The sequence below is a fragment of the Halichoerus grypus genome, chromosome 14 (assembly GCF_964656455.1).
Source record: "Halichoerus grypus chromosome 14, mHalGry1.hap1.1, whole genome shotgun sequence".
Classification (NCBI taxonomy): Eukaryota; Metazoa; Chordata; class Mammalia; order Carnivora; family Phocidae; genus Halichoerus; species Halichoerus grypus.
Genome location: NC_135725.1, coordinates 14,259,496 through 14,369,704, shown reverse-complemented (window position 1 = coordinate 14,369,704; position 110,209 = coordinate 14,259,496). Strand labels below are relative to the sequence as shown.

General features: G+C 41.7%; 1 protein-coding gene across 2 annotated transcripts; it reads right to left on the bottom strand.

Annotated features, from left to right (window-relative positions):
- Positions 1–28,445: 28,445 nt before the first annotated feature.
- On the bottom strand, positions 28,446–99,559 carry GDA (guanine deaminase). 2 transcript variants are annotated; one of them, XM_036113455.2, is made up of 14 exons: positions 99,276–99,558; positions 67,216–67,304; positions 59,343–59,514; positions 54,669–54,756; positions 52,860–52,965; positions 51,449–51,476; positions 50,162–50,269; positions 47,380–47,487; positions 44,304–44,401; positions 41,913–41,980; positions 37,115–37,261; positions 33,869–33,999; positions 33,465–33,492; positions 28,446–32,375 (listed from the first exon to the last, which is right to left on the bottom strand). In XM_036113455.2, the coding sequence occupies exons 1-14, from the start codon at positions 99,396–99,398 to the stop codon at positions 32,305–32,307; spliced, it is 1,365 nt and encodes a 454-aa protein (XP_035969348.1). In that variant the 5' UTR covers positions 99,399–99,558; the 3' UTR covers positions 28,446–32,304. The 2 variants fall into 2 exon arrangements, with proteins under 2 accessions (XP_035969348.1, XP_077917804.1); XM_078061678.1 differs by lacking the exon at positions 47,380–47,487 and having other exon boundaries at positions 99,276–99,559.
- Positions 99,560–110,209: the final 10,650 nt, after the last annotated feature.

The window sequence follows — 110,209 nt, the reverse complement described above, 5'->3', positions numbered from 1 at the left end:
CATGTCATGATCTCAGGGTCCTGGGATGGAGCCCCGTGTCGGACTCCCTGCTCAATGGGGAGCCTGCTTCTCCCTCTGCCCCTCCCCCCCACTTGTGCCCACCCTCTCTCTCAAATAAGTGAATAAAACCTTTAAAAAAAAAAGAAATCAAATTTCACTTTGTCAGCACGTATTTCTGGATTTGATGTTACCTCACAGTCAATTGTACTCAATTCATAAATGAAGAACCATCTTTCTTGGATCATCAGGGCAGTAGGAGATGTGCCGGTCCTGTTAATTACTGAGTGATTAGTACCGGGGTAAATTACGTCACTGGTGATGGTGTGGGAGAAGGTGGGCGGTGTCACATGGAGCATGAACTGGGGAGTCACAAAGACCTGCATTTGAATCCTCCATTATTTAGTTGCTGTGTGATCTTGGGCAAGCTATTTACCTTCCCTGACCTTGGTTTCCTATTCTGTAAAATGAATGATACTCCCGGCTTTAAACACAGAGAGCAAGAGTTAAATGTGAGTTGCCCCCAAGTTGCCCCAGGCCTCACCAGCCTAGAGGCAGGACATGGATCTTCTTTAGGAATAGTATACTAGTTTGCTCGGGCTGCCATAAAAAATACCACAGATGAGGTGGCTTAAACAGCAACAATTTATTTTCTTACAGTTAAGGGGGCTGGAAGTTCAAGATCAAGGTGCTGGCAGAGGCCTCTGGCCTTGCCTTGCAGATGGCTGTCTTCTTGCCTCTGTATGTACTGCCCGGTCCCCTGTGCGCCTGGCATCTCTTCCTCTCCTAGTAAGGCCACCAGTCTTGTTGGATTGGCACCCACCCTAACAGCCTCACTTTCACTTAGTCACCTCTTTAAAGGCTTCATCTCCGAATTCTGTCATACTGGGAGTCGGACCTCAACATATGAACTTGGAGGGATACAAGTCGGTCCGTAAGAAGTAAGCACCTGTCTTTCACTGTCTTGCGCTCATTTGCATAATGCACAACCACAGCTCAGTATGAATCCCACAAGGCGTCTTACAGTTGCTCGGGGGTTTCAAGGGCTTCTACTCTTGCTCTGCCCAGGAAGCCACTTTGGGGTCCCCCTGCACCACTGCTCCTGCCGGAGCCCTCGGTGAGAGCACAAACGTCTGCACCCAGGGCGCCCTGCCTACCGCGGAGGGTGCCCAGGCCCTGCGGCACAGCCAGGCCCGCGCAGTGGGGAGAACGCCGCTCGCCCCGCTCCATGTCACAGCCCCGTCGCTGGGCCTCCAGCCAGGCTGCTTATCCCTCTGCGTCTCAGCATCCCTCATGAAAACAGCTGCTTCATCATCTGTCCGCCGCCTCTTGCCCTAGAGGGCTCCGAGAGTACAGAACCAAATGCCATGTTCCGTTCCCTACCCTCTTTCTCCACATCTGGCACTGGGCATGCCCACCCCCCTCCAGGTTCATTGACTTCCGGCGACCTTGCTCCTAGGTCGTGCACATGCTCGGACAAATCGGAACCCCCCTTCCAGTTTAGAGCAGGACTTCTTTACATAGAAACCCTTGCACTTTCCCCGCATGTTTCTTTAACAGGGGCGTGGACGGGCACAGTGCCAGTAGATTCTGATACAGCTCACTTTGCCACTTGGCATCTTGTAGTGGTTAAAAAGGGGGGGGCTCTGCGGGGCACCTGGGTGGCTCGGTTAAGCAACTGCCCTCGGCTCGGGTCATGATTCTGGAGTCCCAGGATCGAGTCCCGCGTCAGGCTCCCTGCTTGGCGGGGAGTCGGCTTTTCCCTCTGACCCTGTTCTCTCTCATGCTTGCTCTCTCTCTCTCTCTCATTCTGTCTCTCTCAAATAAATAAATAAAATCTTTTAAAAAGGGTGGGGGGACTGCAGCTGGCTTGCCCTGGCTCCAATCCTGTTCTGTGACCTTGGGCCAAATCCTTCCCTTCCTTAAGCTTCAGTTTATAAGCTATAAAATATATAAAATAAGTCTAAGGAAAGTTCCTACTTTGTAGAATTATAGTAAGAGTTAATGGTAATACACAGAAAGAATGCATCCCCCTGCCTGGGAACATCATGATTATTATCATTCCCATCTAACACTCTCTGAATGGTAACTCTTCCAAGTAGTTCTTTCAGCAATTAGCTCATTGAATTCTCGAAGAATCCCAGGAGGGAGGTGCCATCCTGATCTCGATTTTATAGATGAGGGAATGGTGAAGTCAGTTACCCAGATGGCAGGTTAACAAGCCACACTATCAGGATTCAGTCCAGTTCGGTGTGACTCTGGACAGACTGTGCTCTAAGCACTGTACTCAGTAAATGGTATTTATTATGACTATAGTCATAATCAATCAGTCAACAGGTTTTATATAGATGTTAAGTGCACTTCAGTAGGTGGAGTGAGAAACACAAGGCTTTATAAGAAGCAGTGTTTTCTTTCAAGGATTTATAACCTCATTGGGATCTATAATCTCATTGACCTATGTATGTGAAACCAGAACTAAAATAACAAGGTGCTGTGTGCAGACAAAACGGAATGAAAGGGGCGCCTAGGTGGCTCAGTCGGTTACTCAATCAGCACTTGATTTTGGCTCATGTTGTGATCTCAGGTGAGATCTAGCCCTATGTCATGCTCCACGCTGAATGCGGAGTCTGCTTGAGATTCTCTCTCTCCGTCTCTGCCCCCCGCCCCGCATACACGCTCTCTAAAATAAATAAATAAATCTTTAATAAAATTAAATAAATCAATCAATCTTTAAAAAAAATTGTGGGAATGAAATACACTATGAGCCCATGGCCAACCACCATCGTCAAGGGAGGCTTCATGGAGAAGGTGGGCAGGATGCCTAGAACAAAGGAGCTTTGTACCTGTTTGATGGTTGAATAAATTAGGTAAGCATTGAAGGATTAAGTAGAACCTGGAGAAATTAGGACGAGGAAGGAAAGGCAAATAAACTGCCAAATTGGAGGAAATACCAATATTGTTTAGATTCATAACTTAGAGTGACCCGAAATGCATGATCCCCAGGTACATTCGAAGCGAGACTACTTCTGCCAGGCTCCCTAACCTCTTTAGCTTCAGGGCACATTGGGGTAAAGGAATGAAGCTTCTAGAAAATAGCAGCCAGTAGCCACAGAGCTGAGCCAACCCAGGCCTCACCAGCTGCCCGAGGACTGAAAGAAATAAGTATCTTGGTTCCAAGCGCTGTTCTAAAGAGCTTTAAAAAATACTTGGGGAGAATAGAAATGTACCGAGGCTTCTCAGTGTGTCTTTATGTAATTATAACCCGAAAAGTGTGTAAAAGCGATGAGCTACATGTTACCAAAGCAAACAGAGAAATTGTGCAATTAATTTGACATAAACCCAGTGATGAAGCCAGTCTAAGGGTTTAAAGATGAGACAGAAGAAAGCCGGCCACGATGAATGAAAACAAATGAAGATATCGTGGTGCTTGAGTTTCAACATTTGACCAGCAAAAGTCAAACAGTAATAATGACAATAAAAAGCGGTTTCATTCAGTGATGTCTAGCCACACAGAATGCTGGGAACTGGGTTTTATGTATGAAATGCTTTATTAGCACAGTCCACCTAAGACAGCAGGGTAACGCATGCATGGGCGGCAGCACATCAGCTCGTGCCTCCAAGGCTGTTTGAAAGAGGACATTCCATGCATTGTGCATGATTAGAAAATTGTAGCGGACATCAGGACACAGTGGTCTTACTTTTAGATCCAGGCAGAAGAGGTCCCGTCCAGGGACACATGGTTTTGAGGGTTCTGCTCTGGCCTTCCACAAACAACATCCCTCCTTATGGGTCAAGGAATTCATGGGGCCAAAGGGATGTGGAATCCAGCAGTCCCTTCTCCCACCTTGACCAAATGTCTTCCTTTTTGAGGGCTTCTGCAGACCTTGTCCACAAGGTCAAGGACAGCAGACTCCACCAATGGGGTGATAACCTCCAGCCATAAAGTGACCAAGGATCTGCTGCTCAAAGGGGCAGTCTGGGGTGTCCGTACCCCTTGCATGAAAGCCCCTCATGATTAAGGACAGAGCTAGGATAGGAGGGGTGACCAAGAGTCAGGGCCCAGGTCTCCCTATCCACCATGTTCCAACATGGTACTTTGGACAGTCTGACAATTCTAAATTCAAACCTGGCCCTCTTGGTCATTATAATGGTACATATGTCAAGATGTACCACTTCTCAGATTGTCCATTTGGTTTATAACTTTAAAATATTTAAATATAAGGTATGTGGATCCCCTTGGTAGTCTTGCCCTGGGCCCCACAAATGTTGGTGGAGGGCCCAGGACATACAAAAGAGTCTGATAGAAAGCAAAAAAGGACAAGGACATGGAAATTCTGAGTCCTTGAATCTTGGGCTAGGAAGTCCGTGGCATAAATACGTGTCTGTGAGAGCTGGGTCTATCACCAACCCCATTCTCTTTCTCTTTCTTCTATCTGTTCTGAATAAATAATATTGACAATGGACAAAACCGAATTCTTCATGAAACGTCCCTTGAGAGTGAGATGGAATTTAAAAAGTCAATATTTTTATTTAAGTTCCTGGAGATTTGCTCATCATTTTTCAGTAAATATGTCAGCATAGAAAAGGCACACTTGCCAGCAGTATTTCTTTATCTTATTAAATGAACAAACAAAAAACCCTAGTAATTATTGCCGCACACAAAAATGGAAGGTCCAACAGGACAGAGATTTTTGTGTATTTTGTTCACTGAAATATCCCCTGTGTATAAACCCAGGGCCTGGTGCAGAGCAAATGTTCAACATCTATTTGTTGAACAAAATGAATTAATATGTGTATCTAGATTACTGCTGTAATTTGGGGGCCCATTTTCCACAGATAACTTACATTTAGGAGAGTCGCAAACGAGGCTCAGGCTTTCTATTCCAAGGAAAAGTCTTCTGTTAGTATAAGATTCTGTGCCCAAATGACAAAGGTTTCTTACATTTAAGGTTTGAGCAAATCTGGCTTCCCTCCAAGGAAGGTAAGGCTCTGCAATTCACAAAAGACTTTGCGCTTTGAGTATATGGTCTCCCACCAGCGGGAGAAGAGCTGCAGGACCACCTGTCTCCCATTTTAAAAATAACTTATGTGTCTGCAGCTTAATTATTTTAAAAGACTCTTTTATATGTGATATTTCCCTTGATTAGCTCAACAACACAGGGAGATAGGCCAGTGATACTCTCTCCATTTTGTCAGAAGTTGGGTCCTTGAATCCTGGTCTACTGACCTACTCATCACCCCATGATGTATGCATGTAGTCAAAATTTTTTTTTTTTTAAAGATTTTATTTATTTATTTGACAGAGTGAGAGATAGCGAGAGCAGGAACACAAGCAGGGGGAGTGGGAGAGGGAGAAGCAGGCTTCCTGCAGAGCAGGGAGCCCGATGTGGGACTCGATCCCAGGACCCTGGGATCATGACCTGAGCCGAAGGCAGATGCTTAACGACTGAGCCACCCAGGCGCCCGCATGTAGTCAAAATTAATAGATTGCTCATTTATTGTTTATCAATGGAAAGATGTGTAAATGCAAAAAAAAAAAAAAAAAGCCAAGTTAAACAATTGTTTGTACTAAGTCAAATCACTTTCAATTAAACATAAATATCCCAAAAATGTTTTCTAAATGTGTTACTTTTGTCTCGGCTTTGTGGGTGGTTCCTCATCTTCACTTTATCTTGCAAGCTTGAACAGAGGCTTTGTTGCTCTCCCTTAAAGCAAAGCGCTCACTACCACTATTTTCCTTGTGTTGAGAAAAATATTTTTTGACTTCTTGTTGTTTGCCATCTGAAATGAACCTCGTTTTAAGTATTTCCTATTTCCTGCACCCTAAGCAAATTACAGAAGAGACAAATTCACAAAAATGAAAGTCCACGAGCCAAAAATAAAAAGGATGTAGAATTATGGGAGGGAACATAATTTAAAAAGCATGCCCCCTGCTGGAGGCACGGTGACATGACATCTGGAAAGGAATAAAATTAGAACCAAAGAACCGTGCAGTCATATTGAAGGTCCAATCTGACACCCATAGGGCTCCATTATCATTTAAGGACCCCTAAAATTATAGGTCTTGCTGCCTGTTCAGATTAGTCCAGAAAATTCAGTTCAAGAGTAAGATAACTCACTATTGAGTCCTCTGTAGATAGAAAAGTCCATCTTAGACCAAGGGATTTTCTTTCACATATTATTTATGAGAACACTTTAGAAGCAAATAAAAAACTTACCTCTTGAAAATTTTTAAATAAACATTAGAAACAGAAAGCATACTAGTTGAAATATTGAAAAATATCAACTTCCCACTCTGCCTTCTGTAGCTGGCAAACTCCTATGCGTCTCTCAAGGCCCAGCTCACATGTCATCTTCTTTGAAAGCTTAATCGTACCCCCTTAAAGAGGATTAGCCATTTTCTTTTCTGTGCTCCTATAAATAAATTTTGCGTTTATCATACTTCAGTGAAACCGTTTATGTATCTTGCTCCCCAAAGCAACTCCAGAGACATTAAAAAAGAACTACAAAAATATATAAAGTGTTCTCCTTACAACTGAATTTCACACAGTATTTTAGAAAATTATGGATTATTAGAACGAGAAAGTATCTGAGAGTTTATTAATTCAAATATACACCTTCTCCAAGCTTTCCCTCCCACCTTCATTATATAGATGGAGAAACAGAGTCAATCAAAATAAGATAGCTACACGTGTTCTCTCACCCAGGAATTAGCAAAGTAAGGCTATTATCCCTGTCTTTTGATTCCAATCAGTGTTCTTTCTGCTTCAACATAACCACCTCCTCTCTACATGATACCGCAATCATACATCCTGCCAAACTCTTCAGGGGTACTTAATTTCATGTCCTTGAATTTCCTAGAATTATATGCAGAATCTGTATGCATGTATATTAAGGTCTGCCTGTAAAAGAGAGGCCTTCCCTCTGTAAAGATTTATGCATGCATAATTCATGCATTCATTCAACAAATATTTGCCCAAAACACTATGTGCAATCCTCAACAAAATACAAGCAAACTGAAACCAGCAACATGTAAAAAGGATTATATATCATGACTAAGTGTGATTTTTTTTTCCTAGGAATGCAAGATTGATGTAACATCTGAAAATCGGTCTTGTAATATACCATATTGCTATAATGAAAGTCAGAAAATTACATGATCCTCTTTTTGTAGACATTGACAAACTGATCCCAAAATTCATATGGACATTCAAGGGACCCACAATAGTCAAAACAATCCTGCAATAGAAGGACAAAGTTGGAGAACTCAGACTTTGTCGTTTCAAAACCTAATACAAAACTACAATATGGACCTAGCATAAGGGTTGACAAAAGGATCGATGGAATAGGATTGAAAATCCAGAAATAAACCATCACACTTATGGTCAATTGATTTTTGACCAGGGTGCCAAGACCATTCACTGGAGAAAGGATAATCTCTTCAACAAATGGTACTGGAACAGTGGGATAACTGCACACAAAATAATGAATTTGGAGCCTCTACTTTACACCATATAAGAAAATTAACTCAAAATGGATCCAGGACTGAAATGAAAATGCTAAAACTATAAAACTTTAGGAAGAAAATACAGAAGTAAGTCTTTGTGACCTTGGATTAGGCAATGGCTTCTTAGGTACAACACCTAAATCACAAGTAATAAAAGGAAAATAAACAAATCGGACTTTGTATAAATTAAAATTTCTTGTGTTTCAAAGGACACCATCAAAAAAGTGAAGAGACAATCCATAGAATGGGAGAAAATATTTGCGAGCCATAAGGGGCTTATATCTAGAATATATCATAAAGGATTTGTATTTAGAATATATAAATACTTACAATTAAACAATAAGAACATAAATAACCAGTTTTAAAATGGACAAGGGATTTGAATAGGAATTTCTCCAAAAAAGGTATGCAACTGGCCAATAAGAACATAAAACAGTACTCAACATCATTCGTTATTAAGGAAATACATATCAAAACGACAATGAGGGGTACCTGGATGACTCAGTCTGACAAGCATGTGACTCTTGATCTCGGGGTTTTGAGTTTGAGCCCCACATTGGGTGTAGAGATTACTTAAAAAATAAAAAAAAAAGACACAGAGTGAGATACCACCTCACACCTGTATGGTGGGAAGAAGAAAGAGGAGGAGGAGGAGGGGAAGGGGAAGAAGAAGAAGAAGGAGGAGGAGAAGGAGAAGAAGAAGAAGAAGAAAGAAGAAGAAGAAGAAGAAGAAGAAGAAGAAGAAGAAGAAGAAGAAGAAGAAGAAGGAAAGAAGAGAATAGCAAGCATTGGTGAGGATATGGAGAAATAGAGACTCTTGTACATTGCTGGTGGGAATGTAAAATGGTGCAGCTACTTTGAAAAATAATCTGGAGGTCAGGCATAGTTGAAAGAATTTTGTTCATGGCTCCTCCAGTAAGTAGTTTAAACTCACAGCTGGCTGCACTAATAGATTGTGAGCTCTTTGAAGTGGGGTCTATGCTTTGGTAGCCCCCAGTGTCAGACACGGTGCCTGGCACTTAGTGAGTACTCGTTCAGTATTTGGGGGGTTGAATGCTGAGACACACATTAGAATGTGACTTGGCTAGAGCAAAGCTGAGTCTCAGAAAGGGCAGCACTACCCCATTCCCCCATCCCCCCATCCCCAGCTCTCCCAAGATGTTACGTGTACCGTGGATTGATCAAACTTCTTTAACTCTGAGGAAGTTTGGGGGCACTCCTCAAAATACAGTCCTAGTTCAAGTAAGACCTTTCCTGTTCATTACTCTTCTACTTCTCCTTGCCCTCCCCTCCAACCCTCAAGGAGGCTACTTAAATACCCCTATTTGGCTGAGGTCCAACAGTCCCATGGGAAGAACGTGAACTTTCCCACAACTGAAGTTCATGCACGCCTGTGTAACAGGAGGTTAAAATTCAAATTGCAATAGACATCAAGGTATAATAGCTGTGAATGTCCAATGTGAGGCACCAAATCACCATGCACAGAATTTTAAAGGCAATGAATGAGAACGTGCTACATGATCATCACAATCTCATGCCACTTTAAGACTACAAAGGGTATATAAAAGGCTCCAGGGTAGTGGGAAGTGATTAAATGAAGAGGCTCTCTTTGGAGAAAGCTGGACTAGGAGCCCCATCTCCTTACGAATCTAGAGTGGGAATGGATTCTTCAGTGGAAAATCTCAGGTCTGAGATGCTTCTCTGGGGAGATGAGGGTCTGACTCTTGCCTGGGTCATTCAGTGGGTGAACTGCTTTGATGGCCATGCTGGGAGAAGTCTGAAGCACTGGTTGGGAATGGCAAACATTTTCAGTTTCTTGGGCCAGTGGATAAATGAGTGCCTCCTGCGGGCCAAATGTGGGCCACACAGCACTCGGAGCTGGAAAAAGGTCATCTTTGGCCTCTCTGATTGGACTGCCAGGAGAGGGAGAGGGTCTGCAGCATCAGGAAGCTGGGGTAAATGCTGGGGGCTGAAGAAGTCACAAGTCATATACAGAAGAAAGCTGTATCTGCTCAGGCTCAGGGAACTCGGGAGGGGGGCCAGCAGAGACCTGCAAAAAGCCTACAAACCACCCCACAAAGAACAAGTCATCTGCAGCATTGTCAGGTCTAGACAGCAGCGAACCAGGGTCTATGGTCCTAGTTCAAGTAAGACCTTTCCTTTTCCTTTCCTTTTTCAATCTTTTCTTCCACCCAACCCACCCAACTGAAACTGGCTAACAAGTTGGTATGGCGGATCAGGGGAAAGGGAGAGAAAATTATTCTGCCACTGACTCTCCGTATCACTTCTGCCCTTTTTCCACACTAAGATCCACAGATCCCATTGCTAGGAGGCCCTGAGTTGTATGTGGGGGACTGGAAGGAAGAAAGGATCCATTTTTCTGCTCTGGCGGCACCTTCTGGGCAGTGGGTAACTGCAGGCTCCAGCATTCACTGTGAACTCCAGCATGGCGGTGGTGGCTTCAGCAATTCCCAGGAGCACAGTGGCCTGCATTTCCGCCTAGTGGATCCAGTGAAGTGCCAACAGAAGCAGCACTCACACACCTCTAGTGGCTGAGCTGTGTGTTTGGCTCTGGGCTCCAGCTCCCTCACCACTTTCTCTCTTGCACTCCTTGAGATCTTCCCCTTTGGGAACCAATTAAATCCCTCTCTGCATGACCTGTCTAGAGTAGTGTCTATTTTTTCTGACCAGACACTGACTGATACACTCTCTTTTCTAAGTTTTGGCTTAAAGCAGGTCCAGACCACATGTGGGGAGGAGACTCAAAGTTAAATCAAGTTCAGTGCTTGAATTTATACTTTGGATATTCCAATTTCTGAATCAAGAATAGGTTTGACTTCTAAAGTAACAGTAGGTCTTAGTGTTGCTTAAGAGTAAGCTGTGAAGTCATGGCCTGCCAGGGGTTGGGTAAGATCTCCCCCATGGAATAATTTTATAGGGATGGAGGAGACTAAAATAAAGTCGTGTTCTGATTGTGTCATGAGCCAGGCTTGTTGGGCATGTATGTATATGTAGCCACATATTGAAGAAGTCTGTCTTAATGACCAAAGTGAAACAGCAAAGTCTAAGGGTATATGCCTACCAACCCCCAAGATGGCCCCCAACAGTCCCCCCTGCTTTGTATTCATGCCCTTGTGTAGTCCCCTCCCACATCAAATAGGGCTGACTTGTGTAACTGCTAAGATATTGTAGAAATGACAGAATATGATTTCTGAAACTAGGTCATAAAAAATATTGTGGCTTTTGCCTTGCTCCCTCTTCGCTCCCTGGCTCTGAGGAAAACCAGCTGCCTTACCACGAAGATACTCAAGCAGCCTTATGGAGATGTCTGTGTGCTGAGGAACTCAAGTCTCCTGCCAACAGCCATGAGGGTGAGTATCTTGAAAGCAGATCCTCCAGCCCCGGTCAAGACAATGACAGCCCTGGCAGACATCCTGAAGCTACCCCGAACTAAAATCACTCAGCTAAGCTGCTCTTGGATTCCTGATCCACAGAAAGTATATGAGATAACAAATGTTTATTATTGTTTTAGGCCACTAAATTTTGAGCTAATTTGTCATGCAGTAGTAGCTAGCAAATACAGGGTCAAAAAAAGGGCAGTAGCTCTGGGTACAGGAAAGATACCAGCCAGCAGAGAGAGCATGTTCTCTCCCTGCCACATGGTGGCTATTGACCCAGTCCACAGCCAGACAAACTGATGAAGTACCCTTGCCTGGGGCGGCCTCTGGGACAGCCAGCCGTAAGTGGTAATGTTGAGTGGAGACCCTGATGAGCTCAAGACAAAATAGAGAAGTAGATCAAGCTTTTTCCCAAAACTATCTTTAGAATCTTCCTCCTGCTTTATAATTCCTCCAGGACCCCCATCCTTACATCTCCCCACAGCACTGCTCCCACCCCTCTTTCTTTATCTCGTTTTATAAACCACCTTAAATCAGCACGTACTGAGAGTCGGCTCTGCGCAAAGCCCTCAGAAATAAATAAACCACTATCCCTCTCCTTATGGTGACTTCTCTGTATAGACTACTTGGTGTTAGAAACATGTTTTTATTTTTATTTTTTTATTTTTTTGCCTCTAATGTCAACAGTGGATGATAAATTGCAGAGTCTGATGTAGCAGGTCTGAGATGGGGCCCAAGATTCTGCATTTCCAGGAAGCTCCCAGGTAAGGTCACTGCTGCTGGTCCTGGGACCATGCTCCAAGCACAAGGCTCTAAAACACTGCATGCCTAGAGATGGAAGATAGCATGATGCATGATGCATCATGATGCATGAACTCTCAGGGAAGCCCTCCCTCACTGCCTGCAAATCAAACCACATGTACAACTCTCTTTCCTTATGAAACGTGCAGGTTGGTCTGGTCTTATGTGTTTCTTGTGTAGGAGGTCTTCACTAAAAAATAAGCAGGGCACTTCAAGAACAAAAGCATTCTATTTGTTCCATTCATAAGTCAAGACTTCTGGGTTGGAAAGGACTTCCAAAGTCCTCTCCAATCACCCAACCTGTGGCTGAACCCGCTCCATGTCATTCCTACCAAATTATTGTCTGAGCTATGTTTGGATACTTCCAATGATAGCAAGCTCACCACTCCCAAATCTTCACCTCTGGGCAGTCTACTTCAGTCTACTTCACCTCTGGGCAGCTCTAATTTTAGAAGATTCTGCAGAATGAACCAAAATATTTTGTCTCCAAGTTTCCAAACAGGGTCTGAATTTTATTTAAAGTCATTTAAAACAAGTCTTTATACATGTAGAGACAGCTTCCTGATCTGTGTCAAATTTCCCCTTCTCTGCATTAAAACATTTTCAGTTTTATCAAGTGGTGCTTTTGGGCCATGCTGCTTGGTTTTAGTTGATTCTTGGATGATTCCACTGAACGTTCTCCAGCATGTTTCCATTTGGAAACAATGACAGAGTCCAGGTAAAATAACAAAAGAAGAGATTCTGGAAGAGGGATGAAAAGCAAGAGTTGAAGGCAGGTTTTTTTTAAAGATTTTATTTATTCATTTGAGAGAGAGAGCACAAGCAGGGGGAGAGGCAGAGAGAGAAGCAGATTCCCCATGAGCTGGGAGCCCGATGTGGGGCTCAATCCCAGGACCTGGAGATCATGACCTGGGCCGAAGACAGCCGCTTAACCAACTGAGCCACCCAGATGCCCCCTTGAAGGCAATTTTCTAGCCATGATGACTGATATGCTGTTGAATGCAGAGGGCTATGGTGACATTGAGGGAGAGCCGTTAGCAGAAGCACGACCATAGCACAAAATAAAGCAAGCCCAGCCGTCAGCTGGGGTCTGCACCCTAAACTCTCATGAAGGAGGTTTAGCCTGAGATCTTTTTGCCTGGAATACGCAGGCCCAGATTGCTTCTTCTCCCAGGTCACTGTTTCTCAAAGCAATGTCCTCCGAACACCTGGCTTAGAATGACCTCAGGTGCCTGTTTCAATATGCTGATTCATGAGCCTCATCTGCATCCTCTGAAATCAACGTTTTGGGGGTAGGGACCCTGGAAGCTGCATTTTAAACCAATTTGTCCAGGTGATTCTGATGAACATGAAGTTTGAGAACCATTGTTCCAGGCCCTGTCCTGATGGTTCTTTGCTGCACCAACTGACTGAAAGTAACAAAGGGCAGGTCTCCAAAGAAAAATGTCAAACACTGCAAGCCATCTAAGAGAGAGAGAGAGATTGGGAGAGACTGTGACAGAAGTCAAAACTTGAACTCCTTTTCTTCTTATAGCCCAAGATTTCCCTGCCCTAATCTTACTGCTTAAACTTGACCCAGTGTCAGCACACCTGTCTGGGTTGGCGTCAAGGGCCATGGGCTCCCTCTAGAGGCCAACTGGAATAAGGGCAGGGAGAACAGAGAGGTAATTGAAAGGAAGGACGGGAACAGAGGACCAAATGCTGGAGAGCTTCATAACTAACCATAACTAACTATCCAGCACTCACATACTCTAGCCTTCTAGCACGGCCGTTCTCAAAGTGTGGTCCAGAGACCCCGAGGAGGTCTATGAAGTCAAAACTATTTTCATAATAATACAAAAAAAATTTGCCTTTTTTACTCTCATTCTTGCATGGCTGTGAAGAGATTTTCAGAGGCCACCGGACATGCTGGAATCACAAATGATTGCCTGTAGATGCAGTTTTAAGAATCTAACTGGCTTTCATTAAGTAAGGCATTAAAGAGATTGGCAAATGCATGTAAAACAATGCTACCTTTTTACATTTTTTATTTGGAAAATATAGCTGTTTTTCATAAAATTATTTATATTAATATACAATGAGTTTATTACCACTATTTTTAAGTGAGTTAATAAATATTTTTTTCTGTTTTGATAGCTCATATACTAAATATCTATAGAGATAATCCACATACACAGAAACTCTTCAAGGTCCTCAATAATTTTGAAGAATGATAAGGTTCTAAGGTTAAAACACTTGAGAATCACTGCTCTCAACCTTTGCTGTACACTGGAATCAGCCTAGGAAGCTTGAAACAAATATTGATGCCTGGGTTCTATGCGCAGAGATCCTTATGCAATTAGTCTGGTGTGTGGCCAAGGTATTGGGAATTTTAAAAGCTCTCAGGCAATTCTAATGAACAGCCAAGGTTGAGAACCGCTGTTCTAGGCTTCAGGCTTTTATTGGCTGTCAAAACAAGCTCGGCCATGGCCAAGTAACAGAAAAGCAAATACAATCCGCAAAGGCAATTTGAGGGAGAAAAGCAGGAAACAGTAGAGCTATCGGGTTTTTCCCCCAAAAGTACAATAGGAAAAGGGAGGTATTGTGTGCTTCTACCAATCAGAGTTTTTCTCTGGCCAAAGATGGTGGGTTTATTCATAGATCACTGTGTCACTGGATGGGACAAAGGAGAATACATTAAAATGAGACCCAGGTGAGGATTAGAGCAGCTTTTGGGGGCATAAGGTAATAAAAGCTATCCACAGAGCTGTCCCCAAAGAATAGGAATCAAGCCAAATCAAAACAAAACACACCGAATCATCAGGATGCTATTCTGATTGCAAAAAAGCCAGGTAGCAGCTGGGGGCTGTGGGGAGGGAGATTTAGTTCCCATAAGGAAATACATTTCCCCAGCATGATGGACACAGGTGAGTTTTCACAAGCTCCAGCAGCTTTCAGGTGATCACTACTTAGCATGACCAGGTCAAGAGAGGAGGAAGGGTAGCTAAGTCCTCCGGGGCAGGGGTGGTGTGAACTGGATGGTGGGCTATGAATACAGTGATAATCATACTTTATGGCTCTCAAGCTGGGAGGACTCTCAAGGTCTCAGGTAACCTGCTACTCTTACTTACCTTTTGCATTGGGTTATTCAATTCAGGTAGAGAGCAGTCTCAAGCTCTTTCGGTAATATGGCCAGTAATAATTATAAATTATAATTATAAGTATACAGCTGCTATGGGGGGGGGCGCCTGGGTGGCTCAGTGGATTAAGCATCTGCCTTCGGCTCAGGTCATGATCCCAGGGTCCTGGGATCGAGCCCCGCATCAGGCTCCTCTGCTCAGCAGGAAGCCTGCTTCTCCCTCTTCCACTCCCCCTACTTGTGTTCCTCTCTCGCTGTGTCTCTGTCAAATAAATAAAATCTTAAAAAATAAAAAAAAATATTAAGAAAAGAGTTTAAATTTAAAGAACAAGTTCATGCCACCCCCAAAATGTTGTTTGTTTGTTTTTCTGGTTACTAAGAAAACAGATTCAGGAATTCCTGAAAGTAGGGAGATTCACCCAAATTTATGTGCAGGACTCAAAGGGCTTTGAGTTTGGTTTCATTAGTGTCCATAATTTTCAACCATGAGCTTTACCCACCTGCAGAGCTGACCTTGAAATTTTGTTGGTGACAACATTTCCCATGAGATTTCAAGGCCAGCTACCCTGTCAACCGGGCTCCTGGTCAGCATGGTCTCGCCGACCTGCTTGGAGTGAATTTTGATCAGGAACCAGAAATTATCAAATGTTTAATGAAAAATCTCTAAAGAGACTTTAGCCATGTCTTGGCTCTTTTCTTGGCCAAGAAAGATTATTCCTTTGACTCGGCCAAGACACAAATATTCTCTTAAGATCTTTGGTATCCTAGGTTTAGTCTATATAAAATATTCCTGAACATTAAGACTTTCGGTGGAAGCTGTCAGAAAATCATATTAACATCCCTATGTCTGCCGACTTACAAGCCGGATCACATTGAATAGGTGAGTCAAATACTTTCCAACAGGTTCACCCCAAAGATTGTATTCACTAAGTTAACTTGAAATCAGTTGTTTGGAGTGAAGAATGTATTTTCCCATAAAGCCAGTTATTCCTAAGGTAATCAACTCACTGTGGTTACTGAGGACTTTTCTAGTTTTAGCTCTGATGGTTCAACATCCCAGAAACGCCCTGTCTGGAAAACCAACAGTCCTGGCAAACCAAGACAGCAGGTCACCCTATTTTTTTTGGATGGTTATGTTTCAGGTTCGTTCACAGAAGCCTGTTTAACCCTTGGTCTGGCTGAAATTTAGTCCTGATGGTGAATAAGTTCTGAATAATAGACAAGATGAGACAAGGTGCTGTGGTGTGTCGGAGACATTTCAGGGCTGAATAGGAAAAGACAGGACCAGGATTTTGCAGTACGGGACAGCAGCCTGCTTCTCGGGGTGGTGCTAGGACAGGGCTGCTTGATAAAGGACGTCTGTCTCCACAGGAGATCTTCCAGATACAGTGCGGAGGGGCCGCCGCCCACAAGGGGACGAGGGCCAGGGAACTCTCAGGGGAGAGGGGAATTGGAGAGGGGGCTGTGTGTCTAGGCAATGTCACTCAGCAGCGAGGTGGGGAGGCTCGGATTCAGAGCCCTGAAAGGCAGCAGCAGTTTGGGGTCTTGTATAACCATGGGGTTTATCTTATGCATGGCTAGCTGTTGCTGGGTGCAGTTCATGAGGAATGAAGAGCTGGCAGGCTCTAGATCCTAAAACTATGCTTATTGGGGCTATATTTAAAGCAGTTAGATGTGTAAGAATTTGAGGTTGTTGTCAGCAGGCTTTGGGCTAACAGCCCAATATACCGAGCTCATCTTTGCATCCAAACTTCTAACCGTGGGTATCGGAACACATATCACTCCTGCTGCAGCCTTGATAGTGAGAACAAAAAGTCTCCTCTGCAGATGGCCTTCTGCCTCCCCCCTCCTCCCATCCTTGTGCTTCCTTCTTCAAATGCCGGTGCGTGGCTCTCAGGACCTGGAGAGAAAGATCCAACAGGAAAGGGATGGCAGAGATGGGGAACCGGCAGGAGAGTTACTGGTGGATCAGGAGCGCTGAGACGAAATAATGGGACAGGTGTGTACAGGATGTAAGGAACATAAGTGTTGATCTAGGGCGTGAGAGGAACTGTCATGGGACCTGCAAGTCCGAATCTGCCTGCACCCTAGGGATGAACATTGTAAACAGCTGTTATCTTTATCCAGACTGTCCCCTGCTCTACCACTTTTTTAATTTGCAGGAATACCCCACTCTATGAGGTGTCCGTGGCACGTGGTACCCCCTCCCTCACTGAGGAACGTCGGGGTGGGGTCTTCCTGTCTCATGGCCCTTACAAATCCAGGGGCATAGGATGCCCCCTGGCCCGTCAGATGGCCAGGAACCCAAGAGGTGCAGTTAGACTCCTTCCCCGTGGCGGTGTCCTCCCATGTGCTATTGTTCGCTCCGGCGGTGTCCCCTGAGAGGTGTCAGCAGAGCCCTGAGCACACTGTTCCTGGAGCCTGATCGTCACTGTGGCTCCGGCCAGTCAGCCTCACACTGGACATGCCTGATTTCTAAGGCTGATCCTCCAGCCTCCGTGGTGAGTTTGTCAACAGCTATCCTTAAATTAGTTGGGGTCATTTCTGTTGTTTACAGTCAAGAAACCTGATCAATACCAAAGCCATGGCCTCATTTCCATCCAGAAGTTGTAGATTTCTATGTCTCCAGGCTAGTCCAGATCTGTCCTTAAAGTCTTAAAACATAGATCAAGTACATTTTTCCCCCCTAAAAGACAAATTCTTTCCAAGATTATCAGTCCTCAAAAAGTAACGCACAATTTCCATTACAGTAAGCAAATAGGATATGTATCAAGCTTGTCTTCTGATGGATAGGAAAAAGATTGCTAATTAGCAAATGTGAAAACATTTTTATTGACCAGTAATTTGAGAAAAGCAAAATAGTTGACATTGTTTTCAATTATTGTCACAGCAAGATGCCTATAAAATTCATATAACTGGTGGGAGTGACACTGTTAATGACTCTTTGGATATGTACAAATCCAGTCACACACTTCAGAATTTGCAGAGGCAAATCAATTTAATATGCTTTATTCACTTTCTGGGTTGGGCATTGGGTTATATCTCATTTGAATAAAACATCAGATGGGCTCTAATTTGTGTTTTTGCCCACGACATCCTTTCCAATTCTGCCTCCTTCACATCATTATTTAGCATTGTGATTGTGTCAGTCATTTCTTAGACAGGACATTAATCACATTCATTATCAGCTGAATGATTTGATTCAAAGCGCAATAATAAATCACTCTCAACCTAGACAATTGAATATCAGACTCTTTTAACTGTGGTCTGCCTAGGTTGGCTAAAAGAACGTTAGTCCCAGCTACCCTAACTGCTCCTCCTGTCCAGGGGACAGCATCTCCGAAGCACTGTAAAAAGGGGCTCTACACTCTCTCTACCGTTGGACTAGAATCTATGGAGGATTATGCATGTATCTCATTCGGTGAGAGGATGTGGGTGATTTGTTCTCCTGGTGAACAGCTTATATATGATCTTTGAAACAAAAATCTACAGAAATGTGTGTCAGGGTCAAAGGCAAAGAGAGGCCTTGAAACTGTGGGTCAGTTTGAAGCCCAAATCATAGGGAATTCACTGTTGAACCAGGAGTTCAAACAATAGAGAAGTACAATTCAGTGACCAACCTGTCTTCCCTCCAATCCTCCTTCCTTGAAGTAAGAGAGTGTTAAATATATATTTATTTAATTTATATATATTTAATATATATTTTATAATTTCTATTTGTGTATTTAATATATATGGTGCCCAAATGTGAAGAAAGCTGTGTCCCACAGGCCTCTAGCAATCATCCAAGCACTGGAAAGGAGTTGCTCTCCCCAACCTAGTGCAGAGCCCCCTGGAACCCTTCCTCTTGGACTGTCTTTCCAGCGCCCTCTACCTCTACTGATGAAGCTTAACATTGTGCCCGAAGAAGGAAGAACAATTAAAGGGAACTGGTCACTTTTTCATAGATAAGGCAACAAAGTGCGAATTTGAAGTTAAGAGGCAATAAATTGATAACTGTTGGGGCGCCTGGGTGGCTCAGTTGGTTAAGCATCTGACTCTTGTTTTCAGCTCAGGTCATGATTTCAGGGTCATGGGATTTGGATGGAGCCCCGTGTCAGGCTCTGCATTCAGTATGGAGTCTGCTTGTCCCTCTCCCTCTGCTCCTCCCCTAGTTCATGCTCACTCTCACTCTCTCTCTCTCCAATAAATAAATAAAAATCTTTTTAAAAAATTAATAACTGCCATATCACTGTATATACTGCTCTGACCATTTAAGTCTAACTATTGGATTGGAAAAAAAAAAAAAACCCTAAGGCTTAAAATAACAGCCATATGATTTTCTCTCATGGGTCTATGAGTTAATGGGGCCAGCTGGGCCGTTCTCGTATTCTACATGATGACATCTGGGACTGTGGTCATCTGGAGGCTCAAATGGGCTAGAATAGCCGAGGTAGTTTGCTTATACATCTTACATCATGCAGGGATGACTGGAAGGCTGGGCTCCGTTGAAGTGCTGGAAAAGCTGAGTCTCTGTCTCCATGCAATCTTAGACCTTCTTCATCTCCATGTGCCTTCTCTATGTGGTCACTCCACATGGTCTCTTTAATAGGTCTTCTTAGCAAGACTTCTTAAATTATGGTCTGAGAATGGAAAGAGCTTTGGGACATAGTCTTGAGCTCCCCATCACTCCCAGGGCTTAAAGAAGGTTGAATATTTATTGCTGGAGATATTAAAGAAGAGATTCAAACATCAGCCAGCTGGCCAGACTGAATGACCTTTCAAGTGCCCTTCCAAAGCTGAGATTCAAGATTTCTAAGACTTGACTCCTAACATCCTTCATGGGACTATGACAGCTCCATCTTCCCAATTCCCCTGCTAATGATTTCATTGGACTGTCTAATCCTGGCAGAGGGAATGGTGCCTGCTAATTGGTAATTGGTTTGCCTAAACTAGAATAAGCCATATTTGAATCATGCATGTATCTGCAGAAATTGAAAATAATTGACCAAACCATAAGCGATGTTGTTAAACTTCATATTTAGTGAATATGTAAAACAATTTGCATTGCATTCTCACTTCTTAAGCCACATTTAATATACCCATGGAAATTCATCATTTTGCAGTATTTCCACATGCATGATTCCTTTCCAATGGACACATCTTTGCCTTTAATCTTCTAGGAACTGAGGTGACTGACTTGAGCAAACCATTTGAGAGTTCATAATTTTGTTTTATGTTTATCCTTGTGAAACTGTCTTCACTAAGGACAGTAAGTAAATGACATCTGTTTGCATTGAGAATATAGTTTTCTTTATGTCTGGTCTACTATCGAGTCTGGGTTCAACCTAAGAGATTATTAATTTCTTTGCATAGGAAAAGAATATGTCCAGCTTGCTGCTAGAAAAATACTCTTCCAAATTTTACCGTATTGTTCCAGTCTTTTATGAAAATTGTGCACTTGTGTTCTGCTGGGTGTCAATGTAAAATTAGTTTGGCCTTCTTCTCCCTCTGCAACTTGACCTTTTTGGTGGGAGACCTTGGTTTGTCGCGCAGAGCGGTCTGTTCAAGCTTTGGCCGCTAGGTGGTGCACTCAGTAAACATTATCTCCACCTTCCCGGACTGCTTGCAAGCTCACCTTGTACTCTTGAAATGCCCATTTTATATCTTGTGCCAAAGGGCCAGTTTCGTTCACTATGAATAATTATATTTATCTTACCATTTAAGTCACATCGGACTATATTTTCTTTCATTCTGATATATAATCTTCTAATTCATCCATGTGGTCATAGAATGAAATTGAGCTGCTTAAAATGAGTTCCTTGTCAGTGGAGGTATGCAAGCAAAGGCAGGAGAGGCATTTGGTGAAGACAAGTTGGAAACACGATGACACTTTATCTCTAAGTACTTTTAGATGTATTTTCTGGAAACAAGGGCGTTCTTTTGTCTAACCAGAGTGCAATGACCAATACTGTTGTCTGACCCAGCAGACCATAGCCTGAGGGCCGGATCATTTCCACCATATTGTAGGGCCTGTTGTAGCTACGGATGTTTTTAAATAATTGAGAACTATTTAACAAGTGAAAATTACATGAAATTCAAATTTTAGTGCTACAAAACCGAGTTGAGTAGTTGTGACAGAGACTTCTGAGGGGCTCTCACTGCTGGCCCACAGAGCCCCAGATATCTACTCCCTAGTCCTTCCCAAAGACAGTTAGCAGACCCCTGATCTAATCTGCAAACATTATTCAAATCTTGCCAGTTATCTCACCAGCGTGCTTTACCAGGCCTTGAATCCAACCTTGTTATTTAATTTCTGGAGGCCTCAGTCTCCCTTGTGAAATTAAGATGATGACGGTCCCTTCCCATTAGGTTCTTGTGAAGATTGAGTAGATTTAGTAATGAATCAATTGGAACAATGTTAGGCATAAAATAAGTACCCACTAAGTATTGACTACTCTCATTATATCAATCTTAGTTTGCTTTTCATTTTTTAAAGAAAAGTAAGAGAAGGCATCAGGAAATTCTACCCCTTTTCACAGAATGGGGGGTGCACCTGGTTGGGGTGTCCTCGCTCTGGGGTGTCTGTGCCACCCTACCAAGGACTGCAAAGTCCTGCATAACTCCCACATCCCCTCCTCTTAGAAGCTAAGAGACATTTGGCTCCTGTCTTGTGTCTGGTGTGTAGCTGAGAAGCCCAAAGGAGGTGTCGGCTATTTAAATGCAAAGGATTAATTTCATAGGTTGTAAGTGCAAGCCTAAAGAATTTCATCAGGTAGCCAAACCAACTGATGGTCCAAAGAAGAATTCTAACTCTAACTTGTGTGACTATCAAAATGGCAGAAATTACCTCCACCCCTCCCTCCCCACCTCTGCCTCAAGCAATGGAAGCAGGAGAGTGAGGTTCTTGTCTCAGGGAGTGGGAGAATGAATCTCGTGGACAAAGGAGAGTGAGCAAGGCGATGGAGTTTTATTAAGCAAGGATACAGAGAAAGCTCTCAGGAGTGAGGAGGGGTCCCGACCAGTTGCCAATGAGGGCTTTTCATGGGCGCTCTTTTATTTAGAACTGGCCCAGAAACTTGTGGCCTTACAATTCCCATGACGTTTTTTTGTTGAGTAAGGATTCATGAATTGTTAACTTCTCCTTTGAGGCCTGCTCGTTTTTTATTTTCTGTGGTCACAACGTAATTATTAGGAAAACACTTGAACCCTTGGCCTGCAGTTGGGACAGGGTAGTCTGGTTTTTCTTCCTCATCTTTGTTTTTGTTCTCTCTTAGCGTCTGCATACCTGAAATACCCTCCGATCCTAGTCAGGGGCCTCCTACCTCTCCCTGTCTAGACCTTAAGCCCTTTCCAACTCAAATTCAGCCGCGTTTGCCAGGGCAATAGCTGCCTAAGAAGGGATGACAATGTTCCATTTTAATGGCAGGTAGGTCTTTATGTAAGAGTTGTAGGATTACAAAAAAAAAAAAAAAAAAGGCTATAGAGGATTTAATACAACAAATCCCAAGCAGACCCTGTGCTGAGAGTGCAGAGCCCGAGACGGGGCTTGATCTCAGGACCCTGAGACCATGACCCGAACCGAAATCAAGAATTGGACACCCAACCAACTGAGCCACCCAGGCGTCTCTAAAACCATCTATATTTGGGAAGAACACTGCCTTTGGCAATAAGAACAAATGTAACATTAATTAAATAACAGCAGTTAAACTAAAAAGAGAGGAATCGAAATTATTCCTAAAGAGAGAAATCACAGTCAGGTGATTGTAGATGTTCAGGGTCACCTGTTGCACACCTGATGAAACCCGCAGGTGCCCCAGATCCTGGCCCTCACTGCTTAGCTCTCTCCCTTCCTTGGGGGCCTGATGATCCAGGAGATTCTCTGACACCGGGGCCTCTGCCCTTGGCTGCATGTGGAACAGCAGGGAGCTGGAATCTAAACTCGGCTTCAGCCAGTTTTTGTCTTTTTGAACCATTTTCTTTGCTTAGTTCATTGAGCTTTCTCAGTCGACAGAGCTGTCCTCCAACCAGGAGGCAGGACGTGGTTCTTTCCAATTCCTTCTCCGAGTCTTCTGCCATCTGCCAGTAGGGGGCACACTTCTGATGGCGGTGGCTGATGTTTTCACTCGTGGTGGAAAGTTTCTCCATTCCCAGTGGTTACTCCTTCCCCAATTGGTTTTCTGCCAAGTCACGTTACATTCTTGAGGTAGTTCAAGCAGTATTTCAAGTTTTAGCAGAAGCTCTTGAATCTCACTTCCAAGCTGTGAATGTTTACCCTGTAAACATGCTTGCCCAGACTGCTGGCTTTTTCTTTGATCTCTAGGCTCTTTATTCTGTCGGCTTTCTTCACGTAATTCTTCAGTATGTCCTTGTTTTTCTCTATCAAGCCTTTTAAGTAAACAGCATCAGATGAGTTTCTTCACATTAACTTCTGCTTCATAGACCAGGTGACCTCCATTTCCTGATTTATTCTTTCTGTCTACTGTCAAGTTGCCATCACGTAATGTTTTCTGGAAAGAACAGGCAAACTTACCATCTTTAGTGCAGTTTTGGGTATTTGACATGTGCTCATCATTTACCCCCTTGCTTCCTCCTCAAACATCTGCTTCTGTCCCTTCAGTTCCTGCACTGCCCCTTCTCGGAGCTTCCCTGCTTGGGAAAGCAGTTTCGGGCTTTCCTGAAAATGAGTGTTTTCAGCCAGAGCATCCACAATTTCCCTCAGAAGTTGTTCTGCGTTCTTCTGAGATGCTTGTAAGACCTTGTCAACATCAGTCACTAGGGAGCGGCAGGACTGTGATGCATTTTCAAGTGGTTTTTCTGTCCTTGAAGTCAAGCAGTCAGCACTGCATGCAATGAGAGCTTAGGGGGGTTGCTTTTGTCTTCTATTGAGACAAGGTCTACCCTATCCTCAAGTGAAGATGCTAACCTGCTGGGATATTTACTAACTGCTGCCAAACTCAGTGTGCGTGATTCAGAGGACTGGCCCCCTCCTTGGATGACTCGGGGGCTCCAGCAGCCTCTCGTGGACTTTTCAGTATCCTTCAAACAGAGCAGAGAATCTCTTACTAGCTCTTTTCTCTCCTTAAAGTGGGTTGGTTCTTTTCTGGAACAACAATTAGGGCAGCTTATACCAGAGTCTCCGAGAGAGACCCGAGGACACTTAGACCTGGCCCAAGCATTCCTACACCAGCACAGGGCACTGAGCAGCGCCCCAGGACTGACTGGGAGATGTCACTTGGCCTTTGTCAGGCCCCACATGACTCCAAAGGGGCTGCTGCTCTGTCTCGGGTTGCCAGTATCCTGTGGGCCACGACTGACCCAAATAGGTGCCTGGTAGACAGGAGAGGCCATCAGGGGGCTGGAGGTCAGGTTCTATTAAATGGTGCTCTCTGATTTGGGTCTGCTTCCTGCACAAACAGAAAGTGATATTCTTTGTCCACGGCCATTTGCACACGTGGAAAACACTGATTTCAGCCAGAGGAAACCAGCTGTGAGCTCTGAGCACTCCAGACCTGACCTAACACTGCAGGACGCTGGAGAGGTCAAAGTGGTGCCATGTCATTAACCATTCTTGGCCCACGAGAAGGCCAGGGCATAATAACAGGGCTTGTGGCAGTAGACTCCTGGCACCACACCCCCGGGTGAGGCTTAGTCTCCTGGGTTCAAGTTTCCTTTGGCAGCAGGGACACCTGACCCTGCCTACAAAGCTTCCCACCTGGTTTTTGTTCGGTCAGTCCAGGTGGGTAGGGGCAGAGCCCTGAAAGGCCTCAACAGAGGTGGTAACTAACAGCCCTGGATTTCAGTATCAGAATGGCTGTGCGTCAACAGTGGGTGAATTTTCAGTGGGGCCAGTGTGCCCCTTTCCATCCATGTATTTCTGGATCAGGGAGGTTCTCCTCCACTGGAGACTTGAGCCAGGCTACTTCTATCAAGTGACTGTACCATCTTTAGTTCATGGCTCCCAAGGTTGTCCCCCAGTTTTTCTCCACTCCATGAAGTGCCCCTGGAGAGGGAACAGGTTCTTGTTTTGGTTACACTTGCCGCCATTTACTTCTTTAAGCAGCATCGGACTCTCCTGGTATCCCACCTGGGACTCTGCCATGAGTGACTTGCCCCTAGTACCTTTACTGGAGGGAAGCTAGAGGACCGTGAGTGGACCAGGATCCCACCTGGTCCTTGTCTTCATGAGGATGGACCTATTCACTACACCGGATTCCTGCCCTCACCAAGGTACTTGTTCATAATACAGTTGGGAGGCCCTAGTCCAGACCCACTGATCAGAGTCTCTAGGAAGAAGGGCCTGGAAACCTTCACTTTGAATCAACACCGCTGGTGACTCTTATGGTCAATGGATTAGTCCACCTCAACATTATCATGCTTTTTTTAGAGGTCAAGTTCTTTATGATGACTGTGGTTGCTAATGCTGAATGCTCCTTTTGGAACACCCTTTTGAGAATCTTCACATGGAAAAGAAATTCCTGTTCTTCATAGCTTAGATATTGCTTCCTCTGTGACACCTTCACCACTACACTTTGCCCTCTGTTTTCCCTGCCCACCATATACCCAACACACCCTAGCTTGCCCCCTGAGCACTCCATACATCTGTCATGGCCTTAATATATTGACTTCTCTACATATGTCTCTCACCTACCATCCCAGGTTGAGTTCCTCAAAGAGATGAATGTTGTTTTTAACCCTCAGAACTGGGCCATGCGCCTGGTATCTGCTGTGCCTTTACTAAAATATCACTTGAATGAACATGGTCTAAAATGTAACAACTTCATAATCAGCAAATTAAACATTACTTAATAGGCTGTTATTTATGCTTCCCGCAGATACGGATTTCTACCTTTTTTAAAAGAAGCAATTCATTAATCTTCAGTATTCAATTTTACCAACACATGAACGGCATAAGAGAACAGCTATGTACATTTCAGGGCAATTTGACTGATTAACTGCAATTTCTGTTAGAAGCCATCATGTCATGTGAAATGGTCTACAGTACCACAAACAATCTTTAATGAAGACTTTTTACGCATTTATGTTGACTTCTTTCTCATTTTATCTGGGCAGTAATTTTACAAGGAACATGAGGATTTTGTACAAGTTATACATAATGGGTTTTCTCCCCCTATAGGTGATAATAAAGAACCCACTTGCAAGAGAGGGCACAGCTGTCCTGGACGTCAAAAAAAAAATCTGTCCCTGAGCTGAACACAACAACAAACACAAACACCCAAAACCCCACAGCTTCTCTTTCACACCCATACGCCTGAGTCATCGCCGTGTGGTTTTACTTGGATGCAGACATCCAAGACATGTTCATGATGCTGAAGGGTTGGTGGTACTTACATAAATTAATCCAGAATACGTAATTGGCCAAGCCTGATTCATCTTTCACAGCTCTGCCAGGAGAAAAATGTGCATGAATTTTGAAAGAAGTGTGTGCACTGCTTTTTCTGAGCCTCTGAAATTCTCCTTTGAAATAGCAAAAGTCTCTTATTTCCTTTTTTTTTTTAAGATTTTATTTATTTGAGAGAGAATGAGAGAGAGAGAGAACATGGTGGGGAGGGTCAGAGGAAGAAGCCGACTCCCTGCTGAGCAGGGAGCCTGATGTTGGACTTGATCCTGGGACTCCAGGATCATGACCTGAGCCGAAGGCATTCGCCCAACCAACTGAGCCACCCAGGCGCCCCATCATTTCCTTATCTATCAATTTGGTTTACATGCTTCAGTGTGCTTTCCAAGCACAAAGCCATCCTTGGATTTGTTCTCAAGCTCAGGTGGCAATGGAATAAACTTTTGCAGGAAAAATGAAAAACAAAACCCCCCACCAAAGCTGCTAAAAGTCTCTCAAATGCTCTAGGAAGCAAATTTAGCAATTAAAAAACAAGAGTAAAACTTGTCCTGAGATTATTCACTTATGCGCTGTGGCTTTGTTGGACATAAGTAAAACAAAATCTGATTTGGAGACAGTCCAAGATTAGGACAGAAATTAATTTCACAGTGAAGCTACAAGTTTCAGTTTCAAGCGAATATTTGTCATCAGAATGAATGATAATCTTTCCAGAGACTTTATTTCTAATATGTTGGATTTTTTACTATGACTTTGAGCTCTCTTTCTACAGATGGGGAATGAATGTTTGCTTACTTCCCTGTCAGGGTGGGGAGAGTCCAGGCAATCGAGGGGGGCTCAAGGGGCCTGCAAAACTCCATGTTTACTGTTCATATTTTCTTTATCACTTCTTATGTAGGTAAAAATGGTTTTTTTCCTGAGTTACCATGGAAAGATTTCCCACTAAAGTTTTTCCCATATTTTTTTAGCGACCTCTCTTCCCATCCCGAAATATAGATTCAAACAATATAGAAGCATGGAAAACCCAAGAAGTATGACAAATCTAATGTAATTTTACAACGATGGTGGAGACAGGCTTGATGGTGAAAGGGGATGGTCCAAATTCGTGAAAAAAGTTTAATTACACTCTAAAAGAATGTTCTATCACTTTAAAGAACAGAGAATACTTCCTTTAACCCATTTAATTTTTTTTTCTCTTATCCCATTTTAAAACAGGATTAATAAAAAAATCTGGGGTGCCTGGGTGGCTCAGTCATTAAGCGTCTGCCTTCGGCTCAGGTCCTGAGATCGAGCCCCGTATAGGGCTCCCTGCTCGGCGGGAAGCCCACTTCTCTCTCTCCCACTCCCTCTGCTTGTATTCATGCTCTCGCTGTGTCTCTCTCTGTCAAATAAATAAATAAAATCTTTAAAAAATTAAAAAAAAAAATCCAAACCCAAAACCTGCTCCTATTGGTGACAATACTTATGGGTTCTGTTCCTTTAACTGAGTGGCCTCTGCATGCAGTCCTAAAACAGCCTACTACAGGTCCTATTTTGCTACTAGCACGTATTTTTGTATCTAAACCTTATTTTATTTAAATGACTGATTTAGTACCATGCAATAATTTGGACATGCCTGTTAATTAACTATTACAGAACTCTGTGCCCACAGTTACAAATTAGGCACACATTTTTTCTAGATTACACATCTGAGAATTCTCTTCTGGGTATTTTGACTAAGTTGTTCTTCAGGAGGGAAAAAAGATGCATAGTGGGTTGCTCAGAACACTGAGGGTGAATTTATAGACCAAATCTTCTACTTTTTTTTTTTAAGATTTTATTTATTTGAGAGAGAGCGTGCGCACGCACACTTGAGAAAGAACATGAGCGGGGGAGGGGCAGAGGGAGAAGAAGACTCCCCGCCGAGCAGGGAGCCCAATGCGAGGACTCGATCCCAGGACCCCGAGATCATGACCTGAGCCAAAGGCAGACGCTTAACTGACTGAGCTACGCAGAAGTCCTGTGTGAACTAATTCTTGATGTTAAAGTGCATCTCTTACTCTGGGTTGTGACTTTAGAAAATATGAAATTTATGCTGAAATCAAAAGCAATAACAATCTGATTCTAAAGGGCTGGCATGAGAGCTTAATTTTTTAAAGTTATGTATATTGTCTATCATAAAATGGAAGGTACATGTTGGCCCACGGCTAAATATTCTATTTTTTAAAATTCATGTTAAAAGGAGAAATGCATTGTAAGATTAATCTCCCTTCTGTCAGAATGATAGAACTCACAACAACAAAAAGAATGTAAACACAAAATCTCATTTATTTTTGTCTGAAGCACAAAGGAGCTCACTCAGCACATGAACAGGAAGCAAATCATACAAATATTGAATAAAAATGTCCCCAGGAATACACACATATATAGCCTTAAGAGCAGCAATCAGGAGTTTAACATACAATGTAAGGTGGTTTTTGATACAGAATGCTTTCTGACAGGCTTTTGAACAGGAAATGAACAGGTAAGTCAATGCCCCGTGACATCTGTTCCTCAAGCACCCCCTGGATGCTGAAAGCCATCTTGGAATTTACACTGAGTTCCATCACTGGCCTGTTCAAGTTTTGCATTTCCGTAAATTTGGACCAGATTTACAGACTAACCCCTCAGCTCTCGACCTCTCACCTTCGGGGCTGTGGGCGGGAAAGGGAGGGGCTGGGCGGGAAAACATGCATGGGGTCCAATGTTAGGGCTTTCCAGTAGTGTCTGTTCATCTGTGCACTTCTTTCTACACTTTTCCTTTAGAGACACTGAAAAGGGTCAGGGTCCAAAATCATACCTAAAGGGGCTAGGTAGATCTGAAGTTGCAGCTATCTCTTCTAAGCCTTAAAAAAGAAAGAAAACTTAAAAATTTATAACAATCCACGTAATTTGAAAATTATCTCAAGACATTGCCGTGACACATTTCTTAGTCTACTTTTTAAAACTCAGAATGCTCCTTTTAGACGTGTGAATGTGTCCAGTAGTGGTATCAGCTTTAAAAAATGGACAATGGAAAGATGTCCACTAAGCTACAGAAGCATCCAGTTCTGGATATCTTCCGTGTACGCACAAGGTAGAATGGATACAACGTGCCTTCCAGCTTGCCTTGAAAGCTTTCCATATGTCTAGTTCTGAGGTGGAAAGATTAAAAATAGGAAGAGTCTGGAGGGGAGTGAAGATTCAAAATACGTTGCCTCTGCGACATCTCAGCTGTAGCCGCCAACAGGGATACTCAAGGGCATAGCTCAGAATCAGCTAAGCGTAATGGGAATGTTTCCAACCCCTTTCCTGCCCTTGCCGTGCAGAATTCTCAGGGAAGTGACAAAGAGGTTCAGTGGGGTTCAATGCTCACAATGGTAACTTAGAAAGACCTCCTCCCGGCATGAAGGGAGCTAGGTCCAAGATATTCTCTTGGATTCTGGAACCTTCAACAATGAAATCAGAGAAGGAGCCGATGAAGGGCGCAGAGTCCCAGTCTCAGGTTACAATTACCAGGACAACCTCTCAGGTCCTAATCCCATGTTCCATTCCCTTTTGGATATTAAATTCACTTAAGCCGATTAGCCTGCTTTTGTGTTCTGTTGTAGAAAATATCTTTTAAACAGAGGACTGTCAGCACTATTAACTCAGTTTTTACCTGTTAAAGTGTATTCCATTAAAAAATACCATGAAACCCGAGGCAAACAGTGCAGGGCGAGGTGAGGGGGCTGATAAGAAGCCTTCACTCTTTCTTTCCTGTCAGAGAGCAAAATATTCGAACATAAAGTGACAAATAGGGTTGGCTTGAAACACCTCCTCTCCACAGTTCAGAAAGTCAAGCCACGTTGGGCCAAGCCAACACTTCAAAGTGCAGAGCATCTGACCACACGTCCGGTCAACGCCTGCAACATTGCACAAAGCCTACCAACATTCGGGACCGCTGCACCTGGAGCCACGAAAACACGTAAGTTCTAAGAGACACAGGGAGAGCGAACTACACGTAAACATTTCAACACATTCTGTTTTTACTAGAAAAGATAGTCAGGTCTTAACACACTCCCGGGGCTAAATGTAATGTCTGACAGACTGGTTGTAGACGGCCACTCTTCTAGCTGCTGAGGCCATCCATGCCTGTTTCTACACACTGCGTGTGACTCTTCACCTAAATGAAAACTGATGCTCAACATCAACATGTACATCCTTCAGGAAGGGACAAATGTAGGATCTTGCAAAGGCCAGGAATACAGCTGCTGCCTATGGGAGGATCTCACATCTTATCCAAATTCTTAAGCCCACTCCTGTGGGTTAGACGTCAGGTAACCATGTTCCTTTGGCCCTTGGAAGCTGAATTTACTGAGTTACTTAATATCCCACAACACAAACTGTTTGTGTGTTTTAAATAAGATCAAATTGTGTGTCAACTATATTCAAATAAGAAAAATTCTTTTAAAAAATGGAAATAAGACCAAAATTGTGTTCTGTCCTTAGGTGTTGTGTGCACACAATCAAATCTAAAAGTGTTTCCACCAGGAAAAACAGAAAACAAAATGTGGGCAAATGAGTGCTGATTTAGCATAACTAATTGAGGATAAATTTATAGTACAAGAGGGGGAGTTTTGTTCTTAGTTCTGTAAGTATGGAGTCAGCTATATTATATTACAGAAAGTTCTCTAAGGTAAATTATAAGGAGTCACACTTAAGCCCTAGGTGTGAGTGTTACGATATATTAAGAGAATCTATTCCTTTTCCACGTTGGTTTATAGTATTTGAAATTAAATGAGAAAACTGTAGTATTTAAACAACATTCACATTAATACCTCTTCAGAGTTTATCAAAAAATCAATTTGCTTTTAATTATAGGTTATGGGAAAGCACACTGTACTAGGAAGCATAAAAATATCCTTTGTGTAATGTTCCTAGATGTCTAGTGCAGATTAAGTCCTATTAATATAAACATTAAGTGGGACATGTACATAGTTTTCATTATCCTAAAATTCTAATGTCCTGAAAATTATTAGGAATTAAAAAGACAATAGGATAAACTTGAAAAATGGAGTGCTTTCAGTAAGCAGGGTTTAAAGATTTTTAATAATGTTTTTGTTTTTTGTTTTTGCTGAGTTTGTCTTTCATTTTAAAGTTCTACCAGATTGAGATCTGAGGATGAAATTTTCAGCAACCACAGCATACCTCTTGGGGAGACCACAGCATTGCCGTGAAACCCTTCCTTTTAGTATTGATAGCTCCTGGCTGCCCAACACGTGCCCCAGTTTATGAAGACTCCAGTCTACACAACAGTGGAGTATGGAACTTGTTTCTTTTCTAATAACACTGAAGCAATAATAAATCACACAGTTATACATTAAGGTGATTCTGAAATACACAAAAATACCACGATTTGTGCCATGTAGTTATGTGAATAATATTCCTAAGAGACTTTAAATCTTTAACATTCAACCTCTGTCAAAGGTTGAAGCACTTTGAAGCACAGAACTATATTAAGAAAGCATGTGGCATTCAATTTCTGACATTTCATCCCCAAAGAAAGCAAAGCACAACAATAACACGTCTCTGAAATGCAAATTCCATTAAGTGCAAATTTCCAGAACACAAGGTCAATCTAGAAAGACATTTTGAAATTCAAGAAGTTCTCTTCTGAAATTAATATGCTCAGTACATAATTTTCAAAGATAATCTGAAGTGATTTTCCAGTGTGTGTTCATAGTCCAACTTTTTCTCCCTCATAAAAATATATTCACTGGTTCATCTTCCATTCTCTGATTTTCACATTTATTAGCTCAAAATATCTAGCTGTACAGGAATATCTTTTCTCCCCACATTTCCAAGTATGAAATCGATTTGACTTAAATCTCATAATAAGAACACCACCAGGAATAACATTCCCTTATGTTTGAGCTTAAAGTAAATCCAAACAGCTCAAAAGGGAGAAATTTTGAATCCTCCCAACCAGAGAGTTGGGAATTAGCGTGACTTCCTTCAAACGATTTGTCAAGTGAATACTGTAACTAGACACAGAAAGAGATAGTCATCCCAAGAACAAGATACTATTTTTGGACTTTCTAACTTGGCCTGGGCACAAGGGAGACGCAGAACCACGCAATCCCAGGAGAACTCGTAGAGGCCGAAGGTCTTACACTGAGCTTGAAAAGGGGACCACCTGCTTTCCACCCACATAAACCTCCTCAATATTTCGGTCATCTCCTGAAAGAGAAATGAAGGAATCATTCATAAAGTGTTTTTATGTCAATAGGTATTTTTTTTAAAGATTTATTTATTTCAGAGAGTGAGTGTGAGTGGGGGTTGGGGCAGAGGGGGAAGCAGACGCCCCGCTAAGTGTGGAGCCCGACCCGGGGCTTGATCCCATGACCGACCGGACAGGAGATCATGACCTGAGCTGGAACCAAGAGTCCCACACCCGACTGACTGAGCCACCCAGGCGCCCCTATGTCAGTATTTAGTTTAATTGCCACGAGGAGGGATTTAAAAACAAATACCACTTCTAAGAAGGAAAATACAAGAAGCTGCCTTTTTTTCTCTCAGACTGTTCATAATCTGGACAAGCGGACATGACCAAGAGAAGGTGCTATATCAAATTGGAGGATTAGGGTCTGAATTCTGCACCGAAGGCAGAAATCACGGAAAGTTGAGTTGACTTTCCGTGGGCAGCACTTTCAGCTGGAGAGGTTTGCATTTCCGGCCCCGAGAGTAAAGGAAATACTTATCTTTACACCCCAGAATCATACTCAGCATGGTGAGATGGAGGGCCGGCAGGAAAGGAGCTCTAGAAATGGCACCAGCATCTCTCTCATCTCCAGTTCACCCCGGACTCAGAGCTCCCCGGATCAAGCGGGAGGCAAAGTAGAATCTTCCATACTATTTATCTCTCTCTCTCAGTGGATGGAATTAAATGTGAGTACACGTTAAAAACACACACACACACACACACACACACCAAAGACGGGTGGTGAGACTCCACCACAAACTTATCACAAATGCAATGTGGTAGGGCGGACTGGGGTGGGTGTACAGAGTGAATGGGGGAGGAAGGGACACAGATGGCCTCTTCCCCTGCACCTGCCATTCCTCAGCTTTGGATTTATCTTCCAGAGGAGCCTGGGCATTTCCAATAGTGCCTTTAAATGGGCTTGATGCTGAGGAATGTTAAAATAATACATCAAATGAAATGGTCACGCATGGAGTTTAACCTATGGGGCCACACATACAGGGAGCCGTACCCAAGAAAGAGACAAGGAAATATTTTATTTAGCACAGAGACATATATCCACCTACCTAGGTAGAGGAACTTCTGGATGACAGCCTAAAATGCAAAATAAAGTAATAATAAGAAAAAATATTCTGTGCATTTAGGAGAGTAAATTCACAGCCAGTAGGGGTTGGCAAAGCACAGACATATAAATTTATTTCTCAGAGGCAAAATCTACTTCCATTAATGAAAAAGAAATGGGCTTCCTGTAGTCAAATACATTCAAATATACAAATATATTCAAAATACAAGTTTTTGTCAGTACCATTATTCTTAACATTATGTTGACAAATTATAATAATTTGAAAAGGATCTACTTTCCCTTTTAAGAAAACCCTGTCTTCCCTTAAAATGTTTCCATTTCTATTTTTTTTCCTATGGTGACTACTTCATGAAAAAGATGCCTTTTGATGAAATTTGTTTTACTTACTTCAGACGTATCACCAACCAAATCCCCAGAAAACAAGTCAATGGGAGAGTCAGATGCTTTGGGGTTGATCAGGAGGGCATCGAATTCCTTGCCCACTTCAAAGTTTCCAATCTCTTTATCCAGCCCCAGGGCTACAGGGTGGAATAAATTAGTAAACAGTCAGTACTCGGAGCCATCAGATGGTGAAAATGTCCCCGTTTGCAAGGACAGATTCTGCCAACATATTACTAGAAAAAAAAATGTATCTTAACATGAAGCAGAGAAGCTCTCTCATTCTAAGAGATCCTAAAACACTGACACACAGAAAGCAGAATAAGCACATGGAAAGCAAAATCTGAGAATAAAAACAGGTCCCCTCATCACCACGATCTCTAATTCAGATGGTGTCTATTTCAGCTCTATTTGTGCTCTTCACAGTCCAGCTGGCCTATGATTTCCATTCATCCCTCTAAGAAACATGACAATTGACATAATGTCTTCTTTTTCCCTCCTGTTCTCCCCCAACACTCCAACTCTTTTCATTGCCCTTTTTGTTCTATGAAACAGCTGACAGGATCTGTTTTCATGGCAGTGAAATGAACCTCAAATAAATAAGAAATAAGTATCCTTTTGCATCTGCACCAATGCAGACCTAACCATCCGAAGTTTCTTAGTTTAAATCCTCTGAATGGAGAAAATTCACTTCTGAAAGTAAATAGGTCCTCATAACTCAAGAGTGCCAATGCTTTAGAAAGCAGACCAATTGCTCGGTAACCTCAGAGACTTTCTGGTTGCCAGAGAAGAATGGTTTTCTAAAATGGGCATGGGTCGATACTATCTATTGACTTGATCCATCTCATAGCGAGAACTCATGTTCCATGAATATCGGATGTCAAGAAAGAACATCTGTCATTTTTATGATTTAGTTTTAGAAGATGGCAGTAGTTGGCTTTCCTAGTCAATAAAGGTATTAAATCTAAAGCTCCTTAAAGCCTATAATCTGAGTGCACACTGAGCTACCAAAAGGAAGCATGCATAAAAGGAAGGCCAACTGGAGTGCAGCATTATTTATTTGAATTTTTACACGGGTTGGTTGAATTCTGTCACCATCAAGATATAGTCCGATATGAAAGTACTGGATCAGGTATCTCTGTTAGACGCTATGTGGTATGTTCTATTTCTCTGTATGGACATCCAGCAGCCTTTTGGCAGTTCCCTAAGCACTTTTAAGAACAACAACCGACTTGTTCTTAAAAGATTGTTTAAAGGGAAACTCTTTTATTCTCGGAAAAGAACAAGATTTTTTAGCTAAAGAATTCTTATAGGAAGACAGGGGTGCAAAAGTAATTAGAAAATGTTAGAGGCAGTTAGGTGACTCCTACTAATTGTGTGGGAAGGACTGAATGTAATAGAAAATCACTGGACATTCTCTCCTCCTTTGCCAATTACAATCTTTTTGCCTTTGATAAAGAAGCATAACAAAATATAAGCTTTTAATGACTGTATTCAACATAAAATTGTTGTGTGTTTAATAGGTCAGATAACCAGGTTCATTTGCCAGAGTTTTGATGGTACATATAAACTAACTGAGCTCATTGTTCGAACCCGGAAGGTCAGGCAGGCGCTAACCAAAAAAAGACACAATCGCTTTTACGAATCTGTAAATTGGTCTAAATTCAGATTATTGCAGAAAGGCCCAGTAGAGCTGGTAAGCAATTCAGATGCATTTCAGGAAATGCAGTTTTGCTGCCTTTGGAGCAGATGTCCCTGTGAAGGGGATTTATGCACATCTTGATCTTGAGAGTGAATGGAAAGGCTCTGACAAGCTGGGGAGATGCCACAATTTAAACAGCCATCCATTCATCTCATTTCACTCATAGTCTCACAGAGACGTGAGCTAAGGAGAAGAAATTCCATCACAGTAAGCTCAGTGGCCCAGAAAATAGATTTAAAAGCTACACAGCAAGATAGACATGATTTGGTAAGCACCCCATGCCAGCTTGATCTCATACAGGATCCTGACGAAGCACCTCACAGAGAGCCTGGAATAAAAAAGGCACTTAAGTACAATCCATTTGCACCATGAAAATCAGATGTCGGCCAACAATACAAACAGGGAGGGGTGGCGATGGTGAACTTAAAAACTGGATGATTTAAAACTTGGAACTTTAAAAAATGAAACTATAAGACTTAGGAAAATGCAAAGAGCATGGCCTCTGCTTGTTTTCCTTGAAATGTTCTCTATGGTATTCATCATAGCCCAGAACATTCAAAGAGCCAGAAGGTTTCTCTTCCCAGGATACTCTCAGCTGCTATCGTCCTCCATTTCTAAGACCCCAGGTATCTATCATAAATCTCTCTATATATATCTATACTGTCTCTATTTTGATATTTTTATTTCTCACTAGCTACCTAAGGTTTCATGCTGTGTTTACCATCATCCATCCAGATTACACCAAAATACAGAAGTGACTGAAAGTAAGACAATTACCAATTTCTATTTTTTCCCTAAAACTATGGTTACAGGTGAGAACTGGAAAAAGCTGATGAACAGTATTTATGTATCAACCAACTACACTTTTACATCTTTTTCCTTTTAAAGAGCTTTGGGTAATTAGTATCCTTAAATATAGCAACAAAATGCTATATTTAAACTGGGATTTCCAGAGGAAGATATCACAGTGGAAGGGTAGGGACCTGCACTCTGGCATCAGATTTTCTGGATTCAAATCATGGCACTCTGGAGCTTGACAACTGTGTACGCCTCTCTCAGGTGCCTCGCGGGTAAGGGGGGATTACTAGCGGTGGCTGTGAGGATGAAGTCACGATACAGAAAGCATGACCCATGGTGCCTCTTACCTGTAAGAGTTAAGTCTTGGCTATTATTTTTGCTATTATTATGAATATCATTACTATCATCCCTCAGGCCAATAGAGAACATGTTACTCGACTCAGTGGGGAAAAAAACTGATTATTTTAAGGAACTCATGTACATGTGACCATTGCAAATATCCATCAAAGTGATTAATATAATTGTGTGTTGAACGTGTCCTCTGCCAAAGACAGGGGACTTGCTGAACAAAGGATACCTCCACCACATGTCTGAACATTACCCACTAAATTTGGGGTATGGTATTTGAGATGCAACATTGGGGTGTGAATGTGGGATGCCTGCTGATGCCACTCTCGCGAGCCTTCATACTGCTTCCAAGGACACAGACTGGTGTGGTTGCACACTGTTCAAGAAGGAGATAAAATGGTCATTACCTTGGCTGCCTCCAAGAGTAGCTAGTCTGAAGACCTCTTTGAGGGTGAGGCTTTTCTCATTGATCTTATTAATTAAAAGGATGTTGGAAACCATCACTGCTCTTCTGATTGCATCAAGCATGGAAGCTGAATAACCACCAGCCACATCTGTGGTAGATAAAATAAAGCCACAACAGTAACCTTATTTGATAAATGGAATATTAGGTGTATGCGGTTGGTTTTTGGTTTTTGGTGACCAATAGTCAGTCTGTAATATACTTCCAAGAAAAGATCTTATCTAGACACAGAATAGACAAAGACCAACAGTTGAAAGAATTCAAAACCTGCAATTAGTATCAAATGATTTTCAAATTTATTCATTTCCTAGGGTCGCTGCAACAAATTACTACAAATGTGGTGGCTTAAAATAGTAGAAATCTATTCTTTCACAGTTTTGGAGGGCAGAAGTCTTAAAGTGTTGGCAAGGTCACGATCCCTACAAAGGTTCTCGGGAAGAATCTTGCTGCTTTCAGTTTCTGGAGGCTCCTGTGGTTCCTTGGCTTACCGCAATATAGCTCCAGTATCCGCCCCTGCCTTCAAAGGGCCTTCTCTCTGTCTTTACATGTCGTTCATTTTCTGTCTTGTAAGGACATTCATCATTGGATTTAGGGCCTACCCTAATTCAGAATGACTTCATCTTGAGATCGTTACCTTAATGTAAAGGTAAAGATCTGCAAAGACCTTTATTCCAGATGAGGTCGCACTTACATTGTTCAGTAGACATCTTTGGGGGTGGGGGGTGAGGAGGGATGCACACAATTCAACCCAGTGCAACCAAATGGTTAATAAAGTTAAGAGAAGAAAACTCTTATCTCTGGATAGTCCCTGAACTCTCACAGAAATATGCCTGCATTGTTATGAAGATAATTTAGATAACATGAGATTTAAAACAAGCTCACAGTTCTATGCCCTTAAAAACTCATCCTAGCTCTATTCTAACCCAGATGAGGACTTTGAGAATTAAAAGCTACTTCTTTATGATAATTTTTCAGGGAGAGATTTTAGAATGAACTGTGTTTATATTTTTTGGTGGTGTTGTTATTGACTATTCTTTTGAGAACAGTTTAAGGTTCATAGCCTGATAACTTTTTTAAGGTATTACTTTTAACATTGTGCATATGCTCTCTTAAGATACATTTTTGAGTTTGCTTTCATTTTTTAAACTCTTTTACAACTTTTTAAATCTTTTTTCTATTTTAACTGACTTAGCCTTCCCTGATATGCTGTTGACCCATCCTTCCCGAGGCCTTGGCCCATTGTTTTGTCTCATAACTCATTGAATGCTGTAGATTTTCAAGTAATTTTTTCCAAGTGTTCATGGGGAGAATATTTTCCAAAACTTTGTACATCGGAGAATTTTGTTGCCTTCGCACATGAGGGAGAATCTCGTCCAATATAATATTCTTCAGTAACAACTATTTGGCTCCAAATTCTTTCTTATTCTTGCCATTTTTCATGCCAGCAAAAACACCCTAAACCGAACTGGTTTTTAATTGTTTTACTGATAACTGACTTTTTTCCCAGCCTCAATGTTTTAGGACTTTTTTTTCCTTTTTCTTTGTAATTCCAGTATCTTGCCAATTATAATTTAGCCTAAAACAGGGTAAATTCTTTGAATATGATACACAGTTCTTTCTTAAGCTCAGAAAAGATTTATCCTTCACAACTTGTTTGATTTGTTCTGGATTCTGGTTCAGGAAAACCCCCTGTGTTGGTGTTATTCTTTCTATGCTCCATGTGGATCATTCTCAAACACCCCCTTTGATCTTTGATCAATGTTGTTTTCCACATCACTGATTTAATTTTCTGCAATAATTCTATTTCTCATAGCTTCCTAAAATGGTTTGTTATTTTTAAACTGAAATATAATTAAGATAACATAAAATGCATAGAACTCAGGTGTCTAGTTTGATGAATGCTAATAATTGTACATAGCCATTTAACTACCCTTCAGAAAGACAAGATATTAAACATCTCCTTCGCTCCAGCAAGCTCTCCCTTGGCCCTTTCCAGTCAATTCCCCTCCCTTTCCCCATCCCCAACCCTTGGCAACCACTTTCTGATTTCTATCAATACTGTTAGCTCTACTGGTCCCTAGGTTTCATGCATCTGGAGACATACAGCATGTGCTCTTTTGTGCCTGGCTTTTTTCACTTAACAAAATATTTTTAGATTTACCTTTGTTTTGCATAGATCAGTGGTTCCTACTTTCTTGAATGCTGAGTGGCACTCCACTCTATGAATATGCCACAGTTTGCTTATTCATTCCCCTGTCTGCAGGATTTTGAATTGTTTCCAGTTAGGGGCTATTATAAATACAGCTGGTATAAACATTCGTGTACAATTCTTTCTGCAAACATATGTGCTCATTTCTCTCGGGTAAATAGCCCAAAATGGAATTACTGGGTCATATGTAGATGAATCTTTAACTTTATAAGAAATATCCAAGGAGTTTTCCAAAGTGGTTATAAAATTTACCCTCCATCCAGTCATGTAGGATTGTCTACATGCTTCTCACTCTTTTTTTCCCCCCAGTTTTCTTCTTTCATTTAAAAAATTTCTTTTTCCATCACAACTTGTGGTCTTTTCATAGTACCATGTCTTCTTGTACTCCGAGGATGATGGCAATTTTCTAAGATTTTCTTCTAGATCCTGAAGTAGATCATTTTCAGAGATAAGCTCATCTTCCCTTTTTTTGGGGGGGGGGAGAGAGAGTGCACACATGTGCATGAGTGGGGAGGGGGGCAGAGGGAGAGAGAGAATCTTAAGCAGCCTCCATGCGCAGCATGGAGCCCAATGTGAGGCTCGATCTCAGGACCCTGAGATCATGACCTGAGCTGAAATCAAGAGTCAGACGCTTAACTGACTGAGCCACCCAGGCGCCCCTCATTCTTTTGATATGACTTTCTCTTGTTTTGCAATATTTTTGTTAAGCTTCATGTGGGCTTCTCCTATCTAATAGTTGAGAAAGTCCAGATCTGCCTCCACTTGTTACAGACAGGGTGAACAAACCACTTTTGGACCTGCTCTCTGCCCATAGTATGAGGTTAAATGATCTTCTGAAGCCTACAGGGGACGGGCAGGTTGATACATAAAGGTCATGTTTCAAAAAGAGTGGAACATAGTGGGGCTATTGCAACAGAGACTACGTAAAATGCAACAGCATTCTCCCAATTCATAAGTGAATATATCATACTTGATCAAACCTTTGGTCAATACACCAACATTGCTCTTTCCCTTTAAACCAATCTTGATTGACTAGTGCAATGTGCAAGTACGTGCTAACCATTTTGCATGCATTTTTTTTCTCATTTAAGCCTCAAAACAAGCTTATAAGATAGACATAATTATAACTGTTGTTATTGTTACAGAAATTAGGGAAATGAAGTCTTAGAAAATTAAGGAAATTTGCTCAGTCTTACAGCTAGTAAGTGATAAAGCTTTACCTAAATATTTTGTCCATCACTATCCAACCCAAAGTCAAGAACTGGAAGTTATGTGATGAACTTAAATCATGGAGACCAAAATTCTAGAAAATTGGAAAGCAATACCTACCTGATTGTTGGCTGTCTATAAAATTTTTCATTAACGGACTAGTGTGTAAAAAATTCTTGGCCATGTTTTTTCTTATTCATTAAAGCTTTTCTGTGAAGGTAAAATAACTACCTTAACACCTGTGACTATATCCAAGGATTACCACAGTCTCAATGATTGAAGCCTTAAATAAGAACTTTTTTAAAATCATAAATCTTTTGACTCATATAAAACTGGGGAGAACATCTAATCTAGCACACCTCTTTAAAAATAATAATTCACTTTGTTTTATTGTATATCTCACCAATACTGCTGGTATAAAAGTAACTGAGACGTGAGTTATTGCAGAAAATGATGACAACCATCATTGTCAATATGCAAACATCCCAATGTTCTTAAGTATCAGGAAGACAAATGCATCAGGAATGGAAAATAAATCCTTGTGCCCCACACCCATTTAAAAAACTTTTAGTTTATTCACACACTGTAATAAAAGGCTTACAGGGAATATGCCTAGACATTTGGGCCTGTCTCATACTTTCAAAGTGAGCAGCACTGCACACACTCAGGAAAAACAATTAAAATGTATTGTGGGGGGGGGCGGGAAACACCACTAATTCATCAGCCACCTAGAATGACCTTCAACCCAGCAAACAACAGACTGCCTGTGGGAACTGGAATCTCATTTCAGTCAACACTGCTCAAAAGCAAAGCAAGTTCTTAATATATCTCAAAGTTCTCACTGCTGGCATAGACTGAATCTCTGCTCCCTATGGCAAGGTCAACTAATTTTCTTTTGAGACAGTATTTGTGATGACACAGTTATCAAAAACTAAAGCCATACAAATCCAAACCATCAACACCTAGCCAGAAGGACAAAACAAAAGGGGAAGAAAAATCAAGGAGTTTAAAAAAAACAAAACAAACCAACAACAAGAAAACCAAAAAACAATAAACCTCTACAGCACCTTAGGAGGACTTACCCTTTATCACCCAATCTCTGAACAGTAAGTGAGGATAATGGCCTTCAGGAGATTAGCATCATCAAAACTTCTCCCTTTGCATACATGTTCTTACTGCTGCCAACCCACCATTTTATTAGCTCGAGATAGTACTCCCAGATAAGAAAACTCATTTTTTAAACTGTTACCTGAAAATTAGTCACATCATAAAGTTATGCACTTACTCGACCACTTTGACTATGTCCAAATAGCAAACTACTGACCTGTACCCAGCCCTATTTTCACGTCATGTTTCAGGACTTCTAGCACATTGAGAAAGCCGCTGCTGAGCCTGTAGAGAGAGGAGACAGTCAGGACAAAGAGACACATGTGTTTCCAACAAAAAAGGACACCAGCAATAATGATGGTGATTTCACTAAAATTGTGTTTCCTGTCATAACAGCTCTCATGTTGACACAAACACATTGGCCAAATCAGATCATCTGAGTCCCGGAGTAAAAAGATGATCATAAAGGAGCTTTACTCATTGGGTTGAGGTTAATCTCAGGAGGGTACAAAGCAGTAAGAAACAGAAGGAAAATGGGATCATTTGTAAGGAAAAATAAATGGAGAAATTCAATCTTGCCATTCATGCAAAAATCTATTGGTCTTCAGTGTTGTTTTGTTTTGTGTAACAAACTCATCCTTCTATGTTCAGAAGTAGAAATTATAAAGCATTGTCTTTCCTCTCTGTCTGGGATACTTTGTTACCCTGAATGAGTAGTGCCTTGCAAAATCAAAGAAAGAGGGTACTACTGGGAAAGGGGGTGCAGGCTGATGAGTCAGGACGGTTCATAGGACCGCAGCAGCTAGAAGAGAAGGTTCCAGGCTGAATTCTGGACATTATGACCCTGAGCTTATTAGACGTGCCGCCTTTCTAGAGAAACAAGGGAAAACTAAAGTGTTCCTTAGAAGTCTGAGAAGAGGCCAAGGTCACCATGGTCTCCTTGAAGATTCATGTAACTACCATCATCAAATCCCCAGTGCACATGCAATAAACCTTTCAAAGTTGTTGGAGTGAGAATAGCAGTGACCATCTAAACAGAAACGTATCCATGAAGAAATGTAACTTCCAACCTCAATTTGCAAAGCGGGATCATAGTTTAATTTAGATATTGTGTAACTAACCCACAGGATCTTAAATCCTTTCCCCGTCGGGTTGCTAGACCATAGTTATGGTCACTGGCCATACCCAGGCAAGATTCCCTGTCATGTGTGACTACTTTATGTCTGAAAACCAGAAAGCTCTGGAACCTCTCAAAACGCACCAGAAATATAGCTCTGTGGTTCTCATGCGTTTCCTATACTGCTTCTGACATATATCCCTTTTTGCTGGCCAACTCCCTAGACTTCCAGCTGCCCACACCTCCAACCGCAACTCCAACCCTACCTCGCGGCTCTTTCCCCATCACAGAGCCTGCTCTGCCCTTGTTTCGGGAAGGTCAGGGGTTCAAGGGAATTGATACCTCTTGACCTCACCCAGCAGCCCTCCACAAATAACTGATAGTGTGTGGGAATGACGACCTCCGCTTCCTCACCCCTGGGGCAGAATGACTTTGAGGTCTGTTTTGTACATCGGTTCCCTGAGCTTTCTGGAGGAATTAAACTCCAGGAGCCCACAATGGTAAGCTGCTTGATGGTGTGCTCTTACTGACGTCCTTCCCTTTCCTGTCTTACCAACCAACCTCCAGAGGTCACCTCCAAATAAACTACTTGTACATGAATTGTCTCGTGGTCCGCTTCTGCAAGAACTCAAAATAAGAGAGGATACAAAGTAATCCTCAAAAAAACACTAAAATCTAGCAGAACCTAAATTCGCTGAATGAATATTATGATCCATCTCAACCTGCCTCTAAGTGGGAGGAGCTCTATTCTGGATCACTTAGCACCAGAAATGAGATCCTTTCTGTATCAAATCCCAAAGCATGGATTCTTAACCTACATCCATGGATCAGTATCACGGGATCTATGAATTCCCTGAAATTAGACGTAATGTTTCTATATCTATGTGAGCTTTTTTCTGAAAACACAGGCCATAATTTTTATCCGACTCACTTATGGATCTACGACCTTTCAAAGGGTTAAAAACTAATTATAAATAAAGCTTTGCATTCTGGGGAATTACAACAGGACACGGTCTCTCCTATGTGAACTGGCATCCTGTTGGATCCAGCAGCATGAGATATAGCATGGGGTGTCGGCTTATGGCAGCACTGCTCCTTCTCCTGACCGCAGAGCATGCAAAGTCAGTACCCTCTCCCCGAATGCCTGGCTGGCATATGCGTTCTTGCGGTCCTTAGCTGCAAACCCCGAAACGCTGTAGGTTTTGAACTTTTTCTGTTATATTTCCTATTGTCCCATTTTGTGCAAACGCAGAAATTTTAAGGGATGCTGTGTTCTTCAAATGCCTATTCTGCAAAAAGTATCCTCTTTTGCGTGCTCTTTCTCCCCACCAAGGCACAGGTAAGCCTCTGTGCGTCTGTCTGGTTCCTGTCCCAATCAGACAGAGCTCTCGAAGAGGGACACTGGAGGCCTGACTGAGAAAACAAAGGTATTTGGCTGCTAATTCGCAACCCAAATGCTCATCACCGACCGACCGGTTATTGCCTACTTACGATAAGTTAGAATTGGGGCAATGCGAGATCGCTGCTCCTCGCTCCTTGAACACCTGCAGCTCTTCCGTGGAAAGGTAGCACCCATGCGCCATCACTGTCTGCAGAGAAGAGTATCCTGTGTGGAGTTTACCCCTTAAAAAAGGTTTCCCTTAGTCTTGACTCACAGCAAGATGTTACAGGTACAGACTGAAGCAGTGACTTGTCTGTGAGCATCTTCACAAGAGCACTTACGATTACTTGTATGTATAAAATCCCTGTGTACAAGTTACCCCTCAAAAAAGGCCTGTAGGGGGCGCCGGGGTGGCTCAGTCATTAAGTGTCTGCCTTCGGCTCAGGTCATGATCCCGGGGTCCTGGGATCGAGCCCCGCATCGGGCTCCCTGCTCGGTGGGAAGCCTGCTTCTCCCTCTCCCACTCCCCCTGCTTGTGTTCCCTCTCTCGCTGTGTCTCTCTGTCAAATAAATAAATAAAATCTTAAAAAAAAAAAAAAGGCCTGTAGAAACACTGGATTACACAAGTCTCAGCCAATACGTGGATCTTACTTTTTTTTCTTTTTTTCTATAAAATAACGAGGGTCCAGGTGATCTACAGGACAGGATGTCCATCCAGCTCAAAGATACGACGCAGCCTTCATCTCTGCTTTAGAAAAAACCAAGTTATTTCATTTTCTAATTCTACGTGGTGAGCAACTGGTGGGGCTGGGCTTGTTCCTATCTCAATCAGACTTTCTAGAAGTAAGCTTTCCTTTGTCAGCACATGGAAGCTGTGGGCGTAATCCTGGAAAGAGGTGTTCTGTATTTCTGCTCCTAGTTGAACACAGGCACCGATGCTCTTTGTTGTTGTTGTTGTTTTAAAGATTTTATTTATTTGACAGAGAGAGACCCAGCGAGAGAGGGAACACAAGCAGGGGGAGTGGGAGAGGGAGGAGCAGGCTTCCCGCTGAGCAGGGAGCCCGATGCGGGGCTCGATCCCAGGACCCCGGGATCATGACCTGAGCCGAAGGCAGACGCTTAACGACTGAGCCACCCAGGCGCCCCCCGATGCTCTTGATACATAAAACCAAATAATCTTTATTTATCTATTTTTTAAGTCTTTTTTTAATTGGAGTATAGTTGACACAACCAAATAAACTGTTTTATCACCTATATTTACATTTTCACAAAAATTAGGAAATATAGTATTTTATATGCATTAATTTGGAAGATAAAGTTGACCCAAGAAGGCAGGCACGGCCCACATACGACACTTCTCTGTTTAGTCCTGGTAATATTTGTGGGTTTTCCTGAAAAGGATTTAAGTCTTCTCATGGTATACATACAATGTATTATTACTCAGCAATAACAAAACATGAGATCATGTGCAACAACATGGATGCACCTCGAGGGCTTTATGCTAAGTGAAATAAGTCAGACAGAGAAAGACAAATGCCATATGATTTCACTCATATGTGGAATCTAAAACAAAGAAAAATTAGCAAGCAAACAAACAGAAGCAGAATCAGACCTGTAAACACGGAAAACAAATATGGTTGCCAGAAGGGAAGGTGTGGGGGGGATGGGGCAAAATGGGGGAAGGGGAGAGGGAGACACGGGCTTCCAGTGATGGAATGAATAAGTCACGGGACTAAAAGGCCCATCCTAGGAAATAGAGTCAATGGTAATAGGTTGCGTGGTGACAGATGGTAGCCACACTTGTGAGCACAGTGTAACAGAAAAGCTGAATCGCTATGTTGTACACCTGAAACTCAATGTAACATTGTGTGTCAACTCTACTCAAATGAAAAGAATTAAAATTAAAAAAAGGCTTTACTCTTTCAAAATTATTTTTCCTTCAGTTCAAAACCTGTTTCCAGATAGCTTTCTCCTTTGGGAGGTACAGTTCAGTGACCAAGAATTATTATTAAAATAAAATTTTCCCAAACTCTGTGCAAATAAAAATAACATGCAAATGGCAGGTTAATTTATTAATCACATGGAAATATATGTAGAGAAAGATGAAAATCACGGTGTAGCATTTACAAGAACTATGTGGAGTATTAACCTTTCAAATTAGTCATATTCAGCCTTCCGTTCACAGTCCCGAAGAATTTATTTGCTGCAGTATGTTCAACTCTCCATGAAGTTTGTACAATTCATTGAAGGCCAAGGCCGAGGGGTATATTGTTGTAATGAAGTGTCTCCTCACTATATTAATTTTAATGTGAAATTATTTAATTCTGAAAGTATTATATACACTCATTTTTTTTTAAAGCAATACCACAGTGTTTAAAAATAAAGAGTAAAAAGCCCCCTGTTTTCTCCCTCAGGAGGATCACATTTAACAGTCAATGTTTGTATTCCAGATAATTATTTTTTTTTAAGAGACAGAGAGAGAGAGAGAAAGAGTGCATAAGTGGGGAGGAGCAGAGGGAAAAGGAGAGAGAGAATCCCAAGCAGCCTCCATACTCAGCATGGAGCCCGACGCGGGGCTTGATCCCAAGACCCCGAGACCGTGACCTGAGCCCCACCCAGCACCCCTCCAGATAATTTTTTCTAAATGAGCACGCACCCACATACGTCAAACAATACCGCATAAACATTCTTCCTTGTAAGCCTGTATACATCATTCTTGTGAATGCTGGATATAATTTTAATTATGGATGTTCTATAATCTAAACAATCACCCACTGATAGACATTTCCTAACTTTCACATTAATTAACATTCTTATTCATATTCCTTACAGAATGGATCCTTAGAAATGCATCTGCTAACTCAAGGGAATGCACATTTACATTCTAATGGATACTGACAAAATGTCTTTGGACCAAATGACATTCCCATCCTCAAAGAAGCCTTGAGATTTATTTACTGGGATGAAACCGCAGGCTGATTTTTTAACTGTACACCCACGCATGAGCATCCTCGGAGCTTTACTCTAGTTTGGGAAATGCACACATGTTGGACAAGTCTGAAGATTACCATTGAGATTTTATTTTATTATTTCATTTTTTTCCCACTGCCCCCCAATTACTAGGATTTTAAAATGTAGATAAATATGCCCTACCTGACACAGATTATGTCATGATATGCAATGTACCTTATTTGTCAGAAGGTTGTTTCTATCATACACATCTGTGTAGTTTTTATAATCGGGAAATAAGTTCTTCACAGCTTCAACTTCATTGACATTTTCACTTATATGGCTCTACAAGAAAATAAATAATATTTGCAATTTTCTAATGTGAAATACCATTAGAAATTATACTTCCTACCCCAAAATGATAAGGATGGTTTCTACTCGCCTATGTAAGACAACAAAGATGCTACATGTGTTGTATTGAAAACAATTATACATATTATATATAATATCACATCTATATGAAAAAGAAACTATGAATGTGAACATGATAGTTACATGAATATGTAATGTTCTAGCCCTAACCTCAACCCATGTTATATTCTTTCTATAGCAAGTATGAATACAAATAAAAAGTACTTGAAGACAGTACTTGAAGACAGTACTAGCTATTTGTGGCAACTTGTCTCTTTTGATATTGGCCATTTAAGAGAAGAGTTTCATGGCCATAAAAGGACAGACAGCATGGTTCACTCATAAGAAAACTGGCATTTGGGCGCCTGGGTGGCTCAGTCGTTAAGCGTCTGCCTTCGGCTCAGGTCATGATCCCAGGGTCCTGGGATCGAGCCCCACATCGGGCTCCCTGCTCGGCAGGAAGCCTGCTTCTCCCTCTCCCACTCCCCCTGCTTGTGTTCCTGCTCTCGCTATCTCTCTCTGTCAAATAAATAAATAAAATCTTTAAAAAAAAAGAAAGAAAACTGGCATTTGAACAAGGAGAAATGAATGTTAGCTCAAGTTCTGAGCCTACTTATGTTTCAGTAGGGTGAGTCAGTTCTTTCCTTTGGGTCTCTATAGTCTCATCTTTCAAATATAAGCATTGGGCTAAATGAGTAATTTTCCAAACTCTTTCAGCTTTGGGTATGTTGTCCATATAAAAATTCATAGAAATACAATATGTAAAAGGCATAAACAAGTTGCTTCTCAGGGAGAAGCAGGATTGGGACTCTAGAACCCTGTCCTCGTTCTGTCCCCTTCATCAACTTCCAGAATGAGATCTTCCACAGAAAACAGTTTGAAAATAACTGAACTAGACAATCCTGCTGTCACCAAAAAAAAGAGCCCATAAAAATCATGTCCAATCAAAACAAATGAGTCCTGGCCCCCATGCCAACCTTTCTCTAGGACACCATAAACCCCACGCCCTTGCCTAAAACAAAAATCCTTCCAGACCAACTGGTGATGAATACATATAATAGGAAAAGACTCATGAGCAAGTTGCCACTTCCAAGAGTGGCAATGCCATTTCCCCTTCTCCATGAGGTAGTGTGAGCCAAAGAAATAAGAGAAAAAAGAGCAATGTTCTAAAAATAGAGTGTTCCACCTAGAGGGTGAGCTCTATCCTGGCCTTGAGGAAATCTAGACCACTGAAGAAATGCATGGGCATCTGAAGAGAAAAAAAGGACAACCAGATGACTCTTTTCACTTTGATAAAGTTGAGTAAATGCTAAATGCACATGCACACATGCATACCCCGCCCCCCCCCCCAGCAGGGATATAGTTGATTTTGTTTTGTGTTCATGGAGTTCAGGACATCCTAGCTCCAAATATGGCACCATGGCATGCTGCATATTTTAAGCTGAAGGAAAATAGCCGAAGGTCAGAATGAAACAGATCATAAAGCTTTTATGTGAGGGGTGCCCACCCTATCCTTGGAGGAAAGGAGCATCCTTATCTCTGAAGACAAAGGGATGCCCCAAAGAATCCAAACAAACAATTATTCCTCCATGACTATGCACTTGTCACCAAACCTGGCCTAGAAATGCTCTCTTTCTTTGGGTCTTCATTTCCTTATGAAGCCTCCTTATCATGTAAAACTTATTTTAAATACATTTGTATGCTTTTCTCCTATTGTCTTTGTCAATTTAGTTTTCGGACCCAGCCAGGGACTCTAAGAAGGTCGAAGAAAACTTTTTCCTCCTCTACAATTGTGTGGGTTTGAATCAAAAATACAAATATCACAGTCCCCCAAAAGGGGGAAGGGAGTGATGAGAACAGTTAATGAGCCCCAACAAAATAAATCTTATTAAAAAAACAAAACAAAACAAAATACCCTCCACCCTGATAAAGAATCAATATGTTGCCTTTCCCCTAACTTGCTCTTGGTTATAAGATAGTCCACTCTTAAGAGGGAAAATGTTAGTGCAGTCTGTAATGAAGCTTGGGTGGAGGAAGGAGAGCCTGCAACTCCCAATTTTAACCCAGCTGGAAGCTTTAAAAAGTGTTTCATTCCTAAACTGCAACCGTTTAATGACAAAGAAAGATATCCTTTTTTGTTCCTGATTTTTAAATTAAGAAACTCGGAACAAAAGGGCTTTTAAATGCATTTTTGTAAGGGAGAAATTAGGTTTTTTTTGCTTTTCAAATAATAGGTGGTTCCTCCAAAAATGAAGGACTGGAACACTGAGAAAAGGATCAAATAAAAGAGAGAAATAGGAAAGAAACTAATTAAATGTATCCTACAGAGAACAGGTAACCAGTGTGTTATTGATCTGGCTTGGTTACATATGATGTCCTCGTCTCTCTAAGTCTGATCAGAGAAGATGAGGGTAAAAGGAACTTCAAGTTTCTTATCTGAGAAATTAAAGAAGTGGATTTAGGTGACGTCTGTAAGGGCCCTTCCTGTCCTATGATGCTATTTCTCTAGGAGATCTCAGGAGAAGAACTGGAGATGACTGCCAGAATTTAGGGTACTGAAGAGTCTTGCAGGTCTGGACAGGGGCACAAACAGCAGAAAAATACCCACCTGAATATGCAAATTATGGGTCTTCGCCATGTTTCCCAGTTTACCCAACAAAGTTTCAGAGCAGGAAAGGGAAAAACGTGGTGTCATTATGGGCTTAACTCTAGAATACTGGAAATAATAATAAAAAAAAAATTGGTAAGGAAACTGTGGATATCAGGAAAGTGTGGCATACCCCAACATGCATATCATACAACATGATAATTTTATGTCTTCATTTTGGAGGATAGCCCCCCATTCTAAGAGTGGGTAGAAGTAGTGGGTTTCATGGAAACAGCTCTTGGCTGAGGACAACAGAGAGAATATTCTGTAGCACCAAGTTCAATGGAAGAAGATCCTGTCTCCAAGGACAGCCCCAGTCCCACATCTACATGAAGGCTCAGACAAGGCCTTGACTGGATGGCCTTCATGAAGAAAAATGGGAAGCAGAAGAACTTCTAAAGGAGGCTGCTCTGGGGAGACTCAAAGTGAAGTGGTGGTCTACTCCCCATCTACATCTTGGGGAGGAGGGCCAGCCATGGCCTCCCTCAGGACATCTGGTGGCAGTACTGGGTCTGGTGTCACCCAAGGTAAAGGCTGAGCAGGTGAGAAGGGCTCAAGAGAGAGGTGGTGAGCATGAGGACCCCCAAAGCTCCACCTAGTTCTCCCAAGATTAGGCTGAAAGTAATAGGGTTCTCACGGTTTCCAATTAGACCTCAAAAGGTGGTAAGGGAAGGGTCGGGCTTGCCAATCTAAGAGGTTGCACAATGGAGCTACAAATTGGCCTGCTGGGAATGGGGGAAGGAAACAGCCCTGCCTCCATAGACTCACCAACACCAGGCACTGCAAAGAGGAGTGGCCAGCTGAGGGCCTGCAGGCCATGTGACATACCACACGTTAGGGACCAAGGCAGCCAAAGGCTGGGGCATCATGGGGGACACCACCTGTGCTCCAGACCAGATCAGGGAGTACAAGAGGCCAGAGCCAATGTTGATGTAGCCAACTTCCAGTTGCTCCCAATCTGTCCACATCCAGGAAGCCCTCTCCCACCTCCCCAGGGACCAGTCCTGTGTGATTAGAAGGTTCCAGAGAAGAGGAAGGGAAAACCACTGAGGAGACAAAAAAGCCTGACCTCACAGAGCTGAGTTGATGGGTCGACTCTAAAAACAACTGCAGGCTCTGGGGAGATATTTCTGCATGCATGGAGTAAGCCAAACGTGTACAGACTAATCTTTACCAAACAACTTAATAGCAAATCTTACAAATGACACAAAAGCAATCCAAAATCAAGCTGGGAACAAGCTTACTTACGTTCTTTTGGAGCATTCTTGACACAAATCTGAAATAAAGCAACAAATGGGAAGATAGAAAATTTTGGCATTTTTAAATAGATTTTTTAAAAGGGTGAAAACATGATCCTTACATGTCTTAATTTCCATGCAAACATTTCTAATGCCATACATGTTTCACCACCACTAATTAAAGATTAACAAGTAGTAATTACTCTGCTTTCTCATTTGCAGCCAGAGAAATAGAGTGCAAAATCACAGGGAAATGCAATTTTATCCTCTAACATCAGCTGGGCTGTTCATGAGTATTCCCATACCACTCAACCATTCCACTGGCTTAAGCTCTATTTGGGGGAATATTCAGGATGTTATACTCCATGGATATTAGAATCACGGAATCCTATGCACCTGGAGGCATTTAGAAGCCATAGAACTCTATGGGCACAGACGTCGGAGTAAGGCTGATGGAACAGGCCAGAGGTGGCTGTGAAATGGAGAGGGGGGAGAGGGGAGGAACGGGACCAGACGGGATGGGGATGGCAATGAGGGATGGTGGTATCTGTAGGGCCTATGAAACAACTATTTGTGCCCCAACTGAAAAAATTTATTCGCTAGCTTTCTGCCTTCTGGTAGTCCTTTGTTTCAGAACAAAATGGGGATTAAGGTTTACTATGACCACAAACACACATCCATAGAAAAGTTCAGCATGTGGCCAACGATAAGAGGAAGGTGCATGCTTCACTCTTTCTGTGAGCAGGTGGTGGTTCCTGAGCTACCCTTTCCAGAGGACACATTTAAGGTGAAGGAGGTCTGGAATTGTAGAAAAGCTGGGCTTCTAAAACCTGCATCAGGATAGGTTAGGTCCTGGGGAAGATTTACATCTAAAGAATGTTCTTCTATATCTTTTGGATGTCGAATGTCATACAACGCAATTCCTTGTCAAATCAAATCCTCAAGGGACTATGGAAAAGCCATTAAAAAAATGTAGATAAAGTACTTTTGAGATCCGTAGACTATCCCAGTGTAATATAAAAAGAACATAACGAAAGCTCATGATCTCAGGCAAGAGGATGACCCCGCCACCAAAAGTAATCTGATGCGCACATACACTTACAGCAAGTTCAATTTACAGGACAGGACTCCATCTATCTATACTAAAGGAGAGGGAAGTGGTAAATCATTAACTTATAAAAAGAATCCTTCATTTCACAAAGGGATTCACCCTAGGACTCTATAACAAGTCCCCAGAGGCTTCAAAACGGTATTGACATGCACCATTTTCTTTAGGACCAGACCACCTGCATAAAGTAGGGCAAACCCACACAGTGACATATGTGCATATCGGCCTGGTTCACAGAGCCTGCCTCTCTCCATCTCTAACTCCATCAGTGCCTCAGAGGGACCGCCCACAAGACAAATCAAGATGCATGTACCTCTCTGTTTCCTTGATCGATTCCTCAGTGGTTTCCTTGTATTCTGGAACAGTGGTATTCATATCCATGCAGACTTTGCCCACAAATGCCCGCTGCCCAAATTTATCTGTGAGAGGGACACACAAACAGAATCTGAAGTCATGTTTTTCCCCCCAAACAGTATATCCCTCCCAAGCCTTTAGAAACACATTTAAATTAAAATCATTATGAAAACACAAGTGAGAATGTAAAAGATCATCACACCATTTAAGAACAATAACGACGACAACAAAACCACACCAAATTCTGTAAGTAGTTCAAGGTCTTCCACTGACTCCTTATTCCTTGGATTACTACCAAGATGGTGATAATATTGGATTAAGGTCTAACCCTGTATGTGCCCAGTGTCCTCTGTTACGTGTAGGGTTGTGAGGAATACACCCAATAATGTATATAAAGTGTCTGGCATGTAGGGCTTAGAAAAGATACAGCCACTTTTCCTAACCGTAGCAATATTATCATCAGTGGGGAATTTGACATAGTCCTACTGGCAGCTCTCAGCACTAAGGAACCTGGTCCTCATTCGAGGTGCCAGAGAAATTTTATTCCAGCTAGAACGTTGAAGCTACATGGGGTGAATACTGTTTGTACAATGTCTCTGCCTCTGTCATAAGAATCTTGCAAAAGTCTTTTTGCCTCTCTCTTTCCCCTGTAATTCATTGTGATACCTGGCCATTAGACTACTCTTACCTGAAACACCACCTTCATCACATACCTCATCTGGCTCAAAATCTTTGAGTATCTGATGCATATTCGAATCTCTCCACAGTCTGAACCATCCCATCTGCCCAACCTCCTCTCCCACCCCACTGTGCAATGGATCCTGTCCTCCAGCTCAGCTATTCTGTTCCTTGCTTCCTGTATCCACTATGGATATCCCTGTCCCCATAGCTTTGTCCATGTTATTTCCCCTGTTGGGAAGACATTTTCCTCCCTCCCCATTTTATGTTCCTGTAGGGCCCCATTTAAAGGCCCCCTCTATGAACTCTTTCCAGATGATCCAATTCTGAGTCTTCTCTGTATCCTCCAAAAATAGCAATATATATTTTCAGGGCTACCCTTTAAGCCTCTGGCAGAACCTACCTTGGCCAGCAAGCAGAAGTATCAGTGCATCAGCCAATGGTATTTACTGAGCATCTGCCATGTTCTGGGCACTGTGCGAGGTACAAGTTTTGGAATTACTGATCTAAAGCCAGTCTCAGATCTGCTTACTAGCTGTGTGACTTGGGCATGTTATGGCCTCTGAGCATCAGTTTATCCATCTGTAACATGAGGGCATGAATGCCTACTTCCAAAGACTGTTTGCAACTGAGCTGAGATAATCCATGGAGAGTGCTTTGTGCAAAGCCAGGCATCCAGCAAGAGCACAGCCACTGTTAATACAGTTATTTTCTATTTCATTGTGTTCCCAGCATCTAGCACAGTGCCCTAAGTCTAGCCAAGAGCCAAGATGTGTCTGCGGATTATAATATAATAAACTGTTGCCACAGTGAGAATTAGTAAACTTGGTCCCAAACACCCTAAATTAATACACAAAATTCAGACCCGTACACATCATTCTGGAACCAAAACCATAAATAAATAATCAAATTACTTACACAATAAAAAACATTCAAGGGCCATACACAAACACCTAATTACTTGCAAGAAATGCAGCGCTCAAATTCTAGCAATTAAGAGGCAGGACAGCCCACATGTATAAGTCATTGCCGGGCATGGTCTGACTGTCTTGGCTTGATGTGCCCATAAGTCATGCTTTCATTTCCTCACCTGTAATTTCTGCAAGGAGCAGAGATGAGTCAGTGTGAATTGTTCCAAAGTAACAAGCTGTGGTTGTTCCATTCTTTAGTGTTCTCCTCTAAAAATAAATCACAAAAACCATGAATCGCGTGTGCCCAGAAAAGTCACGTGGCAAATAAAGATGAAAATAAAATTCTAGTTTTTAATTTTAAAATATTTTTATTTAAAGGTATGCCATCTTGATATGAAATACAGTTAAGGTAAATGGCAAAAGTATTTATATCCAAAAGTGTGAGCTGGAGAAGAAGCTGGTGCTTCTGATTTCCTAGATTTCACACTGTTCCGTGTTGCAGACTTCACAAAATGTAATACTAATTAATTCCTTGGTTTTTAGGATTATTTAAGGATATACAAACTTTATTGCATCAAGGGATGAGTAAATGAGATTTTTCCATCTACAAGAGGGCAAAATTATTCAGCCAGATTTCTAGTTCAACCCAGCAGATTAGTCCCGTGTATTTATCTCCCTTCCTTAGCACAATTCCACTAAACTAACAGTAAGAAGTATAAAATGTATTAACCCAGAAGAAAGAGACATGAGCAAAGGAAACATTTCTACATCCCCTTGGAAGACAAAAAAAAACATGGATAAGAACCTGGAGGTGACTCTGCAAGAAGAGAAAGAAGCACAGAGCTGCAAATAGAGAATTGGCTGACAATCTGTATACAGATGATTAAACCCTGGCAGGACCCTTCTCCTTGTTGAAATCAGCCAACCAGGCCAACCTGATTCTTGCAGGAGAGATTTGCTCTTGCAGAAACTTGCAACAGTATTTGGAGACTAGACACCCAATATGGCAAGCTTCAGCAGAGACTGGAAAGAGTTTTAAGTGGATAATCTCGTTGACCCTCTGGATCCTTGGTCATTTTCCCCAAAATCCCACATATGCAACTCCCACCACTCCTAGCGGGACTGAGGAACTGTTCCCTAGAGAAGATGACTGGTTCTAGAAGGAAGATATCCTCACAGTGGCATTTGGGGCCCACAGTTGAAAGGGCTGTTCACTGCCTTCACTGTTTATCCTATAATGAAGTTCACTAGCCAACAAGAGTTATCCCCATCCAGACTTCCAATCACCATTTTAGAGCATCGCACTTAAATATGAAATGTATGTTCAAGGTTCAACAGACATTGGAGGAAAGTTAGTATAAAAAAGAGGAGAAGGAGGAAAAAGGAATCTGGGGAAAAAAATCTCAGAGGAAAGAGGCAATCTCTAAGGCCAGAAGGAAGCTGGATTTAAAAAAAAAAAAAAATCTATGGGGGGGCCCGGGTGGCTCAGTCAGTTAAGCATCCAACTCTTGATTTTAACTCAGGTCATGATCTCAGGGTCATGAGATGGAGCCATGAGTCTGGTTGCATACACTAACCAGAGTAAAGTGAAACTCAAAATTAAAACAGAACTGTAATCTAACATTTTCTAAATTCTCAAAATTTTACACACTTTTCTAAAATCTTGGCTTGAAGATGAACTCAAAATGGAAAGTGTTGGCTGTTTAGCAAGAAGGACAATGGAAGTGCCACACAGACATGGATACTAAGTCCTTCCTCTGACCGAGGCAAGGGGGGGAGGGGTGTTTTCACTAGTTGAGAAATTGCACTTTCAAGTTGGACTGGAACGAACTAGAAAGTTCAAGAATCTGCTCAAATTATAGTTAAAGAACAGGACAGGGAAAAACCACAGAGGAAAAAAAGAAAAGGAAGGAGAGAGAGGAGAAAGGAAAGAACCCCAAGCTACTCTTACTGGTTCCCACTGACTTCAACCCATTTCACCAACAAGTTACATGTGTGAGACTTATGTAATTGAAAGAAATTAGTTTGGTTTTAAAACCTTACTGAAGAGGCCATCTAAAATACAGCTGCTTCCCTTCTTCATTTGTTCTATATTTGGGCATCCTGGACCCAAGGCCACCCTAGTTTCTCATAAGCTTTAGAGAGGGTTCTTCCGTTAGTAATGAGTTTGTATTTTTCCAGTTTATAAGAATCTACCAAGAACAACATCAGACTGTGGGTTGTGTTTCTCAATCTTTCCTTAGCCTTCAATTCTTGACAAGAAGGGTTTGGAGACCAAGCTTTTTAAGCTCAAAATAGATGCCAAACATAGGATGACTGCAAACTTCAAGATCAGTAGCAATGGCTTCTTAACAGATTAGATGATTTGCATTTCCACCGGGCTGAAATAGGGAGGAAAGAGTGGCCTATCCCCTTTCTATTCACCTTGTACTTTAATGATTTGATACGTTTTTGGAATTAGTTGGATTCATCAGTTGAATCTTTGACAACCCCATAGAGTAAGCATATTCATCCTATTCCCCAGAATATTTGCAACTCGTTTATCTTGGCACATTTACCAGGATCTCATTGTCCAATCCTTTGACTGCAAGCTATATAATATATAGATTCCTGAACCTTCTAGTCTTTTTAGTTTATTCCAGTCTAATTTGAAACTGTAATCTCTCACCCAGCTTGCAATGTTTAAAGGCAGATAATTCAGGCTTGTTTTACTGGGATTTTTTTTCTAAGTAATCTCAGGAGATGTTTGCTAATATATACTTTAAATTATTTGCACATTAAATGATCACTGTCATCTACGGTGCAGAACTCTGGGTCTTGATTTGCCCATTTGCTGAAGTATAGATCTAGGACTGTTTTCTGAGGGAGAATATAAAATAAACAAAAATGGCTTGGATCTCTCCGGACCTACTGTTTTAACATCCCTTTGCATTGCCGTGAGCAGTCGTCAGCCTAGGGACAGGTTCTAGTTAACAAATCTCAACTTTCTACAGATTTCAACCATATCATCAGCTCATCCAACTGTTAAAGTGTGCAGGGCTGCCTGCTCATAATCAGAAACATAGGATGTATGCAATGCAAGTGTGTGTCGAGAATAAAATCTATTTTGTACTCACTGACATCAAATACTTAACTCTCTGATACAAGAAATAGTATTTATGGAGTACTCCCTGAAGGATATATGGTTCTAGATACTCTGAATGTCTAAACATAAAACAGTGATATATTTGGGTTTTTTTTAAATACTATAGCATCTTAATAATATATATTTTGACATCATAGCATGTATCTATATGAACTATTACTGAAACTAATTTTTAAGAAAATCAGTATGAGTAATAGAAATACTTTACCTTAACAAATGTTTTATTCTTTATCATATACACAGTGTAAATTACATCATTGATTTCCTTCTCTGGGTCAGCAGCTAGAAACTTAAAGCTGAATTTGTGACAAATTCTAACAAGTTCATGGCCCCCCATGGTATACATTTACCCCTCAGTTTTATTTTTCTTTCCCCCTTTTTTCCTTTGCCACGCTTTCGTGACTCATTTGCTTCCATTGTACACTATTTTATTTTAAGATATCTCAAACCCTTTTTAGAACAATGAGAGGTATAAATAAATTTTGAGCATAAAAAGATTTGGTGTGGTTAACACAATTCATTAACACAATGGCCCAGCAACTTCATGCACTGTGTTAGTCCTTCTCAGTTTTTCTGGTGTCATGTGGATCCACGCTAAATAGGTAAGATCCACAATTACACTGAATTTACAATAAAGGAAGTCAAGTATATAAAGGATAGCACTTCTACTCCTCAAGGCTTGAATGATACAGGACCAGGGGAAATGGCAGAATGGCTAGGTAACTGTGTAAGACTTATAATACTGTCACCATCCCATAGCCATCACTTTAGAAGACCATCCATGGGTCCAACAACAATGCAGAAATGTTTAGACTAAATGTGCTGCATGACAAGTGGTAGTGGTCAGATAAGAAAGTATTTGCAAAAGGTATTCTCCACTGCAGAAGCTGTTTCTGGTTGCTGAGTGGATTTGGCATAGGGCTGGAGTAGAAAGAAGGGGACTGATTTCCTTGAGAGGGTGGAAGTAAGGACATCTTCAGAGCCTTCAGTATATGGTTGGCATTGTTCAATGACTTGAACTAGCTCCCTAGCTCCCTCTAGTGGTGTTAATGCTCATCATGTTCCTACGTACCCTGCTATAGGGAGCCGTCCTATTTCCCCTCCTTGGGAAGCTACTAAAATAATGTGATATCCTTCTAACTGTAATTTTAACTTCTATTTTTAAATTTCCTTGCATGTTTTTTAAAGCAAACATATACAACGCTTACCATGTGTCAGGCACTATTCTAAGAACCTCACAAATACTAACTTATCATAACAATCCTATGAAGTAGTTACTATCATGATCTCTACTTTATTTTACAGATGGGGAAAATGAGTCACGGAACTTTCCAAAGGTTACACAGCTATTCCATATGGTCCCCAGAACAGCACTGTGGATTGGCAGGAGTAAGGGAACACACACGTGCATGAAACTCCAATTTAGTAACTCGAAACACAAGAAGTAACAGACCAAGAGTCAAGAGAGCCCATCAGATAGGGAATTTGAGGATTTGGATTCAAGTGCTCTCTCTGCTATGGGTTAGCTTGTGTAGATGAGGTGGATGGTCCACACACTCCTTGGGCTTTGAAAAAAACTGAAAATGTCTCTACAGTCCATTCTAGCCTCAACTGCCTATGTTTTATAATTAAAATATGCCCCAAGAAATGGATGTGTCTACAGGTGATTTGGTCATAACACACTGCTACTGACAAGCAAGATACTTACGACAACTCTGGTATATACTTCTTCAGCGAAGTCGATGTTCTGGAATTTGAGTTCTGTAGGAAATGTGTACATGGTCAGCCAGTCCAAAAGCGGCAGGTCCACATTACTCCCAGCAAAAGAATACTGAGGGGCGTGGATGTGTGTATCAACCAGCCCAGGCATGAAGAACTCACTGGAAATTAATACAAGGGGAAAAGAATTTAATAACACCTTCAATCATTTTCCATACCTTTAAATCACATTTTCTCTCCACGGTGATTTAATTGTTTACCCCACGCAGGTTTAGAGCTAATGCAATCAGACGATTGTAAATTCTCCTGTTATCTAGCAATCAAGAAATAGAAGTGACGCTCTGCTGGGAGAGATACAGCTCCTACATTGGAATGGTGGAATGGCTGGTGTGAGGTTAACTAAAGATGATCGAGGGAGGCAGAAGCACAGCACTGAGAAGAAGCAAAACAGTCATGGAACAAGACATCCGATGACTTTGTTCTCATAATTGGAGGTTGTAGGACGGGGAGCAAAGATGAGAAAGAAGACCTTTAAAGCTTCTAGAGCCACGCTGAGGAATTACTCCCAAGTCACTAAGGATGACTGACGATGACAAACGGTGGCCGCAATGCTAGACTCAGTGGTCGTCTTGACCTTGGCTGACTACAAGAAATCTGGTCCTTCCCCCTGTGAGGTAGGGGCTGAGTTCTGAAATGAAGCAGCAACGGCAAACTGAGGCTGGTTAGGGACAGGCCCTCTTAGGAGACGAGACTGTCAATGGGTGGGCGGTGTCGGATGGGTAAGTGAGGACAGCTGTAGTGGTCAGACAGCCGTCTCCAGGTGCCGCTGATCACTCCTGCTATTCCCCCGGCCTGCCAACTAATTTTCACACTTCCACTGATTCACATAACCGAAAGTCCTGGAAAGATGTTTTTAAGAGCTTTCAGGGGCACTACCCACAGATTCGAGGAAGCCCCCAAACTAACACACTTAAAGCTTCTCCAAAAAAACGAATCCAGTTCACTGGGGTCTATTAAGTGTCTACACACATCCAAACAGATATTTGTTGAAGACCATACGTACCACCACGACCACCACCCTGAGAAAATATGAATTATATTTTAATATACATAAAGAACTTGAGCTCAAAACTTGACATAACAAAGAACCCCTTATGCTACCAATTGAAATGTACACCATCTCAGTGAAAGGCAAACAAAGCCTGGGCTACCTATAAAATGCTTTCTTTTTAAAGAAATGGGAACCGGGAATGGTGGCGATAATGCTGATGACCAGCAGATGATGTTTACTGAAGAAGTACATGTACCGGGAACAGCATCCACGTACGTCATCTTACTTGCGGGAGGCAGTTTATTACAGGGGTTAAGTATATACATTCTTGACTCAGACTGCCTGGTTTTGAATTGAGACCCCACCATAAACGAGCAGTAGGGTCATCGACATGTTATTTAACTTCGTTGCGACTCAGTGTCTACAGTGGTGGCATCATAGAGCTGTTGTGAGGATTGTTAGCACGTGTAAAAACAGTGCCTAGATAACAAAAAGCCCTCAAAAAAAAAATAGTAGTTATGATGATGTAATGCTCACAACAAACTTACAAAGTAGTACTGTTGTCCTCATTTATAGAAGAGAAAACTGAAGCTCGGGAAATGTAAGTAGCTTTAAAAAAAAAAAAAAAAGTACTCCTGCAACAAGTCAGCTTTGGAGCCTAGATTCAAATCCAGGCAGTTTGTCTGCAGGCTCAGTACTCTTGGTCACTACCCTCCGGAGGACAGAATTTTTCATTCACTTTGGCGGGGAAGAGCAGTGACAATCTCGTGTGGTAAGAAGGCCGCATTAAGTGAGCCTACAATGTGGGGGGCACGCAGAGAGGGGGAATGAGCTATGGATTCCTCTCAGGCATGAGTCGCTGACCTCTCAGGATACCTCAGTCCTGGGGCTTTCCCCGTCTCCACCACCATGAAATGAAATGGCTGTGTGATTTCTTTATGTAGTTGAATTGTTCAATCAAATAATATTTCCCAAGTAACTGAAAAGTTTTAAAAACTCTCCTAAGCCTTGTGGGAGATCCAAAGAGAAATAAGACATTTTCTTGTCTTCAAAGAGATTATAATCTAGTTGAGCAGATTAGGGGTGAGTGAGGATATCTGTGTGTGTATGTGTATGTGTTAGGGGCAGGGAGAATAGGGAGAGAGGGAGGCGGAGAGAAAGAGAGAAGTAGATCTGGTCAAAATATTAAGGATCTTAGTGAGCAATTTCACTCCTAGTGGTTTGCCCAACTGAAATAAAACAATGCTTATGAAAAGGCATTACACAAAAATATTTAGAGCAGTTTTATGTATCCTAGCCTTGAACTGGAAACAAATCAAATACCGCAGGAAAACAGATAGACAAACTGTGGTATATCAACACAACGGAATGCTATTTGGCAATAAAAAAGAAAGAACTACTGTTATAAACAACAAAATGGATGAATCTTGGAAACATTACGATGAGTGAAGAATCCAGACACAAGAATTATTGATTTATTCCATTCATATGACATTTTTTTTAAAGATTTTATTTATTTATTTGACAGAGAGAGAGAGAGAGAGAGTACAAGTAGGCAGAGCGACAGGCAGAGGGAGAGGGAGAAGCAGGCTCCCTGAAGAGCAGGGAGCCCAATGCGGGGCTCAATCCCAGGACCCTGGGATCATGACCTGAGCCAAAGGCAGACGCTTAACGACTGAGCCACCCAGGTGCCCCATTCATATGACATTTAAAAACAGGCAGAAGTAATCCATGTGATTGAAAAAATTAAACAGTGGACAAGGGGCTGGAGAGTGACTGGAAGGGGCATAAAGGAACTTTCTAGGCTGATAGGAATGTGTTATATCTTGATTGGTTTATGTTGGTTACATAGCTATATATGTTTGTCAAAACTTATCAACGTACATACCTAAGATCTGTGCACTTTACTACATAAAAAATGTTTCAGAAACAACAGCCAGAAAAAAGCTTCTTTAAAAAGGGTCTTGAATAATCAATTCAGTGAATTAACTGGTATTGGTTATTCCATAGCCAGGAGGGAGGGGATGGCGAGGCTACTTGTTACTTTGTTTTTTCTTCTCTTTTGCAGAACTGTGACACTTTGAGTCTCAGGTTTAGGACATGAATCTGGCGGTGGCAGGCATGTGCGGGGAGACTCCTCCCATGCATGTCCCAAGCATGACATTTCTGAATAAAGATTATGGTGATAGGAACAGAAAGGGAAAGATGAATACAAGAGAAAAAGCTTGATATTTTATTAGCTGTGGGCAGCAAAGGAGAGGAATGAGTCCAAAAGAGAGCTTTTGAGCATGTGAAGCTGATTATATGACATGATGTGAAGAGAACGTAGGAGGAAATTCCACGTTGAGGGAGGGGATGTTATTAAGTCTAGAGTCTGTTTAATCTCCAAGGGTCCAAAAAGGATCAGAAACGTGGGATAAGAGGTGACAGAAGAGGTACGGATGGGATTCAGATTTGAGAGTCTTCTCTGTGGAGGTAAGCCTAGAATTTGGGGGTGCCAGAGATTTCTGTGGAAAAAGAACAAAACTGAGTCTTGAACAGCACCAGTCCACTTACAGGAGTAAGAATGAGGAAGACAAGGCCATGCTCCTGGAGCAGAGTTGTCAGGAGGACTGAGGGAGATCCAGAAAAGAGAGGTCTCAAGGACAGCAACGAAGAGAAAGGAGTACAGGACAGAGACCAGTGTCCAAACCTGCAAGAGTCCAAGGCAAGTGGTCTCAGGAAAAGAGAGCTCTCATTTCTGTGCAGTGGTTGGGGAGACACCTGACTGCATGTGGATTCAGTCCTTCATTATAGAATACTTACCAAGTCTCTAGAATGGTTTAGTTACTGTCCTACGTGCCGAAAAGAAACCCATAAACGTGAAAGATCAGTGTTTAGAGAAAGTACTGGGCAGAGAGAGAATTCCCTTTAAAAATATTTGGTAGTGAAAGAATGGGCAGGTGGGGGGACGGAAAGTCACATTTTGTTGAGCATGTTCTTAAGGAAGCAGAGATGAAAGAACTCTTTTCAATTTCGCTTACTCACTAGCTTCACTTCCTTAGAAAATCTCCACTTCCCCTCAGATAAAAACCATTAATTTCATATTCCAAACCTGCGGTGCTGGCCAGGCTGCATCAGAATCTGAGGACAGAGATTGTCTGCCCCTATATACACTTCCCAAAACACCCACTCATCTTTTAACCAAGTGGACAATGTTAATGAAAGCTCTACCATCCAGAAAGTTGAAAATAGAGCTACCATATGATCCAGCAATTGCACTACTGGGTATTTACCCCAAAGATACAAATGTAGGGATCCGAAGGGGTATGTGCACCCCAATGTTTATAGCAGCAATATCCACAATAGCCAATCTATGGAAAGAGCCAAGATGTCCATCAACAGATGAATGGATAAAGAAGATGTGGTATATATATACAATGGAATATTATGCAGCCATCAAAAGGAATAAGATCTTGCCATTTGCAACGATGTGGATAGAACTGGAGAGTGTTATGCTGAGCGAAATAAGTCAATCAGAGAAAGACATGTATCATATGACTTCACTGATATGAGGAATTCTTAATCTCAGGAAACAAACTGAGGGTTGCTGGAGTGGTGGGGGGTGGGAGGGATGGGGTGGCTGGGTGATAGACATTGGGGAGGGTATGTGCTATGGTGAGCACTGTGAATTGTGTAAGACTGTTGAATCACAGACCTGTACCTCTAAAACAAATAATACATTATATGTTTAAAAAAAAAAAAAGAAGAAGAAGGTAGCAGGAGGGTAAAAATGAAGGGGGGGAAATCGGAGGGGGAGACGAACCATGAGAGACGATGGACTCTGAAAAACAAACTGAGGGTTCTAGAGGGGAGGGGGGTGGGGGGATGGGTTAGCCCGGTGATGGGTATTAAAGAGGGCACGTACTGCATGGAGCACTGGGTGTTATGCACAAACAATGAATCATGGAACACTACATCAAAAACTAATGATGTAATGTATGGTGACTAACATAACATAATAATAAAAAAAAAAAAGAAAGCTCTACCATCAAAACACATGACTATCTTGAAGGGTCTGAGTTGCCCAAGCTGTTTGCTCACCATTGTCAACGTCATTTACCTGCCAGCCGGGAGCTGTGATGGTCCTGTGGGCTTGGGAATCCCAGGCTCTTTGAAAATGACCATTTCCTTGCCCAACAACGCAGGGGTGTAAAACAATAACATCCTGTCTTTATTTAAAATTTTGGTATTTTGTTCATCATGGATTTTTTGCATTAATTTTGATTTTTAAAAATATTGCATCAGGGGTGCCTGGGTGGCTCAGTCGTTAAGCGTCTGCCTTCGGCTCAGGTCATGATCCCAGGGTCCTGGGATCGAGCCCCACATCGGGCTCCCTGCTCAGTGGGAAGCCTGCTTCTCCCCCTCCCATTCCCCCTGCTTGTGTTCCCTCTCTCGCTGTGTCTCTCTCTGTCAAATAAATAAATTAATAAATCTTAAAAATAAATAAATAAATAAATAAAAATATTGCATCAAACTATTACTTATCTTGATTCCTGAGTTTTTTGCCTTCCCCACCATCCTTAAATTCCTTGCCAGATGTGAATGCCTCATTCTGGCCCTGCCACCCTTTCTATGGTCCATGGCCACAATCTGATCCACTTCTTTCAAAGCTCTGCTCAGGGTGCTCCGGTTGTCATTTTCACTTAAGAAAATCCACATCGTGGGGCGCCTGGGTGGCTCAGTCAGTTCAGTGTCTGCCTTTGGCTCAGGTCGTGATCCCAGGGTCCTGGGATGGAGCCCAGAATCGGGCTCCCTACTCAGCAGGGAGCCTCCTTCTCCCTCTGCTCCTCCCCCTGCTTGTGCTCTCTCTCTCTCAAGTAAATAAATAAAATCTTTAAAAAAAAAAAAAGAAAGAAAATCTACATTGTGCTGAGATAGACCTGCAGGTACAGTAAGTCTGTTAAACACACTGTCAGAAACACCATCTTCTGTGGTATCTTAATTGTGACTTGAAATTCAACTGCACATATCTCGTGTGTTTGGTATAAGGCTTTTCTACAAAGACTTCAGTCTTCAACCAAGGTTTATGTTTTTTCTTACCTTACCACTTCTCTGTGCGTGGTGCCTAGAGGCACCCCAGAGTCCACATTTGTCTGATGGACTTTCCTCCAAAAGCAGCCTCATACAGAGGGACGGAAGGACTTGCGGACCCACAGAAGTGTTCACCCCGCCCCCCATCCTCCAACTACCCCACCCTCCTCCACTCACTCATACAAATCTAGCAAGAGGAAGCAGACGATAACACAGAAGGGGCTAGAATTATCTCCACGCCCACTGGATTCACTTTTAGGCCCACTGCCCAAGAGCTTCCCAGCCCAGAGAGAGGCAGCAGGTAGGAAATGTGAACACAAATGTAAGTGCACCAAAACTTCACTATGAGCAGTCACCCCGTCTGTCAGGACTGTGGCCAGCCCCTCTGCCTCAAAGCCTTACGGGTAGCCCAGTTCACAAAGCTGCTGCAGCGTATGGAGGTGGCATCCACGACCACTGAGAACAATTCTGCTAACAGCCTAGGAGACAGGCTCAGAGAAAGGAGGTGACTTGCTTTCAGGCTTTAGCGAGAGGATTCAAGCCAGGTGTTCCAACACCTAGTTCACTGTTCTCACCACATTACTCTGAAGTCACTTCCCAAGTTATAAAAACATCTTTAGAATGAAAGTGATTTTTATTGATTTTGGAACTTCCATTGACTTTGGAAACATGCTTGCCCTGAAACAAGATAAAATCTTTGAGTTCAAAAAAGTATTCCCATCCTGGGGCACCTGGGTGGCGCAGTTGGTTAAGCGGTGGACTCTTGGTTTCGGCTCAGCTCTGATCTAGGGTTTGTGAGATCGAGCCCCGCGTAGGACTTGCACTGAGCAAGGAGTCTGCTTGAGCTCCTCTCTCCCTCTCCCACTGCCCCTCCGCCTCCAAAATAAATAAATAAATCTTTAAAAAAATAAAGCATTCCCATCTATATAAAACAAATCAACCAGACTATGAAGAGAGTGAGCCAATCATAGCAAACACGTTTTGAACAAATATTAAAACGCCCCAAACATGGGGCGCCTAGGTGGCTCAGTCAGTTAAGCATCTGCCTTCGGCTCAGGTCATGATCTCTGGGTCCTGGGATCGAGCCCCACATCAGGACCTTGCTCAGCGAGCGGGGAGTCTGCTTTCTCTCTCTCCCTCTGCCCCTCCCCCTGCTCATTCTCTCTCTCTCTCTCTCTCTCTCTCTCACACACACACACACACACATAAATAAATAAAATATTTTTTTAAAAACCCACAACATAAAACCACAGCTCAAGTGCGCTTTGGGGGATAGGTCTTCCCGAACTATGCTGCCGGTTACTGCTCCCCAAACCTCCATCCCCACCCCCCACCCCCGGCATTTTCTCTCCCTCCCTCTTTATTTCTTTCATGGAAGGTATCCCCACCTATCACTGGCGAGCTTCCATATCTGTGTACCTGCTTACTCTCTGAGATCCCCGTGGGCTGTAAACCCTGAGCGGGCAAAGACTTTACAGATCATTTTCTCCTCCAGATCCTGGTTGTTACACACAGTAAGCTCAACAAAGATCTGCTGAAGAGATAAACAGATGACGGCAGCCTCCTGTTCTCAAAGCTTCCATCCTTCAGCTTCCTGTTCTCGAATTCCCTTCTTTTCACCTCACCCCGCAAGGAAAAACACAAAGCCTCTCCGTCCCTCAAGGCAGGTTTCTCATCGTCTGAGACTAGTGAAGGGCACTAGTTAACAGAGAAAGAGAAGAAGTTGGCTGTGACTTACTGGTTGCTTAGTTCTCTTATTTCACACGGCTTGAAGCACCATTCTTTGGCCAGCTTTTCTTGTTGGGATGCTTCTTCTAAAAACACTATCTTTAAAAGAAAGAAAGAGAAGAATCACAAATTAATGAGCCATAGGCATTTGTTGTTGTTAAATAGCTAAATCTTTTTAAAAGGTGTTCAATAACCAAATGGGATAGAGTTCAGAGACAAAAAGATAGGGGTTTGCCTTTGCTTGTCCAAGGAAGCAAACTGCATGAGATTTCTTTTTCTGCCTTTCTACAGATACAAGTAAGACTTCAAAAATTCTAATTTGAAGATACAGGGTATTAAAAATGGCTAATTGATACCTATTTCTGCCCATACCCTAAAATGATTAAAGGAAACAATTATTTATAGAAAGTGTACCTCACTGCAGATGAATAAAAGATTTTTGTTCGGCTGTTAAAGGAAACTCACGTCCGGAGTACGGTAGTAGGATCTCATGGGGCAAGTTATTAACACTGAATATAATTGCACATCATAATTGCCTGACAATCGAATCTTAGCATGAATTATGTTGATGCTCTGGTGCTGGACATCTGCCATAAAGAGGTCTGCTATATTTTTCTAGTACTGTGGATGAGATGCTAACAGAGCGATCTCTCACGCAGGCTGATGAGCCCATGCACAACAGCCGGGAAACCTTGGATGGACCTCTTATTCTCTCTTGGTCTGGTCTCCCCAGGGCACCCTGGAGATAAAATCAGTACATACTTCACAGGGCTGTTGTAAAGACTAAATATGATAACTGTGGTGAAGAAGTTAGCACATCCCTAGAATATATTAAATACTAGACACATTGTATCTATTGCTGATTCTTTTTTAAATATAGTGTTATTGCCTTCTCTATAAAAATGGATTGCAAAGCAAGAAAAAACAAAGGGACAATGGAATATATATGCAGGAAATATCGTGCATTTCATTTATAAATGTAATATTGGGAGAATAAATGTTTTATGGAACATGAAATACTGAAAAAAGACTGCTAAATAAAATGTATCTAATTAATTAGAAGCAAGGCACTATGCTGCCTGACAAATAGTTTGTGGAACTGAAAATAAAGTAAAATAAATGTTGATTGAAATCTCTATTCATTAATGATAAGCTTTTTTTAAAAAATGGGATTTTTTTATCTCAGAAGAGAAAATGAAAATGTAATTCCTACAAATGAGAAAATATAATTTGATGATCCTAAAAACAGATTTGAATCAATAAGTATCAAAGCAGATCCATAATTAATTTAAAAAACACAAAAACAATTTATCTCTATAACTCAGAGCTGATTTACCATTAAACACATAAATCACATACATGCATACCTACATAAAAATATTTGTAAAGCACTATATTCACACATTTGAATATATATTTGAAATAAATGGTTTTTGAGGAAAATATAAATGATCAAAACTTATTCTGGAGAGACAGGGAAACTGAAAGAACTAGTAACTCTAGTAGAAACTGAGGAAGTGTTTTTTGTTGTTTCTTTGTTGTTTTTTTTTGGAGAGAGAGTGCGAGCAGGTGTGGAGGGACAGAGAGAGAGGGAGAGAATCTCAAGCACACTCATGCTGAGCCTGGACCCTGATGCAGGTCTCGATCTCACAACCATGAGATCATGACCTGAGCCAAAATCAAGAGTCGTTCGCTTAACCGACTGAGCCACCCAGGCGCCCCATGAAGTTTTACTAACCCATTAAGTAAGCTTGTGGTTCAGAACCACACTGTCTAATAGAACTAAAATGCCTGTCATAAATACAAGTTTCTCCTTCTAATAATTGGAGCTCTCCCCTGAGGACATGGTTTTCCCTGGGCTTCTCAAATGGCAGGTGTTCACACATCAGAGTCAGGCAATGAGTTGGTTCCTTCCATACCCACCACAGTTCTTCCCAAACCATTTCCCCTGCACCTTCTTGTAAACTAAGTTCCTTTAAGACCTGCCCCTTCCAGCTTTCAAGAGCACCTTTCTCTCACTGTCTAGATTTGTTGATGCCTGCCTCACATTCTTTCTCTCCACTCCAAGCCCTGCCTTCATTCCTTTGAAAATCATCATGGACTTTTGACACCATGACAACCTATTTCCACGAACTCCTTTTCAGCAATTTGTTCATAAACAGATGAACAAATAAAGTTCACGAACTTCATATTATGGTCACACCTTGGACATGCTCATGACCCACAACTGCTCCACCTCCAAAAATCCTGAATCACATATCAGGCCACAGTGACCTCTCTTTCCAGTTTGCCATTTCAACTACTCCAACCAATCTTCCACCTGGAAAAGCCCTCCCTTTACCTTCTCCTCTCTACTCTTCCCCAGTCCATCAGTGGTCTTCTTCCACATTGTCCTTGTCCAGCTTAGATTCTACCACCTGTTATTTCATATTTTTTAGTTCTTAGTCAACATACATCTGGTAGAGGTTCAGCCTTAACTGAATCCAACTCTCCCCTTCTCTGGGCTACACATGTGGAAGCCAGGCAGGGTTGGAGCAAAGCACACGATGTGGTAGATGGAATGTCCATAATCATCAAGATCAGATGCGCTCCTACCAATGCCTGTTGCTGGTGCCCTAAGACATCTCTCTAGCACTGCGGTCTTTACTTTCAGTAAAACAGAAAACATAATTGTATAGCCACCAACAGATCATTGAAAATGTTTTTTCAGTGATAGATTAATATTATCAAATAACTCAGAAGGAATTCAAAGAATTGAGAGATATTGCTATGACAAAGCTCCTCCCAGTCACGTCCACTTGATTTACGTGAAAATGTTTCTCAGCACTTACATCTATAAAAATGGAAAATAAGAAAAAAATTGATGCTGCTCCTATTTCGTTCTACCAACAAGTAACACTCATCCATACATATATGGAAAAAACAGCTTTTTTATTTAACATTTAACAAATTACCTTATGGTCCCAGGAAATTTTAAATACATTTATGCACACAAATTTGACTGCAATGGTTGATTAATAAAAGACTTTCAAATATAAAACTATATTGCATTAGCATAGACTCTGTAAGGAAAGTAGAATAGAATTAATAGTTCAAGAAGAAAAAGGGACTATATAGCATTTCAGATCATTAAAGAGAAGCTAGTTCATGATTTTCTAAAAAATAGATTAAGGTAGATATCAAATCACTATATTTTTATTCTATCAGATACATTTTAAAAAGTAATGTCACAGTTCAATTTTGACAGGTATATATAATTTGCAAAAATTATGGGCTTTAAGTGTATTTAAATTTAATAAAAACTATACATATCAACTTTTAAAAAGTGCAAATGCACTTAAGTTTTTCAAAATTCCTTTAAGGGGCACATTAGTTTAAAAAAAAATGTGAAGAGCACTTCTCTAGTAAACTCATTCCCGCCCTCCATTATGAAGATTTGAAATCTACTCTCTCTTCAAATTTCTCACTGCATTTAAAAGCGTACATCACACATGTACGATAGTGAAAAATTGCAAACAATTTCAAAGTCAGTAAGAGATTGGTTAAATACAACTAAACATGGCAGCAATTAAAAGTGACAGTGAAGAGGCACGTGGGAGGCTCAGTTGGTTGAGCGTCTGCCTCTTGGTTTCAGCTCAGCTCATGATCTCATGGGTCAAGGGACTGAGCCCTGCGTTGGGCTCCGCACTCAGCAGGGAGTCTGCTTGAAAGATTCTCTCCCTCTGGCCCGCCCCCCACTCATTCAATGCTCTCTCTCTCAAGTAAATAAATAAATCTTAAAAAAAATGACAATGAAGGCTTATAGCTATCAAATGGAACATTATCCCTGATACGATCTTAAGGTATTTTTAAAAATGCAGGTTACTAGATAACATGTATGGTATAATCACATTTTTTAGTAAGAATGAGGTGTGTGTTTTGGCATTTCTGAACATTGATGGTAGGGATCATTTCCTCATAGTACACTCTTTGGGATTCAAAATTGTTAATAAATGTTTTTCTTATAGCAAAAATATCAAAGTTAATTCCATTTTAATTGTATATGAAAGTGTAAAGTAAAAAAAAAAAAAAGAATACATAAATGTAATCTCCACTCATGGAGCCTATGGTTGGGGAATTAAGATACACAGAGACAGATGATACACGAGACAAGGAAGGGATAATGACAGGGCGCCGTGGGCTCTGGGGGGTTCAGAGAGAGACAGTGGGTGTGTTCAGTGAAGGTTTCAAAGGCAGAACTCTGACGAAAAGTATCTGGAGTTGAAGACAAAAGAATGGAAGGGGTAAATAATGATATGAGCAGAAGCACAGAGGCAAAAAACTGCAAGATGTATTACAGACAGTAGTCTTCTTTAAATACCACTGCAACAGTGGGTTGGAAAGAACTTTAATCCACAAATCAAGTACTTAATAGACTGTTCTCTGGCTCTTACTCATGTATTCACTCAACAATTACTGCCTGCATGTAAAACATGATTCCAGGGAGTAGGAACAATAAATCGACAGGTGAATATGAGATATACTGCATACATTAGTGGGTGCTGTGATGAAAAATAAAGCAAGGTAAATGGATGAGATAAAACGTGGTGTGTGATGGAACTCTCTGAGAAATGATGTTTGAGCAGAGAACTGTATAAAGGGAGGGAGTAAAACACTTGCATATTCTGGGAGGAGCATTCCAGGCACAGGGAACAAATCAGTACAAAGGCTCTGACATGTATATTTAAATTTAATTTAAATTAATGCTTGGCAAGTTTTGAAACACCAGGAATACCAGTGGGGATATGGTACAAGGACTAGAAGAATAGAGATGGTAGCCAGACGCTTTGTAGATCATGGTACAGCCTTGAGATTTACTTTTAAGAAATCTTTAAAATTATTTTGGAAATTATTTTGCAAAATTATAAAATACCACCAATGTTCTCTTTATGGGGCAATGGCTCTCTGATCCTGAGTTTCTCTGGGCTTATGGGGCCATTCATTCACATCTTTCAATTTTTCACCCATTTTAGTAAGTACCTGTTACAACCCGCAACCTTCCTCCGCAAGCCACAGTTTAGGTGGGTTGTCTGGCACATACAGAAATCATTAAAAACCAGGTTTCATAAAATCAGAGATGGTACCAGCTAACTGGAACCTTCTCATCTGACCTCCTTGTTTTCCAGATGAGGAAATTGAATCCCTTCTGTTAAGGAAACTGCTCCAAGTGCTCTCTCACTTGAAACTGTGACTATTTAGGATGACAAATACTGAGAATGTCAGCAATACTAAAGCCAAAAGCAGATGAGTAATGACTGTCAGCTAATGAAAAACTCTCTGCAAGATAGAGGCTTCAAACACCAGATGGCAAATTTGGGCAAGATGTTTGTTGCTATGAAGAGTAAATTGCTCTTCAGGCCACTGCGAAATAGCTGGGCCACCCAAAAAATAAGTTTGCCAAACTCTGCTACAGACTCCTAAAAAGACTCTTGTAAGTTAAAATTATATAATTTGAAAACCACTCCAGTGGTGTACAACTAACATGTCCAAAAAGCTTTATCCTAATTTATGATTGGTTTTTCAATTGGCAATAACTCTTAACAATTATTCCCTTAACTTTAGAGTTTGATAAAATACTCTTGGAAAAGTGTAGATTCTGGCTATCTTATAAAACTTTATTTTGCTATAGAAAACATGTTTTTGATAGATAAAAAAGTAACTTTAGTAATTCTTCTGATCTAATGACATCACTAGTGATTCATTGGCATTTAGTAACTTTTTATTAGAAAAATAAAACATGTTCTAAAATGATGGGACATCTGATAATAATAATAATATTATTCTTAAATGAACTTACTGTGTGCAATACACTGTCCTACACACTTTACATGCGTTAATTCATTTTAACCTCACAAGAATCCTATGAGGTAGGTAGTATTACTAACCTCATCTTACAGATGAGAAAACTGAGGCACAGATATGTTAAGCATTTTACCCAAGATTACACAGCTGGTAGGTATCTAAAATTTGAACTATAGTCATTGTCCAGGCTGAGGGCTATTAAGCGCTATACTATACATTTTTAAAAATTGTCTTTCATGCAAAATTTTTAAACAGAGCCCTCCCCTACAATTTCTCTTTTCTTTATAAAATATTTCTTGGTGCCTTTCCTTTCCTTTCCCTTCCCTTAATACATCCCAGGCTGGTGGGCCTGGTGGGGCCAGGAACAAAAAAGCAGTTGGGGCTAAAGGGGTCATCAAGGCTGAGAAGGCTAACAGGGCCACAGGGACTGGGGGTGAAGAAGTATGGAGTCAAGGAGGCAGGTTAAGAGGGCAGGGATGGGGACGCCTGGGTGGCTCAGTCGGTTAAGCGTCTGCCTTCGGCTCAGGTCATGATCCCAGGGTCCTGGGATCGAGTCCCACATCGGGCTCCCTGCTCCGCGGGGAGCCTGCTTCTCCCTCTGCCTCTGCTTCTCTCTCTCTCTGTCTCTCATGAATAAATAAATAAAATCTTTAAAAAAAAAAAAAGAGGGCAGGGATGGCTGAGGAGTCACCACCAGGGCCAAGAGTTTGATTACACACAGGGTGTCCAGCAAGTACGTAAATATACTGCGGTTAATGATAGTCTTCTCAGAGGTGAGTTACAAATATGGAAAGGGAGGGATAGCATATGGTGGTACTGGATTTGAATTGGAAGTACTGATGTCAACTCATAGTTTTCAACTTAGATCAATAATGAATGAATGAATATATATGTATACACATACATACATACATACTTACTTACATATGTATATACATGCATACATAAACCCTTCCTAAATCTATCTGCTAAGAGGACATAGAAACAATGATACCCTGTAGCAATTAGCACCCGTAATGCTCAGATCTTGGTTTCTATATACCATTCTCCACTACAAAGAACCAGATTGACTCCAGGGCTGGAGCAAAGCACAAGATAAATAGGGAATGTAATTTTGTACCAAAAAGGAAGCACTAAAAAAATAGCCAAAGAGTGGTAAAAAGCACACAGGAGCCACCTTGAAGAAGTTCCAGCTAGCAAAATATGGGCCAATCTGAGCATCAAATAATAATAATATTGTTATTATTTATAATTATTTATTTATAATTTATTAGTATTATTATGAATTAAATCCCAATGAATAAAATATGTATCCCTGAATCCACACAAATAAATGAATGAATGGATGAGGGAGAGTTTTTCCTTACAGTAGAACACCAACTAACACATGTGGAAGGAATGATAGAACTAGAAAATTAGCATTTGGCAACCATCATGGTAATAAATGATTCATGCAAAAATCGTCAATGAATGTTAAGTGGGTGAAAATTTTGTTGAAGAACAGGATATTTATATAAATTCAAAATATCTCCCCACAAAATTTATTTTATGTAGAAAAATAGTAACTTTTTGGTGGAAAAATCTGGTAATCACTACCTGAACCAAATGAACAAAGTTAACATCAAGAATAATGGGCTAAATCAACATCACGTGTCTTCAGCTCTGATGCACCAAGAAGAACACAGCATTGCTTCTGTGGTATTCCTGCCAAAAAATGCATAATCTGAGTCTAATCATGAGGAAACATCGGGTGAACCCAAACTGGAAGACATCCTAAAACAAAACAAAAGAAACAAACAAACTGTCCTACCTTCTTGGAACTTACTCAGGACAGTTAAGACTTGAAGACCTGTTCCAGGTGAAAGGCGACTAAAAAATCATGATAAGTAAATACAACTTATGATTCTAGTAGGCATCCTGACCCAGAAGGAGAAAAGAGCTATCAGGGACATCACTGGGTCAGTAGGCAGGGTATGAATGGATCTGTGGATAATGCGGCAGATTTAGATCTACATTAATTTCCTGATCTAGATGATTGTACATGATTATGTAAGACAGCATCCTCATTTTGTTTTGTTTTGTTTTGTTTGGAAATACACACTGAAGTACTTAGACTAGAACAGGATGTGTGTAACTTACTCTCAATTAGTTCAGAAAAAAAAGTGCGTGCGCACGCGCACGTGTGTGTGTGTGTGTTTGCATATGTATACATACATGTATCGGGGGGAGGGGGAAGAACCATGAAGCAAATGTGGTAAAATGTTAACAGTAGGGAACCTGGGTGAAGGCTATATGAGAGTTATTCATGGTATTCTTGCAGCTTTTTAAAAGAATTTTGCAATGATTTAAAAAATTTTAAAAAGGTTTTTTTTATTTTTACTTATTTATTTGTCAGAGAGAGAAAGAGCACAAGCAGGGAGAGAGGCAGGCAGAGGGAGAAGCAGGCTCTCTGCTGAGCAAGGAGCCAGACGTGGGACTCGATCCCAGGACCCTGGGATCATGACCTGAGCTGAAGGCAGAGGCTTAACCAACTGAGCCACCCAGGCGGCCCTAAAATCTTAACTACAAAGCAAACAGTATACTGTTTAGAAATATAAATATTCAAATGAAAGTATAATGACAAGTAAGGACATGGTAAACATAAAATTTAGGATAATGGCTCCCTCAGAGGGGGAAGGGAAGGGAATGGGATGGAAAGGGCACCTGGGAGGCTTCAAAGAAAACTGATGGTTCATCGTGTGTTCATTCATACCCCACACACAGGCATTATAACTGTTCTTTTTTATGTGAGCAAATATATGAACAAAAACAAATTCTCTGCTCGTAATAAATGTTATTTTTTAACATCAAAATCATATCATATAAAATGCTCACACTGATCATCTGTAGAACACCCAAATCACCAACAAGAAACACTGCAAGCAGGGTAGAGACGGTGGGAAAACAGAATGACACAGATCTAATATTTACAGCACCCTAAAGCAGCAATCTAAAGTGAGGTCATATTGGGGTGCCTGGGTGGCTCAGTCAGTTAAGTGTTCGACTCTTGGTTTTGGCTGAGGTCATGACCTCAGGGTCCAGGGATCAAGCCCCATGTTGAACTCTGCGCTCAGCGGGAAGTCTGCTGGAGGACTCTCTCTCCCCGTCCCTCCATCCCTCCTCTACTCGCATTCTCTCTCTCTCTAAAATAAATAAATAAATCTTTTTAAAAATTAAAAAAAAAATAAAATGAGATCATATATGTCCCTTTTTTTCAAGCAGACGGTAATGTACTGGATGACCTCTACATGCACCTGATAGTTTGTGAATGGCTTTGGGATACAAATTGTTACACCCTAATTTATTTGTTTCCCAAATTCAAAATCCCTTGATGCCTTAACCAATTTCTGGAATAGGGGTACAATTATCATCAAACATTGAGTCAAATTCATCCCAAATCCCAAAGCTTAATCCCAAGGTTAAACAACACATTTGAATCATTAAATCATTAAACAACCCAATTATTGCAGTTGCTGTCTCACAAAAGACATCTTCAGAAACCAAATTTAGCAAGTGGACATCTGAGCATGAATTTAGGAAAAGCACTCATTTTTCTCTTTTGGAAACTGAAAGGTGATAGTAATAGTCCACACAGTTTATCTCAACGGACTGTGGCTGATACATAGATACTGATAAGAACATGTTGGCATGCACAAAAGTACTGGCCACACAAGCTTACCCTTTTTTTAAAACATGAAATCTGCCTTAGGGACCTCTTATAGGTTGAATTGAGTCTCCCTAAAATTCATATGTTGAAGTCTTAAATTCCCAGTACCTCAGAATGTGACTGTATTTGGAAATAAGGTCTTTACAGAGGTAATCAAGTTAAAATGAGGTCATGAAGATGGGCCTGAATCCAATAGGACTTCTGTCCTTATAAAAAAGGAAAATGTGGGAAGTTGGTATGAAAAAACATAGGGAGAAGATACCATCAACAAGCCATGGAGAGAGGCCTAGAACAGATGCTTCCCTCACATCTCTCAGAAAGAACCAACTCTGCTGATACTTTGATCTTGGACTTTCAGCCTGCAGACTGGGAGACGATAAATTTCCATTGTTTAAACCAACTGGTTTGTAGTACTTTGTTCCAGTACTCCTAGTAAACTGATACCAGACTTCATAGGAGGAAGGACTGGAAGACTAGTCTAATAAATCAGCAAAGGAAAAACACTGCAGAAACTCTCTTGGTTTTTTGTAGGCACCTCATCTGAGAAGTTTGACGTGTTAAAAAAAAAAAAATACTAGGGGCACCTGGGTGGCTCAGTCAGCCAAGCATCCTTTTAAACTTAGCTTGGGGTACTAGTTGTTGGTTTATAGTTGTGGAGGGATGAACTGAATTGAGATGTTTTCAGGAAGGTGACCAGAATGTGGAAAAATCCTAAAATCAAAACATGAGAGGAAATTCTAAGTGGAAATGACTGTATTTTCTCTGAAGAAGAAGTCAAGAAGATTACCGTGGTTGCAAATAATGGACACACCATCACATAAATGTGTCACTCCAGAGCGGCAAAAGCAGCTTCAATAATGGAATATTCAGCAACAGAATTTTTCAATTTCATGAATAGAAGAATCTTCTAACAATTAAAAGTGGGTATAAATGGAATTCACTGACTCACAACATAGTGAACTTCTCCTAGCTGGAAGTGCCAAGCAGAGGCTGACTGACCATCTGTTCGGTTTGTTGTAGCGGAAATTAATTTCTACACAGGGTGCGAGGGGAGGCTCCTCCACAACTCAGATTCCAAACACCCATGTGGTGGCTCAAAAATATGTCCACAGATTCTTCAGTGCTCCTCTCTTCAAAAGGTGGAGTCTAGTTCCCTTCCCCAACCTTACAGTGGGCCAAACTTAGCGATGTGCTGGGAATGAAGCATGCATGATGCTATGTGCCTTCTAGTTTTCACGTGGCTCTCTCAGTTTTGAATTGTTATTCTGGGGGAAGCCTCCAGTCATGCCATGAGGTTACTCGAGCAGCCCTAGGAGAAGCTCTTGTGGGGAAATACCATGGATTGCTGCCAACCACTGTAAGCACCAGCGTATAGTAATGTAAATAACCTTGAACATTGGAAGTGGGTTCTTCAGCCTCAGTCAAGCCTTCAGTCTTGGCCAACATCTTGACTGAGGCCTCGTGAGAGATCCTGAGCCTGAGTCTCTCAGTTAAACTGCTCCTGAATCCCTGACCCAAAAGAACTGTAAGGATAATACAGTTGTTTCAAGCCCCTCCATTTTGAGGTAATTTGTGATGCAGGAATAGTTAACCAATATGATCCATTTTGATCTGAACACTAAGGGTACGTTGCAGTCTTGAGAAGCCTGCTCACACAACCTTTTTTTTTTATTTTTTATTTTTGCCACTTCTCTTTTAATAAATCCAAACCACGATTGCCAAAAATTAGTTCCTATCACTGAAGGATAAATGATTATACAATGGTAATCTATTGTAAAAGGAGAAAGTAGACAAGGAATCTAAAATTAATTCCTCCCACTCGGCCTGATTATTACCCCACATTCAAATCTGCTGAGAAAGACTAATGCAGACCTCACAATTAGATCTGTAAGTTCTCTTCAGCAGGAATGGAGCCCTTCAACAAGTTCATCTCTCAGTTGCAAATGGTCAGTTAAACAAGTGCTGAGCCTTTCTACTCTTTGTACAAAAAGGAACCATCTCTCAATATGGCACCTCTGCTCACCCAAACTTAAAGGTCCAAAACAGACTTCTACAAACTCCAGATTCATATATTTGACATTTTCCTTGATATCTCATTAGTATTTCTCACAAGGCACTTCAAAGTCAATGTGTCCAAAATGGAATCCATGATCTTATTCCCAAACCTAGGTCCTTTTGAGGGCTCCTATTCTAGAGAATGAGACCTCATCAATTCAGGATACAATGCAGAAACTTTTGTCACATCTCTTTCTCACCCTCTGCTTAAAATCTCAATGGCTAAATGACAGATGTTGGCGGGGATGTGGAGAAAGGGGAACCCTCTTACACTGTTGGTGGGAATGCAAGCTGGTGCAGCCACTCTGGAAAACAGTATGGAGGTTCTTCAAAAAGTTGAAAATAGAGCTACCATACGATCCAGCAATTGCACTACTGGTTATTTACCCCAAAGATACAAATGTAGGGATCCGAAGGGGTACATGCACCCCGATGTTTATAGCAGCAATGTCCACAATAGCCAAACTGTGGAAAGAGCCAAGATGTCCATCGACAGATGAATGGATAAAGAAGATGTGGTATATATATACAATGGAATATTATGCAGCCATCAAAAAGAATGAAATCTTGCCATTTGCAACGATGTGGATGGAACTGGAGGGTGTTATGCTGAGCGAAATAAGTCAATCAGAGAAAGACATGTATCACATGACCTCACTGATATGAGGAATTCTTAATCTCAGGAAACAAACTGAGGGTTGCTGGAGTGGTGGGAGGTGGGAGGGATGGGGTGGCTGGGTGATAGACATTGGGGAGGGTATGTGCTATGTGAGTGCTGTGAATTGTGCAAGACTGTTGAATCACAGATCTGTACCTCTGAAGCAAATAATACATTATATTATAAAAAAAAAAGAAGAAGAAGAAGAAGAAGATAGCAGGAGGGGAAGAATGAAGGGGGGAAATCGGAGAGGGAGACGAACCATGAGAGACGATGGACTCTGAAAAACAAACTGAGGGTTCTAGAGGGGAGGGGTTGGGAGGATGGGTTGGCCTGGTGACGGGTATCAAAGAGGGCACGTACTGCATGGAGCACTGGGTGTTATACACAAACAATGAATCATGGAACACTACATCAAAAACTAATGATGTAATGTATGGTGGTTAACATAACATAAAAAAAAAAAGACAAAAAAAAACCTCAATGGCTTCCCAATGCATTTAAGATGAAGAAAAGTTTATAACATGATCTATAGAGCCCTGGGTGGTTGACTAATCCAATTTCAGCCTAATCCAGTGCCTTGTCCACACTTCCCTTGCTCTCTCTGCTCCACCACACTGATCTCATTCAGACCCTATAAGCACCCTACTCTCCCCACCATTGGGCCTTTACATAAAGCTTCCTTCTGCATAAACACCTTTACTTTCCTTTTGTCCAATTAAACCTACACATATTTCTTATTTCAGTTTAGCTGTCTTTCCTTAGGGCACCTTTCCTGACTACCTCAAATTCCCCATCCCCATCCCCAGTTAATGATTCTCAAAGCACCAGGCAACTCTTCTTTATGGAAATACAAGATTGTGGCTAAATGGACAAAATCTAGAACCAGCCTTCCTGGCTTAAGTCCTTTTCTGTTGTGTGAATTTTCAGCAAGTTACTTAAACTCTCTCTGCTGTTCTCTCATCTATAAAGTGGGGATAATAGATATGAACACTTTGTGACAATTAAATAAGACAATGGACGTAAAGTGTTTAGCATGGTGGCCGATGAAAGACATCATGAAGGTCTGAGCTACTGTTTGATTACAGTTGCAATTTCACAGTCTCATGTGTATTCATAATTAATGTTTTACTTATATCTGTCTTTATCAATAAATGGTAAATTCCACAAGGGTGATGTCTGTTTTTACTCGTTATCATTCTTCCATTTCCTGCCACAGTCTTAGCATATGAGCAGTGATTGCTGAGCCCTGGATGAATAAATACATGAATGTAATGTAGTGCCTAGACTCTGGAGAACCCTGAGATGTCACATTAAGGAGTTTAGACTTTATGCTCTAGAAATTTTTTGAACAAGAGTCACGTGTGAAAATTAACAGAATGATGATTGTAAGGTAAGTTGGGAGGAGAGTTTAGTGACAGAAGAAGTCTTAGTCCACCATTTGAATGGTTCATTTGGGTGAAGGCAATGGCCAGTGTAGAGAGTAGCAGGATGTGGGAAGAATGTTAAGGAAGGACCCACACAATATGATAGTACACGGATGTGGGGGGAACAGTTGAGGAGATGGTGTGTGTGTGTATTTATATATATATAAATACTAAATCTCTGAATGAGAGAACAAGGACAGAAGGATAAAACTATGGAAGCCAAGAGGAGATGTTGGTTTGTGGGTAGGGAGAAGAGATGGGGTGGAGGAGCAGGACTTGCAGACAGAGCTGTCCAACAACAGGGGTGGCCAGGTCTGGAGACAGAGATTGGAGTCATCTGTACAGAGATGAATGTGAACCCCATGCAAGAGGCTGACATATCTGGGAAAGAAAAGATGGATAAAAAGGACCAACAGGGGAAGCCTAGGGTTTGCAGCTGATTTAATGAGCCCAGAAAGGTGAAAGGAGCTAGGAAATGAATTGTAAAAGGGAAAGTCAGACAGAACTGGGGAGTAATGACATAGAAGCTCATTCCCAACCACTCTTTAAGAATTCAGCTGAAGGGTCAACCACTTACTCAGCAATCTTTTTTTTTATTTTTTTTATTTTTTAAAGATTTTATTTATTTATTTGACAGAGAGAGACACAGCGAGAGAGGGAATGCAAGCAGGGGGAGTGGGAGAGGGAGAAGCAGGCTTCCCGCCGAGCAGGGAGCCCGATGTGGGACTCGATCCCAGGACCCTGGGATCATGACCTGAGCCAAAGGCAGACGCTTAATGACTGAGCCACCCAGGCACCCCGACTCAGCAATCTTTTTGACCCACACCCTCAAGCTAAACAAGGTGCTCCTTTGGCACTGTTTGCCTGCATCTGCGAATAGCAAAGTGGTGGGCTAAATAATGGCCAGTTATAGCCAGTTCCTAATCCTTGTAACCTGTGAATGTTATCTTACATGGCAAAAGAGATTTTGCAGATGTGGCTAAATTAAGAATCATAACATGGGGAAATTATTCTGGATGATCAGAGTGGGTCCTAAATGTAATCACAAGTGTCCTTAGTAAAGGGAGATAGAGATTTGACACAGAAGCAGAAGCCAAGTTGACCACTGAAGCAAGATGCTGACTTTGAAGATGAAGAGAGGGTCCATGAACCAAGGACAGAAGAAATGTAGCTCTAGAAACTGGAAAGGGCAAGAAAACAGATTCTTCCTTAGAAATTTCAGAGCGGGCAGGGCCCTTGATTTTGGCCCAATGAAACAGACTTCTGACCTCCAGAAATGTAAGAGAATCAACGTGTGTTGTTTCTGACTATCAAGTATGTAGTAAGTTGTTATAGTAGCCATAGGAAATTAACACAAGCACTTCATTCACTGCATTATCATTTAAAGTGAGAGTATCTGTCTCCCCACTAATGTATAACCTCCTCAGAAGACTGTGATGCTCTTGGACCTTGATATTCCTGGCATCAAACAGAGTGCTAGACACACAGAGACACTCAAATAAATGTTTGGAGAACGGCTGGAAGGAAGAAAAAAGAGAATCAGAAAAAGAAGAAAAGAGGGCGCCTGGGTGGCTCAGTTGGTTAAGCGACTACCTTCAGCTCAGGTCATGATCCTGGAGTCCCTGGATCGAGTCCCGCATCGGGCTCCCTGCTCGGCAGGGAGTCTGCTTCTCCCTCTGACCCTCCCCCGCCTCATGTGCTTTCCCTCTCTCTCATTCTCTCTCTCTCAAATAAAATCTTTAAAAAAAAAAAAAAAGAATACAGAAAGGATGTCCAAGACAAAGCACTAAACAGTGCATTTAGGGTACTACCATTTGCTGTGGGAAGAAAAGAATACATATCAATATTTTAATATATATATGTATATATATTAGCTTGTATGTTTTGTACACAATCTCTAGAAAAATACATAAGAAATTGGGAACAGAAACTGGTTGCCTGTTGGAAGGGGGCAATACCAGGTCTAGGCTACAGGAACAAGGAAGGGCACTTCCTAGTCACTACAACTCCTTTTGTGCACTGGAGATTTCCTATCATGTGCATGGATTTTCTCTTTAGGTATATTTTTTTAAATCCCAATTCCAATATTTATCAGCTGTTTGACATTGACAACCCGTTACTTAATCTCACTAGACCTTTGTTTCCTACCTCATAAAATGAGAATAAAACTACTATCTTCCTCATAAAGTGGGTGTGACCATTAGATGAGATAACACAAGGAAAATGCTCCAAAGAAAGCCTGGTATAAAGTAAGCATTCAGTAACATCAGTGCTACCTGTTTTCATAAATACGGTGGGCGAGATACTCTAAAGGGCCCTCCAGTTACAAAACAATTATATGTTGCCTAAGACTTTTTAAGTCGTGCTTTTAGGTAGCACTTGCAGGACATAGGGGAAGCATCAAGGTCTTTTTTCTAGTCTGAAAGAGGAGCAGTGAACAGTAAGCTCAGACAAAATGCATGGAAGCCCCAGAGATCCCTAGCTCCCAAAAATCCTTTCTAGAGGACCACATCCCTATACCCATTTCACAGATAAGACACACGAAGAATACTGACTAGCCCATGATCACTTGATCCTTTGAATAATAGAATCCCTTCTCCAGTTCAGGTATCCTAACTTCTAGACTAATATAATTTCCCGTAATATTCAGTTTATTAAATCCCCTTTACATACAGCTCTACAAAAATCCAATTATTAAGTTTTGAAAAAGATCTGTATTGGATGAAGACAAAAATGAGCTTTATTCTTTTCTCAGGCTTTATGTATATTCCTTGCCTCTTGCTGTATCCTTTATATAGTTCTAGGAGAGTCATTTTTGCTAACTAGAATTCTATCTTTAAAATTAATATGTGCAGGGGCGCCTGGGTGGCTCAGTCAGTTAAGCGTCTGCCTTCGGCTCAGGTCATGATCCCAGAGTCCTGGGATTGAGCCCCGCATTGGGCTCCCTGCTCGGCCGGGAGCCTGCTTCTCCCTCTCCCTCTGCTCCCACCCCCCCAACTTGTGATCTCTCTCTCTCTGTGTCAAATAAATAAATAAAATCTTTAAAAATAAATAAATAAATAAAATTAATATGTGCAAATCCCCTCCCCTCTCCCGAGCTACTGCAACTGGTTCATTCCAAGAGCTCAGGGATAATTATGTGTTTTCATGAACACAGCATCATTAGTCAAACCTGTGGACCTAATCCAACTTTCCTGTTGTATTTTGATGGCAACCATAGAATGGTATTGATGTCATATTCCCTAAGTTTAAAGGGGAAAAAAGCTTTATATTTCTTTCTGTTTGTTTGATTTACAATTCATCTCTCTTCATCCTGTTTGCTCACTGGATGGGACACAGTTGTAAGAAATAATAAAGATTGCCTCCTCCTGGAGGTTCGGATATAGGGCACCCTTCCCTGGTCTCAAAGCTACATTTTTTTAAATTTCTATTTTTTTCTATCATATATGGTGAAATTGAAAACATCTTTGTTTCAGTTTTTCATTTGTCACATTAATCACAAAGCTTTTCCCAGTTTCCCTGAAAAACCAAATGTTTTTCAATTTCTTTTATTTTTGTTAGTTTGGATTTTTGGGGGTTTTTTTGTGTGTTTTATTTTGTTTGTTTTTCAATTTCTAATTCTAGTGTGAGCCCACCAGCCTGTTTGGTTGTTGTTTATTATTCGTTTGTTAATCAGATTCACTGCATGTAGAAAACAGGATGAGAGTAGAGAGGCAAAGTTTGGGTTGGTTGTTTCTGCCAAGACTTCCTACCTGTGATTTGGGGTAGTTCTTCAGATAAGTCACACCACAACAGTTATTCCAAGGTTTCGCCCAAGTAGGCAAAGCCTACTTACAAAGTCAATATAAATGTGTAACAAAATCATGGTGGCCATCCAGACAGCATGCATTCACAGCAACTAAATTAAGTCAAATCATGTCTCCATTGCCAAAAGAGTAGATTAAAAAAGATCCTGGGTGGCTCAGTTGTTAAGCGTCTGCCTTCGGCTCGGGTCATGATCCTGGGGTCCTGGGATCGAGGCCCGCATCGGGCTCCCTGCTCAGCGGGAAGCCTGCTTCTCCCTCTCCCACTCCCCCTGCTTGTGTTCCCTCTCTCACTGTGTCTCTGTCAAATAAATAAAAAAATCTTTAAAAAAAAAAAAAAGATCAAATCTAAGTCTGACAAATATTTCACGTAACTTAATACTCTCTCCCTCCTTGTTTGCCTGTGCTCTCTTTATAGAAGCTCTAAATACACTTGACATTAGGTTTCACACGCCCAACATATTGTGAGCTTCACTGAACTCCACAAACTCAACTCCCGAAGCTCATGAAAGAGACTCAGAACAAGCCCAAATCCTGGCCTTACAAATTCCTCTCCTGTGTGGAGATGGATGCCAGCCATGAACCGACACTAGTTTGCTTTCCACCACTCCTGAAGCCCAACTACTCACTGGTTCGAAAGCTCTAACATGTAACAACACAACAGTGTTGTTGAAAACCTGATTAAGAATGAGCAAATTGTGGATCTCGCAAAGGACACATAATCGCTTTAGAAGGTGCACTGACAAGTTGTCAGAACCCCTTAGGAGTTTTCTTTTGCAACACAAAAAGCCAAAAGCAAGCAAAAATTTTTATCACAGAAACTGCTGACTGTACCCTAAGGCCTCCACGTACCCCCACACAGTTGAGCAACAGCGCAGCTTTTCACTTCCACCAGAGCTGCTCAAAATACAGGCTTTAAAACTAGACCATATGGATTTAAATCCTAATTCCGCTAGTTACCAGCAATGTGACCTTGAACAAAGGTCACTTGAACTGTTGATGACTCAGTTTCCTCATCTGCAAAATGGAGCTATAATGGTACTCAATTCACAGAGTTGTTGCAAGGATTGAGTTAGTATATGTTAAGGACTTAGACCAGCGGCTGATACATCAGAAGTGCTATACAATCTTTTGCCTTTATTAGAAATAATCGTTTTCTTGGTTATTCATCCCTCAAATATTTGCTGAGCACATTCTATTTACTAGATGAGCTTAGAGCCTATGGCAGCAACACCACTAGTAAAAAGAAACTACTTTAATGGCAGTACATCTTCCTTTGCTCATCAGTTTTCTCAGGAACATTCCAACATTTTCTAAAAATGCCAAGTTTGGGTTGTTTTCCAACTGTTTCATGAAAGTTACTGCATATATACCAAGGGTGAGAAATTGCACTGAAGCGTGGGTACTGACCGACCAGGTGGGCTCATGGGCTCGTCAAGTGATACCGACCAGTAGGCCAGCATGCAGCTTCTGGAATTCAGTCATAAACCTCCACAAAATCAGAAATATCCTCCAGGTTCATCTGTGAAAGTCACACCTGTGCACGCCAAGAGCCTAGGACTGGGTGCCTACCAATCAAATCACTGCAGACAGAGTTGGGGAGGAGAAATCCCAAGATTTGGCAGGAAGTTGCTTAAAATATGCTTCTTGGCCTCCCTTTTGTCATGTTCCGTAATGCATTTCAACTGATAACAATCCAAGGCAGCACACACTGTTGAAATGCACATCATATGCCCATCAGACTGCTAAGGATTCAGATATCTGTGTAAGAAATAATCCTCACGTTTCAAGAGTTTATATTCTAGCTGAGGAAATAAAATTTATGTGCATACAGGAAATTGAAAATAATGCATGGTGGCATGTTTGTACAGGCCAAATGGACATTACAGACCGAGCTGAGAAAACTCACAGAAGGGAGAAATCAGCGAGGACTAGAAGAATCCGGTTGTTTTTTGGAGGAGGTGATGGGTAAGGTATGCATAGGGGAGAATGAGAGGTAAGGGTATTCAGGGTATGGACAAAAAGATGGGGAAGCCCAAAGACAGGACTCAATGTAAATGGATATGGGTTTTTAGTGCCATTTGTCACTTCATTGCATTTCCACATCCTCTCCTCTTACTGTCTTCTTACTCTATCTGCCCAATGATTTGGCATTTTGGAAGCATCCAGTCCTTTCTAGGTTTCTAGGTATAATTCTCCTCATTCTAATTTCAACTGGCATAAATCTAGCCTAAGTTTTCCTGTTTTTCTCCTTCTTCTACTTGATTGTCAGTGAAAGAAAGAGACAAAGAAAGAAAACCAGAATGATTATACAAGCCTGTGTTCATATATGTAAGGATTGCAGTTCTCCTTCTTAACATGAGTCACTTAAAAGTTGTTTTTCTCAGCTGGATTAAATCTTCTTTTCAAAGTAATCCACCAGGAAGGATGGAAGGGGTGGGGTTTTCTCAGTACCCTTGGAGAAAGCAAAAGTCCAAAAATGCTTTCCTGTAATCAAACTGCATTTCGAAATAAGGAGAACATCTGGTTTTGTGGTCTTCCCTAGTTCCATTTATTTATTTTTGCCTTAATTTCAAAAAAATCTCAAACCTAAGGAAAAATTATGCCTCTCCCGTTTGATCTTGCTAAGATGAGAACAGCTTCAGCTTCACTCCTGGCATCCTGCACTACAAAACAAAAATACTGACTGAACACCAAGATTGCCAGTGACACCGAGATGCTAAATTATATTTCTGAGATAAGACAGTAAAATGATTATTAAGCAGGCTGCAGCTAATTCTAAGCTGTAGCACATCCATATTTGCCAAAGCCTTGGCATCCACTCAAACATTTGCAAGTGGGCAATATCAGCATGCTTACATAACTTATGGAAGTGAAACGTGTGTACAAAAAGTCCTCAAAGAACCTAAGAACTGGAGAATAAGACATACGTGATTTGTTTGTATTTTATTACTGTTAAAGTCACCCTATTATTTTTCTCGTAGGATAAACAAAAATATTATACATTTATTATCTCAAAAGAGTTGTCTATGATCACCAAATGCATTTTCTTATCTTCCACCCATTCCAAAATCCAAATCAAGTGGATTGCCATTCTCTTTCTTTACCAAAATAAGTTTTCTTAAGGTCAACAATAACCTCAGGTTGCTAGATCCATTGCACATTTTTCCAGTATTATTCCTTCAGTAACATCTACCATTTGCTCTATTCCCTCCTTCTTGAAGTTGTCCCCCATCCTTTGCCTTCTATGACACCACCCTCCTGTGGTTACCCTCTGACCCTTGGGTTGCCTTTCTCATCCTACTCATTCTCTCTTTTTTTTTATTATGTTATGTTAATCACCATATATTACATCATTAGTTTTTGATGTAGTATTCCATGATTCATTGCTTGCGTATACTCTTTTAATCAAAACTCAACCACTGGAGTTAATATATTCCTGTTCTCTTCTCAACCCTTATTCCACATTTTATATCTCCCACTCAGATATCTCCTCGGAGCTTCAGACTTGCAAGCCAACACCTCCCTGACATCTCCACGTGGATGTCACAAGGGCACCTCAACTCAGCATGATCGTAACAGACCTCTGAGTCTGCCCTCTCTGGGTGGATCTCTTCTATTCCCTCAACCAGTGATGGCCAACACATCCATCCAGTTGTATAAACCTGCAACCCAGGGGAAGCTTGTCCCTAGCCCTCTCTATCCAACCGGTCACCAAATCTCACTGATTTTTGCCTCCCTCTTGTGTCACAGATCTGCCCATTTCTCTCCAACTCTACCACCATCTGTGTGTCTCTTTCCTGGCCCACTGCAATTACCTTCCAACTCATCTCCTCTAGCAATGACTCTTGCTCTGCTCCACAGTCCAGTCTGTTTTCCTGCAATTTTTACTCAGTTACTCTGCGGTTCTTGTTTATATACACATTTTTAAATGCAAATCTTATCTTACCTATCTTCCTCTATCTAACATCTTTCACTGGTTTCCCATTGCATTGCCCTGGGAATAAATGAAAAACCCTAATGAAAAAAGCCTGATGCTTATCTCTCTGGCCTCCTCTATTTCCACCAACCCGCCTTCTCCACCCTCCACCACAACAGTTACCAGTTCCTTCTCCCCACTGAGTCTCTCTACACAGGCCTTTCCTCTATCTTTCTCTGCCTAATTAACTCCCATTTAACCTTCAAACCTCAACTCGAATGTCACTACCTTAGGGTTGCATTCTTGAAGCATCTCTTCAAAATAAGCCAAGTCCTCTGGTTTCACACTACATGGCATTCTGCAGTTTTCTCTTTTAGAAATTACATACTTTCCCATGCTCATTTGATTTTTGACTCTGAGTGCAAATAAGGCAAAATCTGCATCTCTTTGGCTTATCACTTTATCCCAACCCCTTGACGTCTTTGCTCTTTCCTCACCAGCTATCGGTTCATAGGAGCTCCAAGCGTACTAGCTCCACAGGACTGATGAGTCCACAGCAGGCTGCATCTTGAGGAGGTTCACGTGCTCCCACTGAGCCAGGGACCTAGTGTGGCTTCCCTCTGTGTTTTATACTTCAAAAAAGGGTTAAGGCTTCCATGAGACCGATCTATACATGTCAGGAGGAAACAACTTCTAGGTGAATAGTATGGAGGAAAAACTGCCCCATCTGTGCTCCCGAAGGAATAGCACACGGAGCACAGCAGTCCGTTCTGTCCTTTCTTTTATTCAGAAGCATTTACCGAATGCCAATTTGTGCTAAAGCCCTAGGTACTAGGAGGGACAGGAGATGGATAATAAGAGCTGTTATTCATGGAGGGCCTACCATGTTCCAGGACTGTAAATTGTAAGTGGCAATTTACAAGCAATATTTTAAGGAAATTACCATTTTATGAAGAAGTGAACACTTAACAAACCACAGTATAAAACCAAAGGGAATAAGCAATCCTCTACAATCTACATTATTCCAGATCCCTAACATAGTCCGAGTTAAAGACATTTGAGAATTTTATGAGGTCTCAGAGTTCCAATTAAAACCTACTTTTCCAGGTTCTTAATTATTCACTAGGACATGAAATGAATTACAACTCCCAGTGGCCAAATATGTTGTATCAAGCATCTAGATTAGAAAAACCCTGAGTGCTTATTCAAACAATTGGTTATTTGAAAGATATTTTTAGCTAGCTGTACATTTTGCTGACTCCTAAAGTGAACTTTTCCAAACTGGTTATCTTGTGGTGAGAAAATCCAAACACCATTTATTAATCCAACAAATATTCATCTGAGTGCCTACCATATGCTAAGAGTTATGGATACGAATGTGATAAAGTCATAGCCCCTGCCTTCAAGGTGAAGTTATAGGGGATAACCAAGAGATAAAGTAAGAGCCATAAAGAGGTGCCAAGCAAAAAGTAGGGCATAAAGGGGTTAGCTAGGCCTGGGAACAGGAGGGCTGGAGTGATAACAATGATACCACTGAGGAAGTGACACTTAAAATAGTCCTGAAGGGTGTATTCATCCAGCAGAAGGAAGGTAAAGGAGGAACGTAAACAAAAACACAAAGGCATAAACAATATGGAAAGTTGGGCAAACACTCAACGAGGCCAGGTGTAGGTTCATCCCATAGTTAAGCAATGGGGAGCCATAAAAAGATTTTAAAGAATAAACTAGTTTTTTATTTTATTTTTTAAAGATTTATTTATTTATTTATTTGCCAAAGAGAGAAAGAGCCCAAGCAGGGGGAGTGGCAGGCAAAGGGAGAAGCAGGTTCCCTGCAGAGCAAGGAGTCCGATGAGGGGCTCAATCCCAGGACCCTGAGATCATGACCTGAGCCGAAGGCAGACGCTTAACCAACTGAGCCTCCCAGGTGTCCCTAAACTGATTTTTTAAACTTGCACAAGGATGTTGGTAGCAGAACTGTTGATGGTAGGCAAAAGGTAGAAACAATTCAAACATCCATCAACTGATGAATAAACAAAATATAATATATCCATAGAGTAGATAATTATTCAGCCATTAAAAGGAATGGAGCTCTGACTCATGCCACAACATGGGCGAACCTTGAAAACATTAAACTAAGTGAAAAAAGTCAGGCACAAAAGGTCACATGCTGTATGTGTCCATTTATATGAAACATCTAGAATATGCAAACCTAGAGAAAGAAAGCAAATTCGTGGTTGCTGAGGGGGGAAGGGAAGAATAGGGAGTGACTGCTCCATGGTTAATGGGCCTCCCTTCGGGGTGACAATCATACTCTGGAACTAGGGAATGGATGTGGCTGCATGACATGGTGACTGTCATAAGTGACAATGAAGTGTACTCTCAAAAATGGTAAACTTTACATTAAATCATAAAAGTGAAACAAAACCAAAAAACTAACAATACAAAAAGTTATAGAGTACAACATAAAAATTCTCCTCCACATTCCCAACTCTCCACTCCTGCCCTACAAAAGTAAGTATTATTTAGGTTTGTAATTTTAATATTGCCTTCCGGAAATGTGTTTTGTATGTGTGTAGATATACACATCCAAACTGTGGGCGCATGGACGGGCCTATATGATCACACGATACACTTTTTCTGTCCCTTTAAGTTATGGGAGAACAGCAGGCCTTTAACATTTCTACAGCATTATATGTAAGCCTAGAAGAACTTGCTTTTAATTAGAGTTACTGTATCATTGCTTTAGCCTTCAAAGATGTTTTTTAACTCATGAATCAATAGCTTGTCGATAAATTGAGGTCGACACCATTGGGTTTTCAGGTGGGGTTTTTACTGAGAAAGGTTCATTCTGCCAAAATAATTTTTAAAAACCCAGGCTGAGAAAAGAAAGAGCACTGTGACTATAGAAACAGGAGTCATGGGGGTACCAACCTGAGCAGGGCTAAGAGGGGAAGAAAACACTTGAAGGGTATTTGTTAAGAAGTGGTTTCAGGTAATCGTGCATGAATAACTAATTCCTGGGGCAAAAATCAGCATTTCACAAGCAGAGGGACCAAATACAATAGTTGAAAGGCTTTGAAAACCGGATCTCAATTAGAAGTTAAATTTAAAGTTAATGTGACTTATCCTTTAGCATTAATAAATTAGTGTAATTAAGTTAACTACAAAATGCCATCACAAAGCAAAAGGGTATGGCTTTTTAGAAAGTAGGAAGCAATGTCAAAATCATGCATGAGATAAGATCTTTTGGGAAATTATCAACGTGTATTGCTCAATCTTAGAAAATGATTGCTGAGAAATTCCAGGAACAGGAAATGTTAGAGACCCAGAAGGGAAGCAAACTCTGGTTACACCCAGCAGCCTCAAAGAATAAGTCCAATTGCGCTTTTTAAAAATCTCTCTGGGATATCATCTTACACCTGTCAGAATGGCTAGAGTCAAAAAGACGAGAAATAACAGGTGTTGGCAAGGACGTGGAGAAAAAAGAACCCTTGTGCACTGTTGGTGGGAATGTAAATTGGTGCAGTTGCTCTGGAAAACAGCATGGAGGTTCCTCAAAAAATTAAAAATAGAACAACCATATGATCTAGTCATTCTACTACTGGGTATTTACCCAAAGAAAATGAAAACACTAATTTGAAAAAGATATATGTACCCCAATGTTTATTGCAGCATTATTTATGATAGCCAAGAAAGGGAAGCAACCCAAGTGTCTATTGATAGATGAATGGATAAAGAAGATGTGGTATAAATATACGATGGACTCTTACTCAGCCTTAAAAAAAGAATGAGATCTTGCCATTTGCGACAACATGGTGTATCCAGAGGGTATTATGGTAAGTGAAATGAGTCAGACAGAGAAAGACAAATACCATAGGATTTCGCCTGTATGTGGAACCTAAAAACATGAAATAAATGAATAAACAAACAAAAAGCAGAAACAGACACATCAATATAGAGAACAAGCTAATGGTTGCCAGAGGACAGGAGGAAGGGGGATGGGCAAAACGGGTGAAGGGGAGTGAGAAATACAGGCTTCCAGTTATGGAAAGAATAATTCACGGGGATAAAAGGCACAGCATAGGGAACAGAGTCAATGGTGTTGTGATCGTGTTGTATGGTGACAGATGGTAGGTACGCTTGTGGTGAGCATAGCATACAGACTTGTGGAATCACTGTTGCACATATGAAATTAATGTAACATTGTGTGTCAACTATACTTTAATTTGAAAAAAAAAATCTCTGGAATTAGAAATGTCTTTTTTTACACATCACACATGAATGTCTTTGTATTACACATTACATTCAACACACCTTACTGACCATCTAATTGGTACTGAAACAATAGGACAAAGCTGAGGGGCCCTCAGGACAATAAAATTTCAGCCCCCCTTATGACAGGAGGCAGCAGGGACTCCTGGAAAGAGCACAGACCTTGGAAATCAGCCAAGCATGGGTGTGGATCTCGGCTTTGCCATTTACTTGCTGTGACGGCAGCCAAGACAGACAACTCTCTGAGCCTCCATTATTCATTTGTAAAGCAGGGGTGAGGAAGAAGAAAACGATGATCATGATGCTATCTCATCTCAGGATTGTTGATGTACAAAGAATCTGTCAGAGTCTGGCACACAGTATGACTTAATAAATGTTACCTTCTCTCCAGTTCACCTCCCATTTGCCAAAGAACTTCACATCAGCTCAGTGAGTGAGAACGTTCAATAAAGCTAAGCGTGATGAAAGGTAAAAATGAAATAATTACTTCAGTGAAAGAAAAATAAGAACAGTGGCCAATATTTATTGTGCAATTACTATGTGCCAAATGCTTTACACACACTATCTCATCTGTCCTACCATTCCTTCGGGTGCCATTGTTGTCCACATTTTGTAGATGAGGCTGCCAAGGCTCAGCTATGTTAGAAAATTCATCCAACTAAGAGGCAGAGTTGGGATTTGAATCCACATAGTCTGACTCCAGAAGCCATGCTCTTAGCCACCAGAAAAACACTGGTTTCAATATATATGCCAACATTTATGGGAGAACAAAAGGTAACCCATTCCACTTCCAGGATGATGCCCAGGGAAACTTTGGAGAAGAAGATGACATCAGAATGGCGCCTTCAAGGAAGAGCAAGATTTTATTTTGACAGCGGTGGAGTGGAAAGGGGGATATAAAAAGGAGGACTATTCCAGGCTGTGAGATTGGCACCAGCAAAGGAGGCAAAAAAGAACACGATGTGCTGGGAAACAGTGAGGAACTGGCAGGGATAGACATCCCTCAGCTCATGGACACCTCATGGTGTAAACCAGTCATGGAAATCCTCCTCCCATTTGCCAGAGAGAAGGATGGAGCAGGAGGAAGTATTAGAAAAGCAGGCTGGGGCCAAACATGTCATGCCTAGAATGTCGATCAGGGGCATTTGGATCTTAGCGATAACAGAGAGCCGCAGGTAGGTGTAAATGAGGAGATATGTGATTCTACCCATACTCGGAACTACCCATGCTCGGATTCTACCCATGCTCGGATTCTACCCATGCTCGGAACCCAAGAACGGAACTGTCAGGCATGAGGAGGTGGTATCAGAATGGGGGAGAGCAAACAGCTAGGGGGCAACTCTATTCATTTAGACAGAGACAATGAAAGGCTGGACAAGGTCTATGACAATGGAGACGATTGTATATACAAAGATAGCCAAGAGGTAAACTGGCCCGCTTGACTACTGATATGGGTGCCTGAAAAGACACTGACATTTGGGGCCAATAAGAAGACAACAGAAATGCGAAAAGGGGAAGGCAGTGAGCAGTCCTTTGAAAAATAATTTGATTCTTTGAAAAAAGCAGTGCAATCGTTAGAGGTGCTCTGGGCTGCAATTAATGGAGGTGTAGACAAAAAAGACATTTCATGGGCACCTGGGTGGCTCAGTTGGTTAAGCAACTGCCTTCGGCTCAGGTGATGATCCTGGAGTCTCAGGATCGAGTCCCGCATCGGGCTCCTTGCTCAGCAGGGAGTCTGCTTCTGCCTCTGACCCTTCCCCCTCTCGTGTTCTCTCTCTCATTCTCTCTCTCTCTCTCTCTCAGATAAATAAATAAAATCTTTTAAAATTTAAAAAAAAAAAGACATTTCATTCTCACACAGAAGAAGTCTGAGGGCAATGGGCAGTTCTAGGGACAGTTAACTATCTGGTGACATTATTCATGGACGTATCTGATGATGTTCAAAGACGGACTAGGTAAGTGCCTCTGAGATCCTCTTAATTTTTTCCTCAGAGTCTCAAACAAAGGCGGCAGCAGCTCCACTCCTCATATGAAAGCATCCAAAAAAGGAAGACCTTCTCTTACCACCTTTGTTAAGGAGAAAAATATTTCCAAGAAGCCTTTGAGCCAACCTCCTGCATGTCAGAATGTCATCCCTGGTCACCCTTCACCAGGAAGCTGGGAAAATAAGTATCCCACCATATGATTTAATACAGCCACATATAGCTCTCTAACTCTCTCATCAAATCCAGCTGACTTGACCTAAGTCACTATCAATCCTGTCCACCTCTCTCCATCTCCACTGCTGATAACCGATGATGTTTATCGGGTGTGTGCTACGTGCAAGGCATTCTATGCACTTCACAATTACTAACTCACTTAAGCCTTCCAACAACCCTATGAGGTGGATTACGCTAATTATTTTATACATTAGGAAACTGGGAAATAGAAATGTTAAGTAACTTCATCAAATTCACATACGTACGTGACAGAAGCATTCTTAAGAATTCATATCTTACCTAAAACTAATGTAACACTGTGTATCAACCATACTCAAGAAAAAAAGTACAAAAAGAAATCTGTATCTTAATTGGCGCACTACACTGCCTCTTTTTTTTAATATTTTATTTATTTGAGAGTGAGAGAGAGCTCGTAGAGAGAGAGCACGAGTGGGGGAGGAGGGGCAGAGGGAGAGGGAGAAGTGGACTCCCTGCTGAACGGGGCTCAATCCCAGGAGCCTGGGATCATGACCTGAGCTGAAGACAAGTCTCAGCTTCCCCACCTGTAAGTGAGAATAACGACACGGTGGGATACTAAATATGATGTGCTAGGGATGTCAACAAACCCTCGTTAGATCTTTCTTCCCAGCTGCATCTTTGTGTCCCAGTAGGCCAATACATGAGCTGGGAGGCTTCACAGCTGAGATCTGGTGGCCTCCCCACTTCTCACACAGTGCATCGCAGGCCACGGCATTCTTCTCCACTTGCTGGTCTGCATGACGCCACCATGTGGAAATATGCAAAAAATACTAGAGTGAGTAAGAGGTTAAGGGTTTGCTAGTGATGTGGGAAACTAAAGGCAGAAGGAAACGTAGATAAAATTAAATGTCCTTATAACCTGCAGCTCATTGACAGATACTTGAGATAGGCAGATTATAATACTCCTCCAGGAAACTGAGCCTTCTTTAGCAGATCAAAGTCCATTTGGAACTTCCCTTATCTTTACTTCTCCCAACCCCAAGGTATATAATCACTTGCTCCTCACAGCCCCGGAGCAGCAGGGAACAGCAGGTAAAAGTTCTTTCTGCCCACGGGTCCTGTCCCTGTGCTTTAATAAAAGCACCATTTTGCACCAAGACATCTCAAGAATCCCTTCTTGGCTGTCGGCTCTGGACCTCACCCTACCAACACCAACACACAAACACTCAAAAACTACATCACTAGGAGCAGAGGGAAAGAAGGGGACAGAATGAATATGGCATGTGTTAAGTATCCACTAAGTGCCAGGCATTTTCATATATTCTCTCATTTAATAGTTAGCAAAAGAAAATCTGATTCTACAAATGAGGAAACGGAGGTTCAGACAGGTTAAGTGTCTCGCTCACGGTCTCAGAGAAAGTAAGTGGTGAAGACCGAACTTGAACCCAGCTCTCTGGTTTCTCCATAGGACTTGCTCCTGCCATCCCAGGACACTACCCCCAAAATGATTTCTCTTCCTCGTGCTTGCTTCCAGTAAATGTGCATTAAAAGACCCAAGACTTCTTTTAGGCAAGTTTAAAGTCAACCTGATCCTGTTCTAGGTGGGAAGAATTGGATATTTAGTAGTATGGGAGCATACAGCGTCTCAAAATTTCATTAAATATCTGCAAATAAATTACACATGCTGGAGTCTTTCTTTTAAAAAGGTACATGCCACTCAAGTAGAAAAACTAACTCTGAATTCAAAATGCCCAATACTAAAAGGTTGACTAGAGAATTTTTTTTAATTAACCTAATTTTGAATGAGCTTTAATTAATGAATTAAAAGTAGTTAGTCATTATCATGCTCTGGGTCTAAATGAAGTTACATGACATGAGAGCTGAGGTCTAAAAGGGAGAGGGAAGACAGAGGAAGTCATTCTCCTCTCTCTCACATTCAACCCTAGACATGAGCTCAAAATGAAGAACTAGTTCCCAAGATCCCACAGAACTGGTTCCAACACACAACCCATACACTGTGGTTACCCAAGACATAATCCACCCACTGCCTGCCTCCAAATCTCCTGGGACCTTGGCTGGAATGCCATTTCCTGGGGCCTGCTCCAGGCCTATAAATTCACATTCTCTGAGGATGACCCCCAGGAACCAGCACTTTAACAAACACCCCCTAGATGTTTCTGATCATCCCAAAGGGTGCGAACAGCTTTAGCTCAGTAAAAATGTAAACGTCACGATGACTCCACATATTTATTTTATGGGGAGTTAATTTGGTATAAGAACCTTGACTTTTTTTTTTAAGATTTTATTTATTTGACAGAGAGAGCACAAGCAGAGGGAGAGAGAGGGAGAAGCAGGCTCCCTGCTGAGCAAGGAGCCCGATGTGGGACTCGATCCCGGGACACTGGGATCATGACCGGGGCCGAAGGCAGCTGCTTAACCGACTGAGCCACGCAGGCGTCCCTGAACCTTGACATTTTTTGAATAAATATTATCCCAGCAACTATAAAGGCAAAGCATTCCCACTTTCAAAATGGGGGAAATCAAATCTTGAAATATATACGGCAATTCTCCCCTTACACGTAGTCCACAATCAACTGCCTTGCGGCTAGAAGAGAAATCAACAGTTACCAATTCACTGATTAGGATGTTTCACAAGGCACTTGATTAACTCACCTTTGTATTCAATTCCTAGTCAATTTTATCTTGTGAGGGAATGGCATTTTTCTAAATTTATAACTTCAGTATGCTCCTTAGTGGAGAATAGACTCCCTGAGTCAATGCCTTCCTTCTTCTGTACAACCCCCAGCAGAGGTAATTTTGTTTTAGATCAATTATTTCCTTTTCTGACTCCTCTCTACTGGTTGAAGACAGTCTTCAAACCCACCCTCTTGCTTGCTATCTTACCAATTAAAGTTCTGGATATGGGCAATTAATTTTTATAAAGAAACCCAAGAGTTGAACAGCTCCTTGTGATTAGGCAAGCTCCTCTTAATCCCTCCCCAGTTTAGAGGTCTCTGTTCCGTTGTTTCTTGGGACTTGCCCCAAGCTTAAGGGTTCCTCCAAACTTGAGGGTCAAGTACACAAGGCAATAATTAAACAGTCTCCCCATCTGGGGGAGCTGAGAGTTCCATCACCTTGGAAACACAGCAGCAGGCTCCCTGAATATGCACAGAGAGAATAATTTTTAAGCACCGTAAGAAAACAGGGTTCGCTTATCCCCAAATGTAAGAGTCACGATTCAAAACTGTCACTGACTGGGAAGCGTATTTAGTCAGGAATAGTATCTTCAAGCTGACAAGTCACAAATAGGTGTACTTTTGCTAACCAGACTGGTAGTTGGGAAAAAGCTCAAAAATATCCCATCCTCATCTTTATTTTTTTCTGCTAAAAATGGAATGGCTTCCACTTATCAAACTAGCCAAGCCGCTGCTGATGCACTTACCACCTCTGGCACGGGGCATATGCACAGTAAATATTAGACATCAAGTTACCTCGGTCGTTTGTAGAAATCCTGATTTTGGAAAAAGAAATATAGAAGATACACTCATAGAAGACATTTTGAGCCTTAAAATGGAACTGCTTGCTTTGATGCAAATGGACAAATGGCTATGGGGAGGCAGAGGGGACATGGATAATTTCTCTCAGACTATCCTTTCTAGTATTATAAGTTATCTAGTTGGAGTCGTTGGTATAGTGTCTGTTGAGCGAGCAAGTGAATGAAATCAGTTCTTTGCTTATTATGTGCGCTGAAAGGGCTAACCAACATTAACCAAGTGACCCCTCCTCTGTTATTTCTTCCACAATAAATTCAATCAAATTTACGGAGCCCCTAGCCTGTGCCAGGCACTGTGCCAGGCGCCGGAGATACCAAGATGAATGAAGCAAAGTTCAGGTTTCTTAATGATTTCTTAAGATTTGCGAGGGCATAGCCTCGCTCCCCCTTCCACTGCAGCCTGGACGGCTGCTAACCAGTCGTGGGAGTGCGTCCTCTACAGCTCCCTGCTTCTGGGAGCGCGTTACTCCCAGGCCAGCCCACGAACCCAGCGCCAGGGCTCTCCCCGCGTTCTCCAAGAGTCAAACAATCAAGTTCAACTCCGGAGCGGCGGCTCTCGCTCCGCGCGGAGCGACTCCGGGCTGCGCAGCGCACCGCGCGGGACTCCTTCCACCTGTCCGCGCGCCCGTCGGGGTGCGCCAGACCCCGCGCCCGCTTACTTTGCCGCTGTCGCTCACGCCGAGGAGGTGATCCCGCAGCACCTCCATGGGGCAAGTCCAGGTGGAGTGGATGAATGTCCCTCGGAAGATGTGCGCCAGGGTCGGCATCGGGGCGGCACACATGTCAGCGGCGGCGCGCGGCGCGGGGTTCGCGAACCGAGGAGAGCGCACCCGGCGGAGGTGAGGCGAGGGGTCCCTGCGACTTGCGGGCTGCTGCTGGGCGCACCTGCTGGGGCCTCGTACTGCCCCTGCTTTCCCGAGCGACAGCCTGCCCCCTGCAGGCCGCGCCCAGGGGCGGGCTTCCTGCACCCTCGATGCCAATAGGATTTTTCTCCTGTGACTTGGCTCCGCGCTCCCTTGGGGTGTGGTCTCTCTCTCCTCCCCTGTGTTAGTTTTTGATAGGTTAACTCTTTGAGCTTCCAAAATCACCGCTCACAACGCAGTGCTTTTAACCTCGGGTGGCTGAGTTGCCGACCCAGGGGAGAGAGGAGAGGGAGATGAAGGAAGGGGCAGGAGGAGCCCAGGGGTCCAGCCCTGTACCTTAGCTGGGCACTAAATTTGCTATCGCTGCCTGTCCCCCAGCCTCCTCCACCTTTCTTTATTGGCATACCTAGAGTTGCGTCTGCCTGCTTTCTCTTGCCCTTTAAACCTCGGGCTATTTGTGACCAAACCTTGTACGTTCTCAACCTGTCGCACCCTCAAGGTCTGAACGGGCCCAAGTTCAGGAAAAGGTGGAAAGGTCAGTTGGAGCTGCCTGCTTTACCGACCAGTTTCATTTTCAGTTTCTGCAGGTTGCAGAATTTGTCCTAACCTGATGTTCTGAAAGCATCTCTTAACGGAATTACGGGGGCCCCCACCGGCGGAGGGTGATCTGTACCCCAAAGCCCCTCTCTCCCACCTTGAGGCCAGTGTTTTTGGCCCTTGTGTCCCTCCACAAACAATTCCATTTCCCGTCGTTCTCACACCTAAAATAAGTGAATCTCTTTGATTCAATTCCACTTGTACCCGGGGAGAAAATTAAGTTCTCAAGCTGAGTGGCTAGTGCTGGAAAGAGCACCGGATTAGCAATCAATAGACTGTGGTCAAGGCAATGAGCCTCAGAGTCTTTATCTTCATGTGTGAAAATGGAACTTAGACCGGGTGGATGCTAAGACTGCTTCCAGATCGGCATTCTCTCCTGTACTGCATTCACAAAGTCCTTTACTAAGTTCCTCCAGGAAGACCACCTGGTTTCCACTCATGCCTCACACATTCCTTCCGCTCCTTCTGCCCCTAATGCCTCCTGAGGAGCTTCACATGACTGGCTCTTCTCATCACTGGTTTGCCTCCAGTGTAGCTCTCCGGGGTAACCTTCCCCCACCACCAAACTAGTAGCAATCCCCCACCCCCGAAATTTCCATTCCATCAATCCATCTTATTTCTGCCATTGTACTTATCATATCCATCCTCATATATTTCATGTGTTTTCATTTATTTCTGCCCCTCTTGCCCCAACACACACACACAGAGTAATGGAAGCACCACAAGACCAGGGCTCTTATGCCTAGAACCCTGCTTGGTGTTTCATACATATTTATTGAATAAATGTATGAATAGTTTTTGGGGGGAGCAGAGCAATAACCTGAGATAAATATCTATTCTGGCTCCTACCTACAGGATAAGGGTTTCTCATTTCAGGGCATGAGCGGGCTTTCTCTGAATTGTCACCATTATGACACAGGGCTAGCTTACATAAATGATTCATTCCGTTCTCAGCTCCTTCACCTCAAGGAAACTCTGCAGTCCAGGGAGCACTGAGGTGGCTGGTCACCCTACCAAGGACTCAGAATTGGGAAGCCCTGAAGCTAAGAACATTGCACTTGCCTCTTGAGGTTGCCACATTCGCTCTTTCTCCTTATCATCGACTCCTGATTCTGCAGACTTTGCTCCCTCCTTGTAGTTCCAATGGCCAGCACAGTGAAAACATCCTCTTGACCTAGACTTATCTACCTATGAACCTCAGAAAGAAAAGTGAAGAAAATGTCTGTGTCTTAGTTTAAAAAAAGGAGTCAATTAAACGTTTCCAAAAGAGGTATTGGTTCCCTAAAACAGATGCAGCTAATTTTTTTTAATGAAGGCAACCTGAGTGACCAACAATAGAGACTAGTTTAGTAAATTAGAATCTATTTACTCAGTAGACTATTATGCAGTTGTTAAAAATGGGGGAACTATGTAGCCACATGGGCATTGCATATAATAAAAGGTAAGTTTTTTAAAATGTCATTTATGCTCTGGTTAAAATCATGAAAAACCTATAGGCATAGAGGCTAGAATTTCAAAGTGGATCCAAACAGTGGATATCATTCTATTGAGAAAATGGAATTGCTAGGGAATTTGTTTTGTTTTGATGTTTGTTGACGTTGTTATGTGTGGCTTACGGAACGAGTAATTATTGTGTAGCTTTAAATAAAGTTCATCTTAAACAGAAGGAATGGTCATGGGCCTCCAGGGGACACAGCATTAGCACTCCTTGGGGGTTAGCTCTTCCAAGCAGTACTCTCTCCCAATTCAATTCCCAGCCAAGTTGCAGGCACCTCACTTAGGATCCGGTAGCCTCAGCTCGGCCAGGTGTCAGGAAATCTTGGTTTCCCAACTATTCTCATGTGTTTTCCATCCTCGTCCTTTACTTCGCTGGTCCCCCTGCAGTTTTGACTCCCATCTTGGTATCCCCAGGGAAATGTTCTCAAGGCCACTGAAGTTTGGAGGAAGAAAGGAGTGTGGAGCTTTTATATTCACCTTTGAAACATGGTCCAAGCACATCACAAGATAGCTTCTGGTTAATATGGTTATTCTGACGCGGCAAAGCATGTCCTGTGCTTCCAAAGTCTCAAGGAAATAGCAGTTTCTATTCTTCAGCTCTTTCTATAGCCCACATTTATATTCATGCAATATTAGAACTGAAAGGATCTAAGAAGTTAGTGTTCAATGTGCGTTTCCCTGCTATTTCTTCATATCACTATTCCGTCAGCAATGGCTCATTTCAACCCTCACCAACGCAATTTCTCAAAAGGAAATCCAACAATGGTATGCACTTTCAGTGCCCTACCACACGTATCACTCACTTCCTTCCAAAGAAAAGAGACGCTCCTTGGTATGGAGGCTCCTTGGCATGGAGGCTTCCTGAAGCCCTCGCTGCTTCTTCGGGCTCTTCTCCCTCCAGTATCCCACATGCTGTGCATCTGCTTTGCTCACGATCTCTGCCTGCAACGCCCTTAAGCCACCTTACACCGCGCCTGCCTTATTCTACTGCCCACTCTCCCCTGGCTAAATCCTTCAGCTTAATTGCCCATTCCCAACCCCTTCCAGAACATCTTTACACCTCCCCGCTCTCTCTCAGGTACTAAGTGCTCCTTCTCTGAGTTTGTGGGGTGCTATAATTGTTCCTTTATTATCTATCTCCACCAGAAGATTGTGTTCTACTTAAGGACCATGTCTCCTTCCTTTCTTTCTCTGTATCCCCTTAACATAGTGCCTGGCCAATAGGCGGTACTCAATAGACTTATATAAATATTGGATCTCAAGTGATGGCTCTATTGCCTATATTTTAGTGATTAAAAAAATCTATAGGGGCGCCTGGGTGGCTCAGTCATTAAGCGTCTGCCTTCGGCTCGGGTCATGATCCCAGGGTACTGGGATCGAGCCCCGCATCAGGCTCCCTGCTCCGCGGGAAGCCTGCTTCTCCCTCTCCCACTCCCCCTGCTTGTGTTCCCTCTCTCGCTGTGTCTCTCTCTGTCAAATAAATAAATAAAATCTTAAAAAAAAAATCTATAGAGGGGGTGTGCTAATGGTGATCAATTCATTAGGACTAAAAGTTAAGAAAGAGTTTCATTTCGCTTAGTTTTCCAACATTTTATTATGAAAATTTTCAAATACACAGAAAAGTTGAACAGCTTCATTTCTCAAGATCACAATTCTCCCTACTTTAGATGTAGCCAGGTGATCTCAAAACCCCACAACTACTGGGAGGGACCAGTGTATTCTGAACCTCTAACTGCCTAAGGCAAAGGACAGGAGCATAGCATGATCAGTTTTGACATTTTGGTCACTTTATTTGTATAATTATACCCGTAGCTAGTCAATCTCTCCTGCTAGACAGAACTTGACTATTGAAAAAGGCTTTCTCTTCCACGATCTTATTCTGAGCCTCACAACAATCTTATAAAGTAGGAAGAGGATATATTTTAACCATTTCAGAGATGGAGAAGCTGAGGTTCAGGGGAGTTGGCCTGTCTATCTAGTTAGTATAGGATGGACCCGGCTCTTGACTCTAGCTGCTCTCACAGATTGTCTCATCCCAGTAGACTGCAAAGAATTTTCCATTCAATTTTTCCATGACTATGTCAGCGCACCGTGGGTTGTCATTTACAACTTTCATATTACACGTGCTTTTCCAACGGTTGCAGTGACACAGAGATCTACCCCAAAGTGAAACCAAAGTAGGACCAATAGACCTCAAGGAGAACAATCCAATCAGCACAGGTCAGTAAAATGATGCAGGGCACAGGCCAGTAAAATGATGCAGTGAGTAACTCATGTTTTCATGAGGCACAGAGAGTGAAGGACAGGCAGGTTAAATGAGAAGCCACTTTCCTTTTCCAGGCAAGAGAGAAGTTGTCACTGCACAGTGAAATAAATGCCTGCCTATTTTATTTATTCTTCTTGTGTAGCTAAATCTATCAGTTTCCATGGTGCCCCACGTTCACCATGGAAACTCTGACAAGCTTGTTATGCTTTAGAGAAGAAAAAAAAAAGGCACACCAAAAATCCGAGATGGGATAAATGCATTCCTTTTAAAACTGTGTTCTTCTGAGTAGGAAGCTTTGATGGATAGCAAGTCATAATGATCTCGATTTTCCAGTTCTTAAGTGGGAACGCAGGTTTGCATTCCCATCAAAGGAGCACCCTTGGCCCCCCAAAACTACTTTATCTGTGCAGCAATAGTTATGCCTGTGAGTATCTCACTTCTGCATTTCCTGGCAACAGAAAGATGGCTCAGTCCTCATTTAGCTGATTTTTATGAGAATATTGCACTAGTCCCCTATATATTTTTTCTGTTTGTCCATTCAACCTTTATTGGAAATCTAAATTAGGATAGGCACTATGCTAAGCGCCGCTGTTATGACACTGTTTGAAACAGATATTGTCCTGCCCATATGCAACTTACACAATTCTTTCATGAATTGGTGCAGGAAGATTTTTTTCCTAGATGGAAAGCCTTCAGCACCATGTAAGTAGGTATCTCCATCATGTACTCATACTGCTGATCCTTAAGATCATGTAGCACCTTAGCCAAGATTAGCTTATACACTCTCCCACCATGACAGCAAGCTCAAAGCAAATACAACTGACCTGGTATTACTTTGTCTACATTTCTGCCCTAACATGGATTCTATTATCTAACATTTAATATCAGGGGAGAAGCACTAGATAGAATCACTAGTTCTAGGTTCCAATCCGGCACAGCCACTAGCCAATGATGCCTTGGGAAAGTTATTCCACCTCTTCTGGTCTTGGTTTCTTCTTCTGTAAGATGGGAGGTCACATATTATCACTGGTTCCATATTTCTTTAGTCTCAAGGACTCATTTTTTTTTATTTCTCCTACTTAAACCTTAAGTTTTAAAACACTTCATCCATCAAGATAAATAGACACTTGATATAAGTAGATGTTGAATGAATTATTTCCCCATTTTTCATGAATTAAAGACCAAATTAACTACCAATCAGAACTTCTAATCAATGTAAACTGTCCAATATTATCATGTTGAGTTAACATAACTGAAACCCAAAATAGATGTAACATTTTATTTTTTTAAGATTTAATTTATTTATTTGAGAAAAAGAGAGAGAGAGAGCATGAGCCGGGGGAAGAGCAGAGGGAGAGGGACACCCTCTGAGTGGGGAGCCAGCCACCAGGGCTCAATCCCAGGACCCTGGGATTATGACCTGAGCCAAAGGCAGATGCTTAACTGACTGAGCCACCCAGGCGCCCCAAGATGTAACATTTTATTTAGCCATACAATCTATCTCAAGTTGGACAAATTCTAGGTTTTTGAATTGCTAAAAATAGCTTAAGAAGCACGTGGGTGGCTGTGACTCTTGGTTTCAGCTCAGGTCATGATCTCAGGGTCCAAGCCCTGTGACGGCTCTGTGCTCAGCACAGAGTTTGCTTATCGCTCTCCCTCTGCTCCTTTCTCTCTCTCAAATAAATAAATAAAATCTCTAAAAAATAGTTTAAGTAATACAGTTTTAAATTTGTTGAATTATCCTCCTGAGTATCCTGGGACTGTGTAAGTTGATAAAAACCAAAGTAGGGTAGAGACTCATTGACATGATTTCATGTGTATTTTGGGATCTAGTTGTCAATTTTTCTGCCTTAAACTAGAAGAGTTTACAGATAAGACCCAGAAGATGAAATGAATTTAGGTGCTAATTGTGGAGACCCCAAAGAAGGGTTGGCTTTCCTCAAGGATATCGATGCACACAGCTCAAGTGGCTTGAGCTGGCAGTGGTTACAGAGTTGGAAAGACATTGGCTGCAGCTACTCACATGATAGTGGATATACTAAGAACTACTGAGTGTATAGAGTCCGTGCTCCTAGAAGCCATGCCAAATTTGAGCTCTACCCCTAGCAGAAAGCCAAATGCTACCATCCTTAGAGAAGCTACACAATTTGGGCCCCCAGTCTCATATGGAAATTAAAGACTAGCAGAAACTCAACTTAAATGACAAAAAATGATGTTTTAGTGGGAAAAAAAGGAGTTCTGAGGAATTCTTATAGTATTATTTGGATATATAAAATTAAACATATTTCAAAACTGTAAATGTCAAAAATTCCTTCCTCTCTGCTTATTTCTAAAGGGATGATTTTTAATATTATGTATAAATGAAAGAAATTATCCTTTATGGATTACTCTTCCAAATAACATGCAAAAGCCACTAATAATTGTATTTGTGACAAAAAGCTAGCCCTAATGGGAGGGGGAAAAAAAATTTTTGTTGTTGCTTTTATAAGTTTGGTTCGTGTTTTCAGAATTCTTTGTGCAATGGCACATAATTAGGGCTCAGTACATATTAGATGAATTAATGTTACATTATATACATTAAAACCCCAATTCAGATTCATTTATTTTTCCCCCCTGGAGCATTAAAACTGATGTAGTGGGGCGCCTGGGTGGCTCAGTTGGTTAAGCGACTGCCTTCGGCTCAGGTCATGATCCTGGAGGCCCAGGATCGAGTCCCGCATTGGGCTCTCTGCTCAGCAGGGAGTCTGCTTCTCCCTCTGACCCTCCCCCCTCTCGTGCTCTCTCTCTCTTTCATTCTCTCTCTCTCAAATAAATAAAATCTTTAAAAAATAAAAATAAAAAAATAAAACTGATGTAGTGTACATAATACTATAATATTCCGTGAAATGAAGAAAATGTAATTTGACTTTGGGGCATGTATAAAACTATGAGTTGAAAGTGGTAGAAGACTAGCTTAAACCGTTTAAGCCAAAATATAGTGTCTCACACAACAACAACAACAAAAATCCATGGTCACACTACCTTGTGGCACAGCTTAGTTGCAAGTTAATCAATGTCTATAGCATCCAGTTACACTGCCTTCCTCTCTCTCTCTTTCTCTCTCTCTTTCTGTCCCTCTCTCTCTCTCCCCCTCCCTCCCTCCATTCTCTGGCATCTTTCTCCTTGTGACTACAAGATGGCAGCAACAACTCTAGACTTTATACTCTCTCAAATTCAAGTGAGGGAAAAACCAAGCAATGTGCTCCCCAAATTCCAGGAAAACAAAAACAAAAATTCATTGCCTTATTTGCCCCAATTGAACCAATGTCTTTTCTTCAATCAATGTAGCAGGCCAATATAAAATGTGATATCATCACCTGAGTCCCATGCTCCACCAAGCACAAGAACTGAGAGTGGAGAAGAGGGTGGTTATCCAGACAGAGATAAAGTGTCCAGAAGGAAGTGAATAGATGCTGGGTAGCAAAAAGAGCAGATGTTTATTAGTGATGAGTACCAGTTTCTCTATTCAAAGTTACTGACTTAACTCAGTGGAATGATAAGTGCAGACATAATTAGAAACATAACAGGCCTAAATCTTGATAAAGTACAATAGAATACATGATGTACATGAAATAATTATAACATGTTTTCTGTTTTCCCTCAACAAGCTTTGTTTGTGCCTACTACAGGGACGATAGTATGCTATGTGTTGTGCAGGACAGAAAAATAAGTATGGTGTGGTCCCTGTCCTCACACAAGCGTAAGGGACCTCTTAAAAATAATGTGCATAGGGGCGCCTGGCTGACTCAGTTGGAAAAGCACACGACTCTTGATCTCGGGGTTGTAAGTTCAAGCCCCAGGTTGGGTATAGAGATTACTTAAAAATAAAATCTTTAAAAAAATAAAAAATTAAATTAAAATAAGGTATATAGTGGAACTACTCTTTTAATTTTTATTTACAGACTGCTCTTACCTTAGAAGGACATGAAAACATACATCTGGGTCAGAGTTCAGCCACTATGACTTAGAAAAAAGACACTTAACATTTGTGATGCCATAAGCAATTTCTCCATTTGCCATGTACCTTATGGAAATTATAGTCATTTCCAGATATGGAATATATTGATGTGGTTATTTCAGTGGTCTCAAACACATAGCATTACAATGTCAATCTGATTATTAATCTTCACAGTCTTTATCTATCCCTCATGCAATCCTGAAACTGGTAATAAAATCTAGTAAAGTTGCAGTTTGACCAAACACACCAGAATTCCTGGTTCAAATGGGCCACAACAAAAAGCCCTGCTTTGATCATTTCTGAGGCTCAAATGTTTACTTGCTAATCTTAAGGTAAAGTGCTAGAAAGAGGAATGGCAGGCCATGCCTGCTTCATATTTTTTTCCTGTACCTAGGGGTGTTAGGATAGGCAGCTATGCTCATATAAACAACATCTGATGAAACTCATGAAAAGATGCCATGATATTAATGTTTCAGAAACCCAACAAAAACATAACTATATAAATTGTCCTCCACCAATCAATAAATATGGTTGATTTTGTTGTTGTTGTTGTTGAATGTGCTGGGTAAATTACCACTTCCCACCCTTACCCTATCCCCTACCCTCTCATTCATTTAGTCAGCCAGCATTTGTTGAGCGCCTACTATATTCTAGGCATTCAGCTAGGCTCTGGGAATCAAAAGATTAAAAAGACATGGTTCTCACCTTTAAGAATCTCACAAGATAATGATGGAAACAGATAGGCACATGGGTTAACTATGATAAACCGTACACAAGGCTGCCTCTTCTCCCCCCAACCCCTGGAACCTTATCCACCCACCACAGAGCTCTGTGAGGACTGGGTCTGTCTCCTTGACCACTGTAGCCGCAGGGCTTAGTGCAGCATGTGGCATATTGTAGATACTCAACAGAGTTTGTTAGGTGCATCAAGCACAATGGTAAAAGTATGCCTGTCTCAGAAGAGTAAATATACACAGAGAGAAGTGGGTCTGGAGCAGTGACAGCAATGATCCTCAACCAAGAGTGGTCTGCTCTCCAGGTGGCATTTGGCAGTATCTCAAGACATTTTTGGTTGACGCAGTGGGAGGCCCTGCTAGCATGTAGTGTGGGTAGAGGCCAGGGATGCTGCTAAACATCCTACAGTGCACAGAACAGCCCCCCAAAACAAAGAATTATCCAGTCCAAAATGTCAGTAGTTCTGAGGTTGACAATCTTTGCCTAGAATAAAATCCTCAGCCATAGGATCTTTTTTTTTTTTTAAGATTTTATTTATTTATCTGTCAGAGAGAGAGAGCACAAGCAGGGGGAGCTGCAGGCAGAGGGAGAAGCAGGCTCCCCACCAAGCAAGGAGCCTGATACGGGACTCGATCCCAGGATTCTGGGATCGTGACACAAGCCAAAGGCAGACGCTTAACCGACTGAGCCATCCAGGCATCCCTCAGCCATAGGATCTTAAATGTCTAGTGATCTTTAAGCTACTAGAAGCATCATGGAGTCTTAGAGAATGATGGAGTTGAAAATGATCTTAAAGTTCTAAAGGATCTCCCAGTTGACTCCAATCCCCCAAATAAAATCATTTCTTTTGTATCAATCTTGGAAGATGGTCAGCTGTCAATTCTCATGGGCAGAGAACTCAATTCTTTGAGAGACAGCCGTTTCTATAGCTAGTTTTAATACTCATAGTGTTTATCGTATGGAGCTGAAAGTTGCATTTCAAAATGTCACACAGTTTGTCCTACTTCGACTTTCTTGAGCAAAAAAGAGGAAATCATTTCTATCTCCCATATGTCAGCCCTCCAGGATTTGAAAATGGTGGTGACTGTCCTAAGCCTTTTCTCCCTACCACATTCATCATTCCACTATTCCTCAAGGCAGTTAAGAAGAATCGTAAGGAGTATATTAAAAAATACTGGATATGAGCAACTGGTGGAACATAAGATGTCTTTGGTGATGGTTCGTGAGATGATTTCAGCTGCCTCAATGCAGTGCATTAAGCAGCCTTGAATTATATATAATTATAGTGAGAAAATTACTTCTCTTTGAATTTTTCAATCCTTAAGTCAAGGAGACCTTCTCAGTGTGGTACTAAAAGGTTTAGTAACCTCAAAAATTTCCCTTTTTTAACAAAGAGGAGACTGCAGAGTTAGAATCTTCCACAGGCAACAGTAGCTAGCTAGAATCCAACATTATTTTGTTTATAATGTATTTGTGTTTATGGTTTCTTCTTGTTTATGGCAAGGGGTGCTGGTTTCTCTTTTATAGATTTGGCTGGTTTCTCATCTATAGTTTTGTATACAGTTCTCTAGTTAAAGTTTTAAAAAGTGAGACTTTTTAAAAAAAATTAAGTAAATTACAATTCCGATTTATAAATTG

Excerpts from the sequence above, each read along its gene's own strand:
- GDA (XM_036113455.2), bottom strand. The coding sequence starts at position 99,398 with ATGTGTGCCGCCCCGATGCCGACCCTGGCGCACATCTTCCGAGGGACA. Across the intron at positions 67,305-99,275 it reads GCGTGAGCGACAGCGGCAAA|ATAGTGTTTTTAGAAGAAGC; the intron begins GTAAGCGGGCGC and ends TTTCTTTTAAAG. Across the intron at positions 34,000-37,114 it reads TACTCTTGGAGGCAGCCAAG|CCCTGGGGCTGGATAAAGAG; the intron begins GTAATGACCATT and ends TCCACCCTGTAG.